This window comes from Phalangium opilio, unplaced genomic scaffold, assembly GCF_054372755.1.
Source record: "Phalangium opilio isolate 3A_F unplaced genomic scaffold, DU_Popi_V2 ptg000483l_1, whole genome shotgun sequence".
In the NCBI taxonomy this organism is placed as follows: Eukaryota; Metazoa; Arthropoda; class Arachnida; order Opiliones; family Phalangiidae; genus Phalangium; species Phalangium opilio.
In genome coordinates, this window is record NW_028324236.1 from 193293 (window position 1) to 337471 (window position 144179).

A 144179-nucleotide genomic window follows, 5' to 3' on the forward strand; every position below is an offset into this window, starting at 1 on the left:
GGGGCAACGGGTCTCAGTCACTCCCGCGGGACAACCATACTGAACATGCGCTCTAGCATAGACTCAACATTTAACATGATGATTCAAGTTCTCATACTTCAACACGTCACCGAAAGGCTGCCCAACATTTCATTTGATCCGCAAACATGGACTCACATTAATGGCCTTCAACTGGCAGATTCGACATTTAATATACCTGGAGATATAGACGTGTTACTTGGAGCTGACGTTTACCTGGATGTGGTTCAAGACGGGAAACGCATTGTCCGACCTGGAATCCCTGGCGCATTTAACTTTGTTTTTGGCTGGGCGGTCGCAGGAGCATTAGGAGCTAGACGTCTAACCACTCATACAAGCACAATCAAGGTACATTCCTGCCAACTCGACAACGAACTTGCTAGATTCTGGGAGTTAGAGGAAATAGGACACAGACGCATCCTTACATCGTCTGAAACTACTTGCGAAGAAATCTTTCGAGACACAATTAGTAGAGATCCGAAGGGGAGATACGTGGTGAAGTTGCCAATCAAGACCAATTCAGAAAAGTTGGGAGAATCTCGAGCTATTGGACTTCGTCGGTTCGAATACATCGAACGTCGGCTAAGAAACAAGCCAGAACTCTATGACAAGTACCGGATTTTCATCAATGAATACATCTCCTTAAACCATATGGAGCTCGTTCCTACAAACCTCGTATCCACTGAAGATTCATACTATTTACCCCATCATTCAGTCCTCAAGGAGTCAAGCTCCACAACAAAACTAAGAGTTGTCTTCGATGGATCAGCGAAGAGTTCAAATGGCGTTTCCTTGAATGATATCCTGCTGGTGGGACTGAAATTGCAAGATGATCTCGTAAATCTCCTGATTCGATTCAGAAACCATGCCGTAGCAGTAACTGCAGATATAGAGAAAATGTATCGACAAATCTTAATCAAGCCAGAAGATACTCGTTATCAACGAATCCTTTGGAGACAACAAAAGGAAGATCCAATACAAGATTATCGACTTCTGACAGTGACGTATGGAACAGCGTCGGCACCATATTTAGCCACTAAAGTCCTGCAACAACTGTCCAAGGATGTTAACTCCAAATATCCACTGGCTTCACAAGCATTATGCAAGGATTTCTATATGGACGACCTATTATCCGGAGCTGATGACACCAGTTCGGCTTTAGAACTACAAAAACAATTACTTCAAGCCAAAAGCGAAGCGGGGTTTCCATTACGCAAATGGGCATCAAATGATCCAGCACTAGTGCAAGCAGTTCCAACAGAGTTGAGAGAGATTCCAATTCCATTGAATATCGATAATGCCGAGTCAATACAAACATTAGGACTTCAATGGACCCCTGCAGCGGATAGCCTATCATTTGCGGTTAAATCGCCACGATCCAGATCCATTATTACAAAGGGCACCGTATTATGCGACACAGCGAGGGTATTCGATCCATTAGGATTGTTTTCACCAGTAATAATACGAGCAAAAATCCTCTTACAAGAAATGTGGCAGGTCAAAATAGACTGGGATCAGGAATTATCACCGGATCTTATTCATAAATGGCAATAGTTTCAAGAGGATTTGACTGGAATTGAAGGACTACGTATAGAACGCTACATAAGTCAACCTAACTGTAATGGAGCAAGTTTACATGGATTTTGTGATGCCTCAGAAAAAGCCTTTGCTGCTGCTGTGTACCTAAGAACGATGAACCAAGATGGTCGAACTGAAGTTAAATTAATCACTGCCAAGACGAAGGTTGCTCCGCTCAGACAAACTACACTACCCAGACTAGAACTTTGCGCTGCCGTTTTGCTCACAAGGCTAATATCTCTAGTACAGGAGTCCTTGAGATGTACCGTACCTGAAGTTCATGGATGGAGCGATAGTAAAATTGTTCTATCTTGGCTCGTATCACCTCCTCAGCGCTGGAAAACGTTTGTTGCCAACAGAGTCGCAGAAATTCAAAATAACCAACCAACAATTCAATGGCATCACGTGTCTGGTCACGGCAACCTGGCCGACAGCGCATCACGGGGAATCAAGACGGAAGAACTGTTAAATCATCCATTATGGTGGAGTGGACCAAGCTTCCTGATGAATGAAACCACCCCACCGCCAAGTCTCTGTATTGTAGAACCAAAAGAATGCAGTCTCGAAGAAAGAATGGTTCCAATAGTCGTTGCGCAATGCAAAATTGATCAGAAGCTTCTATTCAACTACTCGTCATTGACCACTCTGATCCACGTAACAGCGTATATTCATCGCTTCATCTATAACACCCGAACTCTGAAGACATTGCGACAAATCGGACCCTTGACCAAGACTGAGAACGACAAGGCACTCAACTATTGGATAAAGGCAGTTCAGCAAGATAGCTTTGGTGAAGAGATGCACCAGTTAAAGACGCTTAAAACTCTTTCGTCCAAGAGCAAACTCTTATCACTAACCCCATTTCTCGACAAGGAAGGTGTATTGCGAGTTGGAGGACGACTACGCCACACTAATCTCTCGGCCGCCCAAATCCATCCAGTTATAATTTCCCGCAAAAGCAGACTTACTGATCTTATTATCAGCCACGAACACATCAAAACTCTACATGGAGGCACTCAGTTAATAATGGCATCACTCCAGGCAAAATATTGGATACTGGGAATTCGAGATGCAGTACGATATCATGTCCGAAGATGTCTCCGATGCGTCCGTCAAAAGGCCCAAACAATTAATCAACTCATGGGCGATCTACCCGCCTCTCGAGTAAACCCTGGACGTGCATTCAACAAATGTGGCGTCGATTACGCGGGTCCTTTCAATCTGAAAGTCATGAAAGGCCGAGGTCTCAAATCATTCAAGGGATACATTGCCGTCTTTGAATGTTTTACCACCCGAGCCCTGCATCTAGAACTGGTCAGTGATATCTCGACGGCAGCATTTCTAGCGGCGTTCAAACGGTTCATCTCTCGCCGTGGCAAATGCTCTGATATATATAGTGACTGTGGGTCGAACTTCATCGGAGCCAAAAGAAAACTCAAAGAATTCATGCAGTCCGTATCCAGTACCACGAGAAGCCAGACGTTAGTAGGATGGATGAGTGATGAGGGCATAAACTGGCACTTTAATCCTCCTGCTGCGCCCCATTTCGGCGGACTTTGGGAAGCGGGAGTCAAGTCGGTTAAATACCATTTGAAACGAGTCGTTGGAGAAACCAGATTAAACTTCGAAGAAATGCTAACACTCCTATGCCAAGTAGAAGCTTGCCTCAACTCCAGACCCCTATCACCAATGTCAGCGGATCCTACTGATCTAGCAGTCCTAACACCAGGCCACTTTCTCATCGGAACGTCATTGACTGCTATTCCTGAACCGGATTTCACGGCAACTAAGGTCAACCGTTTATCCAGATGGCAATTGGGACAACAGATATTACAACACTTTTGGAGACGTTGGCAATCGGAATATCTATCACGGTTACAGAAAAGACCAAAACTGACCAAACCAGCAAAAAATCTGCAGATAGGACAACTTGTTCTCATAAAGGAAGAACTACCTCCAACCAAGTGGAAAATGGCTCGAATTGTTCAAGTGCATCCTGGTACAGACAAACTGGTCCGAGGAGTCACCGTAAAAACAGCTGATAAGGAACTTAATCGTCCGGTCACAAAATTATGCCAATTACCATTAGATGAATAACCAATATATTAATTTCTGTTAAATTTAAAACTTAGTAGTTTAATGTGGCCGGAATATTCGGACGTAATTTATCTCTCTTACTCTAAAGTGTTCTTAGATGTTTTTTAATAAGCTCAATGTTATCAATTTAACGTAGATCAAATTCTTACTTAAAATATTATTGGACTTATTTTTTATATTTAACGAAGTGTTGTTTTTTAATCTCAAATTTGGTATATAAGTTAATTCACATGCATTAGAATCTTGGTCTTGTATATATTCTTGAATCATGACGGTTGCGTTATTACGTTAATAAACTATTAATTCGCTCAGCTTTCTTGAATTCGCGTCTGCACGAACACGGGCTCCGAGGTTTGTCAACGAACTTTACGAACTATATTTCCAATCGAAGAATTTCCACAAGTACAAATTTCGACTGACGATTTTCTAATATCCGACGTAGATCTCCCTACTCATAAAATATCGTTAATTAAGGTATTTCAACGAGCTCTTGAAAACAACCTATGTTTTGGTACGAGAAAAATGTCACTGCCAGTCAATCGGGCAACCTACTTGGGCCATATTTTTACCTCTGATGGTGTTGAAGTCGATCCCGCAAAAGTGGAAGCTATTTGTTCTCTACCACCTCCAAAGGATAAAAAAGCTCTCCAGAGCTTCCTGGGTATGATAAATTATATCACAAGATTTCTACCAGGAGTCAATGATGATACCGTTCCCCTTCGCCTCTTGCTTAAGAAAGATGTCATATATCAATGGAAAGAGGAACATCAGCAACATTTTGACTCTCTTAAACGACTCGCTTCATCGGCTCCAGTCCTTGCCTATTTTGACTCATCTAAACCAGGAATGTATGGAGGGGTTGGAATGGCTAAGGTCAAATCCTAATCGGCGTGAAATGATCTTGTAAACAACTGGCGTGGCTTAATTTACGCTAGTGACGTCATAGCCTGACGTAAAAATCGTACTTCCCACTTAAACTATTTTCATTCATTCATTGGCTGCCAAAAAAAACTTGTTTGCTATAATCCTCCACCCTCTACCCTAGGTCCTCTGCCTAGGCTGAGAGAATCGAATATGAACGCTAACGGCGGCGAATCAGCGCATTTAACTTTAAAAAATCTAATAGGTCACTTCTGCCATGCCTTTTTTAACGAGTCATGACATTTTTCGCCTTCGGTAGACAGCTAAACAGATGTAGGGGGAGGAGCCACACTTTTCAAAATAAAAAAAGGACTCGCCTTATGTTTCCACCATCAAGGGTACAACGAGAGCCCCCTTAGCCATTCCAGCCCCTCCATACATTCCTGTCTAAACCAATAACATTATCCGTTGACGCTAGCCTAACGGGACTGGGGGCAGTATTATTACAAGAAGGGAAACCAGTAGAATATGCTTCTACCACCTTAACTTCGACTCAATCTCGTTATTCGCAAATAGAAAAAGAATTAGTAGCCATTGTATTTGCCTGTGAACATTTCAATTACTATGTAGCTTGCACTAAATTTACTGTACAAACTGATCACAACCCACTCTTGGCTATTCTCAAAAAACCGATTCATATCCTTACTCCTAGACTTCAGAGATTGACAATGCGTCTCTTCCGGTACCAGATGGAACTTGTATATGTACCCGGATCTCAGCTGTACATTGCTGACATGCTCTCTAGATCGCCAGAACCTCATACATTAGTTAATACTGATCTCTTGGAGGGCCCTTCAGCAACAGTTTACGCATATTGACCAGGATTTAATCTACAAAGGTCACACCTTGGTGGTGCCACAAGAACTACGATCCGAAGTTATTCGAGAAGTCCACGGCGCTCACCAAAGAATTAACGCTTGCGTTGCGGTTGCTAAATTGAACTATTTTTGGCCAGGAATGCACACTGACATAACAACATATATACAAACTTGCGATGTTTGCGGTACTAAAAGTGCAGCCAATCGCGCCATGCCTATGACACCGTACCCAATTCCGTCACTACCCTGGGAAATGGTTGCAACAGACTTGTTTCATGTCAATTCCAGTACATACATCCTACTCGCCGATTATTATTCTAAATTTGTGGAGGTCAAGGAATTAACTCAAAGCACATCCAACCACGTTATAAACTTTCTAAATCAAGTATTCGCACGACATGGTGCACCCCAACGGCTTGTGTCCGATAACGGTCCACCTTATAGTTCGGCTCAATTTAAACACTTTTTGGAGCAATGGGGAACCATTCACATAACTTCTTCACCACGCTATCCTCATTCAAATGGGTTTGCTGAGAGAATGGTTCAAACCATAAAAATTCAATAATCAAGACAAAACCGGCCAACAAGGACTTGCAATATGTTATCCTGACTCATAATTCTACACCTCGCGGCTCATTACCATCTCCCGCTGAAATGCTCATGGGAAGACGCCTACGTACATGCGTAACAACTAATTATAAATCACTACTACCTCGCTATTCTACAGCTAAAGAACGCAAAAGACAAGATGCCATGGTCGAACACGCTAATAAGGGAATCAAGGGAAATCTCCCTCCTCTACAACCCGGAACAAGAGTGAGATATTACAACAGCCATCGTAATTGGTTGCCAGCAACAATTATCTCTATAGCGTCGGAACCACATTTTTATAATATCCGTACAGACCGTCACCAAATCTTTCGTCGTACCAGAACCCAATTAAAATTAAAAACGGAACCCTTATCTTCTTCTCTTACTACACTAACTTCATCAGGCCATACTCCTTCGTCCACATTGTCGTCAACGTTGATGCGAACAATAGCATCACTACCCACCACAACGCCATTGCTTTCTGCAATCAACTCACCAGCTTCGACATCGATTCCTGCTACGACTATAACCCACTCAAACGCTACTCCACCGCTTTCAACAACAACAACAACCTACTCAACAGCTTCGACACCTCCCCTGGGACAACTCTAAATATAACACCATCTACAATAGCTCCAGTACAAACCCCACCTAGTGAAACAACACTGAGTACCTTACCATTATACCAACCTCCTGAACTGACTAAGACTCCATCTTAACAGTCTACTTTGCAAATGCATCATCGACCGCAACACTTAGCAGCACAGAATATTGCGCCACTCATCAAAGCAACTCACCTTGTCTACCCTTACAAACATTTACCAAATTGACACCACAAAGGACAACATCAGAACATCCTATCACAGTGACAGGACCACCATCCCATTCTCTTCCGTTCCCCCCTACACGGTCCGGCCGCATACCCAAAATACCGATCCGTTTCCAAGATTAACTACTCTCCGGCGTACATTTAATAATAATAACAATAATTTATTAGTAATATATGTATACAAGCAACTAGGAATGCTATCGGATTAACTTGTAGATAAGATGTTGTATAACTTAAAACTTTTTGGGAAAAAAGAAAGATGTTGGATTTTGTATAACTTAAAACTCTTAGTATAACTTAAAATTCTTAAGGAAAAGAAAGATGTTGTATATATAGAAATAGATTATATGAGATTGTCTAGATGGCGTAACTGGGTATTAGTTATAACTTATACCGCTAGGTGGCAACTTATACCGCTAGGTGGCAAGGGGCTTGGTAAGCAAGAAAGGACGGAACGGGCACTTAAGTTTTGACTACCTCACTGAGAGGTTAGATTTTAAATATGGAATAAAACTCTAAGTCTATTTATTGAATACACTACAACAGAATGCATGTGGTGCACCCTGGAAGCAACCAAGTACAAGAGACTAGTTATAGGAACCTTTATCAATCTGAGGAGTTATCTTCTAAATTTTTATTTTAACAAAGTCAGTTATTTTTTAAGCGCAAAATGTTTTTTGTTGATAACACCCCATAATCCGGATTCTTCACATCCTTCGTCTAGGTTTAAAACACCCTGTTTTATTTTATGAACAGTGCTTCGACAAACTTCCGTTTGTAATACCCTCCTTTGTGTAAAATTTTTACACTGTCAAGGTTAATGCTATGAGTTTTCTCTTCCAGCATGTGCTTGGCTAAACCGATACTGAGGTCCCCCTTTTTTATTGCTAATTTATGTTCCCTAAGTCGTTCTCTTAATGTGCGTTTTGTTTCACCTACATATGTTTTTCCACAATTACACCCAATTTCATAGACAACACAACGAAACATAGACGAAGGATGTGAAGAACCCGGATTATGGGGTGTTATCAACAAAAAAACATTTTGCGCTTAAAAAATAACTGACTTTGTTAAAATAAAAATTTAGAAGATAACTCCTCAGATTGATAAAGGCTCACGAGCTGAAAGCTCTCTGTATTTTGTTTCGGATTATTTACACCCGAATAAATTGTTTTGTTTTATATCCGTGTGATTCTCTTTATTTTTAAAATTAGTCTTATTGTTAAAAATACCATGGACATCAAAAGTTTTAGTATTTAAGATAAAGTAAGATTATCTACTGATAAAGGAACACATTTTGCACTAAGTTCATTTTTTGCCTAATATCTATTTTTTAGACGCAACAAAAAGCGGTATTGGTTTGAAGATTCCGCTCGAGCTAATGAACTTACCAACCATCTTAACCCATTTTTAAGTTATCACTAGCCTGATAAATAAAAACTGAAAAACTCTATAATGAACTCCTCGTTTCTTATTAACGCGAGCGAAATCTGCATGCAAATCATGTTTTTTTATCAGGGTTGGCAAAAATTGAGTTTTTTAAAAAAAAACAAAAATTCTGTTTTTTATTGTTTAAAACACGATATGTTGTTTTAAACTGTTTTTTAAACAAGTAGAAAAAAACAGTAAAAAACACAAAAAAAACTAGTTTTAAACATGTTTAAAATCACTCTTGCAGATCTAATAGCCTATATATTATACATCGCGGCTCTCCATTTAAGCCACTACTCGCGCTAGCGCAAGGCGCTTATTTTCACAGCCTGCTTGATTAAACAAAATGGTCTTGGTTTGGACCAAGACAGAAAAAACAAACGATGAGAGTGACGTTTATCAATTGACTGATGATCCGATATTGCGATTTTTCTTTATTTATATTAATTTATTCCTTAATCACAATTTAATTCAATCAACTTATTTAATTGTTAATCGATTTGTTCCCTCCAAATTATTTGAAAAATAACATATCTGAGCTTTTTCAAGAACAAATTAGATTTTCCAAAATTATTTTATGATATTAATTATTTTGAACGGAGTGCGTGTTAAGCGTGAATGTGAAATATTCTACTGACTTTAAAAAGAGCAACAGCTCCTTAAATTTAGAATTTCAAGGTGTAAGAAATTGTCCGTGTGGAATAAGAACCAGGGACCACTTGAACCCAAAGCGAGTATCATACAGCTTGACCAACGGACCACGAAAACGTATTGAGAAGAAAAACACGAAAAGACGAAATCAAGAGCTCCTAAAATTTAGAATTTGAAGGTGTAAGAAAGGGTCCTTGCCAGGGTTGGCAAAAATGTAGTAAAAAAAAGTTGTGTTTTTATTGCTTAAAACACGATTTAAAATTAGATTTTCCGAAAACATTTTATCATGAAATTAATTATTTAAAAGGGAGTACGTGTTGAGGGATCAAATTTGAATATTTGAAATGTTCTACTGACTGTTTAAAAAGAGCAAGAGATCTTTTCAAAACGAAAATGTAAATTTTTAATAGCGCATACAAAATGAGGTTGATGGGTAAAATTGTTCATTTAACCCCAAATGTCCAAATGCTTGATTTCTTTTGTGGCTTGCTTCCATACTGCAGAGTTTCTTGGTCAGAACTCATACATTTGAAACTTCACACCCCTTTCTACTTTGTAGGCGCTTCATGTTTTCCGTTTACGGATTAAGCGTATTAATTTTAGCACTGGCAAGGGCCTGGCTTTAAATATTACGCGTAATCACTTTAGAACAGTAAAATGTACCAACAGTGTACAAACACGTTCCTTTACCTTAGGTAGACGACAAAATAAGTTATTCTTAATCAAATTATTGAATATCAGTCTTCAATACAGATTGGTAGGGTTTCCAAAATATTAAACACTCTTAAGAAACAGTCAAATTATTGCAAGGTTTTGAATGAAACTTATTATTTCTATTATTTAATATTTTCGCTCATTTTCAAATTAAACGAGTTAAAAATATTCGAAATTCCTCTCCATAAAAAACATGTTTTAAACTGTTTGTTTAAAACGTTTTAAACAAATTTATGTTTTTTTTTCATGGTTGTTTAAAACAAGTTTTAAACCAAAGTTTAAAACAGTTTGTTTAAAACTTGCCAACCCTGTTTTTTATACACTTCAGACCGGCTACTCGCTTTTTTATCTAGCGTATTAACGCGCAAGTCGATAGTTATCACTCGAGATAACTCTCTAAAATAATTTCAGAATTGCTGCTAAGGTGTCCGCTGATTTTTAATTACTGCAAGCGTTTAAAAATAATTCTTCCCGATAAGGCATAAAATTGAAAACTGATTCGCTTTCTGGTTCAATAAGCCTCTTCGATGTATGGAATAGGGCGGCAAACTCTCAGTATCGAGACGTACGAGAGTGCTGACCCAGAGCCGCCTTTGTGCACTTTCTGGACCCAAAACGCCTTAAAGGCAGGTGAGGAAAAGCGACATTTAAGTCAGAGTTTCACCACCGTGCTTTTCCTCTTAGTTACGTCGATGAGGCTTTTTCAAAATTAAATGAACCGACCTTGAAAATGAACAGTTAAGGTTGATATCCACCAAGTTGGTTTCTTTAAACTTCGGAGTGATTATTGACTGTGATTTTTAGAAAATGAACCCTGCAATAAAACCAGTGACGAAATTGAGATTTGGGATTTTACGCCCGGATTAGGCGCGTTGATCTTATATAAAATGTGCAGTCTCACTCGGAGGTCCGTTTCCGAACAACGTCTAAGCATATATATTGAACAAACGAACTCGTTGCTTACCCCGAGAGAGAACAAAATGATCTTTTCCAGTATACTTTTGATTAGAAATGCATATTTTAATATTCCTCCATATTTTATTAATATTATTCAAACCATTTCTATGCATATATATTCAACAAATGAGCTTGGTTTCTTTCCATAGAGAGAAAAAATGATCATTTTGAGTACATTTTTGACTATCTTGATTAACAATGCATATTTTAATATTCCCTCGTACTAAATTTATATTACTCAAACCATTACTTTGCATATATATTCAACAAATGAGCTTGGATTTAACCCAAAGGGAGAAATAATGATCTTTTTTTTGTAAATTTTGGACTCTCAATTAAAAATGCATATTGTAGTACTAGCTTTTAACCCACGGTGTCGCTCGCGTGTAATAAGAACTTCCATCAAAATGATATAAAGAATGGGTAGATTTTACTGATGACTAATATTTTTGTTGCACCCTAGGAGCAAAGGCACTAGGCGTTGCCCGTCTGCCCGTCGGGACATTTTTCATTACTTTTCATGCGGACATTATTCCATAAAGAAGGTTTTTTTAAATTTCTGGCCTCCATTTAAAAAATTGGCAACAAATAGAAACCAAAAGACCATTCAGCCCGTCTACAGGTTAAAGGAAAGCGGTGAACTAAATATTTGCGAATTCAGTTGAAAAGCGCGGACCTTGTGCATATAGAAGATTTTTTTATGCTTCTGGGTACCATTTATTAATATGCCGGCGGATTGGAAAATCTTTCTTAGCACGCGCCTACTACGTATGAATAATGTTCCTGCAAATTTACAGCCTTCTAGTGTAAGCGGTTTGGGCTGGGCATTGACTATCAGTCAGTCAGGACTTTGATTTATATTTATTGTAATATTTCTTTATGTTTTAGTAATATTATTCAAACCATTCTATGCATTCCACAAATGAGCTCGTTTTTAACCGAAAATGATGATCTTTTGAGTATTTTGATCCGTAATGTACTCATTTCCTTCAGATTTTAGAAATATTAGGGGAGTTTTTTTTAAGGGAGTTGCTGAAATCTTGCAAACGAAAATGGCAGAGAGTATATTACTTTGGGTAAAAGTTTAACTTTAGCCCTGCTTTTGGACTCGTTTAAGAGTCGTCGTGGTTTTTCCATTCCTAGCCGTTCAAGTAGCCAATCAGGAGTCATTTTAAAGCTGTTCTAGAATATCACTGTTAAATTCCAAGTCATCCTCTTGGTCTCAATCTTGTAAGGCGTCCTTACATACAGCTTCATCCGTTGGCTCAATTAAACTGACACTACGCCCATAATCAAAGGAATCTGGGTCATTGTCAAGTGGTTTTAAACAAAAATCAAAAGAAACACGAGCGATGAAATAAAACTTTTTGTCAACATAATTCCACGATGAATCTTTAATGAACTCATGAACATTTCTAAATAAATTTTTTAACGCGCTTGCTTTCCTTTAAGTCGGACATTAACTATAGTGCCGAATGGAAGTTTACAGGGCCTGTAAAGTTAAAGAAAAGTTCACAATTTTAGTCTAAGCTTACAAAGAAAAAAATGGGTTTTTTGGTGAATAACTCCATCGAAACGCTTAAAAACTACGGCAAAGTCTCGGAATGCTTTTAAATTAACAAGTTACTATTCAAGATGGGCCTTTTCGATGTTTCATTAAGAACAATTAAGTCTCAGTATGTCATTTTGTAACGTGGTTTTTATGCAACTCGAGTATTTTAGGATAAGTGGGGCAGTTAGGTGAAATTAAGGGAAATAGTCATATCCATATTCCTTTAGACTAAAATAAATATACGGCAATATACCTTTAAAATAAATTCAGTAAAATTGCATACCGCCATATTGGCTTATGGTTTATAGTTTAAAATGAAATTTACTTCCCCCGGGGCTTGAAGGGTTGGTTAGCGGGATTGGCTCACCGGCGGCGACGAGGGGTTCGGGGTTGCTTTGTGCGCACATCGTGGCCGTTCCCTCTGAGCTGCTATCTTATTAAGTGATCTGAGTTCTTTAGCAGTAGAAATCGTTTCCCTCATACACGATTGAGAAATAAAGGTCCCCCTGTCCTATTGACCCCACAAACACCGAAGGTTCTTTTTGTCAAACATCTTGAAATAGAATTTATCACTGTCAAGGGGTTATTGTATATAGTGTATTATTAGGTAGGAAACAGTAGGCAACCCTGTTGAACGTTTTAAAAGAAGCGACATTAAGTCGCGACACCAAGGCGCCCTGGCACCGAAAATGACCCCATAGGTCATATAATTAACACAGTGAAAGGCTACGAATATTTTTTCTGGACCGCGTTTTCCCGCGTTAAATGGTCATTGGTCAAAGGGTATGCGAAACCGATGACGATAAAAAGAGTTACAAGAAAAATTTGAAGAAGAGGAACAGAAGTGATAGAGGACAGTTCACAAGGTCCTGTCTCCGGGAAAAGCAGCCAGCAAGGCCAGGGATTCAGCCCGATAGGGCAGCGAAGGAATCCCCTCCGCCCGGAACCGAAGAGCCGTCGATAATCAACGACGGTAATAAAGCTCATTACGATCGAACCGCCAGCTCAAGAATGGGATTGCACCCCGCACCAGCCGCCAAGGAAACGAAACCAGCCGCGCGATAATCGTGCCGAAAAGATAACGCGTGTTCGTGACACCACCACGCGAAAAACAAAAGATGCCAGGGTTGCCGAAAGACGGACCAAATGAATGTAAGTGTTTGTTGTAATTTAACTAATCACGTGACAACTCATCGGATGGAACATTAGTGTATAACATGACCACTAGGGGAAGACTAGATAAAAGAGAGATGACCCGCATAGATCGGGTCACTATTGGATGGACAGTCGGGAACTATAGAATCAATAAAGCTTTTAAACTAACCTTATGGAGTCGTTAATAAACGGGAATGTAACATGGTGATAGAGGTGGGATCGAGAAAGAACCTCTCCCTCTAGAGACTACACGAACTGCACGCGTACATCTCAACTTCTCAAGCGACGCTAACCCTAACCAGCAGACGAACCTGCAGACGACAGAAAGATTTTCCGAACGCCGCAAACTCGCCACGGTAATATGACGTCATTCAAGAGTCCCGCGCAATTCGTGCCAGGATCCGGCTTCTGCGTGGAAGGATTATAAGGACGGATACGAAATATACGCTATCGCAGCCAAACAAAATCAGGAATCTGTCGACATTCAACGAGCCACATTTCTCCATATATTAGGCCCCGTGGGACGCCGTATCTATAACACTCTACACATCGCAGAAGTGGGAAATGACAAAACGGTAAAAGTAATAATGACTGCTTTCGACAAATATTACAAGCCTTACAAGAATCTCCTATATTCTCGATACCTATTTTTGACGACAACACAACACGAGACTCAAACGTTCGACGAGTTTTTTACTGACCTAAAGACCAAGGCCCAAGACTGTGAGTTTTCAACGCTGACGGATACTCTAACAATGACGCTCATCGTCGTGGGAATTCGCGACGAAAAATTGCGGAAAGAACTGTTAGCAAAACCAAATCTAACACTTAGCACCGTAGTAGCAATATGCCAGGCTGAAGAAACATCAAGCATACAAGCAGGAATCATGGGATCAGCCAGTAAGATCCAGATTAATCCTCCATCAGCACAGGTAGATGCCATGAGGCGGAAAAAATTCCAAAGATTCCCCGAGCGACAGAATAACCATAGTCCATCAACACGACAACCTTATCACCAACAAACACGGGAATATCGGAACCATCAACCGCTACCTCGTGAAGAAAGCAACCGTTCACTACAGCAACGGACTCACCAGAATGCAATTTGCCCCAATTGTGGGACTTTTCACATGGGACGGCCATGTCCCGCTCGTTATTCAGAATGCCTAGCCTGCCACAACAAAGGACACTGGCGTGTCAAATGCAGGAAAACACATGCGCTTTTTGAAACACATCCGAACTGGACGACATTCAAGATGATGATGCCGAAACTCTAGATCCTAAAACGAATTCTAGCGACAACCACGATCAACCAGCATATCTCAGCTACGGCCTGACCCTTTACACCAACCAGCTTCAAACAATTCCCACGCCTGAGGAATACAAACACAAAGAGGACGAGATCTTCGATCAACTATACCTCCTCGACCATTTGACGACTTTCAAGCTGGGCACGGGCTCGCAGGTCAATATTATCATTAAAACCATGTACGACTCACTACCACTACGGTTTCCGCTTCGACATCCTACACATACGGTCACGGAATATTCTGGCCACACCGTACCAATCATCGGCATCGTAGATCTACACTGAACTTTCCATGCTGCAGCAGGAATATTTCCGTTCTACGTCTCCGCCGAAGAACGCACCCCTATATTAGGCGCCGCAGCCTCACTCCAATTGGGACTCGTAGAACATCATAGTCAACCGATAGGACCTCCACCACGGAGGATTAAAGCCATGCACACTACGAATCACGCTGCTTCCTCATCAGGACTCAAGACGATTTCCCCGGAACAACTTATCCAACAATACCATACGGTATTCGGCGAAATCGGAAAAATACCAGGAACGTACTCGATACAACTGCAGCAGGGGTCAGTACCCTCCATCGCGTCGTAACACAAGATCCCAATTGCCTTTCAAACACCAGTAAGGAAGGAACTGGATAGACTCTTACAAAACGGCGTCATAGTTCCAGTTTGGGAAGCAGTCGACTGGGTCCATCCGATGGTTGTAGTTCCAAAATCTGGGGACGAAGTACGAATTTGCCTGGATCCCAGAAGATTAAACAAGGTCATAAAAAGGACACCATATCCGGTTCCCACCTCGCAAGAAATCTTTGCAGCTTTAAATGGAACAAAAGTCTTCACGGTTCTGGACGTTCAAAGCGCCTTCTGGCAAATCGAGCTAGACGAGCCCAGCTCAAAACTATGTACATTTGCGACACCCGAGGGACAATACAGGTTTCTACGACTACCTATGGGGATCGCCACCGGATCTGAAGCTTGCCAGGCAGGATTAAAAAGAATATATTCCAAATCAGAATTTCCGGAGATACATATCTCCACGGTCGACTTCCTAATCGCTACCAAGGATATGGACTCCCACAAAGTCGTACCCAAGAGGATCCTAGAGAAAGCCCTGCAAACAGGGCTCCGCTTCAGCAGGAAGAAACTGCAATTAGCCCTCTCTCAAACTTCATACATAGGACACTCTGACACCAGCAGGAGTGAAAGTGGACCCACAGAAGATTCGGGCCATCACTTCACTGCCACCACCAAGTGATAAACCCGCATTGCAAAGCTTTTTGGGCATGGTAAATTACATAATAAAACACATTCCCCATGCCAATGAAAATACAGCACCGTTAAGGACGTTACTGAAAAAAGACGCGATATTTAAATGGGAAGCCACACACCAACGCCATTACGACAACTTGAAGACAGCAGCCTCCACGGGCCCGGTCCTAGCATTCTTCGATCCGACGAAACCGATCATCTTGTCGGTGGATGCGAGCCAAAATGGGGTAGGAGCAGTCCTGATACAAGACGAATATCCGATAGAGTACGCATCTACGTCATTTACACCCACCCAGAGCCGGTACGCCCAAATAGAAAAAGAACTCCTGGCCATCGTCTTTGCGTGTGTACATTTCAACTTCTACATCGCTGGAACCCGGATAACCGTCCAGACAGCCCACAATCCCCTCCTGGGTCTATTACAGAAACCATTACACGTAATTACACCACGTCTCCATCGCCTTACGATGAGATTATTCAGATACCAAATCGATCTCACCTATGTCCCAGGCAAGCAGTTACTGATAGCGGACATGCTATCGAGGGCGTCACAAAAACATCCGCTAATCGATACAACTACGTTGGAAGGCCCCTACGCAGCCGTGCACACAATAACTACCCTACCAGAGGACATACAAAGGCGTTACTTAGAAGCGACGCAAGAAGATGCCACTCTACAAAGGATTATAACCCTTTTAAAGGACGGCTGGCCCAAACAGCAAAGAACACTGCCTACAGACATAAAACCCTACTGGACATACCAGGATGAACTACATGCATCACAAGGAGTTCTTTTCCGCGGCTCAAGATTAGATACCCACAACGATGCAAGGAGAATTACTTGGGAAGCTCCATGCCACGCATCAGTATAGCCAAGGCGAAAGTTATCATCTTCTGGCCAACCATTATTCAAGATGTGACAGCATACATCAGGGCATGTAAAATTTGCGCCAGTCGACAGAGAGCAAATTTTCCGATGGAGATGACTCCACACCCGATACCGTCGTTACCATGGGAAACGGCCGGCACGGATTTATTTCACGTGAAATCGCAGACCTACATTCTCCTGGTGGACTACTTCTCTCAGTTTGTTGAAGTACAACAACTCCCCCTAACCAATGCACAGGCCGTCATTAACTTTCTACGCCCACACTTCGCCAGATACGGACCTCCATTTAACTCAACTCACTTCCACAAGTTCATGGAAGAATGGGGAGTCAGACACACAACATCGTCACCTTATTACCCACAGTCTAATGGCCTAACTGAAAGAACTATCCAAACACTAAAAAACTCCATTATCAAGGCAGAACAGAGTGGACAGGACCTTGCCATAGTACTATTACAATATCGGACTACTCCGAAGACAAATCGTCCATCTCCCGCGGAACTCTGCATGGGACGACGCTTAAGAACACCACTCATGACTACCAATAACAGTCTGGAGCCCCCTTCGCTAAGCCAGACAAGCGATTGCAGAACAACAACAAAAAATGACCACAACTTTCAACAACAAGCGGACTTCACCGTTGACCCCGTTACAAATCAACCAAGCCGTATATTATTGGGCAGGACCTCGGAACTGGTTACCCGCACGAATAACAGCAATAGGACCCGAGCCTCGTTCCTACCAGATCGTTACAACAACAGGACAAACATTAAGACGGACAAGGACGTACTTACGGCAAGACTGTCAACAGCAGCTACACCAACACAAACACCACGGGAAAGCATTCAACACGAATTGGACCAGGAACCACCACTACAACAGGCGAGGACAGTAGAAACTAAGAACTCCATAAGCGACGACACGCCACAACCGACGAGAGAAGCTGATCCGACGAAGGATTTTACAATCTACGACAAAATCCGAAAACCAGACGACGCTCTCCCACCAGCTTTTCCAACAACACGCGCATCTGGACCTGTAAACGACACCCTGCAAGGCTACCCAATGGTATGCGACTCCAGAGACCCACTACGAAAAGCGGACGTATAACACTTCCACCTACTCGCTATAAAGATTACACGCGATAAACACTAGACGATAGTACTACTCATTTGAATCCTATTCTAATTGTGTAAAAAAAGGAAGATCGTGTAATTTATTTTAAATAATCACGTGACAACTCACCGGATGTAACATTAGTGTAAAACATGGCCACTAGGGGAACACTAGATAAAAGAGAGGAGACCCGCATAGATCGTGTCACTCTTGGATGGACAGTCGGGAACTATAGAATCAATAAAGCTTTTAAACTAACCTTATGAAGTCGTTAATAAACGGGAATGCAACAGTACCTTTTTATTTTTTGCTCCGTTTATTTGTTGTGGAGCTAGGGCCATGAAAGGCCATTCAGCTCCAAAAAAAATGTACAAGTAAGTTAGATACAAAAATTACATTATGGACATTAAAACTATGAATAAATAACTAGTGGAGATATTTTTGTGTTCCTTAAGGGATTAAAGGCGAAGATGGAATTTTAATTTAAATTTAAATTGACTAACTGAGGAGGCTGATACTATCTGATCAGGAAGAGAATTCCACAGAGGGACAGTACGTCGGAAAATGGAGTCGCGCAAGAAGTTAGAGGGAGAAGGACGAGGGAAAAGCATTCGACTGTGGCCCCTTGCGCCCTTACTATGAGTGCGAAAAGTAAAATAGGGTTGGGTTGGCAGGTTTAAAATTTTGAAAAGGCTTAAGTCTAAGTAAGAACGACGAAGGGAAAGGGGGGACCAACCTAATGCTGACAGTCTTAGTTCCCGTGATTTGTTTCGCAAAGAATGGGGAATACGGGAAGCCCTTCCCAGGACATTATCGAGCACAGATACATCCTGATTAGCATGAGGATTCCAAATCTGGCTACCAAATTCAAGGACAGGACGGACATAACATTGAAATAGTCGTGTTAACGTGGCAGGGGAAATACCAGGGAAGTTTGCCATTATAACAGATAATAGACCATTTGCGCGCCCACAAGTTCTAAAAATATGAGAGCGAAAGGAAAGATTATGGGAAATGATTAAACCTAGATCGCGACATTCATTGACTCTTGTAATGTTGTTACCGTTAAGGTAATAAGGTGAGGGAGAATTAGTGTCAATAGGGTGACACTGCAGAACTAGGACCTGAGATTTATCGCTATTGAAATTAAGTCCGTTAAGAGCTGACCAAACCTCAAGAGACCGTGGGTCTTGTTGGAGAAGGGCCACATCATCGTAAGAGTTAATCACTCGGTAAAGTTTAAGATCATCCGTGTAAAGCCGAGGGGAGGAGGACAAGGAATTAGGTAAGTCATTGATATATAAAACAAAAAGCAAAAGGCCTAAAATAAAACACTGCCTTGTGGAACCCCACTAAGGACCGGGAGATAGTCGCTCAAGGTCTGGCCAACCCTAATAGCCTGAGTCCTACCAAGCAGATAACTTTGTACCCAACTGATAATATTATGATGGAGGCCATAGGACTTAAGTTTGGATAGGAGACGGGAGTGTGGGACGGAGTCGAATGCTTTCGCAATGTCCAAGTAAACAATTTCAACCCGTTTTCCAGCGTCAAGGGCGTGTAGCCACGCGTGCAGACACTGTAAAAAAGAGGGTAATTTGAAGGTGTAAATTCGCACCTAAAAAGGTATTTTTTGTCAAAACAACTCCTTTAGGTGCGTTTTAGCACCTCCTGAGGTGTTAGTAAAAACCCTTACAATATTTGATGGTGTATTATCATACCCTTAGTAAATGGTTAACCCATGAAGGGTGTATTTTTATACCCCACTCTTTATTCGGCTCGTGAACGCAAATTCACGAGGCACGATGATTTTCAAATTCTAAATAGGCTTAACGGTCGGTGTACTTGCGTCTGTGCTTCACTATTATCAAACCACTTAAGAAAGGTAATTATTTTAACTAAACTTTTTGTAAGTTTAACTTCTATTTATGAAAATGTTCCAACCTTTATAACAGCTTGGACCGGGATACTTTGTAAGTTTAACTTCTATTTATGAAAATGTTCCAACCCTTATAACAGCTTGGACCGGGATACGTTCGCAACTATCCATAGTAATCACGGTTAGTTAAATTAGGTTAGAGTTAGGTTCGATTGGTTAGGTTTACGTTTTGGCTTGGTTTTTTAAGTTTGGGTTCATTTTGCTGGGGTTTAGGTTGCCTACTTCTAACCGCCCTGATGCCAATGCGGATGTGAACCATTTTGATTCTTGACTTAAGTTTTCTTCGAGAAGTTTCAACGTCTCAATAAAAGCCGTGGGCCCATGAATAATAAATCAGACTAATTTATGATTAAAAGATTAATTCAAATAACGAACAACTACTTTTTAATTATTTTTGCGTGTAGATTTAGGCATGGCTATACAGCAATTCCTTATAAACATAGTGGTGGATATATGCGAATTATAATACAACTTCTGTGGATAATACTTCAGTATGGATAGAGATACAAATGGCGTAGATAATGGATAGAAAGTGCCAAGCAAGGTTTTTAAGACTTGTCACCATTTTGTCACAGAACAGCTATAGAACGGGTGATTAATAAAGCCGATGGTGAACGTAACTTGCCTCTGACAAGTACTCCATTGCAGATAACGAAGAAACAGAAAAATTGCGAAGTGACGTTCTGATTGTATAGTAGTTTTGTTGCATTTTTAAATTATTTGAAGTTTTTGGTTTTGAATTTCGTGGTCTAAGTCATTTCACTATTTTTAATGAATTTTAACACTGTTGTCGCTGAACCTCGAATTAAAGACTTAATGTAAAAGTAAATATATTACTTCTTGTGTAATATATATTACGTAGCGATTTATGCACACAAAAGTGCCAAAGTTTTTCACACCAGTGAACAACATTTTTACCTCTCCGAGTGACGTATGTCACGGAGAGGTTCTAAAATCGACAGGCATGTCTGTGTGTGTGTGTGTCTGTCTGTTGTTATTGACTTACACCCCAGGGGACCGCGTTCGCAGTTTGCAAATCGGAGCAAACGTGTCCTCAATTTCCGGAAATTTCGAAAATTGTATTATACTTAAAGGCTATTACTCCATTGCCTATCTAACACCAGTTTGTACACACTGCCTTCTAACCACCACCATGTTCAGGTCATTGTCCATCCCACGTGGACACCAGTCTGTACATACTGGCTTCTAATCACCACCATCTTCTGGTCATTGTCCATCCCACATGGACACCAGTCTGTACATACAAACTGGCTTCTAATCACCACCATCTTCTGGTCTTTGTTTTTGTCCATCCCACATGGACGCCAGTTTGTACACCTGGCTTCTAACACCACCATCTTCTGGTCTTTGTTTTTGTCCATCCCACATGGACACCAGTCTGTACACCTGGCTTCTACTCCATCGTCATCGTTGGGTTTAAGACATTCGCGGCGATCAGCTAGGGTTACGAGAAACGTCTAGCCTCCCTAGGGTGGGGTGTCCACGATAGGTTTTCGCAATTGCGGTTGTTCTTGCTTATAGCTGTAGTTCTACATCCTTATATACTACCTATCTGAGTAAGGCGAAGCAACCGGCGTATGCTTCATTTCAAACGCCAATATTAGTCAAGTCTCTCAAGAATGTTCAATTGTTCTTTTTTAAAACGATGTAACGTTCAATAAGGCGAATAACTAACGAAGAAAATATTAAATATTAATTGTATTTATTTTAATATTTAAGATAATCTTGTTTCTCAATTCAAAATTAATACGGAAAGAGTTAAAAAGCAGTCTATGTGTGTGTGTGTGTGTGTGTGTGTGTGTGTCAGGCTGTTGTTATTGACTTACATCCCAGGGGACCGCGTTCGCAGTTTCCGAATCGAAGCAAATGTGTTCGCTATTTCCGGACCGCATTCACAGTTCCCGGAAAATTCAAAACTTGAGGCTATCCACAATTCTCCTGGCCACTATTACTTTATCTGACTAGACAATTGTCCACTCCACATGAACACCAATCTGTATTCATTGGCTTCTAACACCACCATCTTCTGGGCGTTGTTTTTGTCTATCTCACATAGTCACCAGTCTGTACTTACTGGCTTCTAACACCACCATCTACTGGTCATTGTCCATCCCACATGGACACCAGTCTGTACACACTGGCTTCTAACACCACCATCTTCTGGTCTTTGTTTTTGTGCATCCCACATGGACACCAGTCTGTACACCTGGCTTCTAACACCACCATCTTCTGGTCTTTGTTTTTGTCCATTCCACATGGACACCAGTCTGTACACCTGGCTTCTAACACCACCATCTTCTGGTCTTTGTTTTTGTCCATCCCATATGGACACCAGTCTGTACACCTGGCTTCTACACCACCATCTTCTGGTCTTTGTTTTTGTCCATCCCACATGGACACCAGTCTGCACACCTGGCTTCTACTCCATCATCATCCTTAAGGTTAAGACATACGCGGCGATCGGCCAGGGTTACGAGAAACGTCCGGCCTCCCAATGGCGGGGCTTCCACCAAAGGTTCACGCAATTGCGCTGTTCTTATCCATAGCTGCGATTCGAAACCCTTATATACTACCTATTTGAGTAAGGCGAGGCAACCGGCGTATGCTTCATTCCAAACGCCAATATTAGTTAAGTCTCACACGAATGTTTAATTGTTCTTTATCAACACGATGTAACGCTCAATAAGGCGAACAACTAACGAAGAAAATATTTAATATTAATTATATTTATTTTAATATTTAAGATAATCTTGTTTCTCAACTCAAAATAAAACGGAAAGAGTTAAAAAGCAGCATATGTTTTAGTCTGGGTGTGTCCGTCCGTTGTTACACTAGTGCACCGCTTTAGCAGTTTGCCTTGTGTTTTGCGGAAAAAAATCCTACAAAACCTTAATATTTGGTTTTCTCATAATGTAAAATTAATATATGGAAATATTTTTCGTAATTTCGATGCCCTTAGTAGTTTTGTAGCTATAAAGCTCTGTTTCATTTTTATATCCCAAGAATATATTTTAATATTATTATTTGAAATGGATGTTTATATATTACTTAAGGTATATTACATCTGCTTATAGCATAATCCTTTCCATAGTGATTTCAAGAAGAACGCTACTATGTTGGTCAAATGAACTTTTGTTAGTCAATAGGCATAGTGAACCAAAGAGTAAACGCTTGGTTTTCGTTTCTGTTATGCAGAGACATTAACGGTTCAGAGTGAGCCGAAAGTTAAATACACTTTTATATAATCAGGCTTAGATTTTATAATAGAAGAAAGCATCATGGTGGAAATCTGGACCGCGTTCAGCAGAGCTCAGCGCTGTTAGCTGCGTCCTACAGAACGGGGTTTTGGTTTTGAATTTTGACGTCACGGTGCTTGGCGCTGAGCCAGTGCGGTCACTAAAGAAAATAGTCGGGTTTTTGGATAACGCGACGTAAAAAGCGTAGTTCTCAGCTTGGCGAGAAAAACATGGAGGAACTAATACGATATAATTCAATTGGCGCAAAGAGAGTAAAGGGGAGGAGTGGAAGCTACCCCGCTCCACAAGCGCAAATAATGGTGTTGCTCCTAAATTGGTACATGAGAGCTTCCGGCCCGTTTGATTTTGCTTAGCGAAAGTCGCCCTGTACCGGGAAAAAGGAGAAACAAGTTGAAGCATTCCTTCCACCCCTCCCCTATACTCTCTTTGATTGGCGTGAAACCAGTTGATCACGCGAAAACTTTAAGAGACATGTTAGTTTCTAATTTTAATTATAAAAGTTGTTCTTATCTATCTCTACAAATATTTTATCATACAATTTTTGTTAAGCCTTGGTACCTTGCACGCTTTATAGCGCTAGCGTCATTTGTAAAACACCGATGATCGGAGGAAAGCTATGACGACAGAGCTCACCGGTAAATGTTTTCCAAAATCCGCTGTCTTTATTGGTGAGCTCTGCTGAACGCAGCCCAGATCAGTGAAAAGTCTGATCGTAATCGGATTATAGCTTCGTGTTTTCATGCTTTTAATGTTGCGCATTTACTTTCAGTGTGTGTAGCCACAAATAAGCTTTGGTGTTATGTAGCGTTAACAGTCAGGTTGACAAACTAAGAAAATCGTTGAGGTGAAACGAGAGGATAGTGTTTACATGGCAATCCTGTTGTGAATATGTCTTTGAACATAGAGGGTATACAGTTGAGGAGTAGCAAATTGGGCCTTTACAAACACGTAAAGGTAATATCCCTCCAAAGTTTTATCTCTTCATTTCCCGTTTTTCCCCCATCGGATGATTTTAATGTGTACAAGTATATCCTAATTGGATGTAAAATGTCGTCTGATTTACAGTATATTTGCTATGCTTTGTATACTGCTTTAATATTTCATAAATTTTAACTTCAGTATTTGTTCAAGAAAAAAGAAACATTTCCATATCTGGGTAAATTAGTTTGAAAGTAGTTATCCTCTTGTCTCGGAGAGGTAAAATTTTGGTTTTCCCAACTTGTTTTTATATAATTATTTAATTTATTAACAAATCAGTCATAACATTTATGGTTTTAATCGTAGCCTACGTTAATCGAAATCCGCGCACGATCTTCTGGCTTTGAACGGTATTTAAAGGAGGCAACGGCTTATTTTTTGCGCTTGATTCTCAAAAGAATATTTATAATAGAAAGATAAAGTCATATTATTATTTCTAGAAGGATAAAAATCATATTATTATTATTATTTGAAAGATAAGAACATATTGAATTTGAATTGAATTTATGTTTATTCCTTGCATAGCAACATAAATGAATGTACTTTTCACGGTTATACACGTTATGAAATTAAATTAAGTCCTATTTAAAAAATATATATTACAATAAAAATTTGATGGAAGAACAGAAAAAAAACAAGTTGGGAAAACCAAAATATTACCTCTCCGAGTCAAGAGGTCTAATATTACAAACTTATTTACATAGATATGGAATTATTTCTCTTTTTGGAAGTAAAAATTTACGAATTATTGAAGTAGTATTCCAAGCATAGCGGATATGCAGTAAAGCAGACGACATTTTACATCCAATAAGGATAAATCTTGGACACATGGAAATCAGTCAATGGGGAAAGAACAGGAAATGAAGTCTACGCTTATATTCTGATAGCTACATTCACAACTGGTTTGCAGTGTAAACACTGTCGTCTCGTCTCTTTGGCTCTCGAAGTTGGGGACGCAAGCTAGATGGGGTGTTCTCTTTCCCCCCCTTGCTTTGGCTTCCCGCTCGCGTTCTTAACTTAACACACGCTAGCTTGGGTCCTCATCAATGCGATGTATCACACCTCATCGGTGGTGAGAGCTGGTAACCACTGCGATGTGTGGGCTGAGCGGATACGCGTCCTTCCCAAGCCAAGGTGTTGTGGCATCGTGCCGAGGGCTGCATGGTACCGGGGAAGTAAAACTGCGGTATCGCTAACGGTCCCCTCGGGGCACCAGGCGACACCCCGTTGTATCTAGCCTTCCACCCGGGTGGGGGACTACCGGGTGGTGACCGTTTACTTGCCCCCTTACTCGTGGGATTCTTATGGAAACCTCAAACAAAAACAACTCCAAAACTACTAAACCTACGGTGCAGGGGTCTGCTCAGGGCAGAACCCACACTGATACCACTACGCTAGGGCCTGTATCCAGCGATACTCGTGCCGATTTATCGGTGCGTGTGACTGGTCAGGCTTCGAAACGCACCGTGCAACGTCGCCGTAAACGACAGATTGCTCGGGAAAAGGCCAAATCTGGGTCTGGAACGGTCTCCACCCCCGCTGGGGGTGCGGCGACACGTGACACCCATTTGAAGAGGCCTAGAACGGAGGATTCGACTCCCTCGCCCAGTACCTCGCAGGCGGCGGCTAAAAAGGCTAAGTCCTATAGTGCCGTTGCCAGCGCCGAGAAGATGGCCATTGTTAAAAAAGGCTATCCGAAGGCGGCCATCACGGAGGAGGACGTGGGCCCTATTCAGAAGGCGATTCTAGGGGCGCTGGATGGGATACCTTCGGGGAGCCGTCTACCGCGCCTTGCGAATTTTAGCCTGACGGCCGGGGCCCTGGTATACTCCTGTGAGGATACGTTCACTGGTCAATGGTTGAAGGAAAACATAGCCGACTCGGTGGTGGGGGATGCGGTGCTCTCAGTAATGAGGGCTAGCGAACTCCCTAAGCCGTTTAAGGTAATGTTCCGCACCAGAGACCAGATCACTAAAGAGCCGGCGGTGCTGTTCCGGCGCCTAAAGGCCCTTAACGATGGCTTTGCTACCGAATACTGGAAGTGCATTCGGACATACGTGGACAGGGCAGTGCGATACTGGGTACTGTCCATTGATGGCTCCTCGCTGGACGCCATTAAGAATGCTGGCTTCGTGGGCTACACTGGAGTGGACAAGGGTTCCTTCAAACTCCTTCAGAACACGGAAGCCACTAAAACCACTGTAGCCGAGTCTGCGGCAGGGGGTGGGAATAGCGAGATGGGGGATCTCGCTGTGGAGCTCTCTGGCGTCGCTCTAGGCACAGAGGGGGAGGGGGGGGGGCTCATTCGGAAGTTTGTTCTTCCATGGATGAGTCCACCCTACTGGAAGAATCGGATGGGACCCTTCGGGGTTCAGCCGATGAGCGTTCTAGTGGTCCTGGTGAGGGGGAGGATCTTGGGACTGGGAGCTTGCCTGTCAGGGGGGGAGGTGCCACTGGCCCTCTCGGGACTGATGAGGTGTAGCTAGGTCCCTTCTGAACCCCTCTCTTAAGGACCATGGGGACGCTACGTGCGATTCAAATCAATCTGCACCATAGTAAGGCGGCCTCTGCGGTACTCTGCAGGAGGTTTGCTATAGAGGGTCTTGATCTGGCCCTCATACAAGAACCGTGGATATGCCATGGCAAAATCCTCGGTCTTGACGCGGCAGGGTCACTATTTTATGACCATACTGCTGCTAGACCTAGGGCGTGTATTCTGGTTCGGAGGGATCTTTGCTGTATCTCTCTACCGCTGTACACGTCCCAGGACACGGCGGCCGTGAAGCTAGTCCTGGCCACTGGGAATGCCAAGTTGACTATCACGGCCGCCTCTGCTTACTTTGCCCACGACGCGGACTCTCTCCCGACAATTGAGGTGATCAATTTGGTCGATCAGTGTGAAAGGAGAGGGGACAAACTAATCATTGGCTGCGACGCCAACGCTCATCACATCACGTGGGGCAGTTCTGACTGCAACAGGAGAGGTGATGATTTACTAGAATATTTAGTTGGTTGTAAACTCCATATTCTTAATCAAAACAATGAACCCACTTTTGTTACTTCTAATAGAAGGGAGGTCATTGACCTCACGCTAGCCACGGAAAACCTCGCGTCTTCCGTGTCTAACTGGCATGTGTCTACTGAGCCGTCTCTGTCGGATCATAGGCACATCTGCTTTACTATCGCGACTACCTCTGTCCCGGCGGGGACGGAGGTACGCAATCCAAAACGGACCAATTGGACCGGCTATAAGGAAGACCTTATCCTACGCTACGGAGATGGTCACACCCCTAAACTCACTTCACCTTACGAACTTGATAGGGCTGCTGGTGACTTAGAGAGCTCTATCATTGAGTCGTTTCACCGGAACTGCCCACTCAAGACCGTTAACCGCTCGAGGCTTGTCCCTTGGTGGAATGCGGATCTCAGCCGGCTTCGGAAATACACGCGCAGGCTCTTCAACAAAGCCAAGCGCACGGGTGACTGGACTGGATACAGGCAGTCCCTTAATACCTACAACAGGGCCATTAGAGCTGCTAAGAAGGACTCTTGGCGGACCTTCTGTGAGCAAGTCTCCAATGTCCCTGCCACGGCTAGGGTCATGAAGATCCTAGCGCACGACAACACACATCGTCTTAACACTATTAAGTTGCAGGAGGGTGTGTACACTAAGTCTGGGGCTGAGACTCTCAAGCATATGCTGGAGGTCCACTTCCCTGACTCCACTCCAATCAATCCAACAAACCCTGACTCTCTATACCCTGTTCTGCACAGGGCGAAGAGAGAGGACTGGCTTGTAGCCAGGCAGGTTGTTACGATTCCTAAGCTTCGTTGGGCTGTCAACTGTTTTGAGCCCTACAAGTCTCCGGGACCCGATGGGGTCTTCCCTCGGCTTTTGCAGGAGGGCTTAGACCACATCGCCTCTCCGTTATGCAAAATCTATAGACTTTGCATTGCTCTCGGTCACATACCTTGTGATTGGAAGCGATCTAGGGTCATCTTTATTCCCAAGCCCGGGAAGGTTTCCTACCTCGAGGCGAAGGCATTTAGGCCCATATGCCTGACCTCCTTCTTCCTCAAAATCCTGGAGAAGCTGGTGGACAGGTACATTAGAGACGAGGTACTTTCGGTAACTCCTCTCTCTTCTTCACAATTTGCTTACCAAAAAGGTAAATCAACTGAGACGGCCCTTCACGGCCTCACGAATTGCCTGGACAGGGCATTCGAGTTTCAGGAAATTTCACTGGCCGTCTTCCTCGATATTGAGGGGGCCTTTGACAAGGTCTCTAGCTCGGTTATTACTGAAGCTGTTAAGAGATTTGGCATCAGCGACACTCTTGGCCGTTGGATCAAGTCCATGCTTACCGACCGCGAGGTGTCGGCGTCCCTCCTTGGGGACTCTCTAGGGGTGACTACCAGCCGGGGCTGCCCTCAGGGTGGAGTGCTCTCCCCCCTGTTGTGGTGCCTGGTGGTGGACGAACTCTTGGAGAGACTCGGGGGTGCTGGGGGCTGTAGCTGCTTCGGGTATGCGGACGATGTAGCAATAGTCTTTACCGGGAAGTTCCCGGATACTGTCACCACACTTATGAGATCTGCTCTCTCTAGCGTGGAGCAATGGTGTCAGGCGGTTAACCTTTCCGTTAATCCTGATAAAACTGTCCTTGTTCCGTTTACGAGGAAGAATACTAAGGATCTGTTCAATGATATCTCCTTCTTTGGCCAGGTCCTGACAAAGTCCTCCGAGGTAAAATACCTGGGGGTGACCTTTGACTGCAGACTCACATGGAAGCCGCATCTTGATCGGTGTATCAAGAAGGCCAAGATGCTTTTCTGGAGGACCAGGAGCTCAGTCGGCTAGACTTGGGGCCTCAACCCCAAGGCTGTACACTGGCTCTATACTGGGATCATCAGACCCATACTATCTTACGGGGCACTTGTCTGGTGGACAAGGGTCCGGCTGAAGACGGTGCAGGCTGCCCTGCGCAAGCTTCAAAGGCTTGCCTGCATTGGTGTTACAGGGGCCATGAGATCGACCCCAACTGCTTCCCTGGAGGTGCTTCTTGACATGCTACCTCTTCATCTTTTCATTGAGGAGGAGGCTGTCATGGGGGCCTACAGGCTCCACATTAATGGCTGTTGGGTTCCAAGACTTTGGGATTACAGCCATACGAAGCTCTTTCGGGAGTACGCTGCACTTGAGCCTTCGTTAACGATGTGCTCTGACAAAACCGTTACCAGCTTTGATTTCACTAAGCCATTCAGCATCCACTTTCCCAGTCGGGCCGAGTGGACTAACCTGCTGCCTCTTGGCACTGGGGGTGAAACTATTTGGTTCACCGATGGTTCCAAGACTGATTCCGGCGCTGGCGCCGGCTATTACTGCCAAACTACAAGGGTCGGTTTTTCTGCTTGCCTGGGCACCTTTGCTAGTGTGTTCCAAGCGGAAATTGCCGCGATCTGTTATTGCGCAGACTACTGCATTAACAAAGGGTATAACGGACGGACTGTGAGGATCTATTCTGACAGTCAGGCCGCCCTGAATGCGCTGGACCAGTGTCAGATTACCTCTCAACTGGTGCGTAGCTGCCTTGATCTGCTAGCGCAACTGGCGTCCTGCAACAGGGTTCTGTTGTACTGGGTGCCAGGGCATAGCGGTTATTATGGCAATGAGCAAGCCGATAGATTTGCGAAAAGGGGCGCGGAGGCCAAGCTCTTGGGGCCGGAGCCGGCCGTCCCCATCCCCTACGGGCATGTCAAACGGAGCCTGCATGACAGGATGACTGTCATACAAAACCAGCTCTGGCATGACATGGATGGCCAGAGACAGATAAAACAGTTAGTCAATGGTCCCTGCAGGTCTCGTGCTAGAGACCTAATTTCGCTCAGCAGATGGGATATTAGGCTGGCCACCGGTCTTCTGACCGGACACTGTCGGCTAAATAGGCACCTCCATCTGATGGGTCTTGCTGACGACCCCCTCTGCAGGTCGTGCCAGGAGAAGGAAGAAACATCCGCTCACGTACTTTGCGAGTGCGACTTCTTCGCCTCGCTTAGACTAGAACATTTTGATTCACACACTGTGGAGCCCTCGCGGGTCTCCTCTTTTACGGTGGAGCGAATTCTTCGCTACGCTGCGGCTACGGGCCTATTCAAGGCCTGATTATGAGGTTGCACAATATGCCTTTGGCATCGGTGCTAGGGCGTGAGCCCCGCCTCATCAACAATAATAATAATAATAAGCATAGCGGATATGCAGTAAAGCAGACGACATTTTACATCCAATAAGGATAAATCTTGGACACATGGAAATCAGTCAATGGGGAAAGAACAGGAAATGAAGTCTACGCTTATATTCTGATAGCTACATTCACAACTGGTTTGCAGTGTAAACACTGTCGTCTCGTCTCACCTCAACAATATTCTTAATTTGCCAACATGAGTGTTAACGTTTAATAATACAAAAGCTAAATTGTAGCTAGACGCACTGATAGTCAATGCGCACCTTAAAGAGAATAAAACTCTGTAGCTTAGCCCTACTAATCTAATTGCCACCATTATCTTTTCTTCTAGTACAAAATCTTAACCTGATTATTTAAGAGTGTATTTAACTTTCGGCTCACTCTGAACCGTTGATGTCTCTTCATTTCAGACACGAAAATCAAAGCCCAAAGTTTGCTTCACCTCAGGCCTCAATTATTTTCTCTTTGTTTCACTAAGCCTATTGTGGATAATACTTGATATACCCGCTGGAGTTTAGGTCTTAGTTTTCTTCATGAAATCACTAAACCAAGGATTATTCTATATACAGTTGTAGTATAGCTTAAGTAATATATAAACAGCCATTTCAAATAACAATATTAAAACAAATTTTTGGAATATCAAAACGAAACAGAGCTTTAAAGCTACAAAAGTACTAAATGCATCATAATTAAGATAAACACTTCCACATATTCACTTTATATTATGGAAAAAGGGAATATTAAGGTTCTGTGTGATTTCTTAACACATCAACACAAGGCTCACTGCTTACGCGACGCACTAGTGTAACAATGGACGGACTCACACAGACAAAACATAGACTGCTTTCTAACTCTTTCCGTATTAATTTTAAGTTGAGAAACAAGGTTTGTTAAATATTAAAATAAATATAATTAATATTAAATATTTTCTTCGTTAGTTGATAGCCTTATTGAACGTTACATCGTTTTAAAAAAGAACAATTAAACATTCTTGAGAGACTTGACTAATATTGGCGTTTGAAATGAAGCATACGCCGGTTGCCTCGCCTTACTCAAATAGGTAGTATATAAGGGTGTCGAACTACAGCTAAAAGCAAGAACAACCGCAATTGCGAAAACCTTTGGTGGACAACCCACCCTAGGGAGGGTAGACGTTTCTCGTAACCCTAGCTGATCGCCGCGAATGTCTTAAGCCCAACGGTGACGATGGAGTAGAAGCCAGGTGTGCAGACTTGTGTCCATGTGGGATGGACAAAAACAAAGACCAGAAGATGGTGGTGTACAGACTGGTGTCCATGTGGGATGGACAAAAACAAAGACCAGAAGATGGTGGTTATTAGAAGCCAGTATGTACAGACTGGTGTCCAAGTGGAATGGACGAAGACCAGAAGATGGTGGTGATTAGAAGCCAGTATGAACAGACTGGTGGCCATGTGGGATGGACGAAGACAAAAGATGATGGTGATAAGGAGCCAGTAAGTACAGACTGGTGTCCGTGTGGGATGGACAAAGACCAGAAGATGATGGTGTGAGAAATCAAGTAGAGGAGCCATTTCCGTGACTGTGAATGCAGTTCGGAAATGGCGAACACGTTTGCTCCGATTTGGAAACTGCGAACGCGGTCACGTGGGTGTAACAACAGACACACACACACACACTAAATATTGACTTAATTTCGAAGATTTCAAAAACGAATATCAACCCTCTTAAGGAGTATAAATTCTCATTGAACACAATTATTTTTACCTCTCCGAGTGACGTATGTCACGGAGAGGTATTACACCGGCCTTGTCTGTGTGTCTGTCTGTCAGACCCCACGTGACCGCGTTCGCAGTTTGCGTATCGGAGCAAACGTGTTCCCAATTTCCGGACTGCATTGACAGTTCACGGAAATTTGGGTTTGTCTCCTCTGGCTATTCTACTTGAGTTCCAACACCAAAAGCTTTTGTTTTCGTCCACTCCACATGGACACTAGTCTGTACTTGCTAGCTTCTATGCACCACCATCTTCTGTTCTTCGTCAATTCCACATTGACACCAGCTTCTATGCACCACCATCTTCTGTTTTTCGTCAATTCCACATTGACACCAGCTTCTATGCACCACCATCTTCAGGACTTTGTCCATTCCACATGGACGCCAGTCAGTCCATTCTGGCTTCTTTTCCTTCGTCATCGTTTGGTTTCAAGATATACGCGGCGATCGGCTAGGGTTACGAGAAACGTCTAGCCTCCCAATGGCAGGGCTTCCACCATCGATTCACGCGAAGGCTTTTTGTCTATCATTATAATGGAAACGAATCGTATATATATCCCAAAATTTGAAAAAAGCGGGCAAGAGGGGTACCCTTCACTTTAAACGTCAATATTAGCAAAGTTTCGAAAGATAATAGGAACAACTTTATTTTAAACGATTTAACTATTTTTAAAGTTATTTACTGGCGATTAAAATAATTAAAAATAATTATATTTATTTAAATATGAAGTCGATAAATCATTGCCTCCTATGTCTATCACGGCCCGTGCATTGCGTTATATTTCCTACATTGCCTCCAATATCTATTTAGGCCCGTGCATGGCGTTATATTTCCTACATTGCCTCCTGTATCCATCAAGGCCCGTGCTTTGCGATATAACTTTGAAAACAACAACCAAAATGGGAAGCTCCTTTCAGAACCATAATAATTTATTTTCATTGTTATATGAAATGAAAATATTGATAATATTTTCAGGCAATTCGATTTGAATGGCTCTTTCTGATGTATCATTCTCTCAGCACTGTTCATAACGGACAGGAACGTAGAGATTCGAGACACTATGAATTACGATAGTGTTTCAAATCCTCTGTAATGAGGGCTTAACGGCTTGGAGTGAGTCGAAAGATAAATACACATCCTATTTTTTAGTTGTACCATGCGTACCACAATGTTGCCAGACGTTTATTGAAGGATGCTTGGGTACTTGGTACAGACTGTTACGTCTACCAAGTTTCCTAGTATCCAAGAATAAATAGGATTCATAGAAGCCAGTGTTAAGGGCATGCCATGGGTCAAGTCGTTAAATATATCGACGCAGTTAAATAGCTGATGGCATTATTTTATCCACTTTCTCATTGTTAAGAAATTGTGTATTTAATTCACGCGAAATAATTAATTGTTAACTATGTAAAATTTAATGCCAAAATCCTTTGTTAAAATCATCCTAAAATTACTTTGTAAACATGTATTGAAACCTTAAAAAATAAGAGAAAAACAAAATTCCCCAATCCCTTACAAGCCAACCCCAATATAATAGCAAGTTCAAACTTTTCCTAAAACGCCAAGACCCCTTCAAAACCACCCCCAACGTAAAACTCCAAATTTTCCCCAAACCCCTGATAAACATCATTGACGTCATGGGCCAAAAAGCGGTACCCCAAACTTTTCAAAACCACGCCCGCACCTCGCCTGCGAAGCAAAGGTGAAAGCCCCCGTAAGACGATGACGTCAATGATGCCTTCTATAAAGGCTTGGCGTGAAAGGGAAAGTTTATTCATTCCATTCGTAGCTCTCTGACCAAAGGGTCTCCACCTTATAGTACCCTTATAATTTTTAGAAACTACCAACTCCCTAGTAAAACTTTAAATAATTTTTTAGTGTAATAAAATAACTTTTTTTGAAATACAACTCAAGTTTCCACCTCCTTTGCACTACTAAATTCAAGTCCACCAAGTCCATCCAAATATCTACCAACTGTTTCAGTCCGGTCGGTAGATCACCAAGCAATTAAAAGCTCTCCCAACCCAGCGCTATTCTTCATGGTGCCGAAACCCGGTATTAAAACCGGAACCTTTAAACGAACTCCTCGGTATGTAACTTTTACTCCTCGTAATTTAATGCGATCCACCTCGGTATTCAAACCGGAAATTCGAACTTTTACTCCTCGTAACTCCTCGGTATTTAAACCGGATCTTAAATGAACTCGTAAATTAATACGGACTTCCTCGGTATTTAAACCCGATCTTAATTGAACTCCTCGGTAATTAAACCGGACTTCCTCGGTAATTAAACCGGACTTCCTCGGTAATTAAACCGGACTTCCTCGGTAATTAAACCGGACCTAATCGGTAATTAAACCGAACCTCCTCGGTAATTAAACCGAACCTCCTCGGTAATTAAACCGGACTTCCTCGCGTAAATGCCAGATCCCGAAAACGAATGCAATACCTCCGGATCACCCCATACCGCCATTCAGACCTCTGGATCACACCAAACAACCACCACCAACTCCTCTGGAAGCGAGCAGACCAAGCGGACTACACAAACCTCCAAAAACGCCGCGAACTCTGCCACTAACATGGCTAACACTAAACCAACGGATCCAGTCAAAGAGACGAAACTTGCCCGCGCCTCCCAAAAAAGCGCGAGAAACGCCGCCACCCGAAAAATAAACGCGCTTAAAAGCCTGCTAAAGGGAGCATGCATCGACGCGGAAGAAGTGGAAGACGCTATCGCCATGCTTATCCAAAGGGAAGATGACGTCATAGTCGCGGACGCCAAAGTACTAAGCCTGATTACGGACGATGATGAGATGGAAACCGAATCAGATGCCACCATCGCCTTCCGTGAGGAAATTTCGGAATTAAAGCTAAAGACCGAAAGAGCTGCCCGAAAGGCCCACCAAACCAACGGAACTTCTTCAACTTCCAACTATAGTGGATCGACGCAGATCAACGGGGTCAACGCCACACCGAACCAGCCACCCGCCAGTGTACCCAGAAACAACTCCAAGCTGCCGGAGATAAAAATTCCAACATTTTCAGGAGACCACGCGAAATGGAACTGTTTCTGGTCAAGGTTTAACGCGGTCATCGAAAAACAACAAGGCATCTCAAAGGTAGAAAAGCTCATTTATTTAACGGGATTTTTAGAAGGCGAGGCCCTTCAGGCCATCGACGGATTTGACGAAGTAGACAGTTCTTACGATGAAGCGGTTAAAATTCTTAAAAAACGTTACGATAAAAATGACATGGCAGTCCATCTCCATTATAAGAAATTAAAAGAAATTCAGCCGGTTGCAAATTCAAACAATGTAAAGGCCCTCCGTACCCTTTTAGATAATTGCGAGGTTAGCATTAGAAGCCTTAAGAGTTTAGGAATAGATCCAACCGTAAAAGCCGAAGGGTTTTGCCCAAATATTCTTGCCTGTTTACCTAACGATATAAGGACCGCCTACTGTGCTCAGAGAAAACCATCCACAAATGGATCGGTTTGGGACCCAGACGAATTGGTAGAATTTCTAAGGGGACAAGTGGAGAGTAGAGAAATGGCCGAATTACTAGTTGACGGTCAGAGAACCATGCCCTTAGTCAGCCCCAAAAATTCAGAAAAGATTCCAGATAGGTTTAGAAATAGATCAAGGTACGAACATAATTATAATAATCATAGAAGACCGTCAGCTGCCCAGTTAGCCACCGGAGTAAATAAAGCTCCTAAAAACCAGGAATTTACTTACTGTATATTCTGCAAAAACGATACCCATAAAACCCTAAATTGCGCCAATTATACTATGGAACAAAAAAGAATAATAATTAGGGATAGCGGAAGATGTTACATCTGCCTTCGCAATAACCACGACGCTCAAAGGTGTACATCTAGATTTAGAAATTGCAAAACATGCGGTAGAATGCATCATTTCGCCGTATGTGAACAAAACCCCTCTCACAAAAGGTCAACCAATCAAGCCCAAACCCAATTAGTGGCGCAAGTCCAAAACCAAAACGCCTACCAAATCCAAAATCAGGGCCAGAACCAAGTCCAATATTTAGTTCCCGTGCAAAACCAAAGTCAGGAAAACAACCACGCCCAAACGCACGTAAAATGCCAAGACCAAAATCCAGTAGAAAACCTAACTATGGCCTTGGCGCCAATTAAAACCTGCAGCCAAAATGTACTGCTCCAAAGAGCTATAGCCCTAGCCAAACATCCCTCCCAACCAAAAAACTCTAGAATAGCTAAGTGTTTCCTAGACGGGGGGAGCCAAGGTAGTTTTATAAAGGAAGAGCTTGCCACGAAATTAAACCTACCAATCGTGGGGGACCAATAATTAGATGTTTTCCGTTTCGGGAACAAAGATCCCTACCAAGAAAAACATAAGAGAGTAAGGGTCACCTTAGAGAATAAGCAAAACCCAAATGAAACAGTAGAAATCATTTGTATTGTCCAAAGGTTCTTAACATACGACTTTTCTAAATCCAATGATTCAGATATTCAAGAAATCCTGAAAACCAAGGGGATAAGTTTAGCTTGTGAACCCGCCTTAGAAATTTAATCAGAACAACCTGATATTGATATCCTAATAGGAGCTGATTTTTATTGGGAAATCGTCAGCGGGAGAACAGAAAGAATAGGACCCCGCACAGTAGCGCTAGAGACCAAACTAGGTTGGTGCCTAAGTGGACCAGAAAAGAGCTCAACCTTAGCTAAATCCAACCAATCTGTAACTTCCATGTTAATTAGCTTAGGGGAAAAACGAGTAAATCAAACCTTAAAAACATTCTTTGATTTAGAAACCCTCGGTATTGATAGCTCAGAAATTAAGGAAAATCCCAATGACCTAGCCTTAACCACCTTTTTTGAGGATATTACGTTTGACGATACCCAAGGTCGTTACGTGGTAAAATTTCCCTGGAAGCTTAGCAAAGAAGCATTACCAGACAACCAAGCTGTAGCCATGAAAAGAGCCCAAAGTTTAGAAAAGAAATTCCAAAGAGACCCCAGCTACTATGAACGCTATAGGGCCGTGATTAAAGAACAATTAGAACTAGGCATAGCAGAAGTAGTACCCCAAGACCAATTAGCTATCTCAAAACCAGGCATGTATTACATGCCACACCAGGGTGTAGAAAGGGAAAATGTCCAAACAACCAAAACACGTGTCGTTTTAGACGGCTCATCACATGCCTATGGGAAACCCTCCCTAAATGACTGCCTACTACCAGGTCCCAATTTAACTCCTAACCTCCTATTAATTCTTGCCCGATTTCGAAATAACCAAATAGCAATAGTTGCAGATATTGAAAAAGCATTTCTGCAAATAGCTTTGGATGAGGAAGATAAAGACTCTGTAAGGTTTATCTGGTTCCAGGAGGAAAATGATGGTATTAAAATAGGCCATTACATAACCCTAAGAATGACGAGAGTACCCTTTGGGGTAACCTCAAGTCCCTTTCTGTTAGGCTGTACCATTAAATACCACATCCAGCATGCCACAGACCTACCAGATCTAACCAGACATATACTAAACAATGACCTTTTTGTCGACGACCTCACCACTTCAGTAGAAAATGTAGATCAAGGTTATGAAGTATCCATTAGTGCCGCGAAATTGATGAAGGAAGCCGGGATGAGATTTAGAAAATGGGGTACTAACTCCCAGGATCTAAGAGATAGATGGACAAAGCATGATAACCAAGGGGGCCCAAGTTTATTCGAACAAAATACTGAGACCATAGAAAATAAAGTATTGGGTGTAAATTGGGACCCTAATTCGGACATGTTAACATTTAACCTCTCCAACCTAATCAAAACCAGTCAGGTTATGAAATTTACCAAACGCCAGGTGCTTAGTTTCATCGCGCAAATTTTCGATCCCTTAGGCCTACTCTGTCCATTCACAATTAGGGCAAAAATGTTATTACAATTGTTATGGGAAACCAAGGAAAATTGGGATACAGAGCTTCCCCGAGAGACCAAGGGTATTTTCGAAACATGGGTAAATGAATTACCTCTCCTACACCATCTCAAAATCCAAAGAAACTACTATTTCAAAGCCACAGACGAAATAGCAGAAATTGAGCTCCATTGTTTCTCCGATGCGAGTTTAAAAGCCTACGCCTCCTGTGTTTATGTTAGGTATAAAACCATAGCGAACCAAATAGGAACATATTTAGTCACCGCTAAGTCGAGAGTAACCCCTCTAAAAACCAAGACCCTAGTTTAGATTTAAAACTTCCCAAGCTAGAACTAATGGGTTGCCTATTAGGAGCTAGGCTTACAAACAACATTAGACAAGTTTTCACCAAAAACCTAGTGGGAATATTTTATTGGACCGACTCTACAATAGCCTTAGCATGGGTCACCGGCGATTCCACCCAATGGAAGCCCTTTATATCAAACCGGGTTTCCGAAATCCAAAAACTAACCAAAGGGGAAATGTGGTTCCACGTCCCCGGAAAGGATAACCCTGCTGATTTTCCTACCCGAGGCATGAAAGCCGAAGACATGAAAAACAATAGTAAATGGTGGGAAGGACCCTCGTGGTTAAAAGAACCTAAACAAAATTGGCCAAATTCGCGTAAACCCTCAGAAAAGGATTTAGAACCCGTAGCAAGCGAAAGAAGGAAACTAACCCTAGCTATAAATATAACCAAACCCCTAGGGATCCACACCTTAATTGATTTATCAAAACACTACCACCTTAATAAGGTATTAAGAATAACAGCCTATTTATTCCGAGCCGCCCACAACTTCAGAAATCCAAACAAAATTACAGGCCCAGTTAGTGCGGAAGAATTACAAAAGGCAGAAATAGCTTGGATAAAATCAGTACAGACCTTAGAATTTGGACCTGAAATTAGACAATTAAAGAATGGAGAACCAATCCACCCCAACTCTAAGATAGCCCCTCTAAAACCAATCCTGAACGAAACTGGTATTTTGTGCGTCGGCGGACGGTTGGAAGAATCCAGTTTTTCCTACTCTGAAAAACCTCCCATACTAATATCAAAGGGACATAGATTAGCTAAACTGCTTATAATTAGAAGCCATATCCAAATCCATCACGCAGGTATTAGTGATACAGTCACGCAGTTAAGAGAGAAATATTGGATACCCTCGGCGAGACAATTAGCACGCTCTGTAGTTATAGATTGCGTCATATGTAAAAGGTTGAATGCGAAACCAGGTGATATGTCTACCGCTACACTACCAAAAGATAGACTGTCAGAATCCCCTCCCTTCTCAATTATGGGTATTGATTTCGCAGGCCCTTTAATAGTAAAAAACAAGTCCCAAGACCAAAAGTGCTACATTTGTTTAGCAACTTGTGCCATTACTCGAGCTATCCACTTGGAACTCGTTCCCTCGCTAAGTACCAATGACTTCCTATTAGCCTTTAGAAGGACAATAGCTAGGAGAGGCGTGCCAGAAATTGTCTACACAGACAACGCCAAAACATTCAAAAAGGCCAATTCAGATATCAGAACAATTTGGCAAAACCTAAAGCTTGACCAATTAAAAGAATTCTTCGGTAATAAAGGGATAAAATGGAAATTTATAGTAGAAAGAGCCGCGTGGCAAGGAGGAATATGGGAAAGATTAGTAAGCTCGACAAAAAATATCCTTAAAAAATGTCTAGGTAGAGCCTCGTTAAATTATACCGAATTAGAGACCATCTTAATTGAGACAGAAGCAATAATTAACAGTAGACCTATTACATATATTTATAATGATTTAAGAGAACCAATGCCCCTCGCGCCCGCTGAATTTCTTATTGGGCGCAGAATTACGTCACTGTCGCCATTGACATTTGCCAAAAACCAAGTAATTCCAATGTCACGTCAAGAAATGACCAAAAGACTCAAATATCGCGAAGCCACAATAGAAAAAATATGGAATCGCTGGAGACGCGAGTACGTTATGGAACTTCGTTCCGCTCACCATTCAAAACTCGCTAAAAACGAAGCCGCGTTTAAAGTCGGAGACGTCGTACTCATACACGACGAAAAGATTCCACGTCACATGTGGAATATCGGCCTCATCCAAGAAGTAATACTCGGTCGTGATAAAAAAGTGCGGTCTTGTGTAGTAAGAACCAAAAACAATAATAACATTAAACGTGCCGTACAACACTTGTGCAACCTTGAAATCAGCGATTCCGCGTAAATTGTGCCCTTGGTAATACTTCGTATTACCGGGGGGAGTGTTAAGAAATTGTGTATTTAATTCACGCGAAATAATTAATTGTTAACTATGTAAAATTTAATGCCAAAATCCTTTGTTAAAATCATCCTAAAATTACTTTGTAAACATGTATTGAAACCTTAAAAAATAAGAGAAAAACAAAATTCCCCAATCCCTTACAAGCCAACCCCAATATAATAGCAAGTTCAAACTTTTCCTAAAACGCCAAGACCCCTTCAAAACCACCCCCAACGTAAAACTCCAAATTTTCCCCAAACCCCTGATAAACATCATTGACGTCATGGGCCAAAAAGCGGTACCCCAAACTTTTCAAAACCACGCCCGCACCTCGCCTGCGAAGCAAAGGTGAAAGCCCCCGTAAGACGATGACGTCAATGATGCCTTCTATAAAGGCTTGGCGTGAAAGGGATAGTTTATTCATTCCATTCGTAGCTCTCTGACCAAAGGGTCTCCACCTTATAGTACCCTTATAATTTTTAGAAACTACCAACTCCCTAGTAAAACTTTAAATATTTTTTTAGTGTAATAAAATAACTTTTTTTGAAATACAACTCAAGTTTCCACCTCCTTTGCACTACTAAATTCAAGTCCACCAAGTCCATCCAAATATCTATCAAAATTTCAGTCCGGTCGGTAGATCACCAAGCAATTAAAAGCTCTCCCAACCCAGCGCTATTCTTCACTCATTGCGTTTCGAGTGGAAGTTCAACTTTGGCACCCCCAAAATTCGCTGTTGTCTGCTCGTTTTCCCCTTCCGCGTTTTTTCGTTATAAACTTATGATTTAACGAACTGTTAAGATAAAATTTCATATTTCCTAAGACAGATAAGCTTCTGCTCCTTTCATCTTATTCCCAGTTAGATTTAACCTTGTTAAAACATAATCAGATGAATTTGAGTTACAATGTCGTAAAATCCTGCGCATACAGTTACCTAGGAGTGATAGAGACATTTTTACCGATTCCTAGAGATGTTAAGCTTAAGCGAAATTGTTTTACGTTTGAATAAAAATACCGCTTCCAGTAGTGGGTTTATAGTACTCCTTGTTTGTGTAAGATTAGTGTAGCTGTAGAGCGTAGTGAGAAACGCTTAAAAATATATATATTCAATAAAAACACCGCTTCCACTTGTGGATTTATACTCCTTGTTAGATTAGTGTAGGTGTAGAGAGTAATCATTATAAACGCTTAAAAATATACTTTCAAAAATGAAGAATATAGAACATTTATTTTGTATCAAAAAATATTTTGGTGCTAAGATTGCTTTAGAAAAATCCAAACGGCTAGGTATTGGTAAAACAGACATGTGTAAGCTATTTGTAGATGAGATAATTGTTTTACATGTTTTAAATGAGACTAAACCTTCCACTTTTTGGTCTAAAAAAGTGTTATTGGCAATGTATATTTTTAAATATAAACAAATGCTGTTTAGTTTATACGCCCCCTATTTGTGAAAGACATTTTTAACGCACTTTTTACCTCTCCGAGTGACGTATGTCACGGAGAGGTTCTGTAACGATCGTGTGTGTCTGGGTGCGTTTACATTGCTATACTTATGAGGACCGCGACGAGAAAACACACCAATCCTGTGGGGACCGTAGTCACTTATGGGGACGCACACCCCGGTCCCCATTAAACCCAAAAAAAACATATGCTCAAATTAATTATTTTTTGATTTTAATTGCTTAAAATTAGTTTTTAAAGTGGTCCCCACAAAGGCGGTAAATTACACATTGCCGATTTTGTGTCACAAACGGACTGATAATAGTGCCCCCTTATCGGTCCTCGCAAGAACTAAAAAGCACACACTACTTCTTCCGGTATGAGTGAAGGCCCCATAAAAGCGGTATTTTAACAATGATCATAAAAATTAAACACAAACGCACCGTTTTCTTTATTTTGAGAAGATAAGCACATGAATACCTGCTATCTTAACTAGCTCTTATATAAAACGACTAAACAATATTAGATACGACAACTTACGAAGTTTACTATTATTCATTTATATGAAAAATAATAATTCAAGGTTAAGAAAAGGGTCCCCATAGCGGATGTAGTAATTCAAATTTAAACACAAAATGTGATTTATTACAAATTTCAATTTAACAGTAAAACATCAAAAACACGAAGATATTTCTACTTCGTTATACGATATCTAGATAAATCGAATTATTTTCACCAAAAGCAAAAAACATGAAAAACCGTTGGCTCAAAGGTCCCCGTAAAGGGTTTAAAAGTCCAAAATTAGACACAGAATGGTGTAAATTATAAATTTCAAGTAAAAGGTTTTTTTTAAATAATATACACGACAACCTTCGAAGTTAACTTGAATTTTATTCATCCATATGATAGATAATAAAACAACATTGGGAATGGGGTCCCTATAGCGGATGTAGTAATTCAAATTTAAACACAAAATGTGATTTATTATAAATTTCAATTTAACAGAAAGACATCAAAAAGACGAAGATTTTTCTATTTGGTTATACGATATCTAGATAAATCGCATTATTTTCACCAAAAGCAAAAAACATGAAAAACCGTTGGCTCAAAGGTCCACGTAAAGGGTTTAAAAATCAAAAATTAGACACAAAATGGTGTAAATTGTAAATTTCATTTATAAAGGTTTTTTTAAATAATTTTAGACACGACAATCTTCGAACTTTACAATTATTCATCCATATGAAAGCTAATAAAAAAACGTTGGGAATAGGGTCCCCATAGCGAATGTAGTAATTCAAATTTAAACACAAAATTTGAATAATTCGAATTTCAATTTAACAGAAAGACATCAAAAACACGAAGATATTACTAGTTCGTTATATGATATGTAATTAAATCGCATTATTTTCACCAAAAGAAAAAAACATGAAAAACCGTTGGCTCAAAGGTCCCCGTAGAGGATTTAAAAATCAAAAATTAGACACAAAATGGTGTAAATTGTAAATTTCATTTATAAAGGTTTTTTAAATAATTTTAGATAAGACAACTTACGAAGTTTACTATAATTCATTTATATGAAAAATAATAATACAACGTTAAGAAAAGGGTCCCCATAACGGATGTAGTAATTCAAATTTAAACACAAAATGTGATTTATTACAAATTTCAATTTAACAGAAAGACATCAAAAACACGAAGATATTTCTACTTCGTTATACGATATGTAATTAAATCGCATTATTTTCACCAAAAGCAAAAAACATGAAAAACCGTTGGCTCAAAGGTCCCCGTAAAGGATTTAAAAATCCAAAATTAGACACAAAATGGTTTAAATTATAAATTTCAAGTAAGTTTTTTTTAAATAAACAGGAAAACCTTCGAAGTTAACTTTTATTCATCCATATGAATGATAATAAAAAATGTTGGGAATGGGGTCCCCATAACTTATGTATTAATTCAAATTTCAACACAAAATGTGATTTACTACAGATTTCAATTTAACAGAAAGAAATCAATAACACGAAGATATTTCTACTTCGTTATACGATATGTAATTAAATCGCATTATTTTCACCAAAAGCAAAAAACATAAAAAACCGTTGGCCCAAAGGTCCCCGTAAAGGGTTTAAAAGTCCAAAATTAGACACAGAATGGTGTAAATTATAAATTTCAAGTAAAAGGTTTTTTTTAAATAATAATATACACGACAACCTTCGAAGTTAACTTAACTTTTATTCATCCATATGATAGATAATAAAACAACATTGGGAATGGGGTCCCCATAGCGGATGTAGTAAATCAAATTTAAACACAAAATGTGATTTATTATAGATTTCAATTTAAAAGAAAGACATCAAAAACACGAAGATTTTTCTATTTGGTTAATCGCATTACTTTCACTAGAAGCAAAAAACATGAAAAACCCTTGGCTCAAAGGTCCACGTAAAGGATTTAAAAATACAAAATTAGACGGAAAATGGTGTGAGTTATAAATTTCAATTACAAAGGTTTTTTAAATAATTTCAGACCCGACAACCTTCGAAGTTTACTATTATTCTTCCATATGAAAGATTATAAAAAAACGTCGGAAAATGGATCCTCATAGCAGATGTGGTTAGTGAAATTTAAACACTAACTGGAAATTATTACGAATCGGCAATCTAGCTTAATTACCCGCCATCGGTAATCTAGCTTGATTTTCTACAATCGGTAATCTAGCTTAACTTCCTTTAATCAGTAATCTAGTTTAATGATAATAATAATAATATTAATAATAATAGGCTTTTATTTAGGATTTACCTTTAAGACTTTTCTTATTTACAAAAGTGTCCTGCTTTTAAGTTAAAAATTAAAGAGAGAAAAGCTTTAATTTTTCTGCTATTAGTCAAGACAGAAATTAATGACTTCTTATCCTGGATAAGAAGTCATAAACTTCTGCTTAAGACTAGTAAGATTGTTCAAATAATTGTTTATCTTATCTATAACAAGTTTATAAGATTGCTTTTGTTTGATGTCCATTGGGAGTCTGTTCCCGAGCTCTATACCCTTATGCTTCAAGCTTTTATTTCTATATCTGGAGAAGTTTTCCGTATAGAAGTTATTTGTTGTGCCACGAGTTTTTACGTTATTATTTGTTGTTTGAAACCATCCTTCAATAAAGTCAGGGTAATAACTAATTTTTATTCTGTACATGAATTTCAGCACTTCTAGGTGGTAATTATGTTGCAGAGATGTAATATTAGCTTTTGCGCTGGCAGCTGTAAGTGAGTCAAATTTTGGCGCTTTAACTATCATCTTGATACACTCTTCATGTTTAGCAGTTCCCCTGCTATGTTCACAAAGCATTCGTTAAGCATGTTTGCTACAGTTTCTGGATCTTTGTTTTATTCGCCTTGTATTCCAACTCCGTTATAGGTTTTGCTTGAGGTATGGCTTAATGGTTTACCAAATATTGGTCGTTTCATTACTGCCGATTCCAATATTAATTTTGAAGTATCTTGTCTTCTCTTTATGGATAAGAGCGTTGACCAAGTTTGTTTCCTGTACATATTTTGGTACTTTTCCTTATGAGCATGGTTTACTGTTCATGTCTTTGTCTTGAATATGATGTTTTATATTTGAGGTTAGCCACGGGGCGCTTTTAGTAGATACATATTTTTCTCTTAGCGGAGCATGCTTGTCCAGGTGGTCAATTATTTCATTTTGTAACATCTGTAGGCCCCTTTCTGGGCTGTCAATGGATTCCTTAGCCTTGTTTAAGTTTGTATGGAGTTCTTGAACGAATTTCGAGGTAATTTTCTTATGCAGTTTTATGCTCATTTTCTTCCTTATGATCCATGTTAGGTCATGTACAGATGCTCCACATGCCTTTACTATGACCTCTGTGATTCGTTCCGGGTGATTTACACAAATATAATCACCCAAACTTGTTGAGTTTAGGGTTATTCTGATCGGGGATGTTATCATTTGTATGAAATTCCCCAGTGTCTTGAGAGGTAGTCTTGCCTTTGCCGATAGCGTGGTGGCTTTGAGGTTACAGTTCGTGTCCCCTATGATCAGAATTTCATTGTTTGTCTTAAACAGTAAAAATCAATGTTACACCTTAGTTTAATGCCATAGACTTGTGCAGAGCTGTATTCTTAAAGAAAATTAATTAGATTTCAACCGAGGTTATCGACTCGCGAACAGACAGCGCTTGGATTCAAGCTTACTTAACTTTCTATAGAGTATTTCATCCATAAAACTTTAAATAGAATTACTCCAATTGTTTTCAACCACTAAACGCTAAAAAATGCGAGTTTCGAACGTGCTGTCAATTTCTAATAAAACAGGGCATCATTGAAAAAATCGTAAATCGAGTCATTTTTGAAAAATTAAAACTACATATACTTAACATAAAAGTTTCTGAATGAAAAGTAGAAAAGGACCTAATATAAAGATCTTATGTTCATTTGAAAACGTTTTGAATCCTAAGGAATTTATAATTTGTGGAATATACGGTCCAGAATTTGGCTTTTTTTATAAAAAAAATCCCATGTTATTTCAATGGGAAGTTTCGAGTTTTTTTTTTCAAAAAGGCTGATTAATTTTATGTTAATGAAAACCACCCTTAGCAAATTGATTTTTTTATAAAATAAACTATTAGATGGATCTCTTCGAAATTTTAACCACATATTGTGAGTCCGGGTTGTTGTTCTATAGATTTATTTAAAAACAGTAAAAATAATACGAAAAAGGCTAAAACCAATCAAAAAACACCTCATTAATCATTAAAAGCTGTATGAAGTCTTATGTAAGAGAGGTATCACTCTCCTAGCATTTTAAAAAGTTTCAGATAATTTAATGACAATCAAAAACTGCATAAAGCCAATGCTACGGTACTTAGCAATTAGAGACCGATAACAAAAGGGGCCGCTATCCTCAGTAGACTGATAGAGAGATAGATCCGGTGAGAAAGGGTGTACTACGTCAGCGGGAACGAGTACGCTCTGCCTGCTCAACCCCCCCTTTTTAAATCGGTCTGCGGAAGATATTTTTAAACGTCGCGCTTAGACCGAGAGAAACATAAACGAGCTTCAGCCTCAACTCAGAAGGTCGGGACGGGGGGGCGGAAGGGCTATAAACTCGTCTCGTTTGCTCACCGTAACGCGCGCTGGAGCAAAAATGAATTGTGGAAGCTAAAAATTGGGATTTTTTCTCATCCAAAGAGAAATATCATTCCAGCCGGAATCTCTTTTCACTCCCACATTAATATTTTGAATTTTTTTACAGCTAAAAATGTCCAAATTAGGCAACTCCCAGCATTTTTCTGGATATTATATAATATAGCTTAATGGATTGAGAGGAAAAAATTCGGTTCGATATTCTAATCAAGAATTAAATCTTTTCAGAACAATTTTTTAAAAGAAAGGTTTTTTATGCATATGCACAATAAAATAGGTTCTAACACGTAGTAAAAGTATTTGAATATATTCTATTTATACTGAATTCGAAATCGTTATGTTAATCTCTTTGGAGGTAACATTACGAGGTGGATAATAGTTTGCGAGTTAGACGTTTTTGTTGTAAAATTTCGAATCATAGCAAATGTTTGAACTCCCCAATTAAAACCAAATTTGTCGTATTGATAAAACAGAAATTCAAATTGTAATACATGTAATAGTTTCCAATTTCTGGGCCTTTGTGAGTTTAAAAAACTGTGGCCAATGATTGTTTATATGTGAAGTTTTTTACGCACTGCGAAGAAAAACTCGTTTTTGTATAATATACGGTATTTCAATTTTTATAGTCTAATACACTCTAAAGAATGACAAAGGTTAGAAGGATATATTTACGAATGGCATCGTCAATTAAACCTAGAATAGGGTTTTTAATAACTTCCTCTTTTATCAAAATATTTTCAATGCTCATTTTTTACTGCAAAGTGTTCCAATGGTTTTTCATTTTTTATTTTTGCACTTAAAAAATAATCATTAATTTGATAAATACCTGTTTAGTTGATATTGAGAGTAAATTCTATTTTGTGTTTCATTTGACTTAATACATGTATAATACCAATTTTTCACTTTCTTTGCTTTAAAGGGAAATTTGAAGAATTTATGATTCATCTTGAGTTTTAACTGTGAAATTTTTATACCCAAGATGGCGATTTTACGTCTTTTTTCTTTTAATGAATAATAAAAAACTTCCTCAACCAAACGCACGAAAAATGATTACAATTTTTGATGTAAACCTGTTTAAATGAAATGTTAATAAAATCCCGTATTGTGTCTAATTGTGACTATTTACACCTGTTATATGGACCCTTCTTCCAATGGGTTTTGTGTTTTTGCTTTAGATAAAAACTGGATAATTTCCGAAGGTATCGTATAACACATTAAAGAGCCTCGAATATTTGATATCAACCTGTCCTGTTTCATTGAAATGCATAATACACCTCATTTTTGTTCAGTTTTGAACTCTTATATCCACTATGGGGAGCCTTTTTCAAGCGGTATTTCATTATGTTTCTAGTTAGTAGTCATTGTAAGTAAATAAAATCAATTTTCGATACATTCCCGTTGAATTGTAATTTTAATATCACCCATTTTACACTATTTTTCAGGTGAATTGTAAACTTCGTAAGGTGTCGTATCTAAAATTTTTAATATATACTTTTTTAATTGAAATTTATAATTTGCACCATTTTGTGTCTAATTTTGGATTTTCACAGCCTTTGTGGGGACCCTTGACCCAACGGTTTTTCATGTTTTTAACTTTAGGTGGAAATAATACCATTCCTTAAGGTTTCGTATAACGAAGTAGCAAGAGCTTTGTACTTTTGATATCTACCTGTTTAATTTAAATTTGTGATAAATAAAATTTGAGTTTAAAATTGACTTACTACATCCGCTGTGGGGACCCTTTTTTCAACGGTTCTTTGTCATTTTCCTTGTGGATGAATAATAGTAAACTTCGTAAGGTATGATGTCTAAAAGTTTTTAAATATACCTTTTAAATTGAATATTATAATTTACACCATTTTGTGTCTAATTTTGGATTTTAAGCCCTTTACGGGGACCGTTGACCCAACGGTTTTTCATGTTTTTTGCTTTAAGTGAAAATAATGCGATTTTTCGAGATATAGTATAACGAAGTTGAAATTGCTTCGTGTTTTTTATATCTTCCCGTTTAATTGATATTTGTGATAAACAAAATTTACTGTTTAAATTTGACTTACTACATCCGCTATGAGGACCTTATTTACGCTTTTTCATTATCTTTCTTTTGGTTGAATAATAGTAAACTTGGTTAGGTGTCGTAACTAAGATTTTTGATATATAATGCATTATATATAAGGGCAGTGCGAGCCTTGATTTTTTGGTTATCGAGCTTGAAGCCGTGCCACGAGTTTTTTATCGAGCTTCGAGTCTTTAGTTGCATGTTCAAAATCTGGTTTTGGGCTTTTATCGCGCCTTAAATTTCTATGGCGAGCCTTAACGACTTTCAATTTTAGCTCTTAATTTTCAATGCTACTGTTTTTAAGTGTTTTATACATTCAATTACTTTCCTTTGGAAAGAACACTATTAAGTCGTAAATATAACAGATAATTTTTTTGACTATAAATACACTTGAATCCTATTATCACTTATTAAAAGTACTTACGTGAACTGACAATCGCTTTGATAATTCAATTCAATCGTATTTTTCTATACCCAAAACGGGCCAAAAGTAAAAGTAAAAATAAAACTCCAATTATTTTATATTTTTTTCTATGCACAAAAGTGGAAGTAATATTTACACCAGTCAAATGTGGGCTTGCAAAAAGGATACGAGCCTTACCAAAAAAAACAGAATAATTTTCTTCTTCGCTGCGCTTGGGCTTTAAGGCAGTAATAGTGCAGCAATGAATCCAATATATATAAAAAACTGCAACTCGGTAACCAGCTGGCTAAAATATAGCAGAATCGGGGTCAGCGCTGCCTCTGCTAATTGTAGTCCAGTTGAAGCCCTCTCACTGACTATTGCCCGTACGAAAATGTTCTATAAAATTTCCATCAAAATATATAAAATTCAATAGAGTGTAGTGCGTAAGGGGCTCTATTCCAATTGATATATCTATAAACTTTCTATATCTTCATTTTAAAGATTTTATATAAAACAGAAACCATGCGTTTTTCTGTAAAGTTATGTTAATATTCTTTAAGCATATTTTATAGAAATTTTATAAATTATTTTAACTTATTTTCCACAACTTTCTACACGATTTTTGCTAATTTTCTATTAAAGTTTTCAGAAAATCTTGTAAAGGCGTTTGAATTGTGATTCTACTGTTTTCTACAATACCTTAATGGAAAGTCTATACAATGTATACAGGGTGATTCTAAAATGGTGGTATAACCGAACTACTGCGGGTTCTATGAGCGATTTTAAGTCGAAAATGTTCTATGGAATTTTGTCATCCAGGCCACCGTTTAAAAGTTATGATAAGAATCATTTACGGATGACCCCTTAAAATTAATTAAATTAATCAAAAGCCCAGCGGGTTGAATACATTTTTTAAGGGGACTCACGTGTTTAGTAATCGCGCTCGCGATTTACTTCCCCGTGAACTCCATAAAGAAGTCCTCCACCAATGTGAGGTTGAAAATGGGTTCAAATGGGAAGATTCATGCCGAATTGAGAAAAACCTAACCCAATGGGGAAATGCATTGAAAATTTAACAAAAAAGGACCAAATGGGAAGATTCTTGCCGGATTGAGAAAAACCTAACAAACAATCAACAAAGGTTTAATGTTTTATTTCCACTCTCTTCTGAGAATCGCAAAAAGAAGTGAAGCTTTTCAAGCAAAATTACACGTATTTTTGTTTAAAGCGGATCAAAATTTAATTTTAACAATTTGATAGTCAATGGAGTAAGAAGTTACGGAACACATGGGCTCTACTGCAATGTAACGTAAAAATTGTAAAGTCAGAAGCCAAATTAAGAAATCAACTAAATGTCAGTTTTTGGCGGTTTAGCGTGTTTTGCCTCATGGAATGAGAGTCTGACTAGATGTTCTCACATTCGATTCTCAAAACTTGATGAATCGCTGGCTTTTGTTTGCTTTTGTGGCCGGATTGCAACTAACTGTAAAGTCAGTTGGAATTTGGAAGGGTATTAAAGCTGCTTTTATTTTTATTGTGTTTTTGAGCTAAGCCTTGGTTTTCTTGAATTTTCAAACTGATATTTGCCGTCGCGCGCCAACATTTAAACATTTTGTAATGGCACGTGCAGCCTTTTACCGTGCTAAAGTCTCGTGACTACGATCTTCCCAACAATTCTTAAGCCTATTTCAAATTAGATTTTAAACAGCGCAGACAGTGAACGAAACCAACCCGCTTTTTAAAAACCAAGTTTTAGAAAACCGCTTTTTGATGGCAGTTTATACAACCGGTGAATACACCGATATGATACTATTTTTAGGCTATTGTGAAGGAAACTACGAAGCCGCATCGCGTCGTTACGCGGAATTGTTTCCAAATAGGCGTCATCCAGATTCTCGCGTAATATCAAGAACATAGGAAAGATTGCGGGCAACTGGAAGCGTTTTGATTCAAGAAATGGATCGTGGACGTCCAGCATTAAGAGCAGTGGCAGTCGAGGAAAATGTTTTGGATATGGTGTCTAACGACCCCACTCTCAGCACTAGACGTGTTAGCAGAATGCTCAACATTCCCCAGCCGATCGTTTGGCGAACCATCCACCATGATGATCAACACCCATACCATTACCAAAGAGTGCAGCAATTGCGACCCCTCGATTTTCCAAGGCGCCAATTGTTCTTCCAATGGCTCTTGGAACAACATGATGCGGACGACCATTTCCGTTGCCGTATTCTCTGGTCGGATGAGGCACAGTTCACAAGGAAGGGTATTCTAAACTTACACAACTTGCACTATTGGGCTCACGAAAATCCGCATCTCATTCGCAACGCAAGTTTTCAAGAAGAATGGCGTATAAACATTTGGGCCGGAATGCTAGGCGACACCCTGATTGGTCCTTTTATCCTTTCGTTTCGTCTTAACGCGGAACGTTATTTGGAGTTTTTGCAAACAGATGTTCAAGATGTGTTGGACGAACTACCATTGGCTGATCGTGCGCAACTCTGGTTTCAGCACGATGGGGCACCGCCGCAATTTGGCCGTCAAGTGCGGGCATATCTAGTTGCAATCCGGCCACGAAAGCAAACAAAAGCCAGCGATTCATCAAGTTTTGAGAATCGAATGTGAGAACATCTAGTCAGACTCTCAGTCCTTCCAAATTACAACTGACTTTACAGTTAGTTGCAATCCGGCCACGAAAGCAAACAAAAGCCAGCGATTCATCAAGTTTTGAGAATCGAATGTGAGAACATCTAGTCAGACTCTCATTCCATGAGGAAAAACACGCTACACCGCCAAAAACTGACATTTAGTTGATTTCTTAATTTGGCTTCTGACTTTACAATTTTTACGTTACATTGCAGTAGAGCCCATGTGTTCCGTAACTTCTTACTCCATTGACGATCAAATTGTTAAAATTAAGTTTTGATCCGCTTTAAACAAAAATACGTGTAATTTTTCTTGAAAAGCATCACTTCTTTTTGCGATTCTCAGAAGAGAGTGGAAATAAAACATTAAACCTTTGTTGATTGTTTGTTAGGTTTTTCTCAATCCGGCAAGAATCTTCCCATTTGGTCCTTTTTTATTAAATTTTCAATGCATTTCCCCATTGGGTTAGGTTTTTCTCAATTCGGCATGAATCTTCCCATTTGAACCCATTTTCAAGCTTACATTGGTGGAGGACTTCTTTATGGAGTTCACGGGGAAGTAAATCGCGCGCGCGATTACTAAACACGTGAGTCCCCTTAAAAAATGTATTCAACCCGCTGGGCTTTTGATTAATTTGATTAATTTTAAGGGGTCATCCGTAAATGAATCTTCTCATAACTTTTAAACGGTGGCCTGGATGACAAAATGCCATAGAGCATTTTCGACTTAAAATCGCTCATAGAACCCGCAGTAGTTCGGTTATACCACCATTTTAGAATCACCCTGTATTAAGAAGGTATACAGTTACAGATACATATATTGCACGTCGCCCTCAAGAATGGTCCAAGAAGCCTTCTATAATCTATGAAACTTTGGTTTTGTTCTATCAGAGGTGGTCCCGTGGCCACGGAGCCCATGTTAAGTAGTGAGATTAATGCTGAATACAAAATCACCTCGTTTGTAGTTTTACCATATTTTTTGCATATGTGCACATCTCAAGCAACTATTATCTTTAGTTTTTCAAAAATTAATAGCTACGAAAACTAGTTCAAGTATCACAACCACGAGGCTCCGACGAGAATCGAACTCATGATCTCCTGTTTACGAGACAGGCGCTTTAACCACTAAGCAACGGAGCCCATGTTGTTAAGTGAGATTAATGCTGAATATTTCAGTACTTTAAATCATTTGCACTTTTACACTATTGTTTGCATATATGCATATCTCAAGCAGATATTATTTTTAGTTTTTTAAATTTAATAGCTACGAAAACAAGTGCAAGTATCACAACCAGGAGGCTTCTATGAGAATCGAACTCATGATCTCCTGTTTACGAGACAGGTGACTAATCCCAGATATTAGAAGCCTATAACGACAGGTGACTAATACCAGATATTAGAGGCCACCAACGGCAGGCATCAAATCCCAGATATTTCCAGCTCCCAACGGCAAGTTTTATATCTAAGATATTAGCAGCCCCCAACAGCAGGTTTCAAATACCAGATATTAGCAGCCCCAAACAGCAGTTTCCAAATGCCGGATATTAGAAAGCCCCCAACGGCAGGTTTCAAATACAAGATATTAGCAGCCCCAACGGCAGATGATCAAATCCCAGATATTAGAAGCCTATAACGACAGGTGACTAATCCCAGATATTAGAAGCTTATAACGGAAGGCATCAAATCCCAGATATTAGAAGCTACCAACGGAAGGCATCAATTCCCAGATATTTCCAGACCCCAACGGCAAGTTTCATATCCAAAATATTAGCAGCCTCCCAACGGCAGGTTTCAAATACCAGATATTAGAAGCTACCAACGGCAGGTGATCAAATCCCAGATATTAGAATCAACCAACGGCAGGTGATCAAATGTCAGATATTAAAAGCCCCCAACAACGAGTGATCATATCCAAGATATAAGACGACCCCAACGGCAACTTTCAAATCCCAGATATTCCTAACCCCCAACGGCAAGTTTCAAATCTCAGATATTAGCAGCCCTCAACGGCAGGTATCAAATCGAGGATATATGCAGCCCCCAACGGCAGGTTTCAAATCCCAGATATTAGAACCTCCAACGTCAGGTTTAAAATACCAGATATTAGCAGCCCCAAACAGCCGTTTTCAAATGCCGGATATTAGCAGCTCCCAACGGCAGGTTTCAAATACAAGATATAAGAAGCCACCAACTGCAGGCGATGAAATCCCAAATATTAGAAGCCGCCAACGGCAGGAGATAAAATCCCAGATGTTACAAGCCCATAACGACAGGTGACTTATCCCAGCTCCCAAGCTTACAAAGGCAAATGATCAAATCCCAGATATTAGAAGCTAAGAACGGCAGGTATCAAATCCCAATTATTAGAAGCTAAAAACGGCAGGTATCAATTCCCAGATATTAGAAGCTACCAACGGCAGGCATCAATTCCCAGATATTTCCAGACCCCAACGGCAAGTTTCATATGCAAAATATTAAAGCCCCCAACGGCAAGTTTCATATCCAAAATATTAAAGCCCCCAACGGCAGGTTTCTATACCAGATATTAGAAGCCCCAAACAGCCGTTTCCAAATGCCGGATATTAGCAGCCCCCAACGGCAGGTTTCAAATACAAGATATAAGAAGCCATCAACGGCAGGGGATGAAATCCCAAATATTAGAAGCCGCCAACGGCAGGTTTCAAATCCCAGATATTACAAGCCTATAACGACAGGTGACTAATCCCAGCTCCCAAGTTTATAACGGCAAATGATCAAATCCCAGATATTAGAAGCCTATAACGACAGGTGACTAATCCCAGATATTAGAAGCTAAAAACGGACGGTATCAATTCCCAGATATTAGAAGCTACGAACGGCAGGCATCAATTCCCAGATATTAGAAGCTAAAAACGGACGGTATCAATTCCCAGATATTAGAAGCTACCAACGGCAGGCATCAATTCCCAGTTATTTCCAGACCCTAACGGCAAGTTTCATATCCAAAATATTAGCAGCCCCCAACGGCAGGTTTCAATACCAGATATTAGAAGCCCCAAACAGCCGTTTCCAAATGCCGGATATTAGCAGCCCCAACGGCAGATTTCAAATACAAGATATAAGAAGCCACCAACGGCAGGTTTCAAATACAAGATATAAGAAGCCACCCACGGCAGGTGATGAAATCCCAGATATTAGAACCCGCCAACGGCAGGTTTCAAATCCCAGATATTAGAAGCCAATAACGGCAGGTTTCAAATCCCAGATATTAGAAGCCAATAACGGCAAATGATCAAATCCCAGATATTAGAAGCTAAAAATGGCAGGTATCAATTCCCAGATATTAGAAGCTACCAACGGCAGGCATCAATTCCCAGATATTTCCAGACCCCAACGGCAAGTTTCATATCCAAAATATTAGATGCCCCCAACGGCAGGTTTCAATACCAGATATTAGAAGCCACCAACGGCTGGTAATCAAATACCAGATATTAGAAACAACCAACGGCAGGTGATCAAATGCCAGATATTAAAAGCCCCCAACAACGAGTGATCATATCCAAGATATAAGAAGACCCCAACGGCAAGTTTCAAATCCCAAATATTCCTAATTCCCAACGGCAAGTTTCAAATCCCAGATATTAGAGCCTCTAACGGCAGGTTTCAAACACAAGATATAAGAAGCCTCTAACGGCAGGTTTCAAACACAAGATATAAGAAGCCACCAACGGCAGGTTTCAAATACAAGATATAAGAAGCCACCAACGGCAGGTGATGAAATCCCAGATATTAGAAGCCAATAACGGCAAATGATCAAATCCCAGATATTAGAAGCCAATAACGGCAAATGATCAAATCCCAGATATTAGAAGCCAATAACGGCAAATGATCAAATCCCAGATATTAGAAGCTAAAAACGTCAGGCATCAATTCCCAGATATTTCCAGACCCCAACGGCAAGTTTCATATCCAAAATATTAGCAGCCCCCAACGGCAGGTTTCAATACCAGATATTAGAAGCCCCAAACAGCCGTTTCCAAATGCCGGATATTAGCAGCCCCCAACGGTAGGTTTCAAATACAAGTTATAAGAAGCCAAAAACGGCAGGTGATGAAATCCCAAATATTAGAAGCCGCCAACGGCAGGTTTCAAATCCCAGATATTAGAAGCCAGTAACGGCAAATGATCAAATCCCAGATATTAGAAGCTAAAAACGGCAGGTATCAAATCCCAGATACTAGAAGCTACAAACGGCAGGTATCAAATCCCAGATATTAGAAGCTAAAAACGGCAAATATCAATTCCCAGATATTAGAAGCTACCAACGGCAGGCATCAATTCCCAGATATTTCCAGACCCCAACGGCAAGTTTCATATCCAAAATATTAGATGCCCCCAACGGCAGGTTTATATACCAGATATTAGCAGCGCTCAACGGCAGGTATCAAATCGAGGATATATGCAGCCCCCAACGGCAGATTACAAATCCCAGATATTAGAGGCTCCAACGTCAGGTTTAAAATACCAGATATTAGCAACCCCAAACAGCCGTTAGCTCATAACAGCAAATGATCAAATCCCAGATATTAGAAGCTACCAACGGCAAGTTTCATATCCAGGTTCGAGCCGTGGTTGATACATGTTTTGACCATCGTGATTGGACATTAAAATGAGCTGATCTCCTGGAAAACTCATTATTACTACGTATCTATGGTGTAGTGGTTATAACGTGCGCCTAACACGTGGGATGTCCTAGGTTCGAGCCCTGATAGATACACGTTTTTACCATCGTGATTGGGCATAAAAATTACCTATATCTCTTGGAAAACTCTGTATTACTACGTAGCTATGGTGTAGTGGTTATCACGTCCGCCTTACACGCGGAAGGGCCCAGGTTCGAGCCCTGGTATATACAACGGAATTAATTTTTATAACCACTGCTTTTAATTCTTAAATTTAATTAATAAGGGGCTAAAAAGTTGGACTTCTTTGGCCGTGCACGTATGCATGGTGTAGTGGTTATCACGTCTGCTTTACACGCAGAAGGTCCCAGGTTCGAGACCTGGTAGATACATCCCAGGTAGCAATCACACGTGTACATATGGTGGATATTTGGTGTCTGTGGTGTTCAACACGTGGCACACCAACGAAACACGTGTTTATTTCGGTGTTTCTATGGTTATACAAACACGAATAAAAATGACGTTGAATGTACACGTGTGTTTCCAGTATATTACACGAGATTGGAACACCATATTTATTTCGTGTGTTTCTTATACTACACAAACACGTGTTCATTACACTAAAAATAAACAAACGTTACAAATAATTTTTATAGTTTTATTAATACTAATAAAACACGTGTATAGAACACTATATATCAACGAATCTTGCGCAAAAAATTAAATTACGTCGTTTTTGCGTGTCTCTAACACTAGGGTATATTTCTGGTGTTTTTTTATACTATTCAATCACGTGTTAAGAGCACCAAATATCAACAAAAGCTGCGTAATCTTATAATAGACGTGGTTTTTTCGTGTCTCTAACACTTGGGTATAATTCTGGTGTTTTTTTATACTATTCAATCACGTGTTAAGAGCACCAAATATCAACAAAAGTTGCGTAATCTTATAATAGACGTGGTTTTTTCGTGTCTCTAACACTTGGGTATATTTCTGGTGTTTTTTTATACTATTCAATCACGTGTTAAGAGCACCAAATATCAACAAAAGTTGCGTAATCTTATAATAGACGTGGTTTTTTCGTGTCTCTAACACTTGGGTATATTTCTGGTGTTTTTTTATACTATTCAATCACGTGTTAAGAGCACCAAATATCAACAAAAGTTGCGTAATCTTGTAATATACGTGGTTTTTTCGTGTCTCTAACACTAGGGTATATTTCTCGTGTTTTTTTATACTATTCAATCACGTGTTAAGAGCACTAAATATCAACAAAAGTTGCGAAATCTTGTAATATACGTGGTTTTTTCGTGTCTCTAAAACTTGGGTATATTTCTGGTGTTTTTTATACTATACAATCACGTGTTAAGAGCACTAAATATCAACAAAGGTTGCGTAATCTTGTAATATACGTGGTTTTTTCGTGTCCCTAACACTTGGGTATATTTCTGGTGTTTTTTTATACTATTCAATCACGTGTTAAGAGCACTAAATATAAACAAAAGTTGCGTAATCTTGTAATAGACGTGGTTTTTTCGTGTCTCTAACACTAGGGTATATTTCTGGTGTTGTTTATACTATTCAATCACGTGTTAAAGCACTAAATATCAACAATGGTTGCGTAATCTTGTAATATACGTGGTTTTTTCATGTCTCTAACACTTTGGTATATTTCTGGTGTTTCTTTATACTATTCAATCACGTGTTAAGAGCATTTAATATCTACAAAAGTTGCGTAATCTTGTAAATTACGTGGTTTTTGCGTGTCTCTAACACTTGGTATATTTCTGGTGTTTTTTTATACTATTCAATCACGTGTTAAGAGCACTTAATATCTACAAAAGTTGCGTTTATCGAATATCCCTGCTACACATGTTTTTTAAGAAAGACCACCTCAAGAGTAGACGTCAGGGTTGCCATATTGGGCTGGAAAGCAGCCAATTGGGCTTTTTCTCAAAAATATTGGCTTGAAATTGGGCTTGTCGGGGTTTTTCTTTGGCTTTCTGTACTTAAAATACCGCCAATAGGCGAAGATCATTAGAATGCCCAAAAAACTGAGAAATGGTGCTTTCAAACCTTTTGAGCGGCTTATAATTCGTCAATTCATGATTAAATAAAATAGTTTCCTTTTGTCTTGGGTTTTAAAAATGGTGTCAGTATAGAATATGCATTGAAATTTCTAAAAGAAAAACGAATTTCAAATTTTCACGATAAATTTTTGGGCTGGATAGCCTAGATCTTAGGCAGTTTTTGGGCTTTTTTCGAAATACCGTTTGGCTGTTTTTGGGCTTGTTTCCAATTTGATTTTGGCGGGTTGAAGGTTTTCAATCTGGCAACCCTGGTAGACTCCGCGTTAAGTCGGGTCGTTTCTCGAATTCACCGCGGCGTCATTCGATTTTCATTCCTTCGGCGCAAATTGTCCGCGTGCTTCAGCGAAATAAAATCGGGCCTTCGGCTTATTAGGCTAGAATTACTTCAAGCCAATTTTAAATTGAATTTCTTTGCCGTTTCCCGAACATATTAAGAAGGTTGACTAAAACAAAGCGAATTAAAGTAAGAATTTTTTGATTGCATAACTAATTTTGGTTTAAACAATATTTAAATCGTTTCATATTTATATAGCGCAATACTTTTCGATCTTCATTATTTCCTCCCAAATTGTCCGCGTGCTTCGGGCCTTGGCTTATAAGGCTAGAAAGATTTTCAAGCCAATTTTAAATTGAATTTCTTGGCCGTTTTCCGTACATATTAAGAAGGCTGATTGAAGCAAAGGGAATTAAAGTAAGATTTGTTTATTGCATAAATAATTTTGGTTTAAACAATAATTAAATCGTTTCATATTTATTCTTATAGCACAATACTTTTCGATCTTCATTATTTCGTCGCAAATTGTCCGCGTGCTTCGGGCCTTGGCTTATAAGGCTAGAAAGATTTTCAAGCCAATTTTAAATTGAATTTCTTGGCCGTTTTCCGTACATATTAAGAAGGCTGATTGAAGCAAAGGGAATTAAAGTAAGATTTGTTTATTGCATAAATAATTTTGGTTTAATCAATATTTAATTCATTTCATTACTCATATAGCGCAATATTTTTTCGAAGAGATGGATTTTTTCTAAAAGCCTACTGTATACTTCTTTATATCGGAGGTCAGTTATTAGATTTTTGGTTTTCTAGCTAATTAAAATAGGAATTCTTTGCCTGTATTTAAATCTGGTCGTTTGTATTTAGTACCCTCAAATTCAGCATTCTGCTTTTAAATTAACAAAAGCGAGACAAACTTCTGGATTTGGATCCTTTGATTTACGATAGGAGTGAAGTTAAAGTAAGTGATAAATTTATTTGACAAAAATAGCACTGTGGTAAAAGATTTTCATCTGCGCTAGCGTACAATTGTATACCAGCTCGGCTTAAGAATTGGATAGCGTCGCTCGGTTTTGCTTTTGACCCAATTTTTCTATATTTTTTAATTTTTTTTCACAAGTCACTTTTTGTAATATCAACCCGGTTTGCAAAGTAATCCACCTTATTGAATTCCCTACGGACGGAAGTTAGGCTTAACTTGGGATTCATGGGCCGCGTTCAATAGAGCTCACCGGTGTTTCACTGTACAGCAATTTACTGACGTCACGCTGATCAGCGATGTGACACTGAGCTCAGGAAAAAAAGTTTGTTTCGCGTTGAGCCGTTGAGGAAGAGGTGCTAGTTTACGATGGAGGGGACTCGGGAGTACGGGAAGAAATTTGTCTGTCGTTTGCTACAGTACGTTTTATTTCCTTTTGTAGCCAACGACAGACACATTTTTTCCCGTTACTCCCCTCCATGAATCCCGCTCAAAGCGTAACTTCCAGCGATAGGGAATAAGATGGATTTTTCTGTTTTGTGAACCAAGATTGCCCAGACTTTCTAAGCCAACTCCTTTAATGTTAACCCATTTTGCTAAGCCTTGGGAGGGGAATATGGAATGAATTGGGGGGGGGGAGGGAATAAACGGAACCACCTTGGTGACGCTTGTATATAAAATTTAGGTATCTACAGTATACTGCGGCTCTGATGTACAAAGTATCAAAAAGGCAAAGAATTCGGAATGTTACGGCAGCGCTAGCGAAACATTTGGCTGATGTACAACCAACTGAAACATTAGCGGCGAACCAATTTGTCGAGCCATTAGCGAACCAATTTGTCGAGCCATTAGCGAACCAATTTGTCGAGCCATTAGCGAACCAATTTGTCGAGCCATTAGCGAACCAATTTGTCGAGCCTTTAGCGAACCAATTTGTCGAGCCTTTAGCGAACCAATTTGTCGAGCCTTTAGCGAACCAATTTGTCGAGCCTTTAGCGAACCAATTGGTTGAAACTGATGGTATAACAGGTATAGAACATAGTGATGAGTCAGATAACGAAGGAAATGTTTACGGTCATGAATCCAACACTGGTGAAAACTCATCTAGTGATGAAGAGGAAAATGATGAGGGGCTAAAACGTGATTTAAAAGACTGGGTTTTAAATTTTGGCATTAGTCATGCGGCACTTAACGGATTATTGAAAATTTTAAAACCATTACATAAGGATCTACCCATAGATTCAAGGACTATTCTTGATATTCAGAGTCAGGTAGCTGTTAAAGTTGATCATCTTCAAAATGGAGATTACTACCACATGGGACTAATAGAAGGATTGCGGGGAAAACTTAAGTTTGGCTTGCAAAATCAAACTGACTTGTTAACACTACTTTTCAATATTGATGGTGTTCCAGTTTTTAAAAGTTCGAATAGTCAGTTTTGGCCTATTCTCGCCCGTTGCATAAATACGGTTGACAATTCGCCATTTGTGGTAGGAATATTTTATGGCAATGGAAAACCAAAGACTTTAGAATTGTATCTAGAAAAGTTTGTAAATGAGGCTCGGAAACTGACAACTGAAGGATTAGTGTACAATGAGGTTTTCTACAAAATAAAGCTAGGACCTTTTGTGTGTGATGCACCCGCAAAAGCATATTTAAAATGTGTAAAAAACCATAATGGATATTACGGGTGCGACTATTGCGAGCAGAAAGGTACATATAAGGATAAAGTAATTTTTAACGAATTGCACGCCCCACTAAGAACTGATGAAAGGTTTAGAAACTACTCTCAAGTTGACCATCATAATGAGAATATTCATTCCCCATTACTAGCCCTACCAATTGATATGATAACTAGTTTTCCTATCGATTATATGCATTTGGTTTGCTTGGGCTGCACTCGAAGAATTTTAGTTAGTTTAATGAAACCAAAGTCAAGAGTTAAGCAGAAAAGAATTATCATTGATCAGCTGTCAGACAAGCTGCTTAAAATCTCTAAACAAACGCCTGTAGAATTTTCACGTAAACCTCGAAGTTTAACAGAAATTGACCGATGGAAAGCCACTGAATTTAGACAGTTTGTGTTATACACAGGCTTTTTTATATTTCAAGGAATATTACCAGATTATCTTGTGAACCACTTTCAAATGTTGCATTGCGCAATGTATTTATTATGCTCAAAGAGTCCCAAATTAGAACATATTAACTATGCGGAAACACTTCTTGAGTCATTTGTCTCTAGTGCGAGACAAGTTTATGGTAAAAGTATTTATGTGTATAATATTCATAACCTTCTTCATATTGCGTCGCACGCTCGTGTGTATGGAGGGCTAGACAATTTTTCAGCCTTTTCTTTTGAATCGTATCTTGGTCAGCTTAAAAAACTAGTTCGCAGCCCAAGCAAACCTCTACAACAGGTCGTTAACCGACTCGTAGAATTAAATCAGATTGAAGTAATTCCTGGTACGACTCCTAGTCAAAACCATATGAATGTAAAATATGAGCATAATAATGGACCATTATTAGAAAGTTGTAAAGGTTCTCAATTTAAAAAACTTTCGGTAAATGGGTTTACTTTAACCAAAAAAGCTGGCGATAACTGTTGTGAGTTGAAAAATGGCCAGATTGTTGAGGTACATAACTTTATTCTAAGAAATGGCGCAATTTATATTATTGGCAAATATTACAAAGAAAAAGTTGATGCTTACAAATATCCTTGTAATTCCTCGAACTTGGGAATTGTAAAAGTATCCCATTTATCATCTTTAAAATCATGGCCGGCAGGCTGGTTTGCCAAAAAATGTTATTTCATGCCGGACTCTAACTTGTCAGGTATTGCAGTCCCACTACTGCATTTCAACTAAGAGTTGAGGTTTGTGAGAGGAGTTAGCGAACCCTCTAAATTTATTGTGCACTAAAATAACATAATTTTCTTCTAATATCTAGGATATTTGGCTTCAGTGAGCTTGCCACAACATGTTTATGGTCGTAGAGTTCTCGGAAAAATCTGCTACTGGAGACATCGAATGCGGTGTTATTAATAGAGCATGGCTAGATGAAAGTGGGAAAAAATGCTTTTGGCCACCTTATCGTAATGCTGAAAGACTAGTCAAAGCAATATTGAATTCTGAACAACCATCAGAGAAATGGATCAAGTATGGAATAACCAAAGTGTTTTACGAAACAGGTATTATTAAAATTTATCTAATAGCATAAGTACAATAACTTAACATAAGTACGCCGTAAAGTCAATTACCCATAAAATTTAAGCGGAATATGTCACGGTCGTTATAACAATTTGATATCAGTTTATTTCGATTAGAAACTTGTGTAGAATTGGATGGCGTGTAAATCAGATCTTATCCAAAAGCGCTTTATTGGCACATAGTTATTGTACTTAAACTAGCTGTTATACTGTGTCAAGGTGGAGTACTACAATTTAATTAAATAACCTGCAATATATTAGACAATTACAAAATTGCGGAGAATAAGGCAAAAGAATGTGAATTAAAGTCCGATGTTGCAACAGACTGCAATGAAAATGAAGATCAAAGCAATCGTAGGAAAAGGAGAGACCCGCTTAAATCTCATTCCTCTAAAAGGAAGAAAAATGCGCGAGAGGGTGACTTAAGCAGTGATGATGGTATGTTGCTTTCCTTAATCTTAATTCTAATCCACAAATATCACACAAAATACATATGGCTATCTTTGTAAGCGTAATTATCTTTTAATTGAAAAACACATTTTTTTTTAAGATCCTCCGTCAAAAGTTAATGAACCCAGTTTGCCTAGTATACCAAATTTTCCGTTGAACAACAGTCATTCCGAATCACCTTCGGATCCAGGTGTGTAAAGTACTCTTCATTAAAATCATTACCATAAAAATTTATTTTTGAATTCTGACTACAATCCACATTTTGCAGAAAATGGATCACTTAATTCTTCTAGTGAAATAAGTACTCCTTCAAGACCAGCTATCTCCTCTAAAAATGACGAGGATGAAGTTTCAATTCCTCCCCAAAAAAAAAATTTGGAACAGTCAAGACGGGATGATGGACCAGATATAAACCAATCTAGTGACTTAAATCGAATTAATTCTACATCATGTTGTAAGAATATCACTTAGCGTTTAAATAGGAGTATATCGTTTTAAATTACTTTGCCAGGCTGTAATTTTTCTTTAACGATACGCTACCTCTTCCAATTTTCATCTGCTTTTTTAATATATTTTGATTTATCATCTATATAATAGGTTGTAGAGAGCTGATCGATTTAATAAAGCGAGGTCAAAAGCTTCAAGAAGCAACGTTGCGAGAAGTTGAAACCCTTAAATCGCAATCGATGTCGAATTCTAGGATGCTTGATAAAATTGTAGTAGAAAAAAATCCTCAAAGCTCTAAACTCGAAGTTGATCATCTCAATTTACCCCTTGATTCTGAAGAATCTTTAAAGAACTTCGAAGAGTTTATAGTTGATAAAGAAAACCAATTAACAGTGGTGAGTATAATTTTATATACAATAAAAACGGCTTCATTTATGTATAAGCAATTCTAATAACGTACTAATTTTACTGTCTTAAGCCTCGTTTACAAAGGCGCGAGAAGTATAAGCTTAAGCGGAAAGTGGAAGCTGGCTACGATCTAAACTTGTCGCGCGAAAACTAGCGTGTCGACACAAAGCTCACTCTCTTCCTTCTGTTTCGTTCACAAACGAGCTGTCTGAGGTGTGGTTCGTAAGCGCGTAGTAGCGTACAATCGCGGAAACGTAAACAACAAAAATGGCGTCTACCGTTTGTAGGTTGCTCCTTTTAAAAAAGAAATTATTGCTTTTAAAAAAGAAAAGGCTGAATAAATTGCGCAAAATTAGAAGTAGGATGGAACGCCGATGGTGGGTGCATCCAATTTGGAGAAATAGGGCTAACGAAGGCTATTTTCACACTCTGGTAAGTTAATATATTAAGTGTGGTTTGACAAAGGCTTAACTATGTATTATTATATTTATTTGTTATTTTTGTAGCTTCAAAAGATGAGAAGTTTTGACCATTCATATTTTAAAAATTTCACTCGTATGTCGCCGCAATTATTTGATGAACTGGTTGAATTATTGACTAAGCAGATCAAAAAGTATCCAGTGTCTCGAGAGCCTCTTTCACCAGCTCACCGTTTAGCTATCACTCTACGGTAATGTTACGTTTTCATTTGGAATTTTCACATTTGAATTAAAATATTATTCGCGGATAGATTCTTGGCAACCGGTGACAGTCTGATAAGCATCGCGTATGGGTTTCGCATAGGAAAAGCTACAGCACATTTTGTAATTAAGGAGACATGCGATGCTTTGTGGGATATACTACAGCCACTCTATCTGAAAGTAAGTTGTAGTATTGCATTTGGATTGTGGTGACAACTCAGAAATTCCAGGCTCCCACAAATAAAATTTGGAGAGACTCAGCCTATGAATTCAGCCGTCAATGGCAATATCCGAATTGCTGCGGAGCTGTAGATGGGAAGCATGTGGTAATTCAACAACCACCAAACACTGGATCAATGTACTACAATTACAAGGTTGGTTAATTCATTGTCAGACTGTAGATTCTTGGCAAAGATATAAAAACATTTTCCATAGGGTACAAATTCTGTGGTACTTATGGCCGTTGTCGATGCTGATTACAAATTCCTTGCTGTCGACATTGGCGGTTTTGGATCAAGCTCTGATGGCGGCATTTTTAAAGCGTCAGCAATCGGTGCTGCACTTGAAAACAAAACTCTTGATTTGCCACTGCCTTCAGAATTACCCAGGAGTAACATAATAGCGCCTTATATATTTGTTGGTGACGAAGCGTTCCAATTGCAAGAAAATTTCTTGAGGCCCTATTCATCGAAAGAATTAAACCCCAGATCTAGAGTTTTTAATTATCGTTTGAGTAGAGCCAGGTAAATATTTACATATATTGATATCAGTTCACGGTTTCACATGGTTAAGGAAAGGTCTGTATAATTTTAATGTATAGAAGATGCAGTGAAAATGCTTTTGGGATTTTGGGTGCCAGATGGAGGATATACCACCGAACAATCACCCTGGCCCCCGAGAATGTTGATAGAATAATTAAAGCTACAGTAGTCCTGCACAACTTCCTTATTTCTAAAGAAAATGTCATGAGAAAGTCCCAAAAAGTATACTGCCCACCAGGCTACGCAGATTTTACCGATAGCTTTGGGAACTACCGCTTTGGTAATTGGAATGAGGAACCTGCCAGTGGCCTATTCAATTTGGAAGGCACACGATCAAGAAATTCGACGGAACTAGCTAAACGCTGCAGGAAACTCTACACCGAATATTTTTGGTCAGATGAGGGTTCAGTGCCATGGCAATGGGATATGCCAGGGGTGACTCGTTGAAATTGAAAGTATTTTTAATTATAATTTGAGTTTGAAATGAAATAAACGATTAGTTTCCTAAATTGGTAGTTTTGTTTGTTATGTTTATTTTTAATAGTCATGACATAATAATTAAACATTAATTATCTGGCATTGGGATCACAACCTTCGTTTATAAACTTTGCTAAAAACAAAGAATGTATGTTTGATACAAACAATACTAAACGGGAATAAAAATCATTATTCATCATTTCTAGTTTAATTATTATCCGTCCTCTGTTTAGATAGTTCTGTATATTTATCTACCACTTCTAAAATGGCAGCTTCGCAAGGCCTTTGCAAATCAACATGAACCAACTTCATTAGTTCCGCTACATATTGGCAGAATTTCTCCGTTCTTCCTGCTACATTGCGCTCGCATTCGTGTACGATGGAAGCAGCTAGCAATCTGTGATCATTGATAGGTGTCACATAACCTTTAAATAATAGATAGACCTGGTTTTACGCACCTATCAACTTTGTTTATTTCTTTATCAATTTCTTCGTCTACGTCATCGACAAAATCGGAACCACGTTTCCTTTTCTTTGCGACATTCACTGTAGAGGCCCTAGTTGGATGTCTTTTTGACGTTTCTTGTGAAGTGGACCGATTTAAGTCATGATGGATTGGTGGCCCTTTTGACGTTGTTGTGTCTCTTGAAGTAGACGGAATTGAGTCTTGGTTGTCTTGTGGCCCTTTTACCTTTGCTGTATCTTTTGAAGTAGGCAGGGTTGGGTTTTCATGGTAAGGTTCCTTTCCTACATTTTCATTATCTGACATTTCAAGCAAATTCTCGTCTTGGTCTGGTGTGATAATTTCTTCTTCAAAAGGAACTTCTGTCTCTTTCCCAATTCCCTTAAATAGCTAAATATGTTAACGTTATTTACAAATGGTTTCAAGAAATTTTAAGCAGTTATTTACTGCGTCTGCTTCGTCTCCGTTTCCATCTTCTTGGTTGCTGTTATTAGCAGCAAATGGAATATTTGACGTTGTACTAAACCAAAATACGAGATTAATTAGAAGCAAACTAAAGAGTGAAGCACATCAAAACATACTCCCTCCTAGTGACAACATCCTTCAAAAACATCAATTGACGGAAAAAAGGCCATTTGACAAGATTTATATCTTGCTCTTCGACGTACTCCTGCCCTGATTTTTTGGAGCAAATTGCGTGGAAATTTACCCGAAATTGGTCCTTCAAGTATTTCCACATCGATTTCACGTCTTTTACTGGACAAAAACATTGTTACAAAATTCTCAAATAGTAATGAAACTTATCTCACCTGTCATATTCATCAGATCTGCAATTTCGGTCCATTTTACACTTTGTAAATTCCGGTCCCTGTAATCCGAATGAGATTTATCCCAAAGCATTGGATAATTTATAATTAAATTTATTAAAGTTTCTTTTTTTTCTATATCTTTTTGTCGGATTGAGGCCTTAAAAACCTTGTCCATCTCTTTCTTTTCTTTTAACGACATGGTTAGTAGCCAAGGCTTAAAAACTATTCTAAAAAATCCACGGCGTCGGCAGACGAAAGTTTTAAGAAAAAAAATCTATACTAGGCCACCATTGGTTGGATTAATCACGTGCAACTTTGCGATAGTCACACATGAGCGAGAAAATCTGCTACAGCAGATCAGAAGCTCAGTCCGAAAGTATGCTCCATCTATAAGCAATACGCTCGACGACGCAGTTCTCGCGTGTATATAAACACCCAGACGAGGAAACGAAAAATCAAATAAGCTTCATCTCTCCGCTTTCAGCGTCGACTTTTTCGATTTCTCGCGCCTTTGTAAACGCGCCTTTACAGATTTCATTTCTTGGTGGTTTAGGGGGGAAAAGCGTAGGGGACGGAACTAGAAGAGTTTTGTCTACCCTTTTTAAAGACAATCTTGCTCAACAGTATAATTGGCAAGGTCATGGGAAGCTGCCCTTCAAAGTTTTAATGGCGAAAGATGTAGTAATTAGTAAGTATTAAATTGTACTCTTAACACAACCCGACCAATTATACCTACTTAATTTTGACTTTGGGGATTTTGTAAACCGGTGATTATGGCTTAGGCATTTGTCAAAATAGTAAGAATATTTGTTGATGTTTCCAATTTGAGGATTATGTCCAGCGAGAGAGAATATTTCCAATTGTAAAGTTCATCAAATAAAAACCTCCTATATATTCTTAGGCTTAAAGGGATAATGAAATAGAAAACATTTTTAATGTGCATAAAAACATGACTTTATATCAATATATAATCAAATATAAAAGTTGTGATTTTTGCTCGCTAAGCCTATAACTACATTTTTGCAGAAAGTTCAGCAGATGTAAATTGCTTTAAAAAAATTTATTGCAGCCATGGCTTAATTGAACGTACAAGTACTCCCTCTTTTCTCCTGTCAAGGTTTAGCCCGCTTGAAACCTCGTTAAACTTAACTTCAGCGTTATTTATGGAATTCATTCATGAAGATTTAAGCCGATTTCATAAATTAATTCCAAAAATAACGCTGAAATTGAGTTTAACGGGGGGTGAAGGGTGGTGGACCTTGACCGAGGAAGAGAGTGAGTTCAAGTCATTTTCAGCGGCCCCTGATTGGTCGCAATAAGTTCCGTTCTTTAAAGAAATTTGCATATTCAGAATATTCTACAATGTGGAATTAGGCTTAGCGAGCTAAAATCTCAATTTTAAAAATAAATTATATATAACGATAAATTTTAGAGAAGTTATATTGATGTTTTGTGCATATCTATAACTTTTCTATTTCATTATCTTTTTAATTAACTAGAAAAACCCTGCAATCGTTAGGCCTAACTAGAAAAAACCCTCCAATCGTTAAGCCTAACTAGAAAAAACCTCCAATCGTTAAGCCTAAGTAGAAAAAACCTCCAATCGTTAAGCCTAAGTAGAAAAAACCTCCAATCGTTAAGCCTAAGTAGAAAAACCCTCCAATCGTTAAGCCTAACTATAAAAACCCTCCAATCGTTAAGCCTAACTATAAAAACCCTCCAATCGTTAAGCCTAACTATAAAAACCCTCCAATCGTTAAGCCTAACTAGAAAAAACATCCAATCGTTAAGCCTAACTAAAAAAAAATTATTACCTTGAAGGTGCTGTTCGTTCAAACTACAATTTCAAGAAGGCACAGGAGAACGAAATCGAAAATGTAATAAAGGAGTGGTTGAAACAGGCACGTAACAGGCTCAACAAACAAAAAGGCAATAGTAAAAATTAAAATGGAAATGACTGCAAAAAATAAATTTTGAAACCACAATTTATGGCTCTAGTATTATTTAAAATGTAATATTTAAACTATTATAAGGACGCTGTTTGGGCGCGTGATGGTTTGAAGATTGGGCGCGTGATGGTACGAGGTTTGGGCGCGTGATGGTACGAGGTTTGGGCGCGTGATGGTACGAGGTTTGGGCGCGTGATGGTACGAGGTTTGGGCACGTGATGGTACGAGGTTTGGGCACGTGATGGTACGAGGTTTGGGCACGTGATGGTACGAGGTTTGGGCACGTGATGGTACGAGGTTTGGGCACGTGATGGTACGAGGTTTGGGCACGTGAATTTACGATGTTTGGACACGTGAAAGTCCGTTACTAGGACACGTGAACGTCCGATGATAGGACACGTGAAAGTCCGATGATGGGACACGTGAAAGTCCGATGATGGGACACGTGAAAGTCCGATGATAGGACACGTGAAAGTCCGATGATGGGACACGTGAAAGTCCGATGATGGGACACGTGAAAGTCCGATGATAGGACACGTAAAACTCCGATGATAGGACACGTAAAACTCCGATGATAGGACACGTGAAATTCCGATGTTAGGACACGTGAAATTATGATGTGCATACACGTGGAAGTATGATGTTCGGACACGTACATTATTGAAGTTTTTACACGTGAATCTATGTTTTTTGAACACGTGAAGAATACGTTTATACGGTGTTATTAAACACGTAAAAAAAGGTGACATAGCAAACGTTATTATCACGTTTTTGGTTCACGTTATTTCAAATAGCCCTAGATCACGTGTAGCACACGTGGTTTTGCTACCTGGGATGTGAAAGTTTTATCATAGTTTTAATTCACCTGGGTATAATATAAAGCTAGACAAAATATCTTTGGATGTATCAAGGGTGTAGTGGTTATCAAGTCCGCCTAACACGCAGAAGGTCCCACGTTCGAGCCCTGATAGAGACATGTTTTAACCGTCGATATTGGGCATAAAAATAAGCTAGATCTCTTGGAAAACTCACAATTACTTCGTATCTATGGCGTAGTGGTTATCACGTCCGCCTAACACGCGGGATGTCCTAGGTTCGTGCCCTGATAGATACATATTTTTACCATCGTGATTGGGCATAAAAATAAGCTAGATCTCTTGGAAAACTCACTATTACCTCGTAACTATGGCGTAGTGGTTATCACGTCCGCCTAACACGCAGAATGTCCCAGGTTCGAGCCCTGATAGAGACATGTTTTAACCGTCGATATTGCGCATAAAAATAAGCTAGATCTCTTGGAAAACTCACTTTTGCTACGTATCTATGGTGTAGTGGTTATCACGTCCGCCTAACACGCGGAAGGTCCCAGGTTCGAGCCGTGGGAGATATATGTTTTGACCATCGTGATTGGACATAAGAATAAGCTAGATCTCTTGGAAAACTCACTTTTACTACGTATCTATGGTGTAGTGGTTATCACGTGCGGCTTACACGCGGGATGTTCTAGGTTCGAGCCCTGATAGATACACGTTTTTTCCATCGTGATTGGGCATAAAAATAAGCTATATCTCTTGGAAAACTCTGTATTACTACGTAGCTATGGTGTAGTGGTTATCACGTCCGTGTTACACGCGAAAGGTCCCAGGTTCGTGCCCTGGTAGGTACAACGGAATTAATTTTACAAACCACTGCTTTTAATTCTTAAATTAAATGAATGTGGGGCTGAAAAGTTGGACTTCTTTGGCCGTGCACGTATCTAGGGTGTAGAAGGTCCCAGGTTCGAGCCCTGATAGAGCCATGTTTTAACCGTCGGGATTGGGCATAAAAATAAGCTACATCTCTTGGAAAACCCACTTTTACTACGTACCTATGGTGTAGTGGTTATCACGTCCGCGTTATACGCGAAAGGTCCCAGGTTCGTGCCCTGGTAGGTACAGGTGAAAGCTTTATCATAGTTTTAATTCACATGGGTATAATATAAAGCTAGACAGAATATCTTTAGATGTATCTAGGGTGTAGTGGTTATCAAGTCCGCCTAACGCGCAGAAGGTGCCACGTTCGAGCCCTGATAGAGACATGTTTTAACCGTCGATATTGGGCATAAAAATAAGCTAGATCTCTTGGAAAACTCACTTTTGCTACGTATCTATGGTGTAGTGGTTATAACGTCCGCCTAATACGCGGAAGGTCCCAGGTTCGAGCCGTGGGAGATATATGCTTTGACCATCGTGATTGGACATTAGAATAGGCTAGATCTCTTGGAAAACTCACTATTACTTCGTATCTATGGCGTAGTGGTTATCACGTCCGCCTAACACGCGGGATGTCCTAGGTTCGTGCCCTGATAGATACATACTTTTACCATCGTGATTGGGCATAAAAATAAGCTAGATCTCTTGGAAAACTCACTATTACTACGTATCTATGGCGTAGTGGTTATCACGTCCGCCTAACACGCGAAATGTCCAAGGTTCGAGCCCTGATAGAGACATGTTTTAACCGTCGATATTGGGCATAAAAATAAGCTAGATCTCTTAGAAAAGTCACTTTTGCTACGTATCTGTGGTGTAGTGGTTATCACGTCCGCCTAACACGCGGAAGGTCCCAGGTTCGAGCCGTGGGAGATATATATTTTGACCATCGTGATTGGACATTAGAATAAGCTAGATCTCTTGGAAAACTCACTTTTACTACGTATCTATGGTGTAGTGGTTATCACGTGCGCCTTACACGCGGGATGTTCTAGGTTCGAGCCCTGATAGATACACGTTTTTACCATCGTGATTGGGCATAAAAATAAGCTATATCTCTTGGAAAACTCTGTACTACTACGTATCTATGGTGTAGTGGTTATCACGTCCGCGTTACACGCGAAAGGTCCCAGGTTCGTACCGTGGTAGGTACAACGGAATTAATTTTAATAACCACTGCTTTTAATTCTTAAATTAAATGAATGTGGGGCTGAAAAGTTGGACTTCTTTGGCCGTGCACGTATCTAGGGTGTAGAAGGTCCCAGGTTCGAGCCCTGGTAGAGCCATGTTTTAACCGTCGGGATTGGGCATAAAAATAAGCTAACTCTCTTGGAAAACCCACTTTTACTACGTATCTATGGTGTAGTGGTTATCACGTCTGCTTTACACGCAGAAGGTTCCAGGTTCGTGACCTGGTAGATACAGGTGAAAGTTTTATCATAGTTTTAATTCACATGGGTATAATATAAAGCTAGACAGAATATCTTTGGATGTATCTAGGGTGTAGTGGTTATCAAGTCCGCCAGACGCGCAGAAGGTCCCACGTTCGAGCCCTGATAGAGACATGTTTTAACCGTCGATATTGGGCATAAAAATAAGCTAGATCTCTTGGAAAACTCGCTTTTGCTACGTATCTATGGTGTAGTGGTTATAACGTCCGCCTAATACGCGGAAGGTCCCAGGTTCGAGCCGTGGGAGATATATGCTTGGACCATCGTGATTGGACATTAGAATAGGCTAGATCTCTTGGAAAACTCACTATTACTTCGTATCTATGGCGTAGTGGTTATCACGTCCGCCTAACACGCGGGATGTCCTAGGTTCGTGCCCTGATAGATACATACTTTTACCATCGTGATTGGGCATAAAAATAAGCTAGATCTCTTGGAAAACTCACTATTACTACGTATCTATGGCGTAGTGGTTATCACGTCCGCCTAACACGCGAAATGTCCCAGGTTCGAGCCCTGATAGAGACATGTTTTAACCGTCGATATTGGGCATAAAAATAAGCTAGATCTCTTAGAAAAGTCACTTTTGCTACGTATCTGTGGTGTAGTGGTTATCACGTCCGCCTAACACGCGGAAGGTCCCAGGTTCGAGCCGTGGGAGATATATATTTTTACCATCGTGATTGGACATTAGAATAAGCTAGATCTTTTCGAAAACTCACTATTACTTCGTATCTATGGCATAGTGGTTATCACGTCCGCCTAACACGCGGGATGTCGTAGGTTCAAGCCCTGATAGATACATATATTTACCATCGTGAATGGGCATAAAAATAAGCTAGATCTCTTGGAAAACTCACTATTGCAACGTATCTATGGTGTAGTGGTTATAACGTCCGCCTAACACGCGGAAGGTCCCAGGTTCGAGCCGTGGGAGATATATGCTTTGACCATCGTGATTGGACATTAGAATAAGCTAGATCTCCTGGAAAAACCCACTTTTACTACGTATCTATGGTGTAGTGGTTATCACGTCCGCGTTACACGCGAAAGGTCCCAGGTTCGTGCCCTGGTAGGTACAACGGAATTAATTTTAATAACCACTGCTTTTAATTCTTAAATTAAATGAATGTGGGGCTGAAAAGTTGGACTTCTTTGGCCGTGCACGTATCTAGGGTGTAGAAGGTCCCAGGTTCGAGCCCTGATAGAGCCATGTTTTAACCGTCGGGATTGGGCATAAAAATAAGCTAGATCTCTTGGAAAACTCACTTTTACTAAGTATCTATGGTGTAGTGGTTATCACGTCCGCCTAACACGCGGGACGTCCTAGGTTCGTGCCCTGATAGATACATATATTTACCATCGTGATTGGGCATAAAAATAAGCTAGATCTCTTGGAAAACTCACTGTTGTTACGTATCTATGGTGTAGTGGTTATAACGTTCGCCTAACACGCGGAAGGTCCCAGGTTCGAGCCGTGGGAGATATATGCTTTGACCATCGTGATTGGACATTAGAATAAGCTAGATCTCTTGGAAAAGTCACTATTACTTCGTATCTATGGCGTAGTGGTTATCACGTCCGCCTAACACGCGGGATGTCCTAGGTTCGTGCCCTGATAGATACATATATTTACCATCGTGATTGGACATTAGAATAAGCTAGATCTCTTGGAAAACTCACTTTTACTGCGTATCTATGGTGTAGTGGTTATCACGTGCGCCTTACACGCGGGATGTTCTAGGTTCGAGCCCTGATAGATACACTTTTTACCATCGTGATTGGGCACAAAAATAAGCTATATCTCTTGGAAAACTCTGTATTACTACGTAGCTATGGTGTAGTGGTTATCACGTCCGCGTTACACGCGAAAGGTCCCAGGTTCGTGCCCTGGTAGGTACAACGGAATTAATTTTAATAACCACTGCTTTTAATTCTTAAATTAAATGAATGTGGGGCTGAAAAGTTGGACTTCTTTGGCCGTGCACGTATCTAGGGTGTAGAAGGTCCCAGGTTCGAGCCCTGGTAGAGCCATGTTTTAACCGTCGGGATTGGGCATAAAAATAAGCTAGCTCTCTTGGAAAACCCACTTTTACTACGTATCTATGGTGTAGTGGTTATCACGTCTGCTTTACACGCAGAAGGTTCCAGGTTCGTGACCTGGTAGATACAGGTGAAAGTTTTATCATAGTTTTAATTCATATGGGTATAATATAAAGCTAGACAGAATATCTTTGGATGTATCTAGGGTGTAGTGGTTATCAAGTCCGCCAAACGCGCAGAAGGTCCCACGTTCGAGCCGTGGGAGATATATGCTTTGACCATCGTGATTGGACATTAGAATAAGCTAGATCTCTTGGAAAACTCGCTTTTGCTACGTATCTATGGTGTAGTGGTTATAACGTCCGCCTAATACGCGGAGGGTCCCAGGTTCGAGCCGTGGAAGATATATGCTTTGACAATCGTGATTGGACATTAGAATAGGCTAGATCTCTTGGAAAACTCACTATTGCTTCGTATCTATGGCGTAGTGGTTACACGTCCGCCTAACACGCGGGATGTCCTAGGTTCGTGCCCTGATAGATACATACTTTTACCATCGTGATTGGGCATAAAAATAAGCTAGATCTCTTGGAAAACTCACTATTACTACGTATCTATGGCGTAGTGGTTATCACGTCCGCCTAACACGCGGAATGTCCCAGGTTCGAGCCCTGATAGAGACATGTTTTAACCGTCGATATTGGGCATAAAAATAAGCTAGATCTCTTGGAAAACTAACTTTTGCTGCGTATCTATGGTGTAGTGGTTATCACGTCCGCCTAACACGCGGAAGGTCCCAGGTTCGAGCCGTGGGAAATATATGTTTCGACCATCGTGATTGGACATTAGAATAAGCTAGATCTCTTGGAAAACTCACTTTTACTACGTATCTATGGTGTAGTGGTTATCACGTGCGCCTTACACGCGGGATGTTCTAGGTTCGAGCCCTGATAGATACACGTTTTTACCATCGTGATTGGGCATAAAAATAAGCTATATCTCTTGGAAAACTCTGTATTACTACGTAGCTATGGTGTAGTGGTTATCACGTCCGCGTTACACGCGAAAGGTCCCAGGTTCGTGCCGTGGTAGGTACAACGGAATTAATTTTAATAACCACTGCTTTTAATTCTTAAATTAAATGAATGTGGGGCTGAAAAGTTGGACTTCTTTGGCCGTGCACGTATCTAGGGTGTAGAAGGTCCCAGGTTCGAGCCCTGATAGAGCCATGTTTTAACCGTCGGGATTGGGCATAAAAATAAGCTAGATCTCCTGGAAAACTCACTATTACTACGTATCTATGGTGTAGTGGTTATCACGTCTGCTTTACACGCAGAAGGTTCCAGGTTCGAGACCTGGTAGATACAGGTGAAAATTTTATCATAGTTTTAATTCACATGGGTATAATATAAAGCTAGACAGAATATCTTTGGATGTATCTATGGTGTAGTGGTTATCACGTCCGCCTAACACGCGGAATGTCCCAGGTTCGAGCCCTGATAGAGACATGTTTTAACCGTCGATATTGGGCATAAAAATAAGCTAGATCTCTTGGAAAACTCACTTTTGCTACGTATCTATGGTGTAGTGGTTATCACGTCCGCATAACACGCGGAAGGTCCCAGGTTCGAGCCGTGGGAGATATATGCTTTGACCATCGTGATTGGACATTAGAATAAGCTAGACCTCTTGGAAAACTCACTATTACTTCGTATCTATGGCGTAGTGGTTATCACGTCCGCCTAACACGCGGTATGTCCTAGGTTCGTGCCCTGATAGATACATATATTTACCATCGTGATTGGTCATAAAAATAAGCTAGATCTCTTGGAAAACTCACTATTACTACGTATCTATGGTGTAGTGGTTATCACGTCCGCCTAACACGCGGAAGGTCCCAGGTTCGAGCCGTGGGAGATATATGCTTTGACCATCGTGATTGGACATTAGAATAAGCTAGATCTCTTGGAAAACTCACTATTACTTCGTATGTATGGCGTAGTGGTTATCACGTCCGCCTAACACGCGGGATGTCCTAGGTTCGTGCCCTGATAGATACATATATTTACCATCGTGATTGGGCATAAAAATAAGCTAGATCTCTTGGAAAACTCACTATTGCTACGTATCTATGGTGTAGTGGTTATCACGTCCGCCTTACACGTGAAGGTCCCAGTTTCGAGCCCTGGTAGATACAACGAAAATAATTTTAATAACCTCTGCTTTTAATTCTTAAATTAAATTAATGTGAGGCTGAAAAGTTGGACTTCTTTGGTCTTGCAGGTATCTATGATGTAGTGGTCATCACGTTCGCCTAACACGCGGGATGTCCTAGGTTCGTGCCCTGATAGATACATACTTTTACCATCGTGATTGGGCATAAAAATAAGCTAGATCTCTTGGAAAACTCACTATTACTACGTATCTATGGCGTAGTGGCTATCACGTCCGCCTAACACGCGGAATGTCCCAGGTTCGAGCCCTGATAGAGACATCTTTTAACCGTCGATATTGGGCATAAAAATAAGCTAGATCTCTTGGAAAACTCACTTTTACTACGTATCTATGGTGTAGTGGTTATCACGTCCGCGTTACACGCGAAAGGTCCCAGGTTCGTGCCGTGGTAGGTACAACGGAATTAATTTTAATAACCACTGCTTTTTACCTCTCCGAGTGACGTATGTCACGGAGAGGTTCTGTAACGATCGTGTGTGTCTGTGTGTCTGTCTGTGTGTCTGTCTGTGTGTCTGTGTGTGTGTCTGTTGTTACACCCACGTGACCGCGTTCGCAGTTTCCAAATCGGAGCAAACGTGTTCGCCATTTCCGAACTGCTTTCACAGTCACGGAAATGGCTACTCTACTTGAGTTCTCACACCACCATCTTCTGGTCTTTGTCCATCCCACACGGACACCAGTCTATACTTACTGGCTTCTAATCACCACCATCTTAAGGCCTTCGTCCATCCCACATGGACACCAGTCAGTACATACTGGCTTCTAACCACCACCATCTTCTGGTCTTTGTTTTTGTCCATCCCACATGGACACCAGTCTGTACTTACTGGCTTCTAACACCACCACCTTCAGGTCATTGTCCATCCCACATGGACACCAGTCTGCACACCTGGCTTCTACACCACCATCTTCTGGTCTTTGTTTTTGTCCATCCCACATGGACACCAGTCTGCACACCTGGCTTCTACACCACCATCTTCTGGTCTTTGTTTTTGTCCATCACACATGGACACCAGTCTGCACACCTGGCTTCTACTCCATCGTCATCGTTGGGTTTAAGACATTCGCGGCGATCAGCTAGGGTTACGAGAAACGTCTAGCCTCCCTAGGGTGGGTTGTCCACGATAGGTTTTCGCAATTGCGGTTGTTCTTGCTTTTAACTGTAGTTCGACACCCTTATATACTACCTATTTGATTAAGGCGAAGCAACCGGCGTATGCTTCATTTCAAACGCCAATATTAGTCAAGTCTCTCAAGAATGTTTAATTGTTCTTTTTTAAAACGATGTAACGTTCAATAAGGCGAATAACTAACGAAGAAAATATTAAATATTAATTATATTTATTTTAATATTTAAGATAATCTTGTTTCTCAATTCAAAATTAATACGGAAAGAGTTAAAAAGCAGTCTATGTTTTTGTCTGTGTGTGTCCGTCCGTTGTTACAGTAGTGCGCTGCGCTAGAAGTTCGTTTTGTTTTGATGTGTAAATGAATCCTACAGAACCATAATATTCCCTTTATCCTTAATATAAATTGAATATGTGGAAATATTTTTCGTAATTATGATGTATTTAGTACTTTTGTAGCTTTAAAGCTCTATTTCATTTTGATATTCCAAAGATTTTTTTTAATATTATTATCTAAAATGAATGTTTATATAATACTTAAGCTATACTACATGTGTTTATAGCATAATCCTTTCTAAAGTGAATACAAGCACAACGCTACTATGTTGGTCAAATGAAATTTTATTTGTCAATAGGCCTAGTGAACCAAATAGTAAACGCTTGGGTTTGGTTTTCGTTTCTGTAAAGCAGAGACATTAACGGTTCAGAGTGAGCCGAAAGTTAAATACACTTTTAAATAATTAAGCTTAGATTATAAAATCATGGTGGAAATCTGGGCCGCGTTCAGCAGAGCCCAGCGCTATTAGCAGTGTCTTACATAACGGGATTTTGTTTTTGAATTTTGACGTCACGGTGCTAAGCGCTGAGCTAGCGCGGTCTTCAAAGAAAATAGTCGGCTCTTTGGATAACGTGACGTAAAACGCATAGTTCTCAGCTTGGCGAAAAAACCATGGAGGAATTAATACAAATAGCACTTTGGGACTATAGCTATTTAATTGGCGTGAAACCAGTTGATCACGCGAGAATTTTAAAAGATATGTTAGTTTCTAATTTTAATTATAAAAGTTGTTATCTATCTCTATAAATATGTTATCATACAATTTTTGTTAAGCCTTGGTACCTTGCACGCTTTATTGCGCTAGCGTCATTTATAAAACGCCGATGACCTGAGAAAAGCTATGACGACAGACCTCACCGGTAAACATTTCCAAAATCCGCTGTCTTTTTTGGTGAGCTCTGCTGAACGCAGCCCAGACCAGTGAAAGGTCTGATCGTAATCGGATAATAGCTTCGTGTTTTCATGCTTTTTATGGTACGCATTTACTTTCAGTGTGTGTAGCCACAAATAAGCTTTGGTGTTATGTAACGTTAACAGTCATGTTGACAAACTACGAAAATCGTTGAGATGAAACGAAAGGATAGTGTTTACAATGCAACCCTGTTGTGAATATGGCTTTGAACATAGAGGGCATACAGTTGAGGAGTAGAAAATTGGGCCTTTACAAACACGTAAAGGTAATATCCCTCCAAAGTTTTATCTCTTCATTTCCCGTTTTTCCCCCATCGGATGATTTTAATGTGTACAAGTATATCATTATTGGATGTAAAATGTCGTCTGATTTACAGTATATTTGCTGTGCTTTGTATACTGCTTTAATATTTCATAGATTTTAACTTAAGAAACATTTCCATATCTGGGTAAATAAGTTTGTAAGTAGTCGTCTTGACTCGGAGAGGTAATATTTTGGTTTTCCCAACTTGTAATTCTTAAATTAAATGAATGTGGGGCTGAAAAGTTGGACTTCTTTGGCCGTGCACGTATCTAGGGTGTAGAAGGTCCCAGGTTCGAGCCCTGATAGAGCCATGTTTTAACCGTCGGGATTGGGCATAAAAATAAGCTAGATCTCCTGGAAAACTCACTATTACTACGTATCTATGGTGTAGTGGTTATCACGTCTGTTTACACGCAGAAGGTTCCAGGTTCGAGACCTGGTAGATACAGGTGAAAGTTTTATCATAGTTTTAATTCACATGGGTATAATATAAAGCTAGACAGAATATCTTTGGATGTATCTATGGTGTAGTGGTTATCACGTCCGCCTAACACGCGGAATGTCCCAGGTTCGAGCCCTGATAGAGACATGTTTTAACCGTCGATATTGGGCATAAAAATAAGCTAGATCTCTTGGAAAACTCACTTTTGCTACGTATCTATGGTGTAGTGGTTATCACGTCCGCCTAACACGCGGAAGGTCGCAGGTTCGAGCCGTGGGAGATATATGCTTTGACCATCGTGATTGGACATTAGAATAAGCTAGATCTTTTCGAAAACTCACTATTACTTCGTATCTATGGCGTAGTGGTTATCACGTCCGCCTAACACGCGGGATGTCGTAGGTTCAAGCCCTGATAGATACATATATTTACCATCGTGAATGGGCATAAAAATAAGCTAGATCTCTTGGAAAACTCACTATTGCAACGTATCTATGGTGTAGTGGTTATAACGTCCGCCTTACACGCGGAAGGTCCCAGGTTCGAGCCGTGGGAGATATATGCTTTGACCATCGTGATTGGACATTAGAATAAGCTAGATCTCCTGGAAAACTCACTATTACTACGTATCTATGGTGTAGTGGTTATCACGTCCGCGTTACACGCGAAAGGTCCCAGGTTCGTGCTCTGGTAGGTACAACGGAATTAATTTTAATAACCACTGCTTTTAATTCTTAAATTAAATGAATGTGGGGCTGAAAAGTTGGACTTCTTTGGTCTTGCAGGTATCTATGATGTAGTGGTCATCACGTTCGCCTAACACGCGGGATGTCCTAGGTTCGTGCCCTGATAGATACATACTTTTACCATCGTGATTGGGCATAAAAATAAGCTAGATCTCTTGGAAAACTCACTATTACTACGTATCTATGGCGTAGTGGCTATCACGTCCGCCTAACACGCGGAATGTCCCAGGTTCGAGCCGTGATAGAGACATCTTTTAACCGTCGATATTGGGCATAAAAATAAGCTAGATCTCTTGAAAAACTCGCTTTTGCTACGTATCTATGGTGTAGTGGTTATCACGTCCGCCTTACACGCGGAAGGTCCCAGGTTCGAGCCGTGGGAGATATATGTTTTGACCATCGTGATTGGACATTAGAATAAGCTATATCTCTTGGAAAACTGACTTTTACTACGTATCTATGGTGTAGTGGTTATCACGTGCGCCTAACACGCGGGATGTCCTAGGTTCGTGCCCTGATAGATACATACTTTTTCCATCGTGATTGGGCATAAAAATAAGCTAGATCTCTTGGAAAACTCACTAATACTACGTATCTATGGCGTAGTGGTTATCACGTCCGCCTAACACGCGGGATGTCCTAGGTTCGTGCCCTGATAGATACATATATTTACCATCGTGATTGGGCATAGAATTAAGCTAGATCTCTTGGAAAACTCACTGTTGCTACGTATCTATGGTGTAGTGGTTATAACGTCCGCCTAACACGCGGAAGGTCGCAGGTTCGAGCCGTGGGAGATATATGCTTTGACCATCGTGATTGGACATTAGAATAAGCTAGATCTTTTCGAAAACTCACTATTACTTCGTATCTATGGCGTAGTGGTTATCACGTCCGCCTAACACGCGGGATGTCGTAGGTTCAAGCCCTGATAGATACATATATTTACCATCGTGAATGGGCATAAAAATAAGCTAGATCTCTTGGAAAACTCACTATTGCAACGTATCTATGGTGTAGTGGTTATAACGTCCGCCTTACACGCGGAAGGTCCCAGGTTCGAGCCGTGGGAGATATATGCTTTGACCATCGTGATTGGACATTAGAATAAGCTAGATCTCCTGGAAAACTCACTATTACTACGTATCTATGGTGTAGTGGTTATCACGTCCGCGTTACACGCGAAAGGTCCCAGGTTCGTGCTCTGGTAGGTACAACGGAATTAATTTTAATAACCACTGCTTTTAATTCTTAAATTAAATGAATGTGGGGCTGAAAAGTTGGACTTCTTTGGCCGTGCACGTATCTAGCGTGTAGAAGGTCCCAGGTTCGAGCCCTGATAGAGCCATGTTTTAACCGTCGGGATTGGGCATAAAAATAAGCTAGATCTCTTGGAAAACTCACTTTTACTAAGTATCTATGGTGTAGTGGTTATCACGTCCGCCTAACACGCGGGATGTCCTAGGTTCGTGCCCTGATAGATACATATATTTACCATCGTGATTGGGCATAAAAATAAGCTAGATCTCTTGGAAAACTCACTTTTACTACGTATCTATGGTGTAGTGGTTATCACGTGCGCCTTACACGCGGGATGTTCTAGGTTCGAGCCCTGATAGATACACGTTTTTACCATCGTGATTGGGCATTAAAATAAGCTATATCTCTTGGAAAACTCTGTATTACTACGTAGCTATGGTGTAGTGGTTATCACGTCCGCGTTACACGCGAAAGGTCCCAGGTTCGTGCCCTGGTAGGTACAACGGAATTAATTTTAATAACCACTGCTTTTATTTCTTAAATTAAATGAATGTGGGGCTGAAAAGTTGGACTTCTTTGGCCGTGCACGTATCTAGGGTGTAGAAGGTCCCAGGTTCGAGCCCTGATAGAGCCATGTTTTAACCGTCGGGATTGGGCATAAAAATAAGCTAGATCTCTTGGAAAAGTCACTTTTACTACGTATCTATGGTTTAGTGGTTATCACGTCCGCGTTACACGCGAAAGGTCCCAGATTCGTACCGTGGTAGGTACAACGGAATTAATTTTAATAACCACTGCTTTTAATTCTTAAATTAAATGAATGTGGGGCTGAAAAGTTGGACTTCTTTGGCCGTGCACGTATCTAGGGTGTAGAAGGTCCCAGGTTCGAGCCCTGATAGAGCCATGTTTTAACCGTCGGGATTGGGCATAAAAATAAGCTAGATCTCCTGGAAAACTCACTATTACTACGTATCTATGGTGTAGTGGTTATCACGTCTGCTTTACACGCAGAAGGTTCCAGGTTCGAGACCTGGTAGATACAGGTGAAAGTTTTATCATAGTTTTAATTCACATGGGTATAATATAAAGCTAGACAGAATATCTTTGGATGTATCTATGGTGTAGTGGTTATCACGTCCGCCTAACACGCGGAATGTCCCAGGTTCGAGCCCTGATAGAGACATGTTTTAACCGTCGATATTGGTCATAAAAATAAGCTAGATCTCTTGGAAAACTCACTTTTGCTACGTATCTATGGTGTAGTGGTTATCACGTCCGCCTAACACGCGGAAGGTCCCAGGTTCGAGCCGTGGGAGATATATGCTTTGACCGTCGTGATTGGACATTAGAATAAGCTAGATCTCTTGGAAAACTCATTATTACTTCGTATCTATGGCGTAGTGGTTATCACGTCCGCCTAAAACGCGGGATGTCCTAGGTTCGTGCCCTGATAGATACATATATTTACCATCGTGATTGGGCATAAAAATAAGCTAGATCTCTTGGAAAACTCACTATTACTACGTATCTATGGTGTAGTGGTTATCACGTCCGCGTAACACGCGGAAGGTCCCAGGCTCGAGCCGTGGGAGATATATATTTTGACCATCGTGATTGGACATTAGAATAAGCTAGATCTCTTGGAAAACTCACTTTTACTACGTATCTATGGTGTAGTGGTTATCACGTGCGCATTACACGCGGGATGTTCTAGGTTCGAGCGCTGATAGATACACGTTTTTACCATCGTGATTGGGCACAAAAATAAGCTATATCTCTTGGAAAACTCTGTATTACTACGTAGCTATGGTGTAGTGATTATCACGTCCGCGTTACACGCGAAAGGTCCCAGGTTCGTGCCCTGGTAGGTACAACGGAATTAATTTTAATAACCACTGCTTTTAATTCTTAAATTAAATGAATGTGGGGCTGAAAAGTTGGACTTCTTTGGCCGTGCACGTATCTAGGGTGTAGAAGGTCCCAGGTTCGAGCCCTAGTAGAGCCATGTTTTAACCGTCGGGATTGGCCATAAAAATAAGCTAGCTCTCTTGGAAAACCCACTTTTACTACGTATCTATGGTGTAGTGGTTATCACGTCTGCTTTACACGCAGAAGGTTCCAGGTTCGTGACCTGGTAGATACAGGTGAAAGTTTTATCATAGTTTTAATTCACATGGGTATAATATAAAGCTAGACAGAATATCTTTGGATGTATCTAGGGTGTAGTGGTTATCAAGTCCGCCAAACGCGCAGAAGGTCCCACGTTCGAGCCCTGATAGAGACATGTTTTAACCGTCGATATTGGGCATAAAAATAAGCTAGATCTCTTGGAAAACTCGCTTTTGCTACGTATCTATGGTGTAGTGGTTATAACGTCCGCCTAATACGCGGAGGGTCCCAGGTTCGAGCCGTGGGAGATATATGCTTTGACAATCGTGATTGGACATTAGAATAGGCTAGATCTCTTGGAAAACTCACTATTGCTTCGTATCTATGGCGTAGTGGTTACACGTCCGCCTAACGCGCGGGATGTCCTAGGTTCGTGCCCTGATAGATACATACTTTTACCATCGTGATTGGGCATAAAAATAAGCTAGATCTCTTGGAAAACTCACTATTACTACGTATCTATGGCGTAGTGGTTATCACGTCCGCCTAACACGCGGAATGTCCCAGGTTCGAGCCCTGATAGAGACATGTTTTAACCGTCGATATTGGGCATAAAAATAAGCTAGATCTCTTGGAAAACTCACTTTTGCTACGTATCTATGGTGTAGTGGTTATCACGTCCGCCTAACACGCGGAAGGTCCCAGGTTCGAGCCGTGGGAGATATATGCTTTGACCATCGTGATTGGACATTAGAATAAGCTAGATCTCTTGGAAAACTCACTATTACTTCGTATCTATGGCGTAGTGGTTATCACGTCCGTCTAACACGCGGGATGTCCTAGGTTCGTGCCCTGATAGATACATATATTTACCATCGTGATTGGGCATAAAAATAAGCTAGATCTCTTGGAAAACTCACTATTGCTACGTATCTATGGTGTAGTGGTTATCACGTCCGCCTTACACGTGAAGGTCCCAGTTTCGAGCCCTGGTAGATACAACGAAAATAATTTTAATAACCTCTGCTTTTAATTCTTAAATTAAATTAATGTGAGGCTGAAAAGTTGGACTTCTTTGGTCTTGCAGGTATCTATGATGTAGTGGTCATCACGTTCGCCTAACACGCGGGATGTCCGAGGTTCGTGCCCTGATAGATACATACTTTTACCATCGTGATTGGGCATAAAAATAAGCTAGATCTCTTGGAAAACTCACTATTACTACGTATCTATGGCGTAGTGGCTATCACGTCCGCCTAACACGCGGAATGTCCCAGGTTCGGGCCCTGATAGAGACATCTTTTAACCGTCGATATTGGGCATAAAAATAAGCTAGATCTCTTGGAAAACTCACTTTTGCTACGTATCTATGGTGTAGTGGTTATCACGTCCGCCTAACACGCGGAAGGTCCCAGGTTCGAGCCGTGGGAGATATATGTTTTGACCATCGTGATTGGACATTAGAATAAGCTAGATCTCTTGGAAAACTCACTTTTACTACGTATCTATGGTGTAGTGGTTATCACGTGCGCCTAACACGCGGGATGTCCTAGGTTCGTGCCCTGATAGATACATACTTTTACCATCGTGATTGGGCATAAAAATAAGCTAGATCTCTTGGAAAACTCACTATTACTACGTATCTATGGCGTAGTGGTTATCACGTCCGCCTAACACGCGGGATGTCCTAGGTTCGTGCCCTGATAGATACATATATTTACCATCGTGATTGGGCATAAAATTAAGCTAGATCTCTTGGAAAACTCACTGTTGCTACGTATCTTTGGTGTAGTGGTTATAACGTCCGCCTAACACGCGGAAGGTCGCAGGTTCGGGCCGTGGGAGATATATGCTTTGACCATCGTGATTGGACATTAGAATAAGCTAGATCTTTTCGAAAACTCACTATTACTTCGTATCTATGGCGTAGTGGTTATCACGTCTGCCTAACACGCGGGATGTCGTAGGTTCAAGCCCTGATAGATACATATATTTACCATCGTGAATGGGCATAAAAATAAGCTAGATCTCTTGGAAAACTCACTATTGCAACGTATCTATGGTGTAGTGGTTATAACGTCCGCCTTACACGCGGAAGGTCCCAGGTTCGAGCCGTGGGAGATATATGCTTTGACCATCGTGATTGGACATTAGAATAAGCTAGATCTCCTGGAAAACTCACTATTACTACGTATCTATGGTGTAGTGGTTATCACGTCCGCGTTACACGCGAAAGGTCCCAGGTTCGTGCTCTGGTAGGTACAACGGAATTAATTTTAATAACCACTGCTTTTAATTCTTAAATTAAATGAATGTGGGGCTGAAAAGTTGGACTTCTTTGGTCTTGCAGGTATCTATGATGTAGTGGTCATCACGTTCGCCTAACACGCGGGATGTCCTAGGTTCGTGCCCTGATAGATACATACTTTTACCATCGTGATTGGGCATAAAAATAAGCTAGATCTCTTGGAAAACTCACTATTACTACGTATCTATGGCGTAGTGGCTATCACGTCCGCCTAACACGCGGAATGTCCCAGGTTCGAGCCCTGATAGAGACATCTTTTAACCGTCGATATTGGGCATAAAAATAAGCTAGATCTCTTGGAAAACTCACTTTTGCTACGTATCTATGGTGTAGTGGTTATCACGTCCGCCTAACACGCGGAAGGTCCCAGGTTCGAGCCGTGGGAGATATATGTTTTGACCATCGTGATTGGACATTAGAATAAGCTATATCTCTTGGAAAACTCACTTTTACTACGTATCTATGGTGTAGTGGTTATCACGTGCGCCTAACACGCGGGATGTCCTAGGTTCGTGCCCTGATAGATACATACTTTTTCCATCGTGATTGGGCATAAAAATAAGCTAGATCTCTTGGAAAACTCACTATTACTACGTATCTATGGCGTAGTGGTTATCACGTTCGCCTAACACGCGGAAGGTCGCAGGTTCGAGCCGTGGGAGATATATGCTTTGACCATCGTGATTGGACATTAGAATAAGCTAGATCTCCTGGAAAACTCACTATTACTACGTATCTATGGTGTAGTGGTTATCACGTCCGCGTTACACGCGATAGGTCCCAGGTTCGTGCTCTGGTAGGTACAACGGAATTAATTTTAATAACCACTGCTTTTAATTCTTAAATTAAATGAATGTGGGGCTGAAAAGTTGGACTTCTTTGGCCGTGCACGTATCTAGCGTTTAGAAGGTCCCAGGTTCGAGCCCTGATAGAGCCATGTTTTAACCGTCGGGATTGGGCATAAAAATAAGCTAGATCTCTTGGAAAACTCACTTTTACTAAGTATCTATGGTGTAGTGGTTATCACGTCCGCCTAACACGCGGGATGTCCTAGGTTCGTGCCCTGATAGATACATATATTTACCATCGTGATTGGGCATAAAAATAAGCTAGATCTCTTGGAAAACTCACTTTTACTACGTATCTATGGTGTAGTGGTTATCACGTGCGCCTTACACGCGGGATGTTCTAGGTTCGAGCCCTGATAGATACACGTTTTAACCATCGTGATTGGGCATTAAAATAAGCTATATCTCTTGGAAAACTCTGTATTACTACGTAGCTATGGTGTAGTGGTTATCACGTCCGCGTTACACGCGAAAGGTCCCAGGTTCGTGCCCTGGTAGGTACAACGGAATTAATTTTAATAACCACTGCTTTTATTTCTTAAATTAAATGAATGTGGGGCTGAAAAGTTGGACTTCTTTGGCCGTGCACGTATCTAGGGTGTAGAAGGTCCCAGGTTCGAGCCCTGATAGAGCCATGTTTTAACCGTCGGGATTGGGCATAAAAATAAGCTAGTTCTCTTGGAAAACTCACTTTTGCTACGTATCTATGGTGTAGTGGTTATCACGTCCGCCTAACACGCGGAAGGTCCCAGGTTCGAGCCGTGGGAGATATATGCTTTGACCGTCGTGATTGGACATTAGAATAAGCTAGATCTCTTGGAAAACTCATTATTACTTCGTATCTATGGCGTAGTGGTTATCACGTCCGCCTAAAACGCGGGATGTCCTAGGTTCGTGCCCTGATAGATACATATATTTACCATCGTGATTGGGCATAAAAATAAGCTAGATCTCTTGGAAAACTCACTATTACTACGTATCTATGGTGTAGTGGTTATCACGTCCGCGTAACACGCGGAAGGTCCCAGGCTCGAGCCGTGGGAGATATATATTTTGACCATCGTGATTGGACATTAGAATAAGCTAGATCTCTTGGAAAACTCACTTTTACTACGTATCTATGGTGTAGTGGTTATCACGTGCGCATTACACGCGGGATGTTCTAGGTTCGAGCGCTGATAGATACACGTTTTTACCATCGTGATTGGGCACAAAAATAAGCTATATCTCTTGGAAAACTCTGTATTACTACGTAGCTATGGTGTAGTGATTATCACGTCCGCGTTACACGCGAAAGGTCCCAGGTTCGTGCCCTGGTAGGTACAACGGAATTAATTTTAATAACCACTGCTTTTAATTCTTAAATTAAATGAATGTGGGGCTGAAAAGTTGGACTTCTTTGGCCGTGCACGTATCTAGGGTGTAGAAGGTCCCAGGTTCGAGCCCTAGTAGAGCCATGTTTTAACCGTCGGGATTGGCCATAAAAATAAGCTAGCTCTCTTGGAAAACCCACTTTTACTACGTATCTATGGTGTAGTGGTTATCACGTCTGCTTTACACGCAGAAGGTTCCAGGTTCGTGACCTGGTAGATACAGGTGAAAGTTTTATCATAGTTTTAATTCACATGGGTATAATATAAAGCTAGACAGAATATCTTTGGATGTATCTAGGGTGTAGTGGTTATCAAGTCCGCCAAACGCGCAGAAGGTCCCACGTTCGAGCCCTGATAGAGACATGTTTTAACCGTCGATATTGGGCATAAAAATAAGCTAGATCTCTTGGAAAACTCGCTTTTGCTACGTATCTATGGTGTAGTGGTTATAACGTCCGCCTAATACGCGGAGGGTCCCAGGTTCGAGCCGTGGGAGATATATGCTTTGACAATCGTGATTGGACATTAGAATAGGCTAGATCTCTTGGAAAACTCACTATTGCTTCGTATCTATGGCGTAGTGGTTACACGTCCGCCTAACGCGCGGGATGTCCTAGGTTCGTGCCCTGATAGATACATACTTTTACCATCGTGATTGGGCATAAAAATAAGCTAGATCTCTTGGAAAACTCACTATTACTACGTATCTATGGCGTAGTGGTTATCACGTCCGCCTAACACGCGGAATGTCCCAGGTTCGAGCCCTGATAGAGACATGTTTTAACCGTCGATATTGGGCATAAAAATAAGCTAGATCTCTTGGAAAACTCACTTTTGCTACGTATCTATGGTGTAGTGGTTATCACGTCCGCCTAACACGCGGAAGGTCCCAGGTTCGAGCCGTGGGAGATATATGCTTTGACCATCGTGATTGGACATTAGAATAAGCTAGATCTCTTGGAAAACTCACTATTACTTCGTATCTATGGCGTAGTGGTTATCACGTCCGTCTAACACGCGGGATGTCCTAGGTTCGTGCCCTGATAGATACATATATTTACCATCGTGATTGGGCATAAAAATAAGCTAGATCTCTTGGAAAACTCACTATTGCTACGTATCTATGGTGTAGTGGTTATCACGTCCGCCTTACACGTGAAGGTCCCAGTTTCGAGCCCTGGTAGATACAACGAAAATAATTTTAATAACCTCTGCTTTTAATTCTTAAATTAAATTAATGTGAGGCTGAAAAGTTGGACTTCTTTGGTCTTGCAGGTATCTATGATGTAGTGGTCATCACGTTCGCCTAACACGCGGGATGTCCGAGGTTCGTGCCCTGATAGATACATACTTTTACCATCGTGATTGGGCATAAAAATAAGCTAGATCTCTTGGAAAACTCACTATTACTACGTATCTATGGCGTAGTGGCTATCACGTCCGCCTAACACGCGGAATGTCCCAGGTTCGGGCCCTGATAGAGACATCTTTTAACCGTCGATATTGGGCATAAAAATAAGCTAGATCTCTTGGAAAACTCACTTTTGCTACGTATCTATGGTGTAGTGGTTATCACGTCCGCCTAACACGCGGAAGGTCCCAGGTTCGAGCCGTGGGAGATATATGTTTTGACCATCGTGATTGGACATTAGAATAAGCTAGATCTCTTGGAAAACTCACTTTTACTACGTATCTATGGTGTAGTGGTTATCACGTGCGCCTAACACGCGGGATGTCCTAGGTTCGTGCCCTGATAGATACATACTTTTACCATCGTGATTGGGCATAAAAATAAGCTAGATCTCTTGGAAAACTCACTATTACTACGTATCTATGGCGTAGTGGTTATCACGTCCGCCTAACACGCGGGATGTCCTAGGTTCGTGCCCTGATAGATACATATATTTACCATCGTGATTGGGCATAAAATTAAGCTAGATCTCTTGGAAAACTCACTGTTGCTACGTATCTTTGGTGTAGTGGTTATAACGTCCGCCTAACACGCGGAAGGTCGCAGGTTCGGGCCGTGGGAGATATATGCTTTGACCATCGTGATTGGACATTAGAATAAGCTAGATCTTTTCGAAAACTCACTATTACTTCGTATCTATGGCGTAGTGGTTATCACGTCTGCCTAACACGCGGGATGTCGTAGGTTCAAGCCCTGATAGATACATATATTTACCATCGTGAATGGGCATAAAAATAAGCTAGATCTCTTGGAAAACTCACTATTGCAACGTATCTATGGTGTAGTGGTTATAACGTCCGCCTTACACGCGGAAGGTCCCAGGTTCGAGCCGTGGGAGATATATGCTTTGACCATCGTGATTGGACATTAGAATAAGCTAGATCTCCTGGAAAACTCACTATTACTACGTATCTATGGTGTAGTGGTTATCACGTCCGCGTTACACGCGAAAGGTCCCAGGTTCGTGCTCTGGTAGGTACAACGGAATTAATTTTAATAACCACTGCTTTTAATTCTTAAATTAAATGAATGTGGGGCTGAAAAGTTGGACTTCTTTGGTCTTGCAGGTATCTATGATGTAGTGGTCATCACGTTCGCCTAACACGCGGGATGTCCTAGGTTCGTGCCCTGATAGATACATACTTTTACCATCGTGATTGGGCATAAAAATAAGCTAGATCTCTTGGAAAACTCACTATTACTACGTATCTATGGCGTAGTGGCTATCACGTCCGCCTAACACGCGGAATGTCCCAGGTTCGAGCCCTGATAGAGACATCTTTTAACCGTCGATATTGGGCATAAAAATAAGCTAGATCTCTTGGAAAACTCACTTTTGCTACGTATCTATGGTGTAGTGGTTATCACGTCCGCCTAACACGCGGAAGGTCCCAGGTTCGAGCCGTGGGAGATATATGTTTTGACCATCGTGATTGGACATTAGAATAAGCTATATCTCTTGGAAAACTCACTTTTACTACGTATCTATGGTGTAGTGGTTATCACGTGCGCCTAACACGCGGGATGTCCTAGGTTCGTGCCCTGATAGATACATACTTTTTCCATCGTGATTGGGCATAAAAATAAGCTAGATCTCTTGGAAAACTCACTATTACTACGTATCTATGGCGTAGTGGTTATCACGTTCGCCTAACACGCGGAAGGTCGCAGGTTCGAGCCGTGGGAGATATATGCTTTGACCATCGTGATTGGACATTAGAATAAGCTAGATCTCCTGGAAAACTCACTATTACTACGTATCTATGGTGTAGTGGTTATCACGTCCGCGTTACACGCGATAGGTCCCAGGTTCGTGCTCTGGTAGGTACAACGGAATTAATTTTAATAACCACTGCTTTTAATTCTTAAATTAAATGAATGTGGGGCTGAAAAGTTGGACTTCTTTGGCCGTGCACGTATCTAGCGTTTAGAAGGTCCCAGGTTCGAGCCCTGATAGAGCCATGTTTTAACCGTCGGGATTGGGCATAAAAATAAGCTAGATCTCTTGGAAAACTCACTTTTACTAAGTATCTATGGTGTAGTGGTTATCACGTCCGCCTAACACGCGGGATGTCCTAGGTTCGTGCCCTGATAGATACATATATTTACCATCGTGATTGGGCATAAAAATAAGCTAGATCTCTTGGAAAACTCACTTTTACTACGTATCTATGGTGTAGTGGTTATCACGTGCGCCTTACACGCGGGATGTTCTAGGTTCGAGCCCTGATAGATACACGTTTTAACCATCGTGATTGGGCATTAAAATAAGCTATATCTCTTGGAAAACTCTGTATTACTACGTAGCTATGGTGTAGTGGTTATCACGTCCGCGTTACACGCGAAAGGTCCCAGGTTCGTGCCCTGGTAGGTACAACGGAATTAATTTTAATAACCACTGCTTTTATTTCTTAAATTAAATGAATGTGGGGCTGAAAAGTTGGACTTCTTTGGCCGTGCACGTATCTAGGGTGTAGAAGGTCCCAGGTTCGAGCCCTGATAGAGCCATGTTTTAACCGTCGGGATTGGGCATAAAAATAAGCTAGTTCTCTTGGAAAACTCACTTTTACTACGTATCTATGGTGTAGTGGTTATCACGTCCGCGTTACACGCGAACGGTCCCAGGTTCGTACCGTGGTAGGTACAACGGAATTAATTTTAATAACCACTGCTTTTAATTCTTAAATTAAATGAATGTGGGGCTGAAAAGTTGGACTTCTTTGGCCGTGCACGTATCTAGGGTGTAGAAGGTCCCAGGTTCGAGCCCTGATAGAGCCATGTTTTAACCGTCGGGATTGGGCATAAAAATAAGCTAGATCTCCTGGAAAACTCACTATTACTACGTATCTATGGTGTAGTGGTTATCACGTCTGCTTTACACGCAGAAGGTTCCAGGTTCGAGACCTGGTAGATACAGGTGAAAGTTTTATCATAGTTTTAATTCACATGGGTATAATATAAAGCTAGACAGAATATCTTTGGATGTATCTATGGTGTAGTGGTTATCACGTCCGCCTAACACGCGGAATGTCCCAGGTTCGAGCCCTGATAGAGACATGTTTTAACCGTCGATATTGGTCATAAAAATAAGCTAGATCTCTTGGAAAACTCACTTTTGCTACGTATCTGTGGTGTAGTGGTTATCACGTCCGCCTAACACGCGGAAGGTCCCAGGTTCGAGCCGTGGGAGATATATGCTTTGACCGTCGTGATTGGACATTAGAATAAGCTAGATCTCTTGGAAAACTCATTATTACTTCGTATCTATGGCGTAGTGGTTATCACGTCCGCCTAAAACGCGGGATGTCCTAGGTTCGTGCCCTGATAGATACATATATTTACCATTGTGATTGGACATTAGAATAAGCTAGATCTCTTGGAAAACTCACTTTTACTACGTATCTATGGTGTAGTGGTTATCACGTGCGCCTTACATGCGGGATGTTCTAGGTTCGAGCCCTGATAGATACACGTTTTTACCATCGTGATTGGGCACAAAAATAAGCTATATCTCTTGGAAAACTCTGTATTACTACGTAGCTATGGTGTAGTGGTTATCACGTCCGCGTTACACGCGAAAGGTCCCAGGTTCGTGCCCTGGTAGGTACAACGGAATTAATTTTAATAACCACTGCTTTTAATTCTTAAATTAAATGAATGTGGGGCTGAAAAGTTGGACTTCTTTGGCCGTGCACGTATCTAGGGTGTAGAAGGTCCCAGGTTCGAGCCCTGGTAGAGCCATGTTTTAACCGTCGGGATTGGGCATAAAAATAAGCTAGCTCTCTTGGAAAACCCACTTTTACTACGTATCTATGGTGTAGTGGTTATCACGTCTGCTTTACACGCAGAAGGTTCCAGGTTCGTGACCTGGTAGATACAGGTGAAAGTTTTATCATAGTTTTAATTCACATGGGTATAATATAAAGCTAGACAGAATATCTTTGGATGTATCTAGGGTGTAGTGGTTATCAAGTCCGCCAAACGCGCAGAAGGTCCCACGTTCGAGCCCTGATAGAGACATGTTTTAACCGTCGATATTGGGCATAAAAATAAGCTAGATCTCTTGGAAAACTCGCTTTTGCTACGTATCTATGGTGTAGTGGTTATAACGTCCGCCTAATACGCGGAGGGTCCCAGGTTCGAGCCGTGGGAGATATATGCTTTGACAATCGTGATTGGACATTAGAATAGGCTAGATCTCTTGGAAAACTCACTATTGCTTCGTATCTATGGCGTAGTGGTTACACGTCCGCCTAACACGCGGGATGTCCTAGGTTCGTGCCCTGATAGATACATACTTTTACCATCGTGATTGGGCATAAAAATAAGCTAGATCTCTTGGAAAACTCACTATTACTACGTATCTATGGCGTAGTGGTTATCACGTCCGCCTAACACGCGGAATGTCCCAGGTTCGAGCCCTGATAGAGACATGTTTTAACCGTCGATATTGGGCATAAAAATAAGCTAGATCTCTTGGAAAACTAACTTTTGCTGCGTATCTATGGTGTAGTGGTTATCACGTCCGCCTAACACGCGGAAGGTCCCAGGTTCGAGCCGTGGGAAATATATGTTTCGACCATCGTGATTGGACATTAGAATAAGCTAGATCTCTTGGAAAACTCACTTTTACTACGTATCTATGGTGTAGTGGTTATCACGTGCGCCTTACACGCGGGATGTTCTAGGTTCGAGCCCTGATAGATACACGTTTTTACCATCGTGATTGGGCATAAAAATAAGCTATATCTCTTGGAAAACTCTGTATTACTACGTAGCTATGGTGTAGTGGTTATCACGTCCGCGTTACACGCGAAAGGTCCCAGGTTCGTCCCGTGGTAGGTTCAACGGAATTAATTTTAATAACCACTGCTTTTAATTCTTAAATTAAATGAATGTGGGGCTGAAAAGTTGGACTTCTTTGGCCGTGCACGTATCTAGGGTGTAGAAGGTCCCAGGTTCGAGCCCTGATAGAGCCATGTTTTAACCGTCGGGATTGGGCATAAAAATAAGCTAGATCTCTTGGAAAACTCACTTTTACTACGTATCTATGGTGTAGTGGTTATTACGTCCGCGTTACACGCGAAAGGTCCCAGGTTCGTACCGTGGTAGGTACAACGGAATTAATTTTAATAACCACTGCTTTTAATTCTTAAATTAAATGAATGTGGGGCTGAAAAGTTGGACTTCTTTGGCCGTGCACGTATCTAGGGTGTAGAAGGTCCCAGGTTCGAGCCCTGATAGAGCCATGTTTTAACCGTCGGGATTGGGCATAAAAATAAGCTAGATCTCCTGGAAAACTCACTATTACTACGTATCTATGGTGTAGTGGTTATCACGTCTGCTTTACACGCAGAAGGTACCAGGTTCGAGACCTGGTAGATACAGGTGAAAGTTTTATCATAGTTTTAATTCACATGGGTATAATATAAAGCTAGACAGAATATCTTTGGATGTATCTATGTTGTAGTGGTTATCACGTCCGCCTAACACGCGGAATGTCCCAGGTTCGAGCCCTGATAGAGACATGTTTTAACCGTCGATATTGGGCATAAAAATAAGCTAGATCTCTTGGAAAACTCACTTTTGCTACGTATCTATGGTGTAGTGGTTATCACGTCCGCATAACACGCGGAAGGTCCCAGGTTCGAGCCGTGGGAGATATATGCTTTGACCATCGTGATTGGACATTAGAATAAGCTAGACCTCTTGGAAAACTCACTATTACTTCGTATCTATGGCGTAGTGGTTATCACGTCCGCCTAACACGCGGTATGTCCTAGGTTCTTGCCCTGATAGATACATATATTTACCATCGTGATTGGGCATAAAAATAAGCTAGATCTCTTGGAAAACTCACTATTACTACGTATCTATGGTGTAGTGGTTATCACGTCCGCCTAACACGCGGAAGGTCCCAGGTTCGAGCCGTGGGAGATATATGCTTTGACCATCGTGATTGGACATTAGAATAAGCTAGATCTCTTGGAAAACTCACTTTTACTACGTATCAATGGTGTAGTGGTTATCACGTCCGCGTTACACGCGAAAGGTCCCAGGTTCGTACCGTGGTAGGTACAACGGAATTAATTTTAATAACCACTGCTTTTAATTCTTAAATTAAATGAATGTGGGGCTGAAAAGTTGGACTTCTTTGGCCGTGCACGTATCTAGGGTGTAGAAGGTCCCAGGTTCGAGCCCTGATAGAGCCATGTTTTAACCGTCGGGATTGGGCATAAAAATAAGCTAGATCTCCTGGAAAACTCACTATTACTACGTATCTATGGTGTAGTGGTTATCACGTCTGCTTTACACGCAGAAGGTACCAGGTTCGAGACCTGGTAGATACAGGTGAAAGTTTTATCATAGTTTTAATTCACATGGGTATAATATAAAGCTAGACAGAATGTCTTTGGATGTATCTATGGTGTAGTGGTTATCACGTCCGCCTAACACGCGGAATGTCCCAGGTTCGAGCCCTGATAGAGACATGTTTTAACCGTCGATATTGGGCATAAAAATAAGCTAGATCTCTTGGAAAACTCACTTTTGCTACGTATCTATGGTGTAGTGGTTATCACGTCCGCATAACACGCGGAAGGTCCCAGGTTCGAGCCGTGGGAGATATATGCTTTGACCATCGTGATTGGACATTAGAATAAGCTAGACCTCTTGGAAAACTCACTATTACTTCGTATCTATGGCGTAGTGGTTATCACGTCCGCCTAACACGCGGTATGTCCTAGGTTCGTGCCCTGATAGATACATATATTTACCATCGTGATTGGGCATAAAAATAAGCTAGATCTCTTGGAAAACTCACTATTACTACGTATCTATGGTGTAGTGGTTATCACGTCCGCCTAACACGCGGAAGGTCCCAGGTTCGAGCCGTGGTAGATATATGCTTTGACCATCGTGATTGGACATTAGAATAAGCTAGATCTCTTGGAAAACTCACTATTACTTCGTATGTATGGCGTAGTGGTTATCACGTCCGCCTAACACGCGGGATGTCCTAGGTTCGTGCCCTGATAGATACATATATTTACCATCGTTATTGGGCATAAAAATAAGCTAGATCTCTTGGAAAACTCACTATTGCTACGTATCTATGGTGTAGTGGTTATCACGTCCGCCTTACACGTGAAGGTCCCAGTTTCGAGCCCTGGTAGATACAACGAAAATAATTTTAATAACCTCTGCTTTTAATTCTTAAATTAAATTAATGTGAGGCTGAAAAGTTGGACTTCTTTGGTCTTGCAGGTGTCTATGATGTAGTGGTCATCACGTTCGCCTAACACGCGGGATGTCCTAGGTTCGTGCCCTGATAGATACATACTTTTACCATCGTGATTGGGCATAAAAATAAGCTAGATCTCTTGGAAAACTCACTATTACTACGTATCTATGGCGTAGTGGCTATCACGTCCGCCTAACACGCGGAATGTCCCAGGTTCGAGCCCTGATAGAGACATCTTTTAACCGTCGATATTGGGCATAAAAATAAGCTAGATCTCTTGGAAAACTCACTATTACTACGTATCAATGGCGTAGTGGTTATCACGTCCGCCTAACACGCGGGATGTCCTAGGTTCGTGCCCTGATAGATACATATATTTACCATCGTGATTGGGCATAAAATTAAGCTAGATCTCTTGGAAAACTCACTGTTGCTACGTATCTATGGTGTAGTGGTTATAACGTCCGCCTAACACGCGGAAGGTCGCAGGTTCGTGCCGTGGGAGATATATGCTTTGACCATCGTGATTGGACATTAGAATAAGCTAGATCTTTTCGAAAACTCACTATTACTTCGTATCTATGGCGTAGTGGTTATCACGTCCGCCTAACACGCGGGATGTCGTAGGTTCAAGCCCTGATAGATACATATATTTACCATCGTGAATGGGCATAAAAATAAGCTACATCTCTTGGAAAACTCACTATTGCAACGTATCTATGGTGTAGTGGTTATAACGTCCGCCTTACACGCGGAAGGTCCCAGGTTCGAGCCGTGGGAGATATATGCTTTGACCATCGTGATTGGACATTAGAATAAGCTAGATCTCCTGGAAAACTCGCTATTACTACGTATCTATGGTGTAGTGGTTATCACGTCCGCGTTACACGCGAAAGGTCCCAGGTTCGTGCTCTGGTAGGTACAACGGAATTAATTTTAATAACCACTGCTTTTAATTCTTAAATTAAATGAATGTGGGGCTGAAAAGTTGGACTTCTTTGGTCTTGCAGGTATCTATGATGTAGTGGTCATCACGTTCGCCTAACACGCGGGATGTCCTAGGTTCGTGCCCTGATAGATACATACTTTTACCATCGTGATTGGGCATAAAAATAAGCTAGATCTCTTGGAAAACTCACTATTACTACGTATCTATGGCGTAGTGGCTATCACGTCCGCCTAACACGCGGAATGTCCCAGGTTCGAGCCCTGATAGAGACATCTTTTAACCGTCGATATTGGGCATAAAAATAAGCTAGATCTCTTGGAAAACTCACTTTTGCTACGTATCTATGGTGTAGTGGTTATCACGTCCGCCTAACACGCGGAAGGTCCCAGGTTCGAGCCGTGGGAGATATATGTTTTGACCATCGTGATTGGACATTAGAATAAGCTAGATCTCTTGGAAAACTCACTTTTACTACGTATCTATGGTGTAGTGGTTATCACGTGCGCCTAACACGCGGGATGTCCTAGGTTCGTGCCCTGATAGATACATACTTTTACCATCGTGATTGGGCATAAAAATAAGCTAGATCTCTTGGAAAACTCACTATTACTACGTATCTATGGCGTAGTGGTTATCACGTCCGCCTAACACGCGGAAGGTCGCAGGTTCGAGCCGTGGGAGATATATGCTTTGACCATCGTGATTGGACATTAGAATAAGCTAGATCTTTTCGAAAACTCACTATTACTTCGTATCTATGGCGTAGTGGTTATCACGTCCGCCTAACACGCGGGATGTCGTAGGTTCAAGCCCTGATAGATACATATATTTACCATGGTGATTGGGCATAAAAATAAGCTAGATCTCTTGGAAAACTCACTGTTGCTACGTATCTATGGTGTAGTGGTAATAACGTTCGCCTAACACGCGGAAGGTCCCAGGTTCGAGCCGTGGGAGATATATGCTTTGACCATCGTGATTGGACATTAGAATAAGCTAGATCTCTTGGAAAACTCACTATTACTTCGTATCTATGGCGTAGTGGTTATCACGTCCGCCTAACACGCGGGATGTCCTAGGTTCGTGCCCTGATAGATACATATATTTACCATCGTGATTGGGCATAAAAATAAGCTAGATCTCTTGGAAAACTCACTGTTGCTACGTATCTATGGTGTACTGGTTATAACGTCCGCCTAACACGCGGAAGGTCGCAGGTTCGTGCCGTGGGAGATATATGCTTTGACCATCGTGATTGGACATTAGAATAAGCTAGATCTTTTCGAAAACTCACTATTACTTCGTATCTATGGCGTAGTGGTTATCACGTCCGCCTAATACGCGGGATGTCGTAGGTTCAAGCCCTGATAGATACATATATTTACCATCGTGAATGGGCATAAAAATAAGCTACATCTCTTGGAAAACTCACTATTGCAACGTATCTATGGTGTAGTGGTTATAACGTCCGCCTTACACGCGGAAGGTCCCAGGTTCGAGCCGTGGGAGATATATGCTTTGACCATCGTGATTGGACATTAGAATAAGCTAGATCTCCTGGAAAACTCGCTATTACTACGTATCTATGGTGTAGTGGTTATCACGTCCGCGTTACACGCGAAAGGTCCCAGGTTCGTGCTCTGGTAGGTACAACGGAATTAATTTTAATAACCACTGCTTTTAATTCTTAAATTAAATGAATGTGGGGCTGAAAAGTTGGACTTCTTTGGTCTTGCAGGTATCTATGATGTAGTGGTCATCACGTTCGCCTAACACGCGGGATGTCCTAGGTTCGTGCCCTGATAGATACATACTTTTACCATCGTGATTGGGCATAAAAATAAGCTAGATCTCTTGGAAAACTCACTATTACTACGTATCTATGGTGTAGTGGTTATCACGTCCGCCTGACGCGCGGGATGTCCTAGGTTCGAGCCCTGATAGATACATGTTTTTTCCATCGTGATTGGGCATAAAAACAAGCTAGATGTCCTGGAAAACTCACAACTACTACGTATCTATGGTGTAGTGGTTATAACGTCCGTTTAATACGCGGGATGTCCTAGGTTCGTCCCCTGATAGATACATATATTTACCATCGTGATTGGGCATAAAAATAAGCTAGATCTCTTGGAAAACTCACTTTTGCTACGTATCTATGGTGTAGTGGTTATCACGTCCGGCTAACACGCGGAAGGCCCCAGGTTCGAGCCGTGGGAGATAAATGTTTTGACCATCGTTATTGGGCATAAAAATAAGCTAGATCTCTTGGAAAACTCACTATTACTACGTATCTATGGCGTAGTGGCTATCACGTCCGCCTAACACGCGGAATGTCCCAGGTTCGAGCCCTGATAGAGACATCTTTTAACCGTCGATATTGGGCATAAAAATAAGCTAGATCTCTTGGAAAACTCACATTTGCTACGTATCTATGGTGTAGTGGTTATCACGTCCGCCTAACACGCGGAAGGTCCCAGGTTCGAGCCGTGGGAGATAAATGTTTTGACCATCGTGATTGGGCATAAAAATAAGCTAGATCTCTTGGAAAACTCACTTTTGCTACGTATCTATGGTGTAGTGGTTATCACGTCCGCCTAACACGCGGAAGGTCCCAGGTTCGAGCCGTGGGAGATATATGTTTTGACCATCGTGATTGGACATTAGAATAAGCTAGATCTCTTGGAAAACTCACTTTTACTACGTATCTATGGTGTAGTGGTTATCACGTGCGCCTTACACGCGGGATGTCCTAGGTTCGAGCCCTGATAGGTACACGTTTTTACCATCGTGATTGGGCATAAAAATAAGCTATATCTCTTGGAAAACTCTGTATTACTACGTAGCTATGGTGTAGTGGTTATCACGTCGCGTTACACGCGAAAGGTCCCAGGTTCTTGCCCTGGTAGGTACAACGGAATTAATTTTAATAACCACTGCTTTTTACCTCTCCGAGTGACGTATGTCACGGAGAGGTTCTAATTTCGACGTGTCTGTGTGTCTGTCTGTGTGTCTGTCTGTCTGTGTGTCTGTCTGTCCGTTGTTACACCCACGTGACCGCGTTCGCAGTTTCCAAATCAGAGCAAACGTGTATTCAATTTCCAGACCGCATTTACAGTCCCGGAAATTGTATTCCACTTACAGGCTATTACTCCATTGCCTGTCTAACAACTCTGTTCATTTGTCCACCCCACATGGACACCAGTCTGAACTTACTGACTTCTATACACCACCATCTTCTAGTCTTTCGCCCATTCCACATGGACACCAGTCTGTACTTACTGGCTTCTAAACACCACCATCTTCTATTCTTTGTCCATTCCACATGGACACCAGTCTGTACACCTGGCTTCTAACACCACCACCTTCTGGTCTTTGTTTTTGTCCATCCTACATGGACACCAGTCTGTACACCTGGCTTCTAACACCACCATCTTCTGGTCTTTGTTTTTGTCCATCCCACATGGACACCAGTCTGTACACCTGGCTTCTACTCCATCATCATCCTTAAGGTTAAGACATACGCGGCGATCGGCTAGGGTTACGAGAAACGTCTAGCCTTCCAATGGAGGGGTCTTCCTCCAAGGTTCACGCAATTGCGATGTTCTTGTCTACAGCTGCTATTCGAATCCTTTATATACTACCTATTTGAGCAAGGCGAAGCAACAGGAGGATGCTTCATTTCAAACGTCAATAATAGTCAAGTCTCTCAAGGTTGTTTAAGTATTCTTTTTTAAAACGATGTAACGCTCAATAAGGCGAACAACTAACGAAGAAAATACTAAATATTAATTATATTTATTTTAATATTTAAGATAATCTTGTTTCTCAATTCAAAATTAATACGGAAAAGTTAAAAAGCAGTCTATTTTTTTGTCTTTGTGTGTCTGTCCGTTGTCACACTAGTGCGCCGCTTTAACAGTTCGCTTTGTTTTGATGTGTTAATATTCACTTTTTCCATAATATAAAGTGAATATGTGGAAATCTTTTTCGTAATTACGATGCATTTAGTACTTTTGTAGCTTTAATCCTCTGTTTCATTTTGATATCCCAAGAATATTTTTTTATATTATTATTTGAAATGGATGTTTATATATTACTTAAGCTATATTACATCTGTTTATAGCATAATCCTTTCGTTATTGATAACGAGAAGAACGCTACTATGTCGGCCTAATAAACTTTTATTTGTCAATAGGCCTAGTGAACCAAAAAGTAAACGCTTGGGTTTGGTTTTCGTTTCTGTAATGCAGAGACATTAACGGTTCAGAGTGAGCCGAAAGTTAAATACACTTTTAAATAATCAGGCTTAGATTTTATAATTGAATAGAGCATCATGGTGAAAATCTAGGCCGCGTTCAGCAGAGCTCAGCGCTGTTAGATGTGTCATGTTTAAACTGCAACCCTGTTGTGAATCTGGTTTTGAACATAGAGGGTATACAGTTGAGGAGTAGAAAATTTGGGCCTCTACAAACACGTAAAAGTAATATCCCTCCAAAGTTTTATCTCTTTATTTCCCGTTTTTCCCCCATCGGATGATTTTAATGTGTACAAGTATATCCTTATTGGATGTAAAATGTCGTCTGATTTACAGTACATTCGCTATGCTTTGTATACCTCTTTAATATTTCATAAAATGAACTTCAGTATTTGTTCTTAAAAAAGGAAACATTTCCATATCTGGGTAAATAAGTTTGTAAGTAGGCCTCCTCTTGACTCGGAGAGGTAATATTTTGGTTTTCCCAACTTGTAATTCTTAAATTAAATGAATGTGGGGCTGAAAAGTTGGACTTCTTTGGCCGTGCACGTATCTAGAGTGTAGAAGGTCCCAGGTTCGAGCCCTGATAGAGCCATGTTTTAACCGTCGGGATTGGGCATAAAAATAAGCTAGATCTCTTGGAAAACTCACTTTTACTACGTATCTATGGTGTAGTGGTTATCACGTCCACCTAACACGCGGGATGTCCTAGGTTCGTGCCCTGATAGATACATATATTTACCATCGTGATTGGGCATAAAAATAAGCTAGATCTCTTGGAAAACTCACTGTTGCTACGTATCTATGGTGTAGTGGTTATAACGTCCGCCTAACATGCGGAAGGTCCCAGGTTCGAGCCGTGGGAGATATATGCTTTGACCATTGTGATTGGGCATAAAAATAAGCTACATCTCTTGGAAAACTCACTATTACTTCGTATCTATGGTGTAGTGGTTATCACGTCCGCCTAACACTCGGAATGTCCCAGGTTCGAGCCTTGATAGATGCATGTTTTGACCATCGTGATTGGACATTAGAATAAGCTAGATCTCTTGGAAAACTCACTATTACTTCGTATCTATGGCGTAGTGGTTATCACGTCCGCCTAACACGCGGGATGTCCTAGGTTCGTGCCCTGATAGATACATGTATTTACCATCGTGATTGGGCATAAAAATAAGCTAGATCTCTTGGAAAACTCACTATTGCTACGTATCTATGGTGTAGTGGTTATCACGTCCGCCTTACACGTGAAGGTCCCAGTTTCGAGCCCTGGTAGATACAACGAAAATAATTTTAATAACCTCTGCTTTTAATTCTTAAATTAAATTAATGTGAGGCTGAAAAGTTGGACTTCTTAGGTCTTGCAGGTATCTATGATGTAGTGGTCATCACGTCCGCCTAACACGCGGAATGTCCCAGGTTCGAGCCGTGGGAGATATATGTTTTGACCATCGTGATTGGGCATAAAAATAAGCTAGATCTCTTGGAAAACTCACTATTACTACGTATCTATGGTGTAGTGGTTATCACGTCCGCCTGACGCGCGGGATGTCCTAGGTTCGAGCCCTGATAGATACATGTTTTAACCGTCGATATTGGGCATAAAAATAAGCTAGATCTCTTGGAAAACTCACTTTTGCTACGTATCTATGGTGTAGTGGTTATCACGTCCGCCTAACACGCGGAAGGCCCCAGGTTCGAGCCTTGGGAGATATATGTTTTGACCATCGTGATTGGGCATAAAAATAAGCTAGATCTCTTGAAAACTCACTATTACTACGTATCTATAGTGTAGTGGTTATCACGTCCGCCTGACGCGCGGGATGTCCTAGGTTCGAGCCCTGATAGATACATGTTTTTACCATCGTGATTGGGCATAAAAATAAGCTAGATGTCCTGGAAAACTCACAACTACTACGTATCTATGGTGTAGTGGTTATAACGTCCGTTTAATACGCGGGATGTCCTAGGTTCGAGCCGTGGGAGATACATGTTTTGACCATAGTGATTGGACATTATTATAAGCTAGGTCTCTTGGAAAACTCACTATTACTACGTATCTATGGTGTAGTGGTTATCACGTCCGCCTAACACGCGGAAGGTCCCAGGTTCGAGCCGTGGGAGATATATGCTTTGACCATCGTGATTGGACATTAGAATAAGCTAGATCTCTTGGAAAACTCACTATTACTTCGTATCCATGGCGTAGTGGTTATCACGTCCGCCTAACACGCGGGATGTCCTAGGTTCGTGCCCTGATATATACATATATTTACCATCGTGATTGGGCATAAAAATATGCTAGATCTCTTGGAAAACTCGCTATTGCTACGTATCTATGGTGTAGTGGTTATCACGTCCGCCTTACACGTGAAGGTCCCAGTTTCGAGCCCTGGTAGATACAACGAAAATAATTTTAATAACCTCTGCTTTTAATTCTTAAATTAAATTTATGTGAGGCTGAAGAGTTGGACTTCTTTGGTCTTGCAGGTATCTATGATGTAGTGGTCATCACGTCCGCCTAACACGCGGAATGTCCCAGGTTCGAGCCGTGGGAGATATATGTTTTGACCATCGTGATTGGGCATAAAAATAAGCTAGATCTCTTGGAAAACTCACTATTACTACGTATCTATGGTGTAGTGGTTATCACGTCCGCCTGACGCGCGGGATGTCCTAGGTTCGAGCCGTGATAGATACATGTTTCTCCATCGTGATTGGGCATAAAAATAAGCTAGATCTCCTGGAAAACTCACAACTACTACGTATCTATGGTGTAGTGGTTATAACGTCCGTTTATCACGCGGAAGGTCCCAGGTTCGAGCCGTGGGAGATACATGTTTTGACCATCGTGATTGGACATTAGAATAAGCTAGATCTCTCGGAAAACTCACTTTTAGTACGTATCAATGGTGTAGTGGTTATCACGTCCGCCTGGCGCGCGGGATGTCCTTGGTTCGAGCCCTGATAGATACATGTTTTTACCATCGTGATTGGGCATAAAAATAAGCTAGATCTCCTGGAAAACTCACAACTACTACGTATCCATGGTGTAGTGGTTATAACGTCCGTTTAACACGCGGAAGGTCCCAGGTTCGAGCCGTGGGAGATACATGTTTTGACCATCGTGATTGGACATTAGAATAAGCTAGATCTCTTGGAAAACACATTATTACTACGTATCTATGGTGTAGTGGTTATCACGTCCGCCTGACACGCGGGATGTCCTAGGTTCGAGCCCTGATAGATACATGTTTTTACCATTGTGATTGGGCATAAAAATAAGCTAGATCTCCTGGAAAACTCACTTTTGCTACGTATCTTTGGTGTAGTGGTTATCACGTCCGCCTAACACGCGGAAGGTCCCAGGTTCGAGCCGTGGGAGATATATGCTTTGACCATCGTGATTGGGCCTAAAAATAAGCTACATCTCTTGGAAAACTCACTATTACTTCGTATCTATGGTGTAGTGGTTCTCACGTCCGCCTAACACTCGGAATGTCCCAGGTTCGAGCCTTGATAGATGCATGTTTCTACCATCGTGATTGGGCATAAAATTAAGCTACATCTCTTGGAAAACTCGCTTTTGCTATGTATCTAAGGTGTAGTGGTTATCACGTCTGCCTAACACGCGGAAGGTCCCAGGTTCGAGCCATGGGATATGCGTGTTTTGGCCATCGTGGTTGGACATTAAAATAAGCTAGAGCTTTTGGAAAACTCACTATTACTACGTATCTATGGTGTTTTGGTTATCACGTCCGCCTAACACGCGGGATGTCCCAGGTTCGAGCTCTGGTAGATAAATGTTTTGACCATCGTGATTGGGTATACAAATAAGCTACATTGAATGTTAATAACAAATTGGGTGCTATTAACCCTAATGTCGCGCTGTAGATAATTCTACAGATGGTGGGCTTGTTAGACTCCATGGTTTAATTCCGTATTTACTTTTATAATGATACTTCCCGACGGGTCGAGTTAGAATGATACTTTCCGTTAATCTGAAACGCTATTTATACCAATTCTATCAACACCACGTAATAAAACACACAAGTTTGAATTTAATTTTTATTTTCAAAATAAATGTCCGCACTAAATTTTTTCAACCATAAATTTAATCTGTAAGCTTTTGAAAGACAACAGTAATCTGTATTTCTATGGAAAATACAGTTCGATGGCGGAGGTTATTTTGAAGAACCACTTAATTTACGGCAGCCGAGAGTCTCGGCATTTCCCACGGTGCCACCGATGGATTTCGAGAGAAAGATCGACTTCTCTAACCCTTTCGTCCAAAAGATATCAGCTTTCCCAGATACCTCACTTAAAATGTTGGCAAAGTCCTCGAATACGTATTCCCCGTCGTTCCAACTGAGAGCACAAATATTCCGCGAAACCCAACCATTTAATCGTCGGTCCTTCAAGCTTAGTTCGCCGAATGGGAACGGCGGCTTGAAAACGAACGTACCGTTTTCACCCGTTTCAACTATATAGTACGCTAATTCTTTTATTACATACTCGTTATTAGCTCGAAAAAAACTAGCCTCTAGGACACATCTCTTCCCAGGCGAAATCTCCATCTTGAATCGTTCAATATCGTTGGTACAATGAATACGACTTGAAACTCACCCCTTTTATACCAGCGTTTTTGTTCACCAAAGTAATAAAGAGTAAGCTTAATCTTTCGAGGGGATAATATACCCTGTTTGTAACCCATGACGATGAAATTTTTACTTTCCATAATGAAAATGAGGTATTGAAAATCTCGGAGAAATTGTGCGATCGAGATGAACTGAATAACCGTATTCTCTCTCGTCAATAGCAATGAGAAAGCTGAGTCTAAAGGAAAATAAGCCTGAACACCACATCTATAGTACACCTCAAAATTGAATCGACCGTCGAGTGTAGCCGCTTTTAAGAGAAACCTCTCCCGTCCTATATCTTAAGCCTAATCATGCGGAAACTAAACGAGCCGTCGACGGCACGGCCCATCTAATGAAAGCCTATACCTCACACGTTAATCTATAGAACCTCAAAAATTGAATCGACCGTCGCGTGTAGCCGCGATAAAGTGAAACCTCTCCCGTCCTATCTTAAGCATAACCACTTTGACGGGAAGATATAAACGGCTTCTTCCGGCGAATGACGAACAATCAACGGCATAGATTATCCGGTAAAAACCGTCGAGGTAAAACCCCATAGGATTAACATGGGATTTTTGCACCCTGTTATGGCTAACTCTCATTTTACCATTACTGTCGAGACGTATAATAAATTATCAGCTGTTAAGCAAAGTGGTTGAAGAATATTTCGGTGAAGACGGCGACCACTGTTCCTGACAACAGCGTGAAGAGCAAGTAGAAAGGAACGCTGACGATACTCAGGTCCAAATCAGTCGTGCTTTTCAACGGTCTCTTCCACTTGAATTGTTCAACCAAGTAACGCATATCAAAATGCAGATACTTGAAAACTTGAGTTTCAAAAACAGGTTCTAGGCTGGCATAAAAGTATTCGTCAAGAGCTTTAATCTGTTAACTGTCAGAAATTCGTACCGACCTTAGTTTAAGGTTTTCGCGCAATTGAGGACTGCTTCTCAACGAAGAGGTGTTGAAAATGATTTGTAAGTAGTCGAAGCTAATTTCGTCCTGCGAAAAGTAAAGGCCTCCGTTTTAGGCCAAGAGCTCTTCGCTCTCAGAATCAGATTTAAGGAATTCTGCCATTAACCAAGTCAGATTAGAACCTTTTCCCCCAAAAGAATCGGAAGATATCCGTCAAGTGTCAAAAAATCCGGACCATCACCGAAAATATTCTCCTTATCGAATTCGTCTAGCCATTTTTTAACTACTGGATCCTGCGTTGCCTATAGAATCGCAACTAAGATGTCAGAGGAATGGTTAAGGATTTGACAAGGAAAAACCATTCTACCAAATATTTCATGCTTGTAACATGTCTATAAATGTAGTCAAATTACAGTTTTAAACTAGCATGTGGTATTTCTACTTTTCCATAAGTTTTGCAGACTTGTAACATGTCTATAAATGTAGTCAAATTACAGTTTTAAATTGTCAGCTGGATTTCTACTTTTCCATCACTTTTGCAGACCTGTTATTTGTCTATAAATATGGTCAAATTACAGTTTTAAACTAGCAGCTGGATTTCTACTTTTCCATCACATTTGCAGGCATGTAACATGTCTATAAATGTGGTCAAGTTGCAGTTTTAAACTAGCAGCAAGTATTTCTACTTTTTCATCACTTTGCAGACCTGTAACATGTCTATAACTGTGGTCAAATTACAGTTTTAAACTAGCAGCTGTTATTTCTACTTTTGCATCGCGTTTGCAGAATCACGCTGCATATTTCTGCCAGTACAGACAATTAACAGTTAATAAACGGAAAATGTAGAAACGGCAGACAATTTTCAGTTCTGGAATTGCTGTAAAATTTTCGCGTTTTTCGACCTGCAGAAAATGTAGCCTTAATGTATACATATTGCAGCGTGGTAGCGATAAAAAAGCGCGTATGCAGATGAATTACAGCTTAAAATTTTTGTACGGGAAGGATATAAAAGGCTTCTTTTACATTCCCCACCTCATTAAGTGTTCCGTACCTCACACGTTCAAGATAGAATACATCATTAGAAAGAGAAACCGGCGAGGGAACTTAGAATATTTCCACAAATTTTTGGGTCTACCTAAAAGTCAAAGTTATTACTACCGAAACGTTTCTTATTACTACCGAAACGTTTCATATTACTACCGAAACGTTTCTTATTACTACCGAAACGTTTCTTATTACTACCGAAACGTTTTTTAATACTACCGAAACGTTTCTTATTACTACCGAAACGTTTCTTATTACTACCGAAACGTTTCTTATTACTACCGAAACGTTTTATATTACTACCGAAACGTTTTATATTACTACCGAAACGTTTCTTCTTACTACCGAAACGTTTCTTATTACTACCGAAACGTTTCTTATTACTACCGAAACGTTTCTTATTACTACCGAAACGTTTTATTTTACTACCGAAACGTTTCTTATTACTACCAAAACGTTTCATATTACTACCGAAACGTTTCTTATTACTACCGAAACGTTTCTTATTACTACCGAAACGTTTCTTATTACTACCGAAACGTTTCATATTACTACCGAAACGTTTCATATTACTACCGAAACGTTTCTTATTACTACCGAAACGTTTCTTATTACTACCGAAACGTTTCATATTACTACCGAAACGTTTCATATTACTACCGAAACGTTTCATATTACTACCGAAACGTTTCATATTACTACCGAAACGTTTCTTATTTCTACCGAAACGTTTCTTATTACTACCGGAACGTTTCTTATTACTACCGAAACGTTTCTTATTACTACCGAAACGTTTCTTATTACTACCGAAACGTTTCTTATTACTACCGAAACGTTTCTTATTACTACCAAAACGTTTCTTATTACTACCGAAACGTTTCTTATTACTACCGAAACGTTTCTTATTACTACCGAAACGTTTCTTATTACTACCGAAACGTTTTATATTACTACCGAAACGTTTCATATTACTACCGAAACGTTTCTTCTTACTACCGAAACGTTTCTTATTACTACCGAAACGTTTCTTATTACTACCGAAACGTTTTATTTTACTACCGAAACGTTTTATTTTACTACCGAAACGTTTCTTATTACTACCGAAACGTTTCTTATTACTACCGAAACGTTTCTTATTACTACCGAAACGTTTCATATTACTACCGAAACGTTTCATATTACTACCGAAACGTTTCTTATTACTACCGAAACGTTTCTTATTACTACCGAAACGTTTCTTATTACTACCGAAACGTTTCTTATTACTACCGAAACGTTTCTTATTACTACCGAAACGTTTCTTATTACTACCGAAACGTTTCTTATTACTACCGAAACGTTTTATATTACTACCGAAACGTTTCATATTACTAACGAAACGTTTCTTCTTACTACCGAAACGTTTCATATTACTAACGAAACGTTTCTTCTTACTACCGAAACGTTTCTTATTACTACCGAAACGTTTTATTTTACTACCGAAACGTTTCTTATTACTACCGAAACGTTTCTTATTACTACCGAAACGTTTCTTATTACTACCGAAACGTTTCTTATTACTACCGAAGCGTTTCTTATTACTACCGAAACGTTTCTTATTACTACCGAAACGTTTCATATTACTACCGAAACGTTTCTTATTACTACCGAAACGTTTCTTATTACTACCGAAACGTTTCTTATTACTACCGAAACGTTTCTTATTACTACCGAAACGTTTCTTATTACTACCGAAACGTTTCTTATTACTACCGAAACGTTTCTTATTACTACCGAAACGTTTCTTATTTCTACCGAAACGTTTCTTACTACTACCGAAACGTTTCTTATTACTACCGAAACGTTTCTTATTACTACCGAAACGTTTCTTATTACTACCGAAACGTTTCTTATTACTACCGAAACGTTTCTTATTACTACCGAAACGTTTCTTATTACTACCTAAACGTTTGTTATTACTACCGAAATGTTTTTTATTACTACTGAAAAGTTTCTTATTACTACCGAAACGTTTCTTATTACTATCGAAACGTTTCATATTACTACCGAAACGTTTCTTGTTACTAGCGAAACGTTTCTAATTACTACCGAAACGTTTCTTATTACTACCGAAACGTTTCTTATTACTACCGAAACGTTTCTTATTACTACCGAAACGTTTTATATTACTACCGAAACGTTTTATATTACTACCGAAACGTTTCTTATTACTACCGAAACGTTTCTTTTTACTACCGAAACGTTTTATATTACTACCGAAACGTTTTATATTACTACCGAAACGTTTTATATTACTACCGAAACGTTTCCTATTACTACCGAAACGTTTCTTTTTACTACCGAAACGTTTCTTTTTACTACCGAAACGTTTCTTTTTACTACCGAAACGTTTCATATTACTACCGAAACGTTTCTTATTACTACCGAAACGTTTCTTATTACTACCGAAACGTTTCTTATTACTACCGAAACGTTTCTTATTACTACCGAAACGTTTCATATTACTACCGAAACGTTTCATATTACTACCGAAACGTTTCTTATTACTACCGAAACGTTTCTTATTACTACCGAAACGTTTCTTATTACTACCGAAACGTTTCTTATTACTACCGAAACGTTTCTTATTACTACCGAAACGTTTTATATTACTACCGAAACGTTTCATATTACTACCGAAACGTTTCTTATTACTACCGAAACGTTTCTTAATACTACCGAAACGTTTCTTAATACTACCGAAACGTTTCTTTTTACTACCGAAACGTTTCTTATTACTACTACCGAAACGTTTCTTATTACTACCGAAACGTTTCTTATTACTACCGAAACGTTTCATATTACTACCGAAACGTTTCATATTACTACCGAAACGTTTCATATTACTACCGAAATGTTTCATATTACTACCGAAACGTTTCTTTTTACTACCGAAACGTTTCTTATTACTACCGAAATGTTTTTTATTACTACTGAAAAGTTTCTTAATAAGTGTGTACAATGTTTTTCCTAATCTAAAACTGAAAGCTGTTGGTAAAGTGCTAAGCCTTGGCCATAAGGAAAATGAAACGGTTGAAAATTAACTACCAACATCTGAAAGGGTGAGAATTGATCTTGCTGGTTTTCTTCCCTGCTGTTGGAGGTAAAATTAATGCGGTAGTTGATCAATTTATAAGCATAATTAGCCATTCGCATGACAAGAGCTTTAGCTTTAAATTCTCTGACGTCACTCAAACTAAGCCCCTCCCATCCCTGAATATGTAGCCGACACTTTGGCGGCTCGACTAATTAACGAGCGAGCTTTTCAAGGTCGAGCCGATAGGCATCTAGCCACAGCGACTCGCGAGCTCAGTCACTGAAATAGTGCTTTCCTTTAGTTGTCCTTTTTTCTTCTAAGAGCGTTCCGTTGTATTTTTATATGAAATAATGCCTAGGAAAATTTGGTTTCTCTCGCTTCTAACCGTGAGAATATAACGATTTCTTCGCTTTTTATTAGCGGGTTTTACTGAACCTCTACATTTCTATACATGGGATACCATTCCTAGTTGTTCTCAAGTCAAACGTTGGTAGTAGCAATTTTTGTTAAACATACATATGTTAACCGAGCCAAGACCCAGCTTTGCTCGAGTCCTATTGCACGTTCTAAAAAAACCTCGTCGAAATGTACCTGAACATATGGATGTTTTCTTTTACCTTGAATGAATACAGACGAAAATATGTTAGGAAAAGTTGGGGGCGTGCGAACATCAGCCTATTTCATGTGTTAGCATCTCCGTCTGCGAGGATTTGTATAGTGAAAACGTGCCTAGATTTTAGTTGTATCAAATGCAACAAATTTGACCCCGAAAACAACGATACACCGGCGGCAATCCCATAGCACTATTCATGGATTGTTTAGTCAGTTTATTCGACTTGGAGAAAGTTATCGTTTTGGTAGCAGCTATTGTAATCAATTATTGATTGGAGAAATTATCAATCGGGACGAGAAAAATTGTACCTAAATCACTGAAATTAACGGTACACTTATTTTAGAAATAAAAGTATCTAATCTGTTATTCCTCGACTCTTACAACTTCATCCCCGTAGCTTTATCTAAATAACCAACTTCTTTAAAAGCCTTAGCACGCCACTCGATACGTCGTCACCATAAATAACGTAAACACAATGGATGAAACCTTAATGCTTGAACTTACTCAGATAAAAAAATTAGCCCCGCCTGTTTAATTGTGGAGCGCTGCTCAAAAACCTCGTTCCCGGTCGTGGTCGAGATTTTAGCAATTTTATCTCTCTATTCACACGAGCTCCGTTGGGAACGTCAAAAAGCTAAACGTCACAATTTTCCGAACTAGAGGCAACGGCAAAAAATCTTATTTAGGACCTTGGGGTTAGATTATTCTCCTTGTGATATTACTCAACATGTTGCTTAGGGAATGGATTAGATTTAGGACACGTTTTTAACATTTGTTTCATATTTATCATCATCCTGAAGATTTTTATTTTAGCTAATACCTTGACAATGTCCGCACAGTGCCGAGAAAACTAATCCTCCTCGTTTACATTTACAGTTCTTTACACAAGATGTTTTGCAGATTGCAGGTGCAAGTGATGAGTGTTGAAAGTTCATCTGATGCAGAAAGGAGAGTGGTGTGAATAGGTTTTCGACTTTCGCGATCACGAAACCTTCACCACTGTTCGGGATTAAATCTTGCCCTAGCCATTGTTGGACTTGAAGATACCATCGGAAAGAATGTAATTTTGCGGCGTTGGTTTTTGGATGACGCTTAGCGAGATCAAACACTGTTAATAAAAACTGTACAATCTTGGACAAAGCATGTGCAGAGTGGTGACTCTGACACAGCACAGAATTTTGACCAAGTCTGCACTGATTTAATCATGAGCTAATGTGCACATCAGTTTGATTGCGGGTGAAAGGTTCGACTTAGTAGTAAAAGATCATTTATTTTTGACTAATAGTTTTTAATTTATATGTAGAAAAAGCCGTTCTTATAAGGTATATATTCTTATGTTACTTGAACTTTTTCTTTAAGCGCCAAAAGCACCAAAATATAATAAAAACTCATAGATCGAATCTTATCTTTAACTAGTAATATTATAACTGCTGTTTTTGGACAATTTTTTACGATTCTGAGGGTTTAGTGCAAAGTAAACCAAATCCAATTTATAACAAGTTGGGAAAACCAAATAATTACCTCTCCGAGTAAACTTATTAACTCAGATATGGAAATGTTTCTTTTTTATTTATGAACAAATACTGAAGTTAAAATTTATGAAATATTAAAGCAGTATACAAATCATGGCGAATAAAACATAAATCAGACGACATTTTACATCCAATAATGATATACTTGTACACATTAAAATCATCCGATGGGGAAAAAACGTGAAGTCAAGAGATAAAACTTTGGAGGGATATTACCTTTACGTGTTTGTAAAGGCCCAATTTTCTACTCCTCAACTGTATACCCTCTATGATCAAAGACATATTCAAACCAGGGTTGCCGTGTAAACACTATCCTCTCGTTTCACCTCAACGATATTTTTAGTTTGTCAACATGACTGTTAACGTTACATAACCCCAAAGCTTATTTGTGGCTACATGCACTGAAAGTGAATGCGCTGCTGAAAGAAATATGAAAACTGCGAAGCTATAACCCGATTACGACCAGACCTTTCTCTGAACTGGTAGTGCTTTCTTTTATTATGAAAACACGAAGCTATAATCCAACTACGATCAGCAGAACTCACCAAAAAAGACAACGGATTTTGGAATACGTTTACCATTGAGCTCTGTCGTCATAGCTTTGCTGAACGCTTTTCTCCGCTCATCGGTGTTTTAAAAATGACGCTACCCCAGTAACACGAGTGTTCCGCGTTCGAGTCGGTTCGAGGTAGATTCGTCGGTTTATGGTCTAGTCGGTAGTTACGACTAAAATCCGACTCTTATCCAACTTCAGTTGCCAACTCCGCTTTGCAGTCGGCCGTGAGAACAATAAAATAGTGTTGGCTGATAGTTATATTTTAAGTCGGTTAATGTAATGAAGGATTAGTTCGGCTGCTCGACTCGTTACCAACTAACATGCGTTTCTATCAAATAAAAGATAACAATAAGGGTCTAGAGGTCGACATATCCGACGGCCTACCGATCACACTGAAAATTTCAGATTTAGTTGTAATGAAGCTTCTTCCGCGTTTCACTCGGTTCGAGGTAGATTCTTTGCTTTATGGCCTAGTCAGCACTTACGACTCAAGTCCGACTCTTATCTAACTTCAGATACCAGGGAGGCTATTCTCTAAAAATCGAAATCATTCGGATCACTCCGAATCCTTATGATTCGGATAGGGCTCATTCGCAGTGGACCGAACAAACCGTATTCTCTAACCCCAATCCTTATCGTCATTCGGATACTTCGAAAATATTCTCTCAATCCAAATGGACATCACTTCCTCTTAAGCCACGTGGTACTTTTTGACGCCCACTTTTTCTTTATTGGACAATTTTATTTGGCGCGCTTTCAAATTGAAGGGATGGAAACTTTGGTTTTTGCCCAAGGAGTGGATATTTTGGGAAATGGTCTTTGTATTGGAAAAACATTCAATACAAAGCATATTTTCTCTTTTTCGATTTATTTTCTTAAAGGGGGAGGTGCAGAAAATTAAATTTAATTGAAACCTATTTTTTTTGGTGAGGAATGATGTAAAACGTGCCCATACAAAATTTCACTTAAAAATATTCAGTCGTTTTTTCACAATAAGAAATACAAAACACCGTTTTTACACCAAAAATTCCCGGCGAAATTCAAATTTTCAATTTAGGGGCGTGGCTTAAAACTATTTCTGGCGCGTAAAAAAGCAAATGTTTCGCCCTCTCGAGAGCGCGAGCGCTCGCGATCGGCAGGTCGGGTCTTACCGTCTTCGTCTTCGGTAGTATAGAGGTTTTTGGCGCGCCATAACCGTATGCACGGAGATTTATTTTATAAATTTCGCGTGGGGGGGCCTCTATTTAAAAATAGAGGCCCCCAGAAATTTGTCAGACTTTAAATTTTGCCAATTTTGGTTTTTGCAATTTTGCGACTATAAAACGTATTCTGAATGTACTAAAAGTATATATTTTCTTGGATAATTTTTTCTGCTCTACCTTTTAGGCACAAAATCTCAGTTTTTTTGATTTTGCTGCTTGTCACCCTTTAAGATAGAAACAAGTGCTTTTTTTCCTTTTTTATTTATTTATTTTTGATAAAAAACTATTTATTCTTAAATTGCTTCATAATATTCTTTTAAAATGGGTATTAAAGAACACGCTAAACAACAGTTAATATACGTCGAATTTTGAATGAAACTTAGCGAAAGTTTTAGTAGGGTTAAATATGAGGCAATGAGAACCTAGAATAACAACGTTAATTAATCGCAAATTATAATACAATTGTGTGGATCTCGTGAGATTATGATAAATTCATTAATGTAGATCATTAGCCCCTCTATCAATGGCTACACACCTACCAAAATTTAATAATTTAAATAGATGCTAAACGAAATAACCAAATTTAATCTAGCAATTATTTATAATTGATGCAATTGGTCAAAAATAGGTGGCTCAAACTTACAAGCCCCGGTAGAAAAAATATTAAAATTAACAATTAAATCTGTGTTAAGTAATTGGATCTCGCGAAATTATCCCTTAAATGTAGGATAAATTCAACGACGTTTTTTACCTTTAAATCTACCAAAAAGCCGTCGATCTACCTTGTAGATCTCGCCAAGGCCCGCCAAGGCCTAAAGCCATTTCCCGCTTTAACCTAAAATTTTGCCCACGCTTGATTTTAAGTCTCGAAAAACCCTTTGAACTCGTAAATCGCGACGGGCTATGCGATTACCATGTTCAAATCGCAAACGATGAAGCTTGAGTTGAAAAAACAAAGCAGCCATACTAAATAACAAGTTGGGAAAACCAAAATATTACCTCTCCGAGTCAAGACGACTACTTACAAACTTATTTACCCAGATATGGTAATGTTTCTTATGTTAAAATTTATGAAATATTAAAGCAGTATACAAAGCATAGCAAATATACTGTGAATCAGACGACATTTTACATCCAATAATGATATACTTGTACACATTAAAATCATCCGATGGGGGAAAAACGGGAAATGAAGATATAAAACTTTGGAGGGATATTACCTTTACGTGTTTGTAAAGGCCCAATTTTTACCTCTCCGAGTGACGTATGTCACGGAGAGGTTCTGTAACGATCGTGTGTGTGTGTCTGTGTGTGTGTGTGTCTGTTGTTATTGACTTACACCCCAGGGGAGCGCGTTCGCAGTTTCCGAATCGAAGCAAATGTGTTCGCTATTTCCAGACCGCATTCACAGTTTCCGGAAAATTCAAAACTTGAGGCTATCCACAATTCAACTGGCCACTATTACTTCATCTGACTAGTCAATTGTCCATTCCACATGAACACCAATCTGTATTCATTGGCTTCTTACACCACCATCTTCTAGGCGTCGTTTTTGTCCATCCCACATAGACACCAGTCTGTACTTACTTGCTTCTAACACCACGATCTTCTGGTCCTTGTTTTTGTCCATCCCACATGCACACCAGTCTGTACTTACTGGCTTCTAACACCACCATCTTCTGGTCATTATCCATCCCACATGGACACCAGTCTGTACACACTGGCTTCTAACACCACCATGTTCTGGTCTTTGTGTTTGTCCATCCCACATGGACACCAGTCTGTACACCTGGCTTCTACACCACCATCCTTTGGTCTTTGTTTTTGTCCATCCCACATGGAAACCAGTCTGCACACCTGGCTTCTACTCCAACATCATCCTTAAGGTTAAGACATACGCGGCGATCAGCTAGGGTTACGAGAAACGTCTAGCCTCCCTAAGGTGGGGTGTCCACCAAAGGTTTTCGCAATTGCGGTTGTTCTTGCTTCTAACTGTTGTTCGACACCCTTATATACTACCTATTTTAGTAAGGCGAAGCAACCGGCGTATGCTTCATTTCAAACGCCAATATTAGTCAAGTCTCTCAAGAATGTTTAATTGTTCTTTTTTAAAACGATGTAACGTTCAATAAGGCGAATAACTAACGAAGAAAATGTTAAATATTAATTATATTTATTTTAATATTTAAGATAATCTTGTTTCTCAATTCAAAATTAATACGGAAAGAGTTAAAAAGCAGCCTATGTTTTTGTCTGTGTGTGTCCGTCCGTTGTTACAGTAGTGCGCTGCGTTTTTTTGATGTGTAAAGAAATCCTACAGAACCATAATATTCCCTTTATCCTTAATATAAATTGAATATGTGGAAATATTTTTCGTAATTATGATGCATTTAGTACTTTTGTAGCTTTAAAGCTCTATTTCATTTTGATATTCCAAAGATGTTTTTAAATATTATTATTTAAAATGGATGTTTATATATTACTTAAGCTATACTAGATCTGTTTATAGCATAATACTTTCTAAAGTGAATACAAGCACAACGGTACTATGTTGGCCAAATGAACTTTTATTTGTCAATAGGCCTAGTGAACCAAAAAGTGAACGCTTGGTTTTCGTTTCTGTAATGCAGAGACATTAACGGTTCAGAGTGAGCCGAAAGTTAAATACACTTTTAAATAATTAGGCTTAAATTTTATAATCATGGTGGAAATCTGGGCCGCGTTCAGCAGAGCCCAGCGCTGTTAGCAGTTTCCTACATAACGGGATTTTGTTTATGAATTTTGACGTCATGGTGCTCAGCGCTGAGCTAGCGCGGTCTTCAAAGAAAATAGTCGGCTTTTTGGATAACGTGACGTAAAACGCGTAGTTCTCAGCTTGGCGAAAAAACCATGGAGGAATTAATACAAATAGCTTGATGAATTCTGATGGGACTATAGCTATTTAATTGGCGTGAAATCAGTTGATCACGCGAGAATTTTAAGAGATATGTTAGTTTCTAATTTTAATTATAAAAGTTGTTAACTATCTCTATAAATATGTTATCATACAATTTTTGTTAAGCCTTGGTACCTTGCACGCTTTATTGCGCTAGCGTCATTTATAAAACGCGGATGACCGGAGAAAAGCTATGACGACAGAGCTCACCGGTAAACATTTCCAAAATCCGCTGTCTTTTTTGGTGAGCTCTGCTGAACGCCGCCCAGACCAGTGAAAGGTCTGATCGTAATCGGATAATAGCTTCGTGTTTTCATGCTTTTTATGGTACGCATTTACTTTCAGTGTGTGTAGCCACAAATAAGCTTTGGTGTTATGTAACGTTAACAGTCATGTTGACAAAACTAAGAAAATCGTTGAGGTGAAACGAGAGGATAGTGTTTACATGGCAACCCTGTTGGGAATATGGCTTTGAACATAGAGGGCATACTCAAATAGGTAGTATATAAGGGTGTCGAACTTCAGCTAAAAGCAAGAACAACCGCAATTGCGAAAACCTATCGTGGACAACCCACCCTAGGGAGGCTAGACGTTTCTCGTAACCCTAGCTGATCGCCGCGAATGTCTTAAGCTCAACGATGACGATGGAGTAGAAGCCAGGTGTGCAAACTGGTGTCCATGTGGGATGGACGAAAACAAAGACCAGAACATGGTGGTGTAGAAGCCAGGTGTACAGACTGGTGTCCATGTGGGATGGACAAAAACAAACACCAGAAGATGGTGGTGTTAGAAGTAAGTGTGTACAGACTGGTGTCCATGTGGGATGGACAATGACCAGAAGATGGTGGTGTTAGAAGTCAGTATGTACAGACTGATGTCCAAGTGGAATGGACGAAGACCAGAAGATGGTGGTGATTAGAAGACAGTATGTTCAGACTGGTGTCCATGTGGGATGGACGAAGACCAAAAGATGGTGGTGATTAGAAGCCAGCCAGTAAGTACAGACTGGTGTCCGTGTGGGATGGGCAAAGACCAGAAGATGGTGGTGTGAAAACTCAAATAGAGGAGCCATTTCCGAGACTGTGAAAGCAGTTCGGAAATGGCGAACACGTTTGCTCCGATTTGGAAACTGCGAACGCGGTCACGTGGGTGTAACAACAGACACACACACAGACACCCCCACTCCGACACACACACAGACACACACGATCGTTACAGAACCTCTCCGTGACATACGTCACTCGGAGAGGTAAAAATATGAACCGCAGCTAAGGTACGGGGAAAAATACTAGAAAACTCCGGCGAAAGTTCCGCGAGTCTAGGATTGATGGAGGGAAGAGAGGCGGTAAAAACTTCGAATGCCCGATTCGGCCATCTCTTACGGCCGCCGAATGATTCGGAGAGGTTATCACCGTATGATTAAGATAAGGTGCTTACAGAATACGTTTTAGTTTCATTCGGAGAAATTGACTCCGAATGAAAAGATTCGGATCGAAATTCCTCCAAAAGGACCTTAGAGAATAGGGTTCCAGCTCCGCTTTGAAGTCGGACGTGAGAACAAACAAATAGAGTTGGCTGATAGTTACATTTTATGTCGGTTGGTGTAAGAAAGGATTAGGTCGGCTGCTGAACTCGTTGGTTTTATCAAAATAACAACAAGGGACGAGATACATTAAGCCGACCATAAACAAATCGTTAAGGCTACGATAATCAAGTCGTAAAGCCGACCCTAAACAAGCCATAAAGCCGACCCTAAACAGGCCATAAAGCCGACCCTAATTAAGCCATAAAGCCGACCGCAATTAGATTAATAATCCGACCATAACCATATAACAAAGCCGACTTCTTGTTTGATAATGTAAGAGCTGGCCACGCTTACTTTTTAGACTCGGTTAAAGTGCTGGCAAAATTTCTATCCCGACCTAATTTTGGAAATCCCGAAAATTTTCCGTGCACGTTTGAGAAGGTTGGAAAACCGCCGGACCGACCCATTTTCGGGTAGGACATTTCGACTGTCAAAAGGACCATTTTGCGGCAGTATAGGGCAGTGTCGGTTGAATCTCGAGCCGACTCCGTTGGCCCAACGTCGATTTTGCTACTGGGGTAGCTTAATAAAGTTTGCAAGGTACCAAGGCTTAACGAAATTTGTATGATAACATATTTATAGAGATAGATAAGAGCAACTTTCATATTTAAAATTGGAAAGTCTAACATGTCTCTTAAAACTCTCGCGTGATCAACTGGTTTCACGCCAATTAAATAGGTATAGTCCCATCAGAATCACCAAGAGCTATTTGTAATACTTCCTCCATGTTTTTTCGCCAAGCTGAGAACTACGCGTTTTACGTCACGTTATCCAAAAACCCGACTATTTGCTTTTGTGATCGAGCTGGCTCAGCGCTGAGCACAAAAACAAAATCCCGTTCTGTAGGACATTGCTAACCGCGCTGCTGAACGCGGCCCAGATTTCCACCATGATTCTTTATTCAAATATAAAATCTAAGCCTGATTATTTAAAAGTGTATTTAACTTTCGGCTCTCTCTTAAGACTGAACCGTTAATGTCTCTGTATTAAAGAAAAGAAAACCAAGCGATTACATTTTGGTTAACTAGGCCTATTGACAAATAAAAGTTCATTTGACCGACATAGTAGCGTTCGTTTGTAATCATTAAAGAAAGGATTATGTTATAAACAGATGTAATATAGCTAAAGTAATATATAAACATCCATTTCAAATAATAATATTAAAAAATATTCTTGGGATATCAAAATGAAACAGAGCTTTCAGGCTACAAAACTGCTAAAGGCATCGAAATTACGAAAAATATTTCCTTATATTAATTTTACGTTATAAGAAAACCAAATAATAAGGTTTTGTTGTATTTCTTTACACATCAAGACAAGGCGAACTGCTAACTCGGCGCACTAGTGTGACAACGGACAGACACACACAGGCAAAAAAATAGACTGCTTTTTAACTCTTTCCATATTAATTTTGAATTGAGAAAAGAGATTATCTTAAATATTAAAATAAATATAATTAATATTTAATATTTTCTTCGTTAGTTGTTCGCCTTATTGAGCGTTACATCGTTTTAAAAAAGAATAATTAAACAAACTTGAGAGACGTGACTAATATTGACGTTTGAATTGAAGGATATGACTGTTGTTTCGCCTTACTCAAATAGGTAGTATATAAAGGATTCGAATCGCAGCTGTAGATAAGAACATCGCAATTGCGTGAACCGTGGAGGAAGACCCCTCCATTGGAAGGCTAGACGTTTCTCATAACCCTAGCCGATCGCCGCGTATGTCTTAACATTAAGGATGATGGTGGTTTTAGAAGCCAGGTGTACGGACTGGTGTCCATGTGGGATGGACAAAAACAAAGACCAGAAGATGGTGGTGTTAGAAGCCAGGTGTACAGACTGATGTCCATGTGGGACGGACAAAAACAAAGACCAAGAAGATGGTGGTGTTAGAAGCCAGGTGTACAGACTGGTGTCCATGTAGAATGGACAAAGACGAGAAGGTGGTGGTGTTTAGAAGCCAGTAAGTACAGACTGGTGTCCATGTGGAATGGGCGAAAGACTAGAAGATGGTGGTGTTTAGATGCCAGTAAGTTCAGACTGGTGTCCATGTGGGGTGCACAAATGAACAGAGTTGTTAGACAGGCAATGGAGTAATAGCCTGTAAATGGAACACAATTTCCGGGACTGTAAATGCGGTGTGGAAATTGAATACACGTTTGCTCCGATTTGAAAACTGCGAACGCGGTCACGTGGGTGTAACAACAGACAGACAGACACACAAACACGTCGAAATTAGAACCTCTCCGTGACATACGTCACTCGGAGAGGTAAAAATTGATTTAGGCACCTTGTTGTTGGAAGTGGATGGCCTTGCTCACGTAAGAAATTGTACCCTTTTGTACCAATATTGTATAGAAGTTGTAACGACGATTGTATGGCTTGAGGAGACCACTGTTTGCATCGTTTGCGCTGTTCTACAACATGATTTATTTGATCCGCAGTGAAGAGTTTGCCAAAGGCCGTCATTACTTTCTCTAATTGGTACCTCGATCTTTCGTGTTCCGTAAACAGTTTAGCGTGCTGTTTTTCAAGGTCTGTATTCTTCTTTGACAATTCCGCTATTGAAGTCTTCAACTCTTTTATAATTATTTTCAGGTTGTCAGAGGCATTCTTTGACTCATCAGAAAACGTTTCTGTCTGTGTTTCGATGTGGCACTTTCGTGAATTGTCAACAGACGCCTTTAACATATTAATGCAAAGTTTAGACCAACGCCAAAAGGTTTAACATACATTCAATCTGTTTGATAATCGTGATTATTTACATTTTTGGCCACATCAATTGATTCCAAACGCCGCACTTTAGAAAGTCTTTCCATCTCGTCCTGGGATTAATTGCAATAAATAACTAAAACATCCCTGATACCAAACAATATTGCGATGTTATTAAATCTAAACTTACTATATCATTTCCGGTGTTTTTTCTTTTATTCCTCTCAGACATGGATACTTCTTTTTGAATTGGGTTTGGTGCTCCAATTGTAGGAACTGCATTTGGGAGTTTTGTACCATTTGTTCCACAGCAATTCGGAGAAAAATGATCCTTCAAACAAAGTGGTTATTAGATAACTATTAATAATTCATTAATAAAACAAGACATTACCTTACAAAGACGCAAGTGCCGATATTTTCCACTTAAGGCATCATTGCTATTTCTACCGATAAATTTAAACCATTGTTGTCTAACGTCACGATTATTTGGAAAATAAAATAAATAAACATCCTTTTCTGTGTTTGTGCAAGGCGGGAATGCGCATTTACAAGTCATAGTAAATTTTAAATTGAAAATTAAATTCAACCTACTCCCTTGACTTTAAATTGAATAAAGAAAAACTCGTAAACTTGAATATATTCAACTTTATTATTTAGTAATAAACAATGTGTAAGTTGTGTTTAAAAAATGGAGGCAATATTTTTCACAATGTATCAAATAACACCAATTTTCAGTTCTTTATTACAATTTCAACCAACAATGTCTTTTGTAACACCAATGATCTAAAAACGAAGTATTTTTAATTTCGCGCCAAAGACCAAATTTTCGCGCCAAAGACCAAATTTTCCCGCCATCTACCTGTTACTGTTGGAAGTAAAACATCCAGTGGTTACCGCGCATGTCAATGGGCGGGGCTTCACCTTTCCCCACTCGGTCTATATCCCACTCTAGAAAAGACAAGTTTCACTAGTGCCAGCGTGCGGAAAAAACGCGAAGCTTGATCTAGGGGAAATCAAAAATGGCAGGCCTGAGACGAGACCTGTAGCATCAGCGACAGTGTATGTGACGTTTAAACTTATAATTCAGTGCCAAATGAAAATTTGTACTTGAAATTTCTTGCAATGAATGAACCACAATTTTCAGAAGAGAATATTTTCAAAAATGGTAAGTGTTGAAAACCTAATCACCCTAATATTAACCAGATTAGTTATGTAAACTCTTAAGCCTTGGTCATAAAATGAGTATAAAAATTGGTAATACTGTTTTTGTTTTGTTTAGTACCTGTTGTCTCTCTCTTGTCACTACGAGTATTACACATATTTTCCAAAAGATCCTACTGAAAAAATTCGAAAAGCTCTTCAGTCAAACTTTAAGGGAAATGCATTCACACAGTATGGAATTATAAACGAAAAAAACATTTGTTGCTTTAAAAAATGTCTAATTTAAAAGTACCGAAGATTGGTTTTGAAGTCAACCCTTCTTATCCATTCCCCTGACGGTCTAGTCAACGATAATTTGGTCGAAATGAAGTGTCCAGTCATTGGTGAAAAAGGAAACTTAGAAACAGTCCTCAAGAAAACTCCTTACGTAATCAAGAAGGACGGAACATTTTCTTTGAAACCCTAACAAATGTATTATGGGCAAGTGCAACTTAGTTTGGCCCTTTTAGGACTTCAAAGTTGTCATTTTGTAATTTATTCTAAACTGGAAAATGATTGTTTTATTTAAAAATTTATTAACAATCTTTTACCAATATTACAAATTACTTTCTTCAATTACTACATTCAAAATTATTTGAAATGGAATAAAAAGGACGGAATGTTATGGCGCAAATAAGGCTGAAGTGATATTTTTAATTTCCTTTATTAAATAAAATTGTTTTACAAAATTTCAGGAGTCCTGGGTGCATTATTTATTTGTATTTTTTTCACGGGTTTTAACAAGCTTGGGACAAATTGTTTTACAAAATTTCAGCTTGGGTGCATTATTTATTTGCATTTTTTTCACGGGTTTTAACAAGCTTGGGACCAATTTTTGAGAAACATTTAAAATTTATCGTTAGAGTTAATTTAAAATTATTTGAGGTCTGAACTTTACTTATTCTAAACAAAACTGATAGAGCGGTAAATGAAATGCCAAGTTTTAGTTTTATGAGTGTCAAAAATACCTTATCTCGAATATTCATTGAGATGCGGCTAGGAAACTCACTGTTAATATTTTTAACGATCGCATCAAATAGACCAGTACTTTGTAATCCTGTTAATGAAATTATAGAGGTGGCATTCAATATTCCATTAGAAGCATTAACATAACATGTATGATTTTCCAAGGTGTTGACCATAATGCATTTATCATTGGGGTTTGGAGTGGTGCATTTGTCGGTCGTAGTTTCCTCGGTAGTTTGTTGAACAGCATGAATCCCCAGTATTTCAGCTAGAATTTCTGCGTCTGCTGGTCCATTTATTTCAGCTGTTTCACTTGCATGCAAAGTTGGAGATTGTGAGAGCTGATTCCTTTTTTTTCAGTCTTTCCAATCTCCCATTAGCCTTGAACTTTTGTTGATCATGTTTCCTTAACGGGAGTTTTTTTGGAAGGAACAGCCAAGGGTCTAAGTCTGGGAGGGTAACTTAACTTATCTGCAATAATAACTGTTATTATAATTGGTTTTAAATTAATAATATACGCTTAAAACATACCTGAATATTCATATTTCGGTTGAAGGCGGTAATCCTCTAATTTAAAATGAAGGGAGCAGACAACCATGGACTTGGTGTGTGGCTTACCCATTTTTAAAGCTATATCCCATTGTTTCGACAATTTAACGACGCGTGGAAATTTACACCCATACACGCTGCAGTATTTAACCATTGTTTAATTACGTTTAAATAAACAGCAAAACTGACAGAAAGTTAAAAACTAGCCTAATTATCGTTGAGCAGATAGTTGAGTTGTTGATTTAATTTTATAATTATCTTTGAGCAATTCAATTTAATTAACTTTAATTTAACCATGAGTATGTTGATTGAGTTTCTCATTAATGGTATCGCCGGGATTAAGTTACATTTAAACACCTGATTAAATTATCTAATCATCGATCATCCGTTAAGCCTTGGACCTTGCAATATAGGAGGCAGAGAGACAACAAAAAACAAACTAGTATTTATGACATCTCATGTTGCCCTCTATTGAATCTCTCAACAACTATCGTTAAATTTATTACTTAAATAATATAATTTTTTTAAATATAATAATCATATTAGCTAATTATAATTATTTAACTTTAAATGAGTATGTTTCATTGATTTAAATCACATTGCTAAAAATTATTGGCGGGCGCTAGGCAGTCATTCTCTCTACTCTCTCTCCTCTCCCACTTACAAAATCCAGCTGCAGCTGGTTGGCGCGCGTCGGGAAGGGGAGGGTGGGTGGGGAATCCACATACTTCTACCCTCTCTCTACTCTACAGTCTAACTTAACTCGGGTTTTGTACCAAGCGAGCGTGGGTCGATTGGTAGAGTGTTCGGCGTCTTCACTGGCGTCTAGTATGGATCGGCACATCGCAGGTTCGAGGCCCCGCACCGACAGAAAAATATTTTCAATTGAAATAAAATACGTTACGCCACCAAAGAGAATATACCAAGAGGAGCAGAAAGTTTAGCCTTTCACAAAGCTTTTGAAAAGCCCAGCCACGGTTTTGGAGTAACTAGATCCGGTTTTTGTTGATTGGCTAAGGAGCGACGCCTTTTATTGGTTAAATTATGTCGGCTGCTTAATTTTAATGGTGGCAAAGGGTTGATCTTTAGGTTGACCGTTGACGTAAAAAAGGTAATTTTTAAGCAGACAACACGGTCACATGAACAACCGGAACTAGTTTCTCCAAATTCAGAGCCGGTCCCTATTTACAAAGTTTCTGCTCCTCTTGGTATATTCTCTTTGACGCCACCGATGAGGTGTAACGTGAACTATGGGTGAATTTGGAGTCGAAAATTCGCGGGAAATTCGAAATTTAAAAAGTTTATTTATGACGAATCTCATCAGGTCACACCAAAATCCAGCCAGCCGACCTGCCGTCCAGCCAACAGAGGGCGGAACAATAGTTTTCTAGCTCTAAAGAGCGGCAAAACTAAAAATTAACAAAGAAACGGATAAGACGCTTTCCAGACGAACTACAACCAAGCTTATAACAATATTCCCCCCTTCCGAACCCTGCGCAATACGCCCGGGAATACGTTCCAGACATCCCCGAGAGTACCATCTAAGAACAATACCTTTACTCGTCTCGCTAGCCTTCGCCCCGCCTCGAGTACTCGGCGAATAACTCGATAGAGTATCAATACGAGTACTCGTACACATAATCAATTTTACTGGTTGCACCAGATAAGTTCATACAATATATTGGCCATAAGTTTGTCGCTGGTTACTTAGAAACTGGAGCTTGTCATGAAGTGACGTAGGTCATAGATTCTGGGTAAAGCGACAGACGCCTGGTGAGGCGCTGCAGTCAAAGGCTTAGTAATGCATACTAAATAGGACCTATGGAAGTCCTGCAAAATTAACCACCGAGTGTAGGACTTCAATTCTCGATTCCGTCGTTCTCCCTCGAACTACCTCGAGCTGTAAGTCTCCAGCATGCATTACATGTAAAGGAAGTGTCACACTTTTGGAACATAACTTATAAACTTATACTTTTTCTAATCGAAGCTTTTAACGAGTAGTATTAGAATATTCGATAAATATCCGATACATATTCGATAATCAAGTATCGGTTTAATACGAGGGACTAGGCGGATCGCTGCCAGCTCAGACAAGACCATTTTAAGTTGGTCATATTATGAAGAATCGAATTATAAATACTCGTCGAATAATCAAAGATTATAACCAAGTTAATCATGATATTCTCTGAGAGAACCTTTTGGGCCAAAAGTAAAGCGAGCTTGGATATATATTTTGTAACGCGGTTATTCGCAACCATTAACTGCGGCAAAAAACCCCGATTTGGACCAATCCATTAGAAGATTCGAAATCTCGGGCGCAAACGTATTCATGGATCATACGAAATCATTAAATACAACGTAGAAGAAGAAACAGCGGTATAAACAAAAATGGCCGCATTATGTCAAGATAGAGGCAACTTGGACCATTTACAACCATAAATCTATATGTTACTCTCCAGTTTGGGGTAGAAAGAATATTTCCACGTAAAACCGCACTCATCCTTTTGCGCAAGGTTGATGGACGTTTCGTAGAGGACCATCACCTGGTGGGTCATTCCCATGATCTTACGCCCACTGTGACCACTGTCACTCTTAACCCGTGGCCCGGCTGGACCAAGACCGCGAATCTCACTATGCCTTTGTTCCGTTTCGATTTGGAGAGCAGAATTTTTCCAATTTAGATCTTGCACGGATTAATTTTGTCTCTGGTGAGTTAATTTAATCTCGCTTGTAATTGCCGTTGATCAGACTCGTAATCATAGGTTTATAAAATCCCCAATAAGGTTATAATATTGAGCCCCTTTCCTCGTCGTGGAGTATGACCAACTTCAAGCCAATAGACATCGATAATAAAACGTTAGCTTGTCCATTTTGGTCTCGATACATATCAGTTAGAGCATAAGTTTATAAGTGATATGTTCTTTCCATAAGTTTGACACTAGCTATACAAGTTCGTAATGCTACTGAGAGACTTACAGCTCGAGCTAGTTCGAAGGAGAACGACGGAAGCGAGTCAATTTAAGTCCTACACTCGGTGGTAAATTTTTCAGTATTTCCATCTAGTCCTATTTAGTCCGCATTACTAAGCCTTTGACCGCAGCGCCTCACCAGGCGTATGTCGCTTTACTAGAATCTATGACCTACCTCATTCACTTCGTGACAAGCTCCAGTGCGACAAACTTATGGCCAACATAGAGTTATTCATAGAAGATATGAAAATATTCTTAGTTCTATGCTTGGGTTCATATTTCATTTTTGCTTGTGCAGGCCCGAGCTGTTTTGAGAGATTACGGATAAAGACATCGGATAAAGAAAAGGGATTTTAAGAAGAAAAGGCAAAAAAATGGATATCGAGCTTAGATTGGAACCCTATTTCCAGATACGAAACTCATCTTTCAAAAAAACGTCCCGATTCAATACAATCACGACTAAAGGATTGACGTCTAACTATAGCCAAATGGAATACGCGCCCCAAAGACACAAATAAAATAAGAATAATCTATACGTAATAGTGAAGAAGGTAACAATAAGAACAATTCCTATGACATGGCCCTAGGCCTAATACCAAATTTCTTTTTCCCCCAAATGTTACACAGCAATGTTTTCCCAAAAAAAGTTAAGATACGTCATATATGCCTGACATACAAATATATGACATATCTTGCGATGACAATGGGGTTTTTTGGACAATTCTGTATTTGGGTTAGCTTTATATGACCAAAACGATTCGTGAAAATCTGATTGTTATAGAACCAAAGTTATGAACGAATGAAAACGAACGTTATGCTTAATTACTCGGCCCCTGTTCGTCATATTCCCAATTTTTAAGTATCATTGGATGGGGGAAAAATAGGACTATAACAAACTCAAAAGTCATCCCTGTATCTCTAATAGTACCAGAGTTATGAGCCTCCAACGTTTAGTGACAAAAATCATAAGTAATATAATAACAATAAGTGAGACGCTACCATAAGTTGAACATATTGCTCGATTTCCCGGCCCCTAGTTTGAGGCAAGCCCATGTTATTAGTATGGCTGCATGGGGGCAAATAGGGCTATAACATACTCAAAGGACATCGCCGTATCTCAAGTAGAACCAGAGTTATGAGCCTATAATATTTAGAGTAATGTTAATCCTATGGAAGGTATGTTTTTGAACATTTTGCTTAATTCCTCGGTCCCAGTTTGCCTTAATCCCAAGTCTTCAGTATGGTTGGATGGGGGGCAAATAGGACTTTAACATACTCGAAGGACATCCCCGTATCTATAGTAGAACAAGAGTTACGAGACTCCAAAGTTGACAGTAAATAACCCCATGTATACTCAATGGAACATTCTGCAACAATACTGCACTGAAGTTCATGCCGAGAGAAGGGTGAAGGGTGAATTTTCTCGTTCCCAAGAATGGAAACTATTTATAGGTCCTCTGAATTCCATCAATGTTCTTAAGAGGGCTTAATTTGAAGAAAACTATTCCTTTTCGATAGTTCACTTTCCGTTGGGGCTTGAGTATAAATACAGCGTATTATTTTGGTGCAGCGCCCGCTCAAAATTGGTGGCACAGCGAAAACCCGAAGTTAGATGAGAAAATGTCGAGTACTTTTTTGGCAGCGCAGTTAAATTTGCGGGTAATAGAGGGCGGCGTACGACTCGGGGCGGAATTGCTCTTTAGAATTCTCCGCTCGAGAAACTCATTTCTTCGTGCCCCCTATTGATTTTACCATTAGTTCTTGCCTTTGAACAATATGGCAGCCTTCAAAACCCTGGTCATGCACCCACGCCCCCCCCCCAACAACCAACGAACTAACTAAGGAGACATCGTACCAACTATACACTCTTTAACGTTAAAGGATGCGACGTAGATACATAAGATATGTTCCATCCATAAGTTTGTCACTGGTTGCAAACTGGAGCTTGTCATGAAGTGAATGAGATAGGTCATAGATTCGGGGTAAAGCAACGCCTGGTGACTGGGGCGCTGTGAAAGGCTTAGTAATGCAGACTAAATAGGAGAAGATGGAAGTCCTGCAAAATTAACCACAGAGTGTAGGACTTCAATTCTCGCTTCCGTCGTTCTCCCTCGAACTAGCTCGAGCTGTAAGTCTCTCAGTACAATTACGAAGTATAGGAAGTGTCAAACTTATGGAACACATCACTTATATACTTATGATGTACATGGCAAAAGAAAATCGAATTAATTTTAATCAAAAGGTATAATTTTTTCATGTAAATTCTTTGAGGGGCGACGGGATGTTTTATTAAAATCGCAATTTATCATTTCAAACTTTAATTTGACTTTCACACAGGTGCTCCCTGACCATCTTAAGTATTTATTCACGAGACATTTGTTTCAAGAAAAAATCGAATATTCTGGCTAACAAGATGGCTAGTGCCATGAACATTTAAGTATCTCAATTCACGCAATTACTACAGTAAAACCAGGGGTAGATTTAATTTTAGAAGTAGAAATGGAGAGTATAATGTGGGCGCGCGTCAAAGTCCCGCACCCCCTCCCTTTCCCGGGAAAGGGGGGGTTTGAAAGAAGTGGCGGGTCATAGCGACAGAGGAAAAATGGAATTAAGCATTTTTCGCCCCCGTTCCCGTCAGCAACGTCATCAAAACGTAGTTTAAGTGAGCCAATAAGATAATTGAAACTTTTCGTTACGTGTTGGAGGGAGGGGCTCTATACTGGGTGGTCTATGAGATGGAGTGAAGTAAACGCTAACTGTTTTCCATTCCTACTTCTAAAATTAAATCTATCCCTGCCCTAACCTATCCCAAAACCTAACCTAAATTAAACCCTAAACAATCATGGAAGTTTAACTTAACCCCAACCTTATTTAAGCTAAAAATAAAACTTGGTGCTAGGAATGAATACGCCTTACTTATTTGTTTTTAAGAAGGTGGGTGCGGGGGGTTTCTTTCCCCGAATGAAAGCCCGAGTATTATGGGCCAGGGACTATTTTTCTCTCTTGAAGATTGCCTTTCTACTTTGAGTTATTACCGTCAATGGGAGGTGTGTGGGGAGGCTACTCCACCCCTGTACTTTCTTTAAAATCTGCATTGGACAAGCTATATTACGCCAACCCTGACCCCCCTCCAATTATTGCCTTCCCTTGTTCGGCCAATGATTTATTCGCACCTGTAAATTGAATGGGAAAAAATATCGATTCCATATTTATCCTTTAACATTATTACTTCAGTACGCATAAGGAAAGTAACATCAAAGTATCACCAGAGATAGGTTTAATTTTAGAAGTAGGAATGGAGAACGGTTAGTATTTACTTCAGTCGACCCCCCCACCTTGTACATCAGGGTTCGTACAATTTTTGGAAAACCAAACTCCCCTAGTTTTCCATCTATTTCCCAGAGTTTTCCAAGTTTTTTTCCCCATCTATTTCCAGGTTTCATAAACACATTGAAAACTCTTCAATTTAACACTGACTTATGATCATAAATATTACAAGTTCCTGACTTATCCAAGCTCTACAATCTATACCAAATTTATCAGGTAGGCGGGGCTTCGACGTCTGACGTCATTAATAACCAAATAACGCAAAAAGCACAGAGACGTAACAAAGCGAGCGACAAAAAACACGTTATAATAAAAGGGGTACTTACATTTAAACGACGATCCAATCCAAAGATGGTGACAAAATGTCACAGACGCAAAAAAGGCGCGCAAACACGATGTTAACCAGCAATGACGCGTAAAGTTCACGAAGCTAAACTTGCTTTTAAAAACTAACCCGTCACGCGACTTCGTCTATTGTTTTAACAGTTTGGGAAAGCGAGTGACGCATTTTGTGTTCAATAGAAAGTTCACAATAGACAGTTTGTAGGTTTCCAGATAGGACCGTATTAAACTTGACCCCTCGTTGGTCAGCCTCTATGGCTCCTCCACCGGTGTCTTGGAGAAAACAATGTTCAACGGTCTTCCACAAGGTGGCATGATGATCACGTGACTTCCAGATGTGTGGGCGTTATAGGGAAAGGGAATATAGGACGCTGCCCTTTGACCTGCGCGCGCAACATTTAGCATAGCAGAAGCTCGCTGGTTACAATAGGCCTTCAAGATTAAGGTCAACGACTCTGGGACGCTGCGCTTTGGCCTGACAGCTGGGAAAGGGACTATAGGACGCGGCGCTATGACATTAAAGTTTGCTTATTAGCGTGCCAAATTATGTACTCACCCACTATTTTTGGCATCCCAATCATGAACTCCTAGATAAACGTAAGTCGCGTAAAGTTCAAATGTAACCGCGCCACAAAAGTCAAAGTTCAGGCAAAAATCAAGCAACCCGATTTAAAAATGTTAGTCCATCATCAATGCGCGCCGTGTCGTCATCCTTCCAAGAAATGCGCGTCGTGACGTCATTCATTCAAAACAAACGACCTGAAATCAATGTAAATTCATTGATTTTAGTTAAACTTCAGAATAATAATTACATTAATTGACCATGTCCAGAACGAACGATTCCCTCCCATTGGACCGAAATCCCATTCAACCGAAACCAAAGAAGGGAGGTCCCATTGGACCGAAATACCGCACCTTGGGCGGTTTACGAAAAGTGGAGATAGCCATGAATGGCTGCACTTGACGTTAGTGTACACTGCCTAGTTATCTCCGATAAAAACGAAGTAGCAATGAGTTAACCGTAGAATCGGTTTTAAAGGCTTATGTTAATTTAAGGGAAAGCTAAAATAAGCCGTAAACCGTAACATTTTCTTTAATGTTACTTAAAATTACAAAACGCTTTAACTTGAATAAAAAGTCTAATAATTTTTTCTCTGTTTATTTCAACTTGGTTGTTTCAAATTGAATAGTGTTCTAAAGTAAGTTTCCAATGGTATTTTCATGAAAAGTACGAAGCATTTACGTCGCTCAACCTAACCTAACCTAACCAAACCTAACTAAACCTAACCAAACCAAACCTAACTAAACCTAACTAAACCTAACCAAACCAAACCTAACCTAACCTAACCTAACAGTAATGTTTTGGAAAAGGCATATTATTTGAGAAGTCAATGAAGCTAAACATCAATATTCTGGAAAAGGCGTAGCATTGTTAAATGATTTATAAAATATTCCTAACCTAACCTAACCTAACCTAACCAAACCTAACCTAACCTAACAGTAATGTTTTGGAAAAGGCATATTATTTGAGAAGTCAATGAAGCTAAACATCAATATTCTGGAAAAGGCGTAGCATTGTTAAATGATTTATAAAATATTACTAACCTATCCTAACCTAACGTAACCTAACATAACAGTAACGTTTTGGAAAAGGCATATTATTTGAGAAGTCAATGAAGCTAAACATCAATATTTTGGAAAAGGCGTAGCATTGTTAAATGATTTATAAAATATTACTAACCTAACCTAACCTAACATAACATAACAGTAATGTTTTGGAAAAGGCATATTATTTGAGAAGTCAATGAAGCTAAACATCAATATTTTGGAAAAGGCGTAGCATTGTTAAATGATTTATAAAATATTACTAACCTAACCTAACCTAACCTAACCTGTCCTAAATCAACGTCACCCCGTTGCATTCGAATCGATGGGATCTCCTTATCTTACGCAAATCCCAGTGGTTCGAAAACCCGCCGTTCCGCTAGTTTCTTATCTAGTTTGGCATATTCCGGTTGAATGGGATTTCGGTTCATTGGGAATTCGGTCCATTGGGAGGATACCGAACGGACATGCACCACTTTCGGCCCCAATTATCTTGACCCTCCGTACACCCCACCCCCCACCTCCCTTTGAATAATCAGGTGTACAAACGGCAGAAATCGATTAGTTGAATTCTAGAATTCTTAGAAAATCATCAGTATGCAAAATCATTCTTGTGGGTAATCAAATATAATCAGAAATCTCCGATAATCACTGGAAATCACGGGAAATCTTCAGGAAATCAGAAATAATCGCATGATTTACTAGTAATCTTTCGTAATCTCCTCGGTAATCACTTCTTTCGTGAAATAATCACGCTTAGTCAATGGAGGAATTCGAAAATTCTAAATAAAAATCGTAATCAGTTGGAATAGAAATAATCACGGCATTCATCGAAATTCACCAAGAATCCATTGGTAATCACGGCATTCACCTAAAAAAATCACCGGAATTTAAACAGGAATCATGAGTAATCTGCGGCAATCACGGGAACTCAGTGTAAAGATTATGGAAATCACCCAAAATAATCGTAATTAAGGAATTCGTTCAGTAATCATCGGAATTCACGTAAAAATTCAGAAATCAGTAATCAGGTGTACAATTTTTTTGGCGAATGACTACCCCTTCGAGTTAAGCTTATGCCTAACCATGCCCTAACCAGTGCGGGACTTGACGATTCTCGAATACAACTATCCAAAAACACAAACGTACAGGAAATATTTCATGCCAAAATGATTTGAATCTTAGGCTCCTCGATCTTGGCACAGTTTTGATCACAAAATTAAATTATTTAGACCTAAACTTAAATATTTAAATCAGACTTAAAAGTTTAACAACAATTCATCGACATAAGCGATTAGCTCGCTTCAACTGTTGGACTCGAGAACTTCAAGAAGAAGGGGGAGGGGCGATAGACAAGTGGGAGAGAAGAGACACGGGCTGCGTTCAGCAGAGCGAAGCGGACTCAGCGCTGAGTCAGCGCTTTAAGCCGTGTCCTACTGAACGGATTCTGTTTTTGGACTTTGACGTCGCGCTGCTCAGCGCTGAGCCAGCGCGGTCACCAAAGAAAATAGTCGGTTTTTAGGATCGCGTGACGTAAAACGCGTAGTTCTCAGCTTGGCGAAAAAACGTGGAGAAATTATTACAAATAGCTCTTGCAGATTCTGGTGGGACTACCTATTTAATTGCCGCGAAAGTAGCTGATCACGCGAGAATTTTAAGAGATATATTTGTCTTTCTAATTTTAATAATTAAAGTAGTTCTTATTTATCTCTATGAAAATTGGTTTTCATACAAGTTTTGTTAAGCCTTGGTACCTTGAACGCTTTATTGCGCTACGGTCATTTTTAAAACACCGATGGTTTAGAATAAGCGTTCAGCAAAGCTATGACGTCATGACGTTATTCTGACGACAGAGCTCACCGGTAAACGTTTCCCAAAATCCGCTGTCTTGCTTGGTGAGCTCTGCTGAACGCAGACATGAAGTTGCATTTTATGAACTCGCGCTCTTAGAGCGAAGGAGACGTAAGTCGTGATAAAGATAAGGCTAATTTGGCGGGCTTTTTAGTAAGCGTAAAGGCTGAATACAAAAACGTTGTAATTTACAATTTTGCTTAGTGCACTAACGGGTAGGATTGCACTTTATCTAACTAACTCAACTAACAGCGTTTACTGACTAATTAGACCACGGGGAGTTCTGAAAAAATAGTGAAAAAATTCTTAACCCGCCGCAAGTTGGTCAAAAATGTTTTTGAAAATTTTAAAATTGCATGTACTTACCGCTATAGACTAAACGCATTATGCACTCAATCTTTCATAATATGCCGGGGGGAGGGCAACTATAAGAACTTCAAGCAATCGCGACGGAAGTATAGCTATGGAATTTTTAAGACCTACTGATTTTACCAAAACCATTCATTTTTGGTACTGGGATCGAAAAGTAGTCTGAGAAATTTCCAAAATATTGCGTAAAGATAAATTTAGAAATGACAAAAATAAGGAAAAGGAGAATATAGGCGAGAAATGGCGAAAATTACATTAGCGATATTTTAGTTTCTAAAACAAACAATAAACTTTTGGGAAGTATTTAAAAGTAAATCAATATTTTAGGAAAAAAAATGGCACCAATTGGTTTTTAAGTATCTAGGCCTAATCGCAAACAGAAATTTTGGAAAAGGTCGTAAATTAGCTAATAAGTAACCAAACCGAACCCCACCTAATAATATTTGAAAAGGTGGATTTTAATTGAGAAAATAATTAGGAATAGGGCGCATTATATTTGAGTTGTAAATGAAGTAATCATCAAAACTTTGGAAAAGGCGGATTTTAGTTGACAAATATTTCAGAAAAGGTTGCATTCTATTTGGGTTGTAAATGAAGTAATCATCAAGTTTTTGCAACAGGCTTCAAATAATTTCGGAAGCAAATGAACGCAAAGGCAAAATTATGGAAAATTACGCGAATTATTTGGAAATAAATGGTAATATTTGTAAAAGGCGTCATATTTTACAGCAATATTTTGGAAAAGGCGTCATATTTTACAGCAATATTTTGGAAAAGTCGTCATATTTGACAGCAATATTTTGAAAAGGCGTCAAATTTTACAGCAATATTTAGGAAAAGGCGTCATATTTTCAGCAATATTTTGGAAAAAGCGTCAAATTTTACAGCAATATTTTGGAAAAGGTGTCAAATTATACAGAAATATTTTGGAAAAGGCGTCAAATTTTACAGCAATATTTTGGAAAAGACGTCAAGTTTTACAGCAATATTTGGGAAAGGAGTCATATTCTACAGAATTATTTTGGAAAAGGCGTCAAATTTTACAGCAAAATTTTGGAAAAGGCGTCAAATTTTACAGCAATATCATAAAAACTCTCCATGAGAAACGAAGTGTGGCCTCTTCCAAGTGGTGTTTCTCGGGTAATACATTACGACATAGCCATAAATATACTTGAAATTTATAATTTTATTTAGTTCTCTCTCTTAATTTGAAACTCTTTACAGAAATATCGCTGTTTGTGTTTAGATATTTCAAAAATAATAAGACGCCTTTTGCAAAATTTTGCTGTAAAATATGACGCCTTTTCCAAAATCTTGCTGTAAAATATTACGCCTTTTCCAAAATCTTGCTGTAAAATATGACGCCTTTTCCAAAATTTTGCTGTAAAGTAGAACTCCTTTTCCAAAATATTACTGTAAAGTAGAACTCCTTTTCCAAAATATTGCTGTAAAATTTGACGCCTTTTCCAAAATATTGCTGTAAAGTAGAACTCCTTTTCCAAAATATTGCTGTAAAATTTGACTCCTTTTCCAAAATATTGCTGTAAAGTAGAACTCCTTTTCCAAAATATTGCTGCAAAATATGACGCCTTTTCCAAAATAGTGCTGTAAAATATGACGCCTTTTCCAAAGTTTTGCTGTAAAATATGACGCCTTTTCCAAAATTTTGCTGTAAAATATGACACCTTTTCCGAAATATTGCTGTAAAATTTGACGTCTTTTCCAAAATATTGCTGTAAAATATGACGCCTTTCCCAAAATACTGCTGTAAAATTTTACGCCTTTTCCAATATATTGCTGTAAAGTTTGACGCCTTTTCCAATATATTGCTCTAAAATCGGACGCCTTTTCCAAAAAATTATTGATGTAAAATATGACGCCTTTTCCAAAATATTGCTGTAAAATATGACGCCCTTTCCAAAATATTGCTGTAAAATATGACGCCTTTTCCAAAATATTGCCGTAAAATATGACGCCTTTTCCAAAATATTGCTGTGCAATATGACTCCTTTTTACCATTTATTTCCAAATAATTCGCGTAATTTTCCATAATTTTGCCTTTACGTTCATTTGCTTCCCAAATTATTTGAAGCCTGTTCCAAAATTTTAATGCTTTCTTCATTTATAACGCAAATAGAATTAGACCTATTCCTAATTTTTTTCTCAATTAAAATTCACCTTTTCAAATATTATTAGCATAAATCTCATAATTTTTGTAGATTTTGCTTTTCTTAGTAAGATCTAGAATACGCTATAACACTATTTTCGTCTCGAGTCCATTTGGTAAGATCGAGCTCGGCTGCAGACGACGGAGTTAGGTTTTTCTCGACATCTCGGACCTCGGGGGTTACGGTAAGTACATTGTAACCACGCTTGCGAGAATTCTAAACTCGCCCCACGTGGCCATAAAAGCCTTGGCTACTACTAAGAATAAACTACACTTGTTCCTTAGGTTCAATCATACTTTATTAACTAACTAATTAAACAATAAATAATGCCGACTTGCATTAATACAATTAAAGAAATAATAATAATAATTACTAATTAATGATGAAGTCCAATACTTGGGCGAAGACGCCCTATGCTCGAGCATACTACTACATCTTAGTAGTAAAGAAGAACTGACTTAATAGTGATAAGCAGTCGATGCTTATATAGTACGGGGAAAGGTCAGAGGTAACTCTGTGTGTTAATCCTCTATGTAACCTTACACCCCTGGAGTAGAAACTCAGGAGGTTCCCTAATTACTACGGAAGGTTACAACATGCAATTTTAAAATTTTCAAAAATTTTTTTGACCAACTTGCGGCGGGTTAAGAATTTTTTCACTATTTTTTCCGAACTCCCTGTGGTCTAATTAGTCAGTAACCGCTGTTAGTTGAGTTAGTTATATAAAGTGCAATCCTACCCACTAACGCGTTAAAACTGCCATTTTGAACGCGTTTATTTTCAATTAGACGTTTTGACGGAAGTCAAACATTGAGAAACGATTTAACAATACAATTTTATGACAAAAATATAGGATATTATAGGACCTTTCATGAAATTATAGGATAGGGCAGGTTCAAAAATGTAGAATAAGCAATTATAAAAACCTTTGCAAGCAGCTAATTCCGGAACCACTCGAAGCAACAATGGGAATTTTGAAGAATAGTACCGGCACCCCCCCTTTTTTTTACTCGTTAGACCGTGAAAAAAAATATGGTGCTAAAATATTTTGGCGCAAATGATTATTAATGGTAGAAAATCAAAATTTAAAAATCGTGTAAAAATAGCGGGAAATTCAAATTTGACATGTTTGCCAATTGAAGTAACCTAACCTAACCTAACCTAGTATTTGTGAATTAATGGGCAATTGCAATTGGAAATAAACTTTATTAGATGTATATTTAACATGGAAAAAAGAAATAAAGTTTTTAGTTGGTTGAAGGGCCAGCAGCATCAGTATCTTGGGTTTCAATATTACCCACAGGATCATAAAGTTTCGTTGCAGCTTCTAAAAATGCCAAAAAAACGTTTTTGTTCTGACGTTTGGCCCACATTCTAAACATATACATCGCTAAATATCCGGTATAGAAAGCCTTTTTTCTTCCACCTCTTGGCATAGAGGCCTTCGCATGAGCCCATGCTCCCTTAATTTTATTTGTGTGCACACCGGTTTCTTTGTCTTTAAAGTTTACGGAATGGTTCATTTTTAAATGAGTATAGTCCTCTTCCGATAAACAATCATAGGCTTTCCAATAATCACTATGAATTGTTGTTCCGGGTAAAACCCATTCCCTGATTATTGGTATCAGAGTTGCAGCATCCTTTTTTCGACAGGGACCATGAAAAATTTTAAAGATTCCCTTTCGATTCCTCCGAAAATCCACTGTCCTTCCTGCCTTTTTCCTCTGTTATATTTCCGTTTTCCAAATTTTGATTCGTCAATTTCGACAAATTTTCTGGGGCCACCTATTTTTTCACTATTACATATGACACTGTCATACGCGACTTCGCGGCAAAACATTCACCAATCGACAAGTGCCTTTTGGGAAATGTACAACTCGCGAGAGACATACGATTGTGGGTTTACATTATAAACGTAGTAATGCACTACGAGCAAAATTTCCCGGAAAGTGAGTTTTGATTGAGAAAAAAAAAGAATTTGCTCGTATGGAAGTCGCAGTGTTGCATTTTTGAAAACCTTTTTTTTTGTTGCAATTTTTGCCTTCTGTGACATCGCCAAACATATCCGTCAATATTGTCTCGCAACGATAGTGTCATTTCCTCACCGCACGTATTACATATTGTAGATTTGGCAATTAAATTTTTGTCTTGTAGCCAACGTATTACATAAGCCTTGTCCTTGCACATATCATGTATTTCAAAACTGGTGATTAAATCTTCCTCTGGAACCAAACGATGAAGATGACGCAAAATCAGATAAATCTCGCTCCGAAGAACTGAAAGAGTCCGACATTTTAAGAGAAAGCTTGAAGTTATAGTGAAATGTGTTTGTCGAAAAAAATTGAAATAACAAGTCAAGGTTTAATTTCAGTTTCAGTTGTAGGTTCAGTTTTAGTTTTATTTCTATATTATACATGTGTTTAACGCCATCTAGTGACATTTTGCCCAAAAAAATTTAAAATTGATTCCTAATATCGTCATTATTATCATTGCACCATCATTAATTCCAGTATATTTTCACCCTGAAACACCTGTAAATAAACGAGATTAATATGAATTAATGAAATTAACTATGAATATTTTTAACTTACCCTGGGATAGGCTCGAACCTGCGAGTGCTTGCTGAGGCTGGTTCCACGTTGTAGCGGATATAACGTCTCGGCCACCGGGTCGTTGCAACCTTTCGTTTTAGAGGTTATATTTATCTCTAATTTTCTCTCGCGCATGCGCGTTTTCTATATAAACGGGTCCCGGCACTGCTATATCTATAATACTAATTACTACCCTTAATTATCTTTTGCGCCTATTATAATGATATGCAATGAATAGAGGAAGGTGTGACCTTTCATTTGGTATATATATTATTATATTTCAGGGTGCCGATACTATTCTTCAAAATAGCCGCAAACAATTCATAATCAAGCCTTTATAGACATTAAAATGGAATAAAAACGCCGTGATTTAACCGACTAATTAATACGCGCGATAATATTAACGAGCGCCCACGACAGTACGACTTTTTTCCCTCGTTTTTTGAGCAGACGGCTTGAATTAACCAGCCGCCACAAATGGAACCAGGGAGAATCGAGGTAAGATGGAGTGGAAATGAGAAGTCTCTCGAAAAACAAACACGCGTAATGTCGTTTCGACACTAAATTAAAATAATAAAGTATAATTAATTATAAATTAATGTAAAATTATTAATAAACTGGTCCCGAGGACCAGTTACCCCTTTCTTGAATTTAAAAGCTAGTCCAAGCAATTAATAAACTGGTTTTAAACTTTGTTAAGTGCAGCATCGTAGCTCCATTGCAGATTTAGCTTCTATTTTTAAGGAAGAGGGGGCGCCATTTACGATTCCGTACTGTGCGACCCTACCCAGAGCGGAAATAAGGATTTTTTTAAAACTGGACATTGGGCCAAAGACCCCTGGCCTGGAATAAATAAACTGGTCCATGACCACTGACCAGGGAACGTCGTCTGCTAAACTTAAGAATTGGATAAATAAAGTATTTGATTTTTCTTCTGGAATCTGTTTCCCTTGAATTTTCTAAGTGGTTCCGTGGACCACTGACCCACCCTCCGATTGAATTTTTAAACTGGTTCAGGCCATTCTTAAACTGGTCATTTGCCCTGTGCCACAGCCTTATTTCCACGCTGACCGTACCTAAACGCTTAGAATGCTGGGAGGACTTGGGTTCCGTTCCGTAGGTGGGGTGCAAGTGGAAACTTTGGTAACGTTATAGGTATGGGGGTTTCCACTCCTCTTTGAAGTTGGAACTTCCTGGAAGGCCTCGCGTACAGGACTAGAAATAAAACATAATTTTGCGATTCAAACTCGCGCCAGAATTGATATAAAATCATAGCCTCCCTCAAACGTTCGCTCATGGACGCATGCTGTCCCTGCGTGAGTGTAGACCGAGGGGGCCGTCATTATTCATCAGAGCGTACGAGATTTGAAATCTTTTTCGATTTTGATGATTTCAATGATTTCAGAATGATTTGACTGATTTTCTTGTTTGGAGCGAATTTAAATTTTTTGAAAGTCATTTTTACGATTTTACGATGATTTCGATTCGATTTATGTGATATAAAGGATTTGGAAATGATTTGAATGGTTTGTAAGATTTGAATGACTGGTGACTTAACGAGGATTTGAATGATTTGTCGGGGATTTGAATGATTTGTCGAGGATTTGAATGATTTGTCGAGGATTTGAATGACTTGGTGAGATTTGAACTATTTTCTAGTGATTTGAACGATTTGCTAGTGATTTGAACGATTTGCTAGTGATTTGAATGATTTGCTAGTGAGTCGAATGACTTGGCATTGATTTGATAGTGATCTTAATGATTTGAATGGTTTGATGATTTCTTGATTTGACTGCTTTGTATATTGATTTGACTGATTTACGATTGATTTCACTGATTTTTTATAGTGTGTTGAATTGATTTCACTGATTTGTGCAGCGATTTGAACGATTTGATTGATTTCACTGATTTTTATAGTGTTTTGAATTGATTTCACTGATTTTTATAGCGATTTGAACGATTTGATTGATTTCATAGCGATTTTAGTGATTTGATAGATTTGGGAAGTGATTTATGTGATTTGAAAAACTTAAGTGTATTTGAGGGAGCGACGACGGTAGAAAACTTGGACATAATTTCACACCGAGTGACTTAGAACAGTATATCGCTAAAAAATTCCTGCGGTTGTTGCGATAAACCTACACGTCACGTACCTATTGAAGCTATATCGTGCAAAATTGTTAATTGACCCCCTTGTTCAGAAATTATTAACTTAGTTTCTTACTTTCGTGATATTGATTACACTTCCTCTTAATTCGTTTGCAGCATTGACGTGCGTGTTCCTTGTTGCCCTAAGCCCCAAAGTTTATTACAGCTTTATAAATATTATACATTTAAGATACAGCTACATTAATTATAATGCTTCCACTTGAGTAACTATAACCGCTTAACGCGAGCGTTCCCCGTTGGGCAACAAGAATTGGTTCATTTCGTAAAGAATACAATGAAAGTGTATAGGCAGCCAATTAAAGCTTAACTTCAACAGGGTTGTAGTTCAGTTATTTCGGAATGAACTTATTGTATTGTTAAGAATGTATAAAACCTTTCTTGGTTTTGCTTCTTATTCGTTTAAAAAGGGCTAAAGCGTCATTGTATTGGAAG

General features: G+C 39.9%; 6 protein-coding genes, 2 long non-coding RNA genes and 12 other non-coding genes across 23 annotated transcripts in view; 16 read left to right on the plus strand and 4 right to left on the minus strand.

Moving 5' to 3' along the window:
- The window catches only part of LOC149593866 (uncharacterized), a 1857-nt gene extending 285 nt beyond the window's left edge, over positions 1-1572 (plus strand). Inside the window, exon 1 of the mRNA XM_089861645.1 lies at positions 1-1572. This exon is cut by the window's left edge and continues 285 nt beyond it. Within this exon, the coding sequence (XP_089717771.1) occupies positions 1-1572 (1572 nt within the window).
- A 138-nt stretch (positions 1573-1710) lies between these two features.
- LOC149593867 (uncharacterized) lies at positions 1711-3693 on the plus strand. The gene has a single exon (XM_089861646.1). It carries the CDS (start codon positions 1711-1713, stop codon positions 3691-3693), a length of 1983 nt encoding a protein of 660 aa, XP_089717772.1.
- Positions 3694-27835: 24142 nt separating this feature from the next.
- Positions 27836-28954, minus strand: LOC149593868 (uncharacterized). Of its 3 annotated transcripts, none has more exons than XR_016379505.1 (2): positions 28258-28954; positions 27836-28188 (listed from the first exon to the last, which is right to left on the minus strand). XR_016379505.1 is itself a non-coding variant. In XM_089861634.1 (2 exons), the coding sequence occupies exon 1, from the start codon at positions 28888-28890 to the stop codon at positions 28498-28500; it is 393 nt and encodes a 130-aa protein (XP_089717760.1). In that variant the 5' UTR covers positions 28891-28954; the 3' UTR covers positions 27836-28402; positions 28465-28497. The 3 variants fall into 3 exon arrangements, 2 of the variants coding, with proteins under 2 accessions (XP_089717760.1, XP_089717759.1); XM_089861634.1 differs by having other exon boundaries at positions 27836-28402; positions 28465-28954; XM_089861633.1 differs by having other exon boundaries at positions 27836-28402; positions 28461-28954.
- Positions 28955-34667: 5713 nt separating this feature from the next.
- LOC149593869 (uncharacterized) lies at positions 34668-45975 on the plus strand. The gene is made up of 6 exons (XM_089861647.1): positions 34668-36354; positions 36646-37734; positions 38301-40138; positions 45149-45288; positions 45674-45816; positions 45923-45975. Exons 1-6 carry the CDS (start codon positions 34668-34670, stop codon positions 45973-45975), a joined length of 4950 nt encoding a protein of 1649 aa, XP_089717773.1.
- A 7098-nt stretch (positions 45976-53073) lies between these two features.
- On the minus strand, positions 53074-53146 carry TRNAT-CGU (transfer RNA threonine (anticodon CGU)). Its single transcript has one exon. It is a non-coding gene; the product is annotated as a tRNA-Thr (tRNA).
- Positions 53147-59043: 5897 nt separating this feature from the next.
- LOC149593871 (uncharacterized) lies at positions 59044-64671 on the plus strand. The gene is made up of 11 exons (XM_089861648.1): positions 59044-59220; positions 59290-59448; positions 59521-59679; positions 59749-59813; positions 59896-59989; positions 62954-63194; positions 63474-63650; positions 63763-63852; positions 63931-64116; positions 64260-64504; positions 64588-64671. The coding sequence occupies exons 6-11, from the start codon at positions 62984-62986 to the stop codon at positions 64669-64671; spliced, it is 993 nt and encodes a 330-aa protein (XP_089717774.1). The 5' UTR covers positions 59044-59220; positions 59290-59448; positions 59521-59679; positions 59749-59813; positions 59896-59989; positions 62954-62983.
- A 1867-nt stretch (positions 64672-66538) lies between these two features.
- LOC149593872 (uncharacterized) lies at positions 66539-68091 on the minus strand. 2 transcript variants are annotated; one of them, XM_089861639.1, is made up of 5 exons: positions 67708-68091; positions 67480-67654; positions 67346-67418; positions 66894-67288; positions 66539-66832 (listed from the first exon to the last, which is right to left on the minus strand). In XM_089861639.1, the coding sequence occupies exons 1-5, from the start codon at positions 67904-67906 to the stop codon at positions 66643-66645; spliced, it is 1032 nt and encodes a 343-aa protein (XP_089717765.1). In that variant the 5' UTR covers positions 67907-68091; the 3' UTR covers positions 66539-66642. The 2 variants fall into 2 exon arrangements, with proteins under 2 accessions (XP_089717765.1, XP_089717766.1); XM_089861640.1 differs by having other exon boundaries at positions 66541-66832; positions 66894-67279.
- A 152-nt stretch (positions 68092-68243) lies between these two features.
- LOC149593873 (uncharacterized) lies at positions 68244-69692 on the plus strand. The gene is made up of 2 exons (XR_016379511.1): positions 68244-68395; positions 69529-69692. It is a non-coding gene; the product is annotated as an uncharacterized LOC149593873 (long non-coding RNA).
- Positions 69693-71519: 1827 nt separating this feature from the next.
- On the plus strand, positions 71520-71592 carry TRNAI-UAU (transfer RNA isoleucine (anticodon UAU)). The gene has a single exon. It is a non-coding gene; the product is annotated as a tRNA-Ile (tRNA).
- A 4603-nt stretch (positions 71593-76195) lies between these two features.
- On the plus strand, positions 76196-76268 carry TRNAV-UAC (transfer RNA valine (anticodon UAC)). The gene has a single exon. It is a non-coding gene; the product is annotated as a tRNA-Val (tRNA).
- A 6965-nt stretch (positions 76269-83233) lies between these two features.
- TRNAV-UAC (transfer RNA valine (anticodon UAC)) lies at positions 83234-83306 on the plus strand. Its single transcript has one exon. It is a non-coding gene; the product is annotated as a tRNA-Val (tRNA).
- Positions 83307-93216: 9910 nt separating this feature from the next.
- TRNAV-UAC (transfer RNA valine (anticodon UAC)) lies at positions 93217-93289 on the plus strand. Its single transcript has one exon. It is a non-coding gene; the product is annotated as a tRNA-Val (tRNA).
- Positions 93290-95687: 2398 nt separating this feature from the next.
- TRNAV-UAC (transfer RNA valine (anticodon UAC)) lies at positions 95688-95760 on the plus strand. The gene has a single exon. It is a non-coding gene; the product is annotated as a tRNA-Val (tRNA).
- Positions 95761-96650: 890 nt separating this feature from the next.
- TRNAV-UAC (transfer RNA valine (anticodon UAC)) lies at positions 96651-96723 on the plus strand. The gene has a single exon. It is a non-coding gene; the product is annotated as a tRNA-Val (tRNA).
- A 3145-nt stretch (positions 96724-99868) lies between these two features.
- On the plus strand, positions 99869-99941 carry TRNAI-AAU (transfer RNA isoleucine (anticodon AAU)). Its single transcript has one exon. It is a non-coding gene; the product is annotated as a tRNA-Ile (tRNA).
- A 500-nt stretch (positions 99942-100441) lies between these two features.
- TRNAV-GAC (transfer RNA valine (anticodon GAC)) lies at positions 100442-100514 on the plus strand. Its single transcript has one exon. It is a non-coding gene; the product is annotated as a tRNA-Val (tRNA).
- A 3817-nt stretch (positions 100515-104331) lies between these two features.
- Positions 104332-104404, plus strand: TRNAV-GAC (transfer RNA valine (anticodon GAC)). The gene has a single exon. It is a non-coding gene; the product is annotated as a tRNA-Val (tRNA).
- Positions 104405-104606: 202 nt separating this feature from the next.
- Positions 104607-104679, plus strand: TRNAV-GAC (transfer RNA valine (anticodon GAC)). Its single transcript has one exon. It is a non-coding gene; the product is annotated as a tRNA-Val (tRNA).
- Positions 104680-106005: 1326 nt separating this feature from the next.
- Positions 106006-106078, plus strand: TRNAV-GAC (transfer RNA valine (anticodon GAC)). Its single transcript has one exon. It is a non-coding gene; the product is annotated as a tRNA-Val (tRNA).
- A 19419-nt stretch (positions 106079-125497) lies between these two features.
- On the minus strand, positions 125498-126452 carry LOC149593885 (uncharacterized). Its single transcript, XR_016379515.1, has 2 exons — positions 126339-126452; positions 125498-126278 (listed from the first exon to the last, which is right to left on the minus strand). It is a non-coding gene; the product is annotated as an uncharacterized LOC149593885 (long non-coding RNA).
- Between the last annotated feature and the right edge of the window lie 17727 nt (positions 126453-144179).

Excerpts from the sequence above, each read along its gene's own strand:
- LOC149593867 (XM_089861646.1), top strand. The coding sequence starts at position 1,711 with ATGAACCAAGATGGTCGAACTGAAGTTAAATTAATCACTGCCAAGACG.
- LOC149593868 (XM_089861634.1), bottom strand. The coding sequence starts at position 28,890 with ATGCGGCTTCCATGTGAGTCTGCAGTCAAAGGTCACCCCCAGGTATTT.
- LOC149593869 (XM_089861647.1), top strand. The coding sequence starts at position 34,668 with ATGGCTAACACTAAACCAACGGATCCAGTCAAAGAGACGAAACTTGCC. Across the intron at positions 37,735-38,300 it reads GATGAGATTTAGAAAATGGG|ACCCTAGTTTAGATTTAAAA; the intron begins GTACTAACTCCC and ends CTAAAAACCAAG. Across the intron at positions 45,817-45,922 it reads TTCATTGTTTGTCTTAAACA|ACAGCGCTTGGATTCAAGCT; the intron begins GTAAAAATCAAT and ends ACTCGCGAACAG.
- LOC149593871 (XM_089861648.1), top strand. The coding sequence starts at position 62,984 with ATGTTTATGGTCGTAGAGTTCTCGGAAAAATCTGCTACTGGAGACATC. Across the intron at positions 63,195-63,473 it reads CAAAGTGTTTTACGAAACAG|ACAATTACAAAATTGCGGAG; the intron begins GTATTATTAAAA and ends GCAATATATTAG. Across the intron at positions 64,505-64,587 it reads AAGAAAACCAATTAACAGTG|CCTCGTTTACAAAGGCGCGA; the intron begins GTGAGTATAATT and ends TACTGTCTTAAG.
- LOC149593872 (XM_089861639.1), bottom strand. The coding sequence starts at position 67,906 with ATGTCGTTAAAAGAAAAGAAAGAGATGGACAAGGTTTTTAAGGCCTCA. Across the intron at positions 67,419-67,479 it reads GATGTTGTCACTAGGAGGGA|TACAACGTCAAATATTCCAT; the intron begins GTATGTTTTGAT and ends ATTTTGGTTTAG. Across the intron at positions 66,833-66,893 it reads GAAATAAACAAAGTTGATAG|ATTGCTAGCTGCTTCCATCG; the intron begins GTGCGTAAAACC and ends CAATGATCACAG.